The 118,119-nt window shown below is 49.7% G+C and overlaps 2 protein-coding genes, 1 long non-coding RNA gene and 1 pseudogene across 5 annotated transcripts; 3 read left to right on the plus strand and 1 right to left on the minus strand.

The window, feature by feature from the left end:
- Positions 1 to 15,482: 15,482 nt before the first annotated feature.
- LOC132439448 (transcription factor E2F4 pseudogene) lies at positions 15,483 to 16,830 on the minus strand (annotated as a pseudogene).
- A 1,334-nt stretch (positions 16,831 to 18,164) lies between these two features.
- On the plus strand, positions 18,165 to 84,723 carry LRRC20 (leucine rich repeat containing 20). 3 transcript variants are annotated; one of them, XM_060034858.1, is made up of 5 exons: positions 18,165 to 18,290; positions 24,103 to 24,241; positions 53,972 to 54,121; positions 64,640 to 64,807; positions 82,145 to 84,723. In XM_060034858.1, the coding sequence occupies exons 2-5, from the start codon at positions 24,160 to 24,162 to the stop codon at positions 82,297 to 82,299; spliced, it is 555 nt and encodes a 184-aa protein (XP_059890841.1). In that variant the 5' UTR covers positions 18,165 to 18,290; positions 24,103 to 24,159; the 3' UTR covers positions 82,300 to 84,723. The 3 variants fall into 3 exon arrangements, with proteins under 3 accessions (XP_059890841.1, XP_059890842.1, XP_059890843.1); XM_060034860.1 differs by lacking the exon at positions 18,165 to 18,290 and adding an exon at positions 31,659 to 31,946 and having other exon boundaries at positions 24,135 to 24,241; XM_060034859.1 differs by lacking the exon at positions 53,972 to 54,121.
- Positions 29,520 to 31,536, plus strand: LOC132439449 (uncharacterized). Its single transcript, XR_009522361.1, has 3 exons — positions 29,520 to 29,552; positions 31,099 to 31,200; positions 31,329 to 31,536. It is a non-coding gene; the product is annotated as an uncharacterized lncRNA (long non-coding RNA).
- A 7,941-nt stretch (positions 84,724 to 92,664) lies between the features above and the next one.
- On the plus strand, positions 92,665 to 113,698 carry NPFFR1 (neuropeptide FF receptor 1). Its single transcript, XM_060033485.1, is given in 5 exon segments — positions 92,665 to 93,034; positions 102,577 to 102,945; positions 109,498 to 109,597; positions 112,833 to 113,492; positions 113,494 to 113,698. Coding segments are annotated over 5 exon segments (1,704 nt in total).
- The last annotated feature ends 4,421 nt before the right edge of the window (positions 113,699 to 118,119 follow it).

The raw sequence follows: 118,119 nt of genomic DNA on the forward strand, positions 1-118,119 counted from the left end.
TCTGGGACTTCCCCGGTGGTCTAGTGGGTAGGCCTCTGTGCTCCCAATGCAGGGAACCCGGGTTCAATCCCTGGTCGGGGAACTAGATCCTGCATGCCGCAACAAAGATCCTGCGTGCCGCAACAAAGATCCTGCGTGCCGCAACAAAGATCCTTCGTACCGCAACTAAGACCCAGCGCAGCGAAAATTAACTAATTAATTAATTAATTTTAAAAAAGAGGATTCTTCCCAGTCAAGCCTCCAGAGACAGTGAGAGAATCAGAGCCCAGGGACCCAGCTAAGCCACGCCCAGATTCTTTTTTTTTTTTTTTTATGCCCAGATTCTTGACCCATAGAAACCACGATACGATAAACGTTGTTTTAGCCACTAAATTTTGGGTAATTTGTTATGCATCAATAGATAACTAATACAGATACTAAATTGGCTTCTCAACCTGCTGATGAGTATTGACCTATAAATTTGAAAACACTGATTTAGTTCTAGATGCAAGTACTGTGCTGGGCATCAAAGAGAGATTCGAGGAGGAATAAGTCCCAGTCATTGCATTTAAAGAGCTTTTAGTGTTTTTCGAGCATCTGAAAATTTAATAGGATGCATGTATTTCTGGGGCAGAGTTCAAAGACAGTAGAAGTAAATGAGAGGTTCACCCAGGCTGAGATAGTCCATTGTGATGAGCACAGAGATATCCTGGTTGGGGGGTCCTTATAGGGGAAAACACTGTCTTCACAGGAGGATCCAAAGGGATTTCTGTACCCAGAAAGGCTTGGAAGAGAGAGGATGTGCCCACGAAAAACTCTGCTCAGGGGAAGGATCAAAGCAGCCATATCTTATTTCCACTGTGGTTAGAGTCTGAGGATTACTCAGGAGGCTGGGAGTAGGGGAGGGGGGAGGATGACAAGGGCCATTGTAAGGAGTAAATGAGTAAATATGTGTAAAATGCTTAGAATGGTGCCTGATGCATACTAAGTGCTCTGTGTTGTTATTCCTGTTGTTTTGTTATAGCTGTCTGGTCCTGCCCCTAGCAGTGTTCATCAACAACTGGCAAATTACCAGAGCCAATGGTTTTCCTCAGTTCCTCCCCTCCTCACCTCCCTGCAGCACCTGGCTCTGCTGCCCAAGTCTCCATGGAAGCTCTCCAGACCCACACATTTTGGCAGCCCACTCTGCCCTCTCTGGCCGGCTGACTTCTCTTCTCTCACCCTCAGCGTCCACCTTCAGATGTTCCTCTAGTCTTCATCCTCAGACCTTGCCACTTCTCACTGTGCCCACCCCTCCCTGCTCTCTGAGGATCCTCCTCTCGCATGCTTTCAACCAGGGCCTCTGACCTATGAAACTGTAGCCTTGACCTCCAGCCCTCTGGGTCTCCTGACCCCTACTTCCAAGACTTTGTTGGACGGCCCCAAACAGACATCCCCTTAACATCCTTCCCAACATCCCCTAAATCCTCCTCCTCTTTATTCACCCTAGACCAGCAAGTCCTCCTGGTACCTTTTTCTCTTTTTTTTTTTGGCTGCACTACGGGGCATGCAGGATCTTAGTTCCCCAACCAGGGATCGAAACTGTGTCCCCTGAAGTGGAAGTGCGGAGTCCTAACCACTGGACCGCCAGGTAAGTCCCCCTCCTGGTACTTGAATCCTGTGCAGGGCACAGCCTAGTCCCCCACACCTGACACCTCTCCCATACACTTTCCTCCTTCATCCCTACATCACTTTCCAAGTGCTGCAGAGTCTATCTCAGAAGCATCTCTGAATCTGTTCTTTTTTTGTCCCCTTTACAACTTCCCTAAATTTGGCCCCGTCTTCCTCACACAGACCACCAAAAGGGCTTTTTCGTGGGTCCTTCCATGGTTTTGAGAATGAAAATATTGACTGCCATATCAGTAAACAAAGGATGTTGCAGCCTTCAAGCCATTACAATACAGCCGCCCCGAGGGAACTCAGGATGGAGACAAAGGGGCTGTCCACTGCCAAGCCCATCTAGCAGTCAGCTGCTGCAGCCACCCCAACGGTTCACAGAAGGAAACTCAGGATGAGAAAACACAGGCTACCAGCCCCAGATAGCTGCTGTAGTGCTTATCAAAGGAATGATTTCAGTGAGCCCAGGCTCTTGCATCTTTCCATACATAGGAAAGTGCTAAATTCCTTAACTTGAGATATCTGGTTTTCTTTTATTAACAGTGATCTTTAATGTTCTGACTACCTGGTTTTATCGCAAAAACTTCCATATGTTCTGGCATCCCTGCTTCCTCTTCAGAGCAGTCTCTCAGCATTATTTGAGATGCTGTCTCCTGGGTTTGAAGTCCTAAGAATGTCCACCGAATAAAACATAACTCTCAACTTTTAGGTACTGCATTTTTTTCAGTCGACAGTGCAGTGTTTATACGTGCCAGATATGGAGTTAGGCTACCTGAAATTGAATCCTAATTCTACCACTTAGTAGCTGCATGACCTTTGACAAGCTCTTTAACTTCTCCATGGCTTGGTTTCCTCATCTTTAAAATGGGGCTACTAACAGATGTGGGGTGTGTGTGTGTGTGTGTATGTGCGTGTGTGTGTGTATGTATGTAAGTATGTATGTATGTATGTAAAGACTGAATAGATAAAATAGGGTGCTTGGTGGAAAAAGTGACATTTTAGGTATAAACCAGCATTGTTATTGTTATCATTATTGTTTCAAATAATCCCATGCTCTGTTCCTTCCTCCCATAATGCTTCCATAATCACACCACTCCCTTGCTCAAAGGCTTTCAGAGCTCTTCCATTATCTACTGTGGGAGACTGATGCAGTTATGGTCCCAATATGTTTACTCCTCCCTGTAATCACACCCTTGGTGCCCTTGGTGTCCGTATTGACTCCAGGCTTGGCCATGTTTTGGTTAATCGGATAATAGAAAATCTGTGCCACTAGCAGAGGCTTAAAAAGTGCTTTTGCTGTGTGTTTGCTTTTTAGCCTGGGCTGGCCCCCTGGGAGATAAGAGACCATGTGGAGCAGAGGCCCCTCAACCCACAGCCTGCCTACTGCCAGACACAGGAGTGAAGCTGTCCTAGACCAGCCAGCCTCAGCCAGGTGCCAGCTGACTGCAGAGACCAGCCAAGCCAGTTCAGATGGAACTGCCCAGCTGACCTACAGAATTGAGAGAAATAATACACATCTGTGGTTGTAAGCCACTAACTCTCAGGGAGGTTTGTTGCAAAGCAGGAGCTAACTGAAACACCCAGTAAATCGAAATCAAGTACCCCCTCATCATTCTGGCAGCAAAGGCTCTCACGGACAGCTCAGTGCACCCTTTCCTACTATTGCCACTGCTTCCTTACCCCCCACCCCAAGCCTCAGGAATGCTCTCTGTGCTCCCTGACTTCTAAGCCTTTGTTCAAGCTGAGTCCTCATCCGGGAATTGTCTTCTCTTCTCTCCTCCTTTCCCACTCTCACCCCCTTCTTGCTCCTCTCTGCCTATTGAAATGCAGCCCATCCTTTAAGATTTATTCAAGTTATCATTTTTTTCCTGCAGTTGGTGGGCACACTGGGAGCAGCCTGTCCTCGAAACTCTTTACTTGGTACCTGCTGAACTCAAATTTCTCTTTGTTTCAATACAACAGTCTTTCCTAAGGAGCTGATTCTTAGAGCTCCAGGAGCACTGATGTGAGAGTTACTGACTTTTCAAATCTTGTTCAATCATTTTGAATTAACCAAGGCACTGGTATGCTTTACAATCTCCCTAACACTTGCTAGACCCCTTTTATAACAAAGAGAACATCCCCAGAAGCAGGCCTTTAGCAGGCAACAATAATTTGCTATAATTTAATAACATTGATTCATTTTAATTATATTTTTTAATGTTTTCCACTTTTATTGAGATATAATTGACTTAGTGTTTATTTTTAAGGTTACTTTCTATCTATGGCAAATGATACTGGTTTCCATTTGCAGTAATGATACAAAGTTTCCTTTTAAAATAAACATTTTAAAAAATTGAAGTATAGTTGATTTACAATGTTGTGCTAGTTTCAGGTGTACAGCAAAATGATTCATATATATATATTCTTTTTCAGATCCTTTTCCATTATAGGTTATTATAAGATATTGAATATAGTTCCTGTGCTATACAGTAGGTCCTTGTTGTTTATCTATTTTATTTTCATTAATTTTTATTGGAGTATAGTTGCTTTAGTTGTGTTAGTTTCTGCCGTACGGCAAAGTGAATCAGTTATACATATACATATATATACTCTTTCTTAGATTCCCTTCTCATTTAGGTCACCACAGAGCATTGAGTAGAGTTCCCTGTGCTATACAGTAGGTCCTTATTCGTTATCTATTTTATATATAGTAGTGTGTATATGTCAATCCCAATCTCCTAATTCATCCCACCCCCCACTTTCCCCTCTTGGTAACTGCAAGTTTGTTTTCTACATCTGTGACTCTATTTCTGCTTTGCAAATAAGTTCATCTGTACCATTTTTCTAGATTCCATATATAAGCGATATTATATGGTATTTGTCTTTCTCTCTCTGACTTACTTCACTCTGTATGACAGTCTCTAGGTCCATCCATGTTGCTGCAAATGGCATTATTTCATTCGTTTTTATGGCTGAGTAATATTCCACTGTATATATGTACCACATCTTCTTTATCCATTCATCTGTCGATGGATATTTAGGTTGCTTCCATGTCCTGGCTTTTGTAAATAGTGCTGCAATGAACATCAGGGTGCATGCATCCTTTCGAATTATGGTTTTCTCCAGAAGTATGCCCAGCAGTGGGATTGCTGGATCATATGGTAGCTCTATCTATTTTATATATAACAGTGTGTATCTGTTAATCCCAAACTCCTAATTTATCCCTCCCTCCCCCCCTTCCCCTTTGGTAACCATAATTTGTTTCCTAGGTCTGTGAGTCTATTTCCGTTTTGTAAATAAGTTAATTTGTATTATTCGTTTAGATTCCACATATAAATGATATCATATGATATTTGTCTTTCTCTGTCTGACTTACTTCACTTAGTATGATAATCTCTAGGTCCATCCATGTTGCTGCAAATGGCAGTATTTCATTCTTTTTATGGCTGAGCAGTATTCCGTATGTATATACCACATCTTCTTTATCCGTTCATCTGTCAATGGACATTTAGGTTGCTTCCATGTCATGGCTATAAAATAAACATTCTTAAGTTAAAAAGTGAGTCAATTTAAAGGAAAAAGGAAGTAAGCTGTATCTTCCCCCCCCCCCCCAAAAAAAGTCCTGATTTGTAGTGTGTGCTGGTTTCCATGCTGTAAATTCTCTCACCATGCTTGTTTCCAATAACCTACAGGATGCCACTAAATGCAGAGTTGGAAAAAGATGTGCAGGACTTATTTGGACACTCTGAGTCCATATAAGTGACTCAAGCTCACTGCTGGGTGGGGCTCAGATATAGCAAATATCCAGAAAGTGGTATGGCAACGGCTGAAGCTTGAGAAACACTTTATTATAGTTACTTTTTATATGAATCTTATTCCCCATGGCAAACTGCAAGCATCTTGAGGGAACTGACTGTTTCTTGATCATCTTTGCAAACCCTGTAGTATCTAGAGGGGGGCTCCAGGCTGAACTTTCTGGAAGAGGGGCTGGGGTGAACTGCTCTTCTGTTTAGGGTGGCAGTAACTTGGAGTGCCCTTGAGCTCCTGGCTATTGGTAACTTAGCTCCAGGCAGAGGTGTGGCCCCAGGTGAAGGACTCAGGGAGGCAAAGAATGATACATGGGGTCTGGCTCATCCATGTCCCTGAGACTTCATGTTTTATTTCTACCTAAATATACTTTCCCCTCAAGGGGTGTATGATAAGGGTAAATACGAGGAGAACAGAATAGAAAAGGAGAGATTGAAGGCCCTGTATTAGTTTTGTAACAGAGTACCACAGACTGGGTGGCTTAGCAACAGCAGTTTACTATCTCACAGTTCTGGAGACTCGAAGTCTGAAACTAGGTGTTAGCAGGGTTGACAAATTAAGGTGAGAGCCGTGAGGGAAGGATCTGTCCCAGCTCTCAACCCTTGGCTTGTAGATGGCCCTCTTCTCCCTGTGCCCCTTCACATTGTCTTCCCTTTATGTGTGTCTGTCTGTGACCAAATTTACCCCTTTTACAAGTATATCAGTCATATTGGATTAGGGTCTACGCTGTTGCCCTCATTTTAATTTGATTATCTCTATAAGGTCACAATCTGAAGCACTGGGGTTAAGATTCCAACATATCTTTTTGGGAGGACACACTTCAAACCACAGCAGGCCTGGAGATTGATTCTAGTAATTCTCTGATAGGAAGCGTTCCCCATCAGGGCTCTCAGTCATAGGAATTGAGCTGCGGGCTCTGTCCACAAGATGTGTCCCTTCCATAGGTGCCCTGAGAATTTATCCTGCTCAGTGGAGGGATAGACCTTCCAGGAAACAGCCAGATAAAAATTCTGTCGTCACACAAAATTGCTTCCTATCTGGCAGGCAGCTTGCAAGGCAATCAGGCTTAACGGGGGCTGTGTTTGAGCCCTGAGTAACATCTAAGTCTCTCTCTGTTCACAGGTAGAGATGTTTGGTTCCAACCACGTGACCATGTTTGGACCAGGTCCCTAGGGGACCCAGTTCTCTAAAGATGCTCTGGATCCCTTCAGAGAAGGCTGTTTGGGGCCAGCTGAACTTCTTCCCAGGGAAGCCTTAGTGGGGTTTCCCCTCGCACAGGCCTGTATTCCTGACCTCATTTGCTATTCTGAAACTGAAGGTAGTAATGGATAGTTATGAGTGAGGGCTAAAATTTTGCCAATTAATTGCACTGCATGAAGTCTGTAAACATTGTGATTGAAAATCTTAGCACTGTCAATAAATACTTACTGAGTACCCACTATGTGGTAGATATTGTGGGAATATTTTTGAGTACTGCAGTAGATTGCAAAACTAGCCCCAATTCTCTATCCATCCCTGTATCCATGTTCCTTTCAACATGACTTTGCTGCTCCTGCCATCAGGAGATGGAGTCTATTTCCCCACCCTTGAATCTGGGCGTTGTTGTGACATGGTTTAGTCAATACAACTGTGGAAGTGACACAGTGCCAGTTTTGAGCCTAGGCCTTGAGAAACCTGCATCATTCCAGTCTCGCTCTTGGAAACCTGCAACTCCATGTGAACCAGCCCGGGCTAGACTGCTGGTGCATGAGTAACATGTGGCCCAGTTACCTCAGTTGACAGCCACCCCCAAGAAGTAGAGCCTCTGGCTGCCTAGCAACTACCCCAGAAGCATGAGAGGGTCCAGCTGAGACCAGAAGAACTGCCCAGCTGAGCCAAACCTAAAATCCTGACCCACAAAATCATGAACTAAATAAATATTTTTTAAAGCCATTTCTAAGTTTTGGGGTATTCTACTATGCAGGAAAAAAAAAAAAAAAAGTACTGACTGATACAAGCACTTACCACAGGCCAAGCTCTGGCTCTGGTCTATTTGAAATCAGGCAGAGTCTTGGGAGCAAAGACCTGTGCAGATGTGCCATATTAATGGGTGTGTTGCAGAAAGTGCCCTGGAGAGCACACACACCAGGAATAGAAGAGGTGGCATTTGAGCTGGGGAGGAGTCATGTCCATGTGGAGTAGGCGGGCCCAGGATGAAATTCCTGAGAGAGGAGACTGAGTGAGGTGAGGCATGAACATGGGAAATCCCAGGCTGGGGCCATCAGTGGTATTTATTGAGTGCTTACCTTGTGCATGGAAGCACTACACACGCTATGCCAGGTCTGCATAAGGCCTAGCAGGGGAGAGAAGACATCCATATTGCTGTAGCAGAAACTAGTTGAGGCACCCCCATTATGTTAACCCTTATTCAGCCCTTGTTCTTTCTGCCCGTTCAACCGGTCTCCTATAGATCCCCCCTCACTTTCTTGCTTAATTGCACTCTGAAAATGACTGCCCTCTAGCTAAAGTTGTACTATGTACCTGATGTGTACTCCTCTAAGACAACACTGCCTAACACTCCTTTCCTCTGTGAGCATTCTTCATCCCAGAAAGAAGGTCACACAACGATAACCTCAATGACCACCAGAAACTGCTCTGGAACCACCTGACGCCAGCCCTGATGATCTCAGTGTCTCCAGGAGGAAAGAAGTATGCAAGACTACATCAGTCCCAATCCTTATCTACAGCCCTATCTTCCACTCTGAAACTATAAGACGCCTTCCTATTTCCCAGGAACGGGGCCACAGCTTTGAGGGTGTTAGCCTGCTGTGGCCCCTTTTGCCTGGCAAAGTAACAAAACTACTCTTTTCTACTCCTCCAAAGCTCTGTCTCTGTATTTCTGTTCGGCACTGGTTTCGGCAACAATGTGTAGAAGTTGGCCAGAAACGTCAGGCTGGTTTTAAATGAAACAGAAGTAGCAGAGTCTGCTTTGTCCAGAGCAGTGAGGATCTTGGCTTGGGCAGAATGCGACTTGATTGATTTGTTATTTATACCTGGTACCTGGTATGCGTGTGGCAGGGATGCGGTGATGATGAGGTTGGGGAGAGGCCTTCATAATCTTCCCGGGAAGGCACGAGGAGTCAGAAAACATGGCTGCTTGCCGCCCACATCCCCCCACCCCCACCCCCTGCCCACCATGAGTGGTAATCTCTTGAGGGCAGAGTCTGTCCTATTCACTTTGGTACACCCCATGACACAGGGCCTTGCATACACTAGGCATTCAGGGGTTTTGTAAGTTTGTTTGTTTTTTGCCTTAGGCATGGTCTTTATTCACTTGGACACTGTACAAATATAACAATTCCCTTTTGTTGCAAAAAGTATAAAGATAATCTTTATATAGGAATCCATTTGTTACTGCATATCTTTCTAAATCTCTGCAAATGGCTCTAAATGAGCATAAATGAATACACAAGAGGGGTGCTGGAGATTGGTTCAAGACGGCAGAGGAGAAGGACGTGCTCTCACTACCTCTTGCAAGAGCACCAGAATCACAACCAACTGCTGAACAATCATTGACAGGAAGACACTGGAACTCACTGAAAAAGATACCCCACATCCAAAGGCAAAGGAGAAGCCACAATGAGGTGGTAGGAGGGGCGCAATCACAATAAAATCAAATCCCGTAAGTGCTGGGTGGGTGACTGGAGAACACCTATACCACAGAAGTCCAACCACTGGAGTGAAGCTTCTGAGCCCCACATCAGGCTTCCCAACCTGGGGGTCTGGCAATGGGAGGAGGAATTCCTAGAGAATCAGACTTTGAAGGCTAGTGGGATTTGATTGCAGGACTTTGACAGGACTGGGGGAAATAGAGACTCCACTCTTGGAGGGCACACACAAAGTAGTGTGCGCATCGGGACCCAGGGGAAGGAGCAGTGACCCCATAGGAGACTGAACCAGACCTACCGGCTAGTGTTGGAGGGTCTCCTGCAGAGGCGGGGGTGGCTGTGTCTCATTGTGAGGACAAGGACACTGGCAGCAGAAGTTCTGGGAAGTACTTCTTGGCGTGAGCCCTCCCAGAGTCCGCCATTAGACCCACCTAAGAGCCCAGGTAGGCTCCAGTGTTGGGTCACCTCAGGCCAAACGACCAACAGGGAGGGAACCCAGCCCCACCCAACAGCAGACAAGCGGATTAAATTTTTACTGGGCTCTGTCCACCAGAGCCATAGCCAGCTCTACCGACCACCAGTCCCTCCTATCAGGAAACTTGCACAAGCCTCTTAGATAGCCTTATCCACCAGAGGGCAGACAGCAGAAGCAAGAAGAACTACAATCCTGTAGCCTGTGGAACAAAAACCACATTCACAGAAAGACAGACAAGAGGAAAAGGCAGAGGGCTATGTACCAGATAAAGGAACAAGATAAAACCCCAGAAAAACAATTAAATGAAGTGGAGATAGGCAAGCTTCCAGAAAAGGAATTCAGAATAATGATAGCGAAGATGATCCAGGACCTCGGAAAAAGAATGGAGGCAAAGATCAAGATGATGCAAGAAATGTTTAACAAAGACCTAGAAGAATTAAAGAACAAACAAATAGAGATGAACAATACAATAACTGAAATGAAAAATACAGAAGAAGGAATCAATAGCAGAATAACTGAGGCAGAAGAACAGATAAGTGACCTGGAAGACAGAATGGTGGAATTCACTGCTGCGGAACAGAATAAAGAAAAAAGAATGAAAAGAAATGAAGACAGCCTAAGAGACCTCTGGGACAACATTAAATGCAACAACATTCGCATTATAAGGGTCCCAGAAGGAGAAGAGAGAGAGAGGACCTGACAAAAAATTTGAAGAGATTATAGTCAAAAACTTCCCTAACATGGGAAAGGAAATAGCCACCCAAGTCCAGGATGCGTAGAGAGTCCAATACAGGATAAACCCAAGGAGAAACATGCCGAGACACATAGTAATCAAATTGGCAAAAATTAAAGATAAAGAAAAATTATTGAAAGGAGCAAAGGAAAAAAGACAAATAACATACAAGGGAATTTTCATAAGGGTAACAGCTGATTTCTCAGCAGAAACTCTACAAGCCAGAAGGGAGTGGCATGACACATTTAAAGTGATGAAATGGAAGAACCTACAACTAAGATTACTTTACCAGGCAAGGATCTCATTCAGATTCAATGGAGAAATCAAAAGCTTTACAAATAAGCAAAAGCTAAGAGAATTCAGCACCACCAAACCAGCTGTACAACAAATGCTACAGGAACTTCTCTAAGTGGGAAACACAAGAGAAGAAAAGGACCTACAAAAACAAACCCAAAACAATTAAGAAAATGGTAATAGGAACATACATATCGATAATTACCTTAAACATGAATGGATTCAATGCTCCAACCAAAAAACACAGGCTCGCTGAATGGATACAAAAACAAGACCCATATATATGCTGTCTACAAGAGACCCACTTCAGACCTAGGGACACATGCACACTGAAAGTGAGGGGATGGAAAAAAATATTCCATGCAAATGGAAATCAAAAGAAAGCTGGAGTAGCAATACTCATATCAGATAAAATAGACTTTAAAATAAAGAATGTTACAAGAGACAAGGAAGGACACTACATAATGATCAAGGGATCAATCCAAGAAGAAGATATAACAATCATAAATATATATGCACCCAACATAGGAGCACGTCAATACATAAGGCAACTGTTAACAGCTGTAAAAGAGGAAATTGACAGTAACACAATAATAGTGGGGGACTTTAACACCTCACTTACATCAACGGACAGATCATCAAAACAGAAAATTAATAAGGAAACACAAGCTTTAAATGACACAATAGACCAGATAGATTTAATTGATATTCATAGGACATTCCATCCCAAAACAGCAGATTACACTTTCTTCTCAAGGGTACACGGAACATTCTCCAGGATAGATCACATCTTGGGTCACAAATCAAGCCTCAGTAAATTTAAGAAAATTGAAATCATATCAAGCATCTTTTCTGACCACAACGCTATGAGATTAGAAATCAATTACAGGGAAAAAAACGTAAAAAACACAAACACATGAAGGCTAAACAATACGTTACTAAATAACCAAGAGATCACTGAAGAAATCAGAGGAAATCGAAAAATACCTAGAGGCAAATGACAATGAAAACACGACGATCCAAAACCTATGGGATGCAGCAAAAGCAGTTCTAAGAGGGAAGTCTATAGCAATACAAGCCTACCTCAAGAAACAAGAAAAATCTCAAATAAACAATCTAACCTTACACCTAAAGGAACTAGAGAAAGGAGAACAAACGAAACCCAAAGTTAGCAGAAGGAAAGAAATCATAAATATCAGAGCAGAAATAAATGAAATAGAAACAAAGAAAACAATAGCAAAGATCAATAAAACTATAAGCTGGGTCTTTGAGAAGATAAACCAAATTGATAAACCATTAGTCAGACTCATCAAGAAAAAGAGGGAGAGTACTCAAATCAATAAAATTAGAAATGAAAAAGGAGAAGTTACAACAGACACCGCAGAAATACAAAGCATCCTAAGAGACTACTACAAGCAACTCTATGCCAATAAAAGGGACAATTTGGAAGAAATGGACAAATTCTTAGAGAGGTATAACCTTCTGAGACTGAACCAAGAAGAAATAGAAAATAGGAACAGACCAATCACAAGTAATGAAATTGAAACTGTGATTAAAAATCTTCCAACAGGGCTTCCCTGGTGGCGCAGTGGTTGAGAGTCCGCCTGCTGATGCAGGGGACACGGGTTCGTGCCCTGGTCCGGGAAGATCCCACATGCCGTGGAGTGGCTGGGCCCATGAGCCGTGGCCGCTGGGCCTGCGCGTCCGGAGCCTCTGCTCCACGACGGGAGAGGCCTCAACAGTGAGAGGACCACGTACTGCAAAAAAAAAAAAGTCCAGGACCAGATGGCTTCACAGGTGAATTCTATCAAACATTTAGAGAAGAGTTAACACCCATCCTTCTCAAACTCTTCCAAAATATTGCAGAGGAAGGAACACTCCGAAACCCATTCTATGAGGCCACCATCACCCTGATACCAAAACCAAAGATACTACAAAAAAAGAAAATTACAGACCAATATCACTGATGAATATAGATGCAAAACTCCTCAACAAGATACTAGCAAACAGAATCCAACAACACATTAAAAGGATCACACACCATGATCAAGTGGGATTTACCCCAGGATTCTTCAATATACGCAAATCAATCAATGTGATACAGCATATTAACAAATTGAAGAATAAAAACCATATGATCATCTCAATAGATGCAGAAAAAGCTTCTGACAAAATTCAACACCGATTTATGATAAAAACTCTCCAGAAAGTGGGCATAGAGGGAACCTACCTCAACATAATAAAGGCCATATATGACAAACCCACAGCAAACACCATTCTCAATGGTGAAAAACTGAAAGCATTTCCACTAAGATCAGGAAAAAACAAGGATGTCCACTCTCACCACAATTATTCAACATAGTTTTGGAAGTCCTAGCCACGGCAATCAGAGAAGAAAAAGAAATAAAAGGAATACAAATTGGAAAAGAAGAAGTAAAAGTGTCACTGTTTGCAGATGACATGATACTATACATAGAGAATCCTAAAGATGCCACCAGAAAACTACTAGAGCTAATCAATGAATTTAGTAAAGTTGCAGGATACAAAATTAATGCAGAGAAATCTCTTGCGTTCTTATACACTAATGATGAAAAATCTGAAAGAGAAATTAAGGAAACACTCCCATTTACCACTGCAACAAAAAGAATAAAATACCTAGGAATAAACCTACCTAGGGAGACAAAAGACCCGTATGCAGAAAACTATAAGACACTGATGAAAGAAATTAAAGATGATACAAACAGTTGGAGAGATACACCATGTTCTTGGATTGGAAGAATCAGTATTGTGAAAATGACTATACTACGCAAAGCAATCTACAGATTCAATGTAATCCCTATCAAATTACCAATAACATTTTTAACAGAACTAGAAGAAAAAATCTTAAAATTTGTATGGAGACACAAAAGACCCCGAATAGCCAAAGCAGTCTTGAGGGAAAAAAACGGAGCTGGAAGAATCAGACTCCCTGACTTCAGATTATATTACAAAGCTACAGTAATCAAGACAATATGGTGCTGGCACAAAAACAGAAATATAGATCAATGGAACAGGATAGAAAACCCAGAGATAAACCCACACACCTACGGTCAACTAATCTATGACAAAGGAGGCAAGGATGTACAATGGAGAAAAGGCAGTCTCTTCAATAAGTGGTGCTGGGAAAACTGGACAGCTACATGTAAAAGAATGAAATTAGAACACTCCCTAACACCATACACAAAAATAAACTCAAAATGGATTAGAGACCTAAATGTAAGCCCAGACACTATAAAACTCTTAGAGGAAAACACAAGAAGAACACTCTTTGACATAAATCACAGCAAGATCTTTTTTGATCCACCTCGTATAGTAATGGAAATAAAAACAAAAATAAACAAATGGAACCTAGTGAAACTTAAAAGCTTTTGCAAGCAAAGGAAACTACAGACAACACGAAAAGATAATCCTCAGAATGGGAGAAAATATTTGTAAATGAATCTACGGACAAAGGATTAATCTCCAAAATATATAAACAGCTCACACAGCTCAATATTTAAAAAAAAAACAACCCAATCTAAAAATGGGCAGAAGACCTAAGTAGACATTTCTCCAAAGAAGACATACAGATGGCCAAGAAGCACATGAAAAGATGCTCAACATCACTAATTATTAGAGAAAGGCAAATCAAAACTACAATGAGGTATCACCTCACACCAGTTAGAATGGGCATCATCAGAAAATCTACAAATAACAAATGCTGGAGAGGGTGTGAACAAAAGGGAACCCTCTTGCACTGTTGGTGGGAATGTAAGTTGATACCACCATTATGGAGAACAGTATGGAGGTTCCTTAAAAAACTAAAAATAGAATTAACATATGACCCAGCAATCCCACTACTGGGCATATACCCAGAGAAAACCATAATTCAAAAAGACACATGCACCCCAATGTTCACTGCAGCACTATTTACAATAGCCAGGTCATGGAAGCAACCTAAATGCCCATCGACAGATGAATGGATAAAGAAGATGTGGTACATATATATAACGGAATATTACTCAGGTATAAAAAGGAACGAAATTGGGTCATTTGTAGAGACGTGGATGAATCTAGAGACTGTCATACAGAGTGAAGTAAGTCAGAAAGAGAAAAACAAATACCATCTATTAACGCATACATGTGGAACCTAGAAAAATGGTACAGATGAACCAGTTTGCAGGGCAGAAATTGAGACACAGATGTAGAAAACAAATGTATGGACACCAAGAGGGGAAAGCAGCGGAGGGGGATGGTGGTGGTGTGATGAATTGGGAGATTGGGATTGACAAATATACACTAATATGTCTAAAATGGATAACTAATAAGAACCTGCTGTTTAAAGAAATAAATAAAATTCAAAAAAACCCCCCAAGAAACAATAGGGGAGCTGCGGGTCTGACGGAGGCTGGGCCAATCATCAGGGACTCTCCCACCCAGATTCCTAGCTAGAGATCTCCATTCCTCCTGTTAGCAACCTGCTCCTCCCCCTGCCCCCAGCAGGTTCTCAGGGCCAAGGGTCCAGCAGAAAGGGGCACATGAGCGGTACAGAGGAGCGGTGTGATCCGCATGGGGAGAAGTGAAGGAGGCTAGGCTAGGTGCTGGCAAGTGCCCGGCCCCACCCCATGCTTCCTCCTGGAGGGGGAGGGGCTGGCAGGTACAGGGTGATGGGGCTGGACGAGATGCCCTAGGAGGGTGATGGAGGGTCCTTGGATCTGTGCCACTGGGTGGCAGCTGAAACTGAACTCTGGGAGGGCGGGGGGGAGGCTACCAGATAGGGGAAGTCCCCAAAAAAGGAGTGGCAAACACTTTGGTTCCACAGTGGAGCGGGCTAAGCCCCTTTCCCCTGCTCTCCCAGCACAGAACAGGTGTTGGTGCAGGAGTGGGACTTGTGGCCAGAACTGTGCAGTGAGGGAAGGCTGGGGAAGCCAGGAGTCTGCGGCTCTCAAGCTGTGTAGGGGTGGGGTGGGGGGAGGTCCCCAGGCAGCCCCCAGGTTAGACAGTCTGTGTCCCAGCCACAAAGGGCATGCCCCTGTCAGTCAGAGGTTGGGGACAGGCACATCAAAGAGGTCACAGATACCTTCACTCTCATCCAGGTTGTAGATGTAGTCGTGGTCTCCATGGGATGGAGAAAGGTGGAGGAGGAGTGCAAACACTTCTGAGGACATCAGCTCCTCCAGGAGCTCTGAGCTCATGCACTCTCGAGTGGGATCAAAGATTTCTGACAGCTCTTTGGGGAGCTCCAGAACACCTGTGGGGTCTGCCTTGATGGGCTCAAAGGAGGTAGAAGGGTTGGGTCCGGATGAACTGCTATTGCTGCTACTGCTGTCCAACAGGGCAGAGGACTGCAGCAGCCGGGTGTACAGTGCTGTCAGGCCCAGCGGGAGGGAGCTGCGCTCACCACTGTCCTTGCTATCGGTTCCAGGGCCACCACCCACTGTGGTCTCAGCTGCTGGACCGGCCATCCCCTGGGCTTCGGTGCTGCCGGGAACAGGGTTCGGGGTGGTCACCTGGGGACTGCTTGGGCGTGAGGCATCCTGGGGCTGGGCCAGAGCAGGCTTGGGCAGAGGTGGAGGGGGAGAGGCAGCAGGTGGGCTCTGGAGCAGATCTTTGGGTGGTGGCATAGGCACCGCCACAAGTGGTGAGCTCCATGCCTCCTAGTTCACCAGCAGCACCTCGATGGCGCCACTTACATTCTTCAGGTGAATCTGGTACTTCTCCTGCCCATTGAGGCCCTCTGGGATGGGCACCTCCAGGCTGGTGCCCGACGGGGCCTGGATGGCATCTCCAGCAAAGCATCTGCAGATGTCCTCATGAGTCACATAGGCCAAGCAGCTGTTCTGCACATCCTCTGTGATGTTCCGGATGCTCTGCCGCACCCACACCTTGTGCTGGTCTAGTTCTTGCTCTCGCTGCTGCAGCTCCTCCATCTCTGCCTTGAGCTCAATCAACTTGTCCGCAGTCTCTCGGGTATTGCAGCCAGGCCCCACACCCTTCTACTGGATGCTATGCTTGGATTTTTTCTCCATCAGCCTGATACCTTCCAGCACATTAGTAATGTCATAAATCCGCCACTTCCGGCGAACAGCTAGGGTGTCAGCTGCCAGCTCGAGGTCAAGCACGCTGTCCTTTGCCTCCTGCAGAAGCGACACGAACTTGGTAGTGAGAAGTTCCAAACTCTTCTCGTGCCGGCTTGGGGTGCCCGGGAGTGGTGGTGCCTGTGGCCCAGCCTCCACCATAGCGCCCTCCCGCCACCTCCCCTCAGCCAGGCCAGGCCAGGCCGGCGCAGCCCAGGCATTCAGTTTTGAAAGACTTTCTTGGAGGTGTTTCTCATCCCCTTCCCTTTATTCCGACTCACCTATTGTAGCAGTTTCCCAGGGCTGTTGTAACAAACTGCCACAAACTAGGTAGCTGAAAACAAGAAAAACTTATTCTCACAGCTCTGGAGTCTGGAAGTCTGAAATCAAGGTGTCAGCGGAATTGGTTCCTTTTCGGAGGCTCTGAGGGAGAATCCGTTCCTTGCCTCTTCTTAATTTCTGATCTTTGCCCACAATCCTTGGGATTCCTTGGCTTGTAGACACATCATTCTACCCCGCCTCCATTTTCACATGGCCTTCTCCCTTTGTGTCGATGTGTCTCTTCTCTTCTTATAATAACACCAATCACAGCCTATGCCAGTATGACCTCATCTTAACTAATTATATCTGCAATGACCATATTTCCAAATAAGGCCACATTCTGAGGTACTGGGGGTTAAGAATTCAACATATCTTTTTTGGTGGGGAGACACAATTTAACCCATAATATCCCTCAGGACCCAAGTGAATGTGTGTTCCTTATCTAACTACCCCAATCCCCAGGGGCAGAATTAAATGTTCTTTCTTCAGGACTCCCACATATTTAACACATGCTTCTGTTTATTAGAGCATTTGACTCATTGACCACCATCGCTGGTTGAGTTAGGGGCCTCATCTCTTTGGTCCTCCCCACAGTGCCTAGTAAAGAGTCTGTGGGGAATCCTCTGTAAATGTAGGCCTGCGAAGCAGCCACCCTTCCCTGAGCCATCGTGCCGGGCACTGCACTGAACTTTTCAGGTATTAATCCTCACAATGACCCTGTGAACTAGGTTTTTATACATTTTAATTCTTATTTGATAGAGAAGAACACTGGGATTTAGAGAGGTTAAGTAACTTAGCGTAGCCAGAATTATTGCCTCTAAAAACCTGAATGGGCGCCTTGAAGGCACCACGGGAAAAGCTTCCTAGTCCCATCTTCACCTTTCTCAATGTACCCCGATCTAGCTAATTCAACTCTTCTCCCTCGAGAAAAACAAATCTGGAGACTCAGTCCTATTAATCCTGGGATCTGTTGCACGTTCCGGTCTACACTCTCGCTGTCCAAAGCGTTTTTCCTCCTGAAGCCGAACACAAAGCGGATCCACCCTGCGGACGAGAGCGCACAGGCCGCTTTTCCGGGGGCGCCGCGTGAGGACCCGCGCTCTAATTGGTTGCGCGCGGCTGCCTACTCCCGCCCCGGGGCGGCTCCTGGCGCGGCGATTGGCCGGGCGACCGTGCGCTCAGAGACCGCAGCCCCTCTGCCCCCTCCCGGCCAGTTCCAGCTCGCCGCTGCTGCATGGGGCGCCGCCGGCGGCCGAGGGAGCGTGACTGCGCTGCGCAGGGCGCTAGGAGGCATTGTCGCCGTAAGTGGAGCAGAGAGCGGCCCGGAACGGGGCCCCACCTTCGTGCCCCGCAAAGTAAACGTAGTCTGAGGCTAAGCGCTGGAGGGGCTGGGGGAGCGAGGGAGAGAAATGTCCCCGTTTCTGTAGTGTACCCTCCCCTCCCCCAAGTCACCCCGTGGAAGGAGCAGCGGTGCACCAACTGCGGCTTCTGTAGTGCCAAGGGGCCCGGCGCCGCGCCGGCTCTGGCTTGCAGACTGCGGCTGGACCCCGGCTGGCTCGGGGGAGCGGGCGCCGAGGTACCAGGGAATAGGGAGCCTGGGGAAGCCGTCCTGAGGGGGCCTCCGTTCCCCGCGGGAGGCGCCCCTGCTGGGAGAGGCTGTTGTAAATTTCGTCCCTGAAGCCACACTTTTCGGGGTTTGCTTCCCCTCTGGGGAGCTGCAGACGCCTGTCCCAGAGTGTTCCTCTCGGCCTCCGGGTAGCGCGGGAGTCCCCGGCCCTCAGCGTTCACCGGCGTTCTCCTCTCATTGCCTGCTTTATTCTCCCCAGTCCCCGCCTGCCTGGCGAGCGGAGGGCCGGCGACGAGGAGCCATTGGCTGCGGGCGCCGGGGGGTGGGGAAGACGGTGAGGCGGTCCCCTAGCGCGAGGCGTGGGGACCCTGGCCTGGCCACCGCGCTCAGTCCTGGGAGGCGCAGCCCGAGGATGCTTACATGCCCATACAGAAGCATGCACGCGGCTCTGGGAACCTCATGGCTCAAAAACAAGGCGCCAGTCCGTCCCGCTCTCGCCCCAGCGGGCTTCGTTCCCTTGGGTGGAAAAGTGGGTCAACTCTGTCTGGGCTCGAGTGGGCCTTCGGGGCTACTTGGGTCCGATCCAGCCGACTGCTTCGCACTTCCCCAGTGGCTCCTTAGCTTGGGCGGTCCAGAGGACCCGCTGCAGCCAGTGGGGGTGGGAGTGGGGGGAGCTCGCACACATGGAGCAAGAGGCTCGAGTTGCCCTTCGGAGCGGCTGCCAGGCTCTAAAGTTCCCAAGTGCCCACACCAGTAACTAAATATAGGAGCAGCTGGTGCGGACGGGGTGTCACAGCAGCTCCTTTGCACAGATCTCGGGGCTTCAGATAAGGTAGAGTTTTCACTGATGAGGGCTGGAGCCCTGGCAGAGGGTTAGGGTCAGTGTTTAAGCAAAAATCATCCCCCCCAAACCTGTATCCAGGTGAAACCAGGTTATAGATACAGGAGGACTCTATTGCCAGCTCTCACAAAGCAGGACAACTTCTTTTCTGACATTCCATTTATTATATCCTAACTTACCGTCTGTAGCGGTTTAACCACATATCAGTAATGCCTTGGTGTGCAACAGCTTGCGAAGATTTCTCGAAAGTTATACGTCATTTACTTCTCAGAACAACCCAGTGAGGAGGATGGTATTTCCATCTGACAATGGGACTGCGCACAACAGTGATAATTTTCCAAAACTCTGGCTGGATTAGGCTGCTTTCCTCAAAAAACCTTTCATAGTTCCCCGAAGAGAAGCAGAGGACAGACTTATAGGGTGGCTTCCAGCCCCTCTCCGAGTAACCTGGGGACAGACTGGCTTCCTGTCTCCCTCTTTCTCTCATCATTTGGGTACTTCTGCTCAGCCCCTGCCTCTGTTCCCTCTTCTCAGCCATGCCATGTGCCTTCATGGCAGAAGGCACACATGGTCCTTGGGCCTGGCCTTGTGGCCTCCAGCATCTGGCTCATTCTGACTTTTTTTTTTTTTTTTTTGCGGTACGCGGGCCTCTCACTGTTGTGGCCTCTCCCGTAGCGGAGCACAGGCTCCGGACGCGTGGGCTCAGTGGCCATGGCTTACGGGCCTAGCCGCTCCGCGGCATGTGGGATCTTCCCGGACCGGGGCATGAACCTGTGTCCCCTGCATCGGCAGGCGGACTGTCAACCACTGCGCCACCAGGGAAGCCCTCATTCTGCCTTTTGTCACTGAGTCTCTCTTACCTGATGGGAAGCTTATTCTGGCCCAAGCCCTGCCTCTGTACCTTTACTCTTCCAGTGAGGGCCTTATAGAAGGGCCCAGCACACATCTGTTGGATTTAAACATTTCCTAGGGCTATGATGCACACTCTGAAAAGAAGAGTTGGGGAGGGATGTGGAGAGGGATGTGTTGCTGAGGAAGCAGCAGTGTGAGTATGAGTTTGGACCTTGTGTTGAAGGGTCTCCAGGATTTGGAGCACTTTGGAGCAGTTTTCTAAGGCTGACCTCTGATGACTGGGACCCCAAACCCAGTACAGACCCATATGGGCTGGTGGTTCCTGTTTCCCCCCTTTGGGACACTCTCTGATTTTCTGCTACTACTACCCCTGCCTGTGGGGTAGTAGTAGCAGAAAGTCAGAGAGTGTCCCAAAGGGAGCCTGCATGTAGGGTTGGGTTGTCTTGGGGCCCTGTGGTTGTGGTCTGGTTCCAGGAGGGCTGCCTTGCGTGCTGATTGCTCCTACTGGCCGGCAAGGTCTTTCTTTCATGGAATTGCATGAGACTGGGCAGCCAGAATGGTGCTGACATGCTGATTTTGATTGACTCAAATTGTTTGCATAGATAGGGGCCCCTCACGTCCTAGGGTGGCCCTGCCTAGGAGGCTTCTCACTCAGTGAGGAGTGGGTCCATAGTTCTCTCCATCACTCATATGTGACTCAGACAATTCTCTATTTTTCTTAAAAACAGTTTAAAACCAAAGAAAGGAAGAGCAGCTTGCCTTATTTCTCCCCCGCCCCCTGTCTCTGAGGGCTCCTGTTACATGCTCAATAAATTCTTGCTACTTTTTGGTCAGAGAGGTCCAGTATTGGGTTGGGGCTCGAAGGAGCAGTCAGGAAAGTTGGACAACCTTGTAGGACCTCTTTTGGGGACCCACTCCAGACTCTCGTCATCTCAAGTTTGTTCTCCCCTCAGTTCTGGGACCCTCCTACCCCATCTTGGGCCTTATACCACATATGGCCCTGCCACCCTCCCATTTCAGCCCTGCCCATGCCAAAAAGTGACAGGCCTTGGTCACCTGACCTGGGAGAGGGACTGTCAGCTGGAATTTATAAGAAATTCTCCCTTGGGGAATGGGTAGTTTTAGGTGAAGGGAGGGTGGTTTCCTAGCCAGTTAGTGGGGTTGGTGATTTAGGTAGCTGGAACCTCTTGGGGGCCTAGGGCACATCTGTGCTGTACCCAGAGCATCCTCTGGAATGTCAGGGTCCTGTCCTTCTAGTGACTTACTCTGACACCTAGACTTTACAGGCTGTTCCTGCTTCAATGTCCAATCTCTTACCCACACTATAGGGTGTCTGAGCTTACCACCAGGGGTAAGGTTTTTAATTTGACTAGTTTTCTTCAATAGGCTCTTTAGCTTAAGGCACCACTGCTCCCACCTGGTGGCAGCTAGTAGAATTGCAGGCATAGTGCCTGATTGAAAGTAGCATATGCAATCTCACCAGGGTTAGCACAGACCCTGGGTAGCTTGGAGATTTACCTTACCTTTCGTCTCTGTGTGAGGCCAGGATTGCCTCAGTGATGTTCCTTAGAAAGGTCTTCCTCATCAGAAGCTCATAAGTCAGAGCTATTTCCTATATTTCCTTCCTCCCTCTTCAGTCTTATGCCCTGTTCCTAGTAGATGCTCAATACATGTTTGTGGTTACTGATGATGAATACTGGAGATAGGAAAAGGAGGGAGCATGGTATGTACGAAGAATCCTGGGCTGGGAGTTAGGAGACCTAGGTTTTTCGTTTCTGTTTGGCTGATTTACCTTCCTTCTTGGGTCCTCAGTGTTCTTATTCATAAAGGCATTAGACTGAGTCACCAAGGTTCCAGCAACATTGCTGTGACTCAGGCTTAGGGGGTTGGTCTTCAAGGTAGCATGATAAAGGTGTTGGGTCCAGTTTTCCATAGTCCTCACTCTTCCCTGCTGTTCTGCCCTGGACCACCTTCTGCAAGTTATCCACCTGGCATTGTTAGGACTTATGACCCTTCTCATTTAGATGGTATCTTTGTTGTAAGAGTCAGTTGACTTGTATTTAGATTTGAAACCCAAATGATGGCTGTTGATCATCATCACCATTGGGGGAAACTAACTAAACATCTGTTTCAGTATGTGGTATAAAGTGCAGCGGAAAAGCATAGTATATATCTGCTCCCTGCCTTAAGCTGTCTGCAGGTCAGCTGGTGGGGATAAGTATGTATATTTGTTAAAGCTCATAAATAACCTAAGTGGCTTGAGCTAAGGCATTGCGTGCTACTGAAACTTAAGGAGGAGAGAACGCTGAGGGCTGGGGCAATCTGGGAAGACTTCCTGGAGGTGGAGAGAAGGAAGTTCTACTCATTCCTTAAAGATGAGTTCCACTGACTTGTTTGTTTGAGTCATATGGGTATGTAACTGGGATTAAGCGCTGGCATCATATCTGCACGTGTACTGTTTCATCATTTCAGCTAGCATTTATTAAGTAGCTTATGTGTCCTGAGCCCTGGGCTAGAAAGATATGTATTTTTTGTTCAATCCTCATATGAACCCACTGCGGCAGGTATTACTAGATCTCCTACTCAGATGAAGAAACTGGGGCTCAGAGTAGTTAGGAATCTTTCCCAGGCTTCTCCACTAATAAATGTCAGAGTTGGGCCTTAGGCCTGTCTTCTTCCTTGGTGAGACGCAGGCACACACTGAACTCATCACTAACTCTCCCCGAGCAGCTGAGTGGGCTTGACTGGGCCTCCCTGTCCAGTTGAGCACATGTGGACTTTTTCTTGGTATCTGTTTGTACCCTCACCCCCTTCTCTCTGCCCTTCACATTCTTCTGCCTTTGACCCTCAGATGTGTTCATCAGAGCTCCTTGAGCTGTCTGTGGATCTGGGATTGGGATCCAGGAGCAAAAAAGGGCACTGATGTTGGCCTCAAATTCATTATCTGCATGGGGTGCTGCCACTGGTGATGTGGGTGACTTTTGTAAAGAAGTGAGCACTGGATGTAGAGTTGGGCCAGGTTAGTGCCATTTACTTACTTTGACCTTGGCCAGGTCATTGAGTCCCTCTCTCTGCCTCAGTTTCCTTCTCTAATAAAAAGGAGTTGGAGACATTTCCCGAGTCCCTTACGTCTTCTACACCTGATCGTTTTGATTGTGTCCTCACCCTTCTTTAAGCCTTTTCTCCCCAGTGATCCTGCCCCCCTTCCTTTTTCCTTGGGGTCTTGCCAGTGAACTCAGCAGCAGGCTAACAATCAGATCTGTGGCTAAAACTGTAACTTTCCCTCCATATTGCTGCATGGAAAGGGAGTTCTTAGAAACCACCCACCAGCCAGACAGTGAGCTCTGGCCAGGCAGGGCTGTGTTTCATTTGCCTTTGTGTCCCCGCTTCCCGCCTGCGGGAGGAACCTGGCAGAGGTGGCTGAGGAGGCCTGGGAGCTGGAGCGGTTGTCCTGTGGACTGGGCTCCGAGCCTGTGGGATGGAGGGACAGGTGTCTCTCCTTGCACTTGGCTGTACCCCACCTTCTCCCCACTGCTCTGCCTGTTAAGTGAGTCACAGGCCAGCACGCACCTAAATGCTCACATCCTCCTGGCCACTGGTTCAAGCCCTGGCAAGGTCATATGTGTCAGTCCTCCCAGGAAACTGGTAGGGCTGGGTTGACGGGCAGATCAGTCACTCTGAAGGCTGAGCCGGATGTGGCCTGGGCTCTGGGCCCCTCAGGAGGAGGTGAGTGGCCTGGACCCCTCCCTGCGTGCTTCCTGCAGCCTGATTCCCCGGGGAGGGTGGGTCAGGGGTGGGTCCCTGGCTGGTGGTGGGCAGGCGCTTCATGGCCCTGTGTCTTCCCCAAGCGCAGGTCCCTTTATGAGCAGCAGACCAGCCTGGTGGCTGGCAGCAGGACACCTGAGTCTGCATGCTGAGGAAGATGGGTGAGGCCGTGGCCAGAGTTGCGAGGAAGGTCAACGAGACAGTGGAGAGCGGCTCCGACACCCTGGGTGAGTAAGGGCACGGCTTTTCCAGCTGTAGGGCACCCTGTACGTGGTTTATTGAATCAGTTTGGAAATGAGATAGAAAGGGAAGGTGAAAGACACAGTATCAGCATGCACCCCTCGCCATGAGGAGCTGTGTTCCATGGACTTTTGTTTTTTTTTAAATTTATTTTTGGCTGCATTGGGTCTTCGTTGCTGCACACAGGCTTTCTTTAGTTGCGGCGTGCGGGGGCTACACTTCGTTGTGGTGCGCAGGCTTCTTATTGCGGTGGCTTCTCTTGTTGCAGAGCATGGGCTTTAGGAGCGCGGGCTTCAGTATTTGCAGCATGCGGGCTCAGTAGTTGTGGCACGCAGGCTCAAGAGCTCAGGCTCAGTAGTTGTGGTGCATGGGTTTAGTTGCTCTGTGGCATGTGGGATCTTCCCGGACCAGGGATCGAACCCGTGTCCCCTGCATTGGCAGGTGGATTGTTAACCAATACGCCACCATGGAAGTCCCTCCATGGACTTTTATTGCAGTTGTGTTTAGTTTGTGTATACGGGGTCCCAGCGTAAGATGTATTTCTTACTATGGGTCATAGTTCACAGAGGTTTGAAAAGCACCAAGTAGGGCTTCCCTCTGCCGGGAGCATGTCTGCCTGCCCTCAGACTGCTGATGACTCAAAGTGTGTATGTGCCCTTGGACCAGGTGGCAATAGGTGGCACTGCTAGGTAGCCCCATGTACCAGGCCCTGTGCAGGTGCCTCCCAAGTGTTGCCTTATTGAATCTTCACAACTTCCCTGTGATGGATGATACCCACCAGGCATGACTAGCCTCGGATTTCAGATGAGGAGATGGAGGGTCGAAGGCAGAGTGGGCTTTTTTCAGGTCACACAGTCAGGCGGCCGCTTTTCGTTCCACTGTTTTAATTGAATTGTGTCAAATATTGTTGAATTGGTTATTGCGTTTTAGCCCATGCAGCTACCCTAAGGCTGTAAGCACTTAAGCAAACTATCCCATTTAATTGAATTCAGCAGATAATTGTTGACTATCCACCACGTGTAAGAGTTAGCGGGGGATCGTGTGTGTGTGTGTGTGTGTGTGTGTGTGTGTATGTGTATGTGTGTGTCCCGCTGGAATGTAAGTGCCGTCTTAGAGCCACAGGTGTGTTGCAGGAACACAGAGGAGGTGAACGCAGGCCTGCCTGGGGGATGATTGACGGGGTGGGATTTGAGTTGGGTCTTTGGCACACAGAGGAATTTCACCGGCAGCTTAGGGATGTGTGTGCCTGTGTGTGTCTGTGTCTGTCTGTCTGTTTCATGAAAGAGCCTTTGCATGGAGGTTACTGCCTGCTAATGGCCCAGAGACTGGAAAGGTGGAGCGTTTCTGTGAGCAACCATTGGTCAGGTGTGTCTGAGGGTCCTGGGGCAGGGGGTGGTGGCCCAGAAAGTGGAGGGACACTCAGTCTTCAAGACGCACTTGGTCACCACCTCTTCCAGGAAGCCCTTGGCCCTGCCCCATCCACCCCTTGCTCCCTTCCTCCTCTGTGGGACTCATTCAGTGTCCCTGGAAGGGAGGGATCCTGTGGTCTTTTGTCCCCCACCTGCCAAGAGCCAGAGCAGCGTCTGGCACTTTGTAAAGCACGTAGCGGTGTTTACTGAACTGAGTGATAGTGAGAGAAGCATCTCCTCTGTCAGCAAACAGACTTGAAGATTGCTGTTGGTTTTGGAGGGAAGTCTGGCAGGGGGTGGTGCCGGGGGCAGCCTTTGGCTGGTGCACTGAGGGCTGTGGGCCCTCAGGAAAGGAATTCTGGAATCCTGTGCTGGTCACTCATAGGGTTGCACTTACCCGAGTGCTCAAGGCTCTCCACCACTGATACGGCCTGGATTTGAATCCCCACAATGCCACCTACTAGCCTGCTTCCTTCGCAGATTGCTTTACCTCTTGGAGCCTTGATTTCTTCATCTATAAAATGGGATGGTAATTGTGCCTGCCTCATCAAGGGAGCAATTGTAATGTCTTAAGGTGCTTGGCATGAGTAGCTCAATAAACGGCAGCTATTATTTTCAATTTTTCTCATCTCCAAGGGCTGGAGGTGGGGCCTAAGTCCCTCCCCTCCCCCACCACCAACGCACCTCCTCCAGGTGTCAGCCAGTCACCTGGCTGGGTGTCCCCACTTGCCTTGGGATGGGGAGTTCAGTGCAAATCGACGGATCTCAGTGGTGAATAACCTACCCCTACCTTAAAATGGTGCAGGGGGGAGGGACACATATGCGGCTCGTTCTCATCCAGATGTGTGAAGGGGGCAGGGTGGAGGGGCAGCAGAGCTGGGAGAGTGGAATTCTGACCTCCTGGGGACGTGCTGTTTGAGGGAGGATTTCAGGAGGCAGCAGTGAGGGGGCGGGTGTCCCAGGCACCGGGAGGGCTGCGCCTGAGTCGGGGGCAAGGCCGCTGCAGAGTTGCCGCTGGGGATGGGGGAGATGAGGGATGCCACTGGCAGGCGGAGAGCCTGCAAGGCTGTGTTGAGTTTAGACTTCCATGTCTGAGGACCAGAGATTGCAAATTCAGTTGCCTCTGCAGGCCAGGTGGGGATTTCTGTGAACAGAGTGGATGCCCTGCCTGGAGTGAAGTGTGCAGCTCGTCTAGGGTAGGGCACTCTGTAGCCAGCTTCTCTCTCTGCCCGGGTCATGCCCACTGAAAAGCTCAAGCCAGGCCTCTGGCAGCCCTGCCTGGCCACTGCAGTGCCTGGGATTGGAACCCTAGCTGGCTGGCACCAGCGCCTGGGCCCTCTCTGTTCTGGGGTGGGGGGCAGATGGTTGCTGATCGCCGGTCAACTTGGGGGAGGAGTTCAGTGCTTGAGCCTTGATGGTCTTGGCTGAAGCTCGAGACTTGAGACTTTCACATGGAGGTGGCTGGGTCTTTAAACTCAGGGCTGAATGAGGGGGCCTTTTTACTTCAGTGCCTGACGAAGAAGCAGAATGCAGAGCAGGCCACTGTGGGCGCCTGCAATCCTGACCCTTTGGCAGGTGGAGCTCATCAGGCTCATGCAATCTGAGGGGTCAGCAGTCAGCACGTATTGAGCGCCTGCTGTGTGCACAGTGCTGGGGAGCTCCCAGGGATACGTGCAGTGGAGTTCTGGACCTGAGACTGGCCCGCCACTAGGACAGCAGTGACTGATGCACGGGCTCCGTGCTGAGCCGTGTCAGATGGACTACAGGTGGTGGTAATTCAGAGGTGGGAGATATTGCTGGGTGTTGAAGGAGTCTGGGAAGGCTTTCTGGAGGAGGTGGGAATTGATGTGGGTCTTGAAAGATAGGTGAAGTAACCCAATATGGTTCTCATGTAAAAGAGCAAACAATCTGAAGCAACTAAAAAGCCAGTACTAGAAAATTGCTTGAAGAACCTTTGTTACAGCTAATATATAATGCAGTTTACGTAGCTATTAACCATGGTGTGTAAAATTTCATTACGTGCTTCCATGAGGACTGGCAAATTCTCATGTATAATGTGAATTGGAAAAGAACAAGGATCCCAAACTGTATAGACAGTAAGATGCCAATTATGTTAAACATGTGTATATACATAGATAAAAATTGGAAAGAAATAAGATACAAATGGATGTTAGAAAATACCATTCTTCATTTTCTGAATGTTCTATGATGAACATATTACTCTCACAAGCAGAGAAGAATAGATTTTAGGGAAAGGACCACCTTCCACTCTAGAAAGTGAAAGTAAAACCCACTTCCCAACAGCAAACAAGAGGTCCAGGAGTTAAGGAAGTAGCTTCTGCTCTAAGCCCCTGCCCCTGGGTGTGGAATGAGCTTCCCTGGCTTCTCCCCTTCTGCTGAGTTTCCCAGCTTGCCTCCCTGTGCACAGGCTGGGGGCACAGGCCTGGTGGGATGTCTGTTCCAATGCTGCAGAGTGGGAGATCCCTGCAGAGGCTGGGCTGGGGAGAGCTCGGTTACAGGCTCTCACCTTACTCAGGTAGGTAACCCTGGGAAGCATCACTCGTGCTGCCCCGGCCACTCACGGGTGCACTCCAGAGCCAGGCTTGCTCCTCCTGTAACCTGAGCTTTGGTTCACAGCCCTTGTTGCCTCACTCCAGGCCTCCTGACCCCCAAAAAGTGGGCTTCTTTCCATCTGGCCTCTGGTCTGCCCCTAGGTTTGAGTTGAAGCCACTTTCTTCCAGCCCCTCACCCCTCCTCAGCATCATCTTCTAGACTTTTTGAATGAGATTGCAAAGAGCTGGGAACTCCGCACTGTACTCAGACTCGCCTCCCCTGAACCAGGCACTCCTCTCTATCCCCCTCTTGTCCCCCCAAGTTAGTTTTTCCTCTTTTTAAGGGCCTCATGCCCACCTGGACTTCCCTGGGTCCTTGCACCCCTGAGGGGCTTCTGACCTCACCCTTCCCTCCCTGGCATCAGATGGCAGCACATCCAGCCAGTGGACCATCAGGCCAGGCTACTCTGCACCCACTCCTTTTCAGGGGGAGGCTCCCAGGTTTGGGGGGATGACTTTAAAAAATTGATCATTACTGCAGAAGAGCAGGATTTGGAAAGGCTTGGGAGGGTGTGGGAAGGGAGGGCTTGGCTGGCTGAGATCCAGGCACTGGCAAAGATGGGAAGAAGGAAGAAACAAGGTGAGCTGGGAAGGAAAGGAGCTAGCATTTATCTGGGGCCTGCTGTGTGTCAGGCTGCCATACTGGGCATTTAACATGCCTCAGGTGGGCCCGCGTGCCTAGAGCCCGTGCTCCACAACAAGAGAAGCCACCACAATGAGAAGCCCGCGCACCGCAACGAAGAGTAGCCCCTGCTCGCCGCAACTAGAGAAAGCCTGCGTGCAGCAATGAAGACCCAATGCAGCCAAAAATAAAAATGATAATAAATAAAAATAAATATTAAAAAAAATATATGCCTCAGGTGGTAAGGGGAAGGGGGAAGCCCCTGTGGGCTGCTTCTGCTTCCGTGCAGGTCGCGGACCCCACTCTAGAGCTTTCACAGTGGAAGCTCAGAGGCCGGGCATGGTGACCTGCATGTTAATGGGAACCCTGTATGATTCTTCCCTGCCTCAAATTTTGGGAACCACTGGCTTACTACTTACAATCTGGAACTTCCTTCTCCTGGTGGGTTCTGGAGGGCTGGGTGGCAGGGGTGGGGTGGGCTGAGGGGGGGTGGTGTTGTCTGGGCAGGCTTCTGGATTTCTGTGTGTGTGTGTGTGTGTGTGTGAGTGACAGAGAGGGAGAGAGAGGGAATGAATATGAACATGGACTTGATCCATCCTCAGGGAACTGAGCGGCTAGGCTGGGCGCTGTGAGAAAACCAAGTGAGGAGACCAAGGTTAGTGAGAGAAGGGATGTGTTGTTCCCTACTCTCCCCCTTCCCCTCCTTTCCCTCCTCCCCTCCTGTCCTCCCTCCCTCCTCTCAGGCTCACTCATGCTTTGGACACTTTTCTCCTGTCTCACCAGCAGATGGCACCCCGTCACAGCCGACCTGGTGACAGGCAGCAGAGTCAGGGACTTGACTAGGGTGTGAGGGCCAGGTCCTGACAAGGGCTTCCACGTCCTGGCCGGCTCACATCCTGTGTCTGCATTCCTAGCTGACTCCCCAGTGATTTGATTTTGCAGCCCCTTTCTTGAGCAAGAGTGCTGAGTAAATGCAGTATCAGGAAGCACTCCATACATACTCACTGGACCAGAATAACATCTTCCCTTGGGTCAGATACTGCCACCGGCTCCTTTGTCAACAAACACACATTGGACACCTACTGTGTGTACCTTGGGAGGACCCAAGTGTCCCAGAAGTGCCCAGTCTGGAGGGGGAGACAGACACACACACGTACGCACACACACGTCCCGAGGGAGGGGGCAGCCAGGGTCTGTGGTGGAAGCAGTCTTTTTTGGCTCCAGGAGGGGCTTTTGGGTCTACAGTTCCTGGCCCAGAGCCCAGGAGGCTGGTGCTGGTAGTAGGGGAGGGGTGTGTGTTTTGCTGCCATGTCTCCTGGCCTGGGGAGTCCTGAGGATCAGCCAGGTACAGGTCAGCTCCGAAGGCATGGAGGAGGGAACAGGCTGTCTGTCACAGGGCAGCCCTCAGCCTGGCCGGGGCCGCCCGTCTCTTTACTGCGAGGGCTGGAAGCCTCAAATCTGCCGATCGGCCACCTTTCAGTTCCTTGAATTGCTAAACCCTTTCCAGCCTCAGGGCCTTTGCACATGCTGTTCCCTTTGTCTGGGATGCTGTTCCTTGTTCTTCATGGCTGGGCCCTTCTCATACGTTAAGGTTCAGCCTAAATGTTTCGTCTAGAGAGACCTCCCTGACTTTCCTTTCTAAGTGGCCTTTACCCAGTCATTTTTCTTTAAAAAAAAAAAAAAAGAAGAAGCTATGAAAAGGTATACACAGGTAGCAAAGTCCATAAAGTCATATATACTTAGTTCAGCAGATATTTGTAAAACGAATACTCATGTAACTACCATCCAGGTCTAGACATGGAATATTGCCAGAATCTCCAAAAGCCGCTCCCACCCCCAGAGGTAGCCACCATCGCAACTGTTGTGATGAGCCTTTCCTTCCTTTCTTTAGTTTGATCTTGCTTTCCTTTCATTTTCCTGGTCCTTGGATATTGGAGAGAGCAGACTGTGGGCGCTGGTGGTGGGGGATCAGGAGGTCTTGCTTGGCAGGATGTGCCAGTGCAGAGAAAGGGGTGGAGGTGAGACCCTGGCTAGGGCTAGTGTGTGAGGGTATCACTCAGAGGCAAATAACCAGTATACAAAGGGAAACCAGTAGAGCTTTCAGAGAGCCCAAGGGTTTCACTGGTACTGAGTTGGCACAGTGCAGTAGCCTGTGGTGCAGAAATGCAGGGCCTGCACCTGGCGTGCCCTTCTCATTTCAGAGGAGAGTGACTGGTGTCAGCCCAGCTCAGGGTGCCTGTGGAGTCCTGGCTGCTTCTGAACTGGCCCCAGAGAGGTGGACACATATGGCCGTGTCCAGGCAGGTAGCACTGAGCCCATTGTTCAGGCAGGTGAGGAGGGGCCCGGGTGGGGGTTTCTGGAAATCCTTTTCTTTTTCTCTCTCTCTCTTTTTTTTTTTTTTGGCTGCACTGCACGGCTTGTGGGATCTCAGTTCCCTGACCAGCGATCGAACCCACACCCCCTGCATGGGAAGCATGGAGTCTTAACCACTGCACCGCCAGGGAAGTCCCTGGAAATCCTTTTACACCATGCTGTGGTCTGGCATTGCTTCTTTGTGCTCAGGTCGGTATGGGCTCGTTGGGGTCCTGTATGGACCCCCGGCCTCAGGTATAGAAGGGGCCGTGGAGGTAAAGAGAACAGCTCAGTATTGGAAGGCAGCTCTTGGGATGGAGAGAGAGAAAATTTGTTCTGTGGCTCTAGCCTGGGCATTTGCACTCTGCGGAATACTTTTAAAACTATATATGTTTAACTTAAAAAACAGGGCTTCCCTGGTGGCGCAGTGGTTAAGAATTCGCCTGCCAATGTAGGGCACATGGGTTTGAGCCCTGGTCCGGGAAGATCCCATATGCCGCGGAGCAGCTAAGCCCGTGAACCACAACTACTGAGCCTGCATGCCACAACTACTGAAGCCCACGTGCCTAGAGCCCGTGCTCCGCAACAAGAGAAGCCACCGCAATGAGAAGCCCGCCACCATAACGAAGAGTAGCTTCCGCTCGCCACAACTAGAGAAAGCCCACGCGCAGCAACAAAGACCCAGTGCAGCCAAAAAGTAATAAATAAAAATAAAAAAATAAATTTATATCTAAAAAACCCAGTATGTATCACCTGTGCCTAGTGCACAAAGCATAAGGCCCAAAGGGTAAACAGAGAGGCCGGGCTTCCTCCCACCCTGTCTTCTGGTCCACTGGTCCCTCCGCCCGGCACAGTGTCTTGTGGAACTAGAGGAACAGTTGCAAGGTTACGCTGGCTAACTCTAGAGTTGCTAAAGGGTGAGGATGGTGAGCTGTGTCCTGAAGTTGTTTCTGTAGCAGTGATGGGACAGAACCCCAAAGCCCTTTGGTAGTGGCTCAGGTCTCTCTGTTGGTGGTGGGGGAGTCCCTGAGTCCCCTTCTAGAGCTTTGGAAGCTCCAATGGCCACGAGCCCCACCCATCTCCATCCCAGCCCCACTGTGGGCCTCAGTCTTCTGGAAGGAGGGAGGATAAGAGTGGGGGGTCTGTGGTGGGCATTCTCAAGCACAACACACCTGTCCCTTGGGTCCCTGTTTGCTGTGATGCTGCCCCGACACAGCATTGGTGCTCAGAAGTCATGTGTCAGGTGGATGGAGGAATTCCCTCATCCCACAGGTATAAATCGCGCAGTCTTCTCTCCTTAGTTTTCTCTCCTGTTCATTGTTCGGTCTGCAGAAATCACCCCAGCCATGAGAGCCGGTCCAGCCCTGAGGGGCCTCCAGGGAAGCCCGGGCAGTGGGAGGTGGAGGTCTCATCACAGCAGGGAGACTGGGCCCTAGATGGCGCGGTGACTTGTGGAAATGCCGCAAGCCCTGGAGACAGGCGGCCAGCTGATTGCATGGCGTGTAGAATGCTTGCAGAACCTAAAGTGAACTAAGTGAGGATGAGTTCCCCTTCTACTGTCTTGAGTTGTGTACACGCCGGGTGTTGGCTTAGCATCCGTGTTAAGGGGGTTGAACAGAAGAGGCGGCATTTCAGCTGAACCTTAAAGGACGGAGCAGGTTTAGCGGTGTAGGTGTGGGACAGGAGTGAGGGGAAGGCATTCTAGGTGAGGGTGTCTGAGCAAAGGTGGGGCAGCATGCAGGCCCGTGCTTGTGATGGGAATAGCAACACGGGAGAGCAAAGGGAGCTGAGTCAGGAGGGGAGGTAGGGGCTGGCCCAGATCTCAGAGGGCCTTGAGTGTCACCTTAAGTAGTTCCTACAGTAAAGTCCTAACTTACACAGAGATTAGGTTCTAAAGAGAGCCTGAAAAGTGAAGATCACCTAGAGTCAAATGACCCATGAAAAAAACAACCGGGTGATTTAATCATCGCTCAGCCTTAGCAGGTAGCTGCTGTTATTGTCCCCATTTCACAGAGGAGGAAACTGAGGCACAGAAAGACTAAGCAACTTCCCCAAGCCGGGGATTTACACCCAGGCACTCCGACTGCAGGGCCTACGTTCTTAGCCCTGTGTTAACCTGCAGGCTGGGACAGACCGTTTTGATGGTTGGGGACCAGGTGAGGTTGCGGGCTCACAGATAGCACACCCAGGCTGTAGGGAACCACGTACCTTCAAAAACGCTAGAGTCACACTCAGCATCTGTGTTCAGCAAGTTAAATGGGGCCCCAAGCTGCCTCGGCTGTACCTGGTCTGGGCAGCAGTGGGGGGCCCCTGGCAGGTTCTGAGCAGGGAGTGACGTGATCTGGGCCGGGTTTCAGAGGAGCACTGCCGGGCACGGGATGGATGTGAGACCATGGAAAGGATAGCAGGGAAGAGGCACCTTCCATGCGCCGGGCCTGTGCTGGTGTGGCCTTGTCCTGAGTCAGACCAGTGGGAGGAGGACGAGAGGAAAGAGAGGCTGCGGGAGGGGCTGGGCAGCCGATTGGCTGTGGGCGGCATACAGTTTGAAACCTGGTCATCATGTAAACTAGGGAGGCCTGGGCCGTTTGGGTGGATAAGGAGATTCTGATGATTTGGGGTCCCCAAGGGACACCCCTGAATAAGCACATAGCCGGGAAATATGGGCATAGCCAGCTAGAAATGAAGATGTCTGCAGAAGTGCTGCTGCCCCAGAGGGGCCCTAGTTCTGGGCTCCCTGACAGCCCCAGTGCATCCTTCACGCCTCCCACCAGCACAGACCAGCAGACATCCCAAGAAGCAGGTGGTTAAATAGGCTGCCAGGCTGCCCTGTGTCACTGGCACTGAAGAAGCATTGTTTTGAAGGCAAAGAGAAATCTTCTCTGAAACCACGTGGATAATTATGCAGCTTTAAAAAATGTATGTTGGTGGAAGAACAAAAATGTTCTGCCTCAGAGAGATAACCAAATAGATAATTTGGTGGCATCAAAAGCTTGCGTCGGGCTTCGCCGGTGGCGCAGTGGTTGAGAGTCCGCCTGCCGATGCAGGGGACGTGGGTTCATGCCCCGGTCCGGGAAGATCCCACATGCCGCGGAGCGGTTGGGCCCGTGAGCCATGGCTGCTGGGCCTGCGCGTCCGGAGCCTGTGCTCCACGACGGGAGAGGCCACAACAGTGAGAGGCCCGCGTACCGCAAAAAAAAAAAAAAAAAAAAAAAAAAAGCTTGTGTCACCCAAGTATGAGAGTGTTAGCCTTGAGGTTATTAAAATCAGCAAGGCTGAGGAAGTTATTAAAATCAAATGCTTCCAGAAATGCAAACATGGCTCTGGCTGGCAAGGCAGCTGGGGATGGAGGGAGGTGATGCAGGGGCCTGGCAAAGCCAGTCATTCTGGAATGGAGCCCCGACACACCCCGAGCGGTAAGTGTGGTGACCCAGGCTGAAATGAGTGATCTGTGCTCACCTTTAGACGTTAGGAAATTGTAGTTTATTCAGAGACAGTTGCTGCCAAAAGTCGTTATCATTAAAGATGAGGTTGAATTAAGAGCTGCTTAATTGGCATCTGCCTCATCGTGGTTGACTGTGTTTTGCTAAGACGCATATTTTTGTCATGCTCCAGTGTATCACTGGGATTCCTTATTCTGTCGAGTTCATGTCAGCAAACGTGTATTCACTGTGTGCCCCGTCTGTCTGTGCCAGGCTCTGCAGAGGATGGGGAGGGGAGAGGAGGAGGAGGGAGCTGATTACTGAGCTCCGGCAGGTGTCCCATTACGCCGTGCACTTGCTGGTATTGCTGCCTGGATCGTGCTTTGCCCAGATCTTTGCATGCCCTGCGCCTTCTTTTTTATTCTTGTCTCAGCTAAATGCCGCTTCCTCCGAGAAGCCCTAGTGAGGGTTGCTGCCCTTGCCCCTGCCTCAGTTACCTGCTCCCCATTACACCGTTTTATGTTTTGGAGAGCAGTGTCATTGCCTGACATTCTTTCAGGTATTTGCGTCTGTATTTACCACTCTTCTCCCCAGGCTGGCGTGTAAGCTCCTCGAGGCCAGGGACTCTGTCCTGCTCATCACTGTACCCTTGGACTGTGCTACCGTGTGCTGGGTACTCAGGAAATCTTTGTCATATGAATGATTGCGTCTGATTTTCTCAACAGCTCTGGACGGGTGGTGTTTTCATGTCGCTTACAGAAGGGGAAACCGAGGCTCTGAGAGCTGTAGTGGTTTACCTGGCTTCTCACAGCCAGCAAATCTTGTGCTGGAATTTAAACTCGAGTCTCTTGGCCTCCCTCGCCCTCTGCAACAGGCCACCCGCTTCATTGGGACCTAATCCTTGCCCTCAAGGAGCTCTCCGCCCCGCCAGGAAGAGTGAGACAAACACATTAGTCATTCTCATGGAAGACAAACGGGCGAGGCGCCCTGATAGAGGCGGCAAACACACACCGGGAGCTTAAGCGCGGGAGCAGTTCCATCAGTTGAGGACTTGAGCAAAGGCTTCTTGGAGAGGTGGTCTTTAGACAAGACCTTGTAACATGGTGTTGCCGGGAGAGGATGTTGAGGATAAGGGGCACGTTCTACTTAATGGGAACGGCACCAGCAAAAACAGAGGTGGGAAAATAAAGGGAAATAAAGGGAACAATGAGTAGTCTGGCTCGGCCAGAAGGTGGGAGCAGAGTCGCAAGCAGGATACCTAAAAAGGGAGGTCGGACCCGGATCCCTTGGCGGGATTGCTGGGCTGCAGAGAGTGGGTTCATTCTGTGTGGCATGGGGAGTCCATTCTTGAATGGAGAGAGGTATTCAGGTGATGGGTATGGAAGGGTGGGGCAGGGTGTGGAGAGATTTCTCAGTGAAGAAGCGGCCATTGTCATTGTCAAGGTGGATTTCAGGGTTGTTAAGCTGATGTCTTTTAGGTAACAGTAAAACCATATTAATCACATCTTTGCCACAGACAGCAGGGTTCTTGCCATGAGTTCAAACCCTAAACAGATATTAGCTCATTCCTTTCTTCATTCCCCGAAAGGGCATTTGAACACCCATTTTATAGAGGGGGATCCCAAAGCAAAGCTTCCCAGGGGTGAGGGGTATGGTTACGTTCAGAAGTGTTTGCCCAGCTCTGTGCTGGGCCTGAGGGGTAGTCAGCAGGAGGGCACGTGCTCCTCTGGTCAGGTTCATCGCTCACGGATCCTGTAGGCAAGTCTGCGGATACTTACCAGTTGGGGGAAGATGGTCCAGCACAAGCACGAAGGCAGGTGTCCTGAGGCTGAAGTGGTTGGGACGCCCTTCCTGGGGGAGGTGGGCTGGGCTGGCAGGAGGAGCTCTAGGGGCAGAGCGGAGAGGGAAGGGCATTCTAGACCGTGGGAAAGGCATGAGCCACACCTGGGTGATGAGTGAGCTCGAGGACTGGCAGGTGGGTGGCTGCGGTGAGGTGTGCAGCCGGCGGCCAGGCCCTGGTGTTTGGCTGGGTCAGATGCTGAGCCCACGGTGCTGCTTGGAGACGTTTGCTGCCACTTCCTGGATCCATTCAGTTCTTCAGCTGTGACCTCAGGAAGCCCACTTACTCCTCTGAGAAAGCATGCCTTACAGGGCAGAATTCCTTATTATTTCAAGTCTGAGTGATTGTTTGAGGAGGAGAAAAGGCATTGTAAAAATCCAGTCAGTAACTGCAGCTCTTTCGTGCCCGGGCGCTGCCTTTGTTCAGTAAGTACAGTCTCCCCAGCTGTCAGCTGCAGCCCCCCTTACCTTCTGCCCTGCTGAGAAGCCGGCTCCGGGCTCGCTGAGTCATCTGGCACCTCGTCACCCCTGGAGAAGCCCACATGCACACGTGGGCTTCTGCTATGGCGAGAGTACTGTCAGGTCTCCTCTGCCCAGCAAGTTAGACCGGGGAAATATATTCTGGGACATGCGCTGGCTCCTCCTGTGGGCCAGGCATTGTGCCGGGCACTGGGGGTGTTGGGGAGGATGAGAGGTGAAAGGACACTGTCCCTGCCTGCAAGGAACAAGTGTTTGTCTCCCTTTAACCATGTGCATGTGATGTTCACGGTTTGGGCCATGTCAGAGGGCCAGGTGTACTCCCAGTCACAGGTGGAGTAACGTGATTGACTCTCAAGTCAGGCTGCCCTGGTTTGAATCCTGGCTCAGCCACTCATTAGCTGTGTGACCCTGGGCAAGTTACTTGATCTCTCTGATCAAGTTAAGTCTGATCTGAGTTAAATCTCCATTTTCTTATGTCTAAAAGGTCCTTACTTTCTAGAGTTGTGAGGATGAAAATTGGGTAATGCCCATAAATGTTTAGAATGGTGGCCAGCGTATGCTCAGTGCTATGAGTATTAACTATGATTATTATTACTTAACATTTTTCTTTAAATAAATTTAGCATAGATACAATTTAAAAAGAACTTTATATCATTACTGTAAATGAAAAATCAACATAGTTTTTCATTAATAGTTGATAACTATAAAAACAAAGATGAAAACAGAACACGGTTATGAAATCTTAGGTTAGGCTTGAATCTGCTTCCCATTAAAGAGGGGGTAAAGCAAGGACTAGAGGACTGAGAATTTGAAATGGGACTTTCTCACCGTGTGGCTGATTGTTATTTGTACAGTGAGCACCATCTAAGACCCTCTCGAAGTGCGGTCCAAGGACCAGCAGCATCAGCATCCCTGGGGGGCTTGTTAGAAATGCAGATGCTTAGGCCCCATCCCAGATCTGCTGAATCAGAACCTGCATCCTGGGACTTCCTCGGTGGTCCAGTGGTTAAGACTCCACGCTCCCAATGCAGGGAGCCCGGGTTTGATCCCTGGTCCAGGAACTAGATCCCGCATGCATGCTGCAACTGAGTCCACATGCTGCAACTAAGAAGTCCGTGTGCCACAACAAAGATCCCGCATGCCACAACAAAGATCCCCCCTGCCACAACCAAGACCTGGTGCAGCCAAAATAAATAAATAAAATTAAAAAAAAACAACAAAAAAACCTGCATCCTAACAAAATCTCCATGTAATTCACGGGCACATTACAATTTGAGAAATCTGGTCTTTTGTTGCCAGATTTGTGAGTTCCACACTTGGAGAGAGGTGGGCTCAGTTCAGTCTCTGTGTTTTATGCATGAGGAGGTTAAGGTCCAAGAGTGACCTGCCCAAGGTCACTTGATGAGTTAAGAGCAGCAGCAGATCAGAATCCAGGTCTCCAGACTGGCTCTGCAGGGCAACATCCTTGAGAGAATGGGAAGCCAAGCCAAGCTCCTACCCATCTTCACTTACTATGTGACCCTGAGCACGTTCTTAACCTCTCCGGGCCTTAGTTTCCTTATCTGCAAAAGGGGACTGACACTACTGCCCTTCCTCAGAGGTTGTTGTCAGGATTAAATGAGATGATGCTCAGTCAGCGTTGGCTGTGGTTATCGCTGTAGAAGACCTCAGAGCCTGCCTGGGCCTCTCCAAGACCTGGCTCAGCTTGTGGCCTCTGCTCAGACCGGCTGTGACCGCCTCAGAGCTGATGGTGGCCACGCTTTCGGCATCAGTGTGGCCACCGTTTCTGTTCCCTTTTGTTCTGCGTATTAGTGATGAGTCATTGATTGAATGAAGTAATTTAATATCTCAAATCAGTGACTGTGCGTCACTTGGTTGTATTCTGTATGGGATTAAATTTTGGTTTTAATTAAACACAGGATTTTATTTTTTTTAAGTGATTGGCTGGCTTGCTGGGAAGAAGCAAGGATTGTTTTGCCAAGTCCCACATCCCACAATAACACACACATATGGTTGTCTCCTTGTTGTGATGTTGTTGGAATACGTGACTGCCAGGGGTCTTCTTTGTCCTTCAAGGAGCAACGGAGCTAAAGCACATCCTTGTAATGAATTCTCGCATCAAAACAATGTATTTTCATCCTCATAACAGCATCTCTTAGTTACTGAGTACACACTGTCTGCCATGCTGTGCTTGGCCCCTTGTAGACCTTTTATTTCATGCTCAGAACAGCCCTGTTAGTTAGATCATCTTGTCCTCATTTTTTTTTAAGTTGAGAAATAATTCACATCCCATAAAATTCACCATTTTAAAGTGTAACATTCTGTGGCTTTTTGTATATTTACAAGATTGTGTAACCATCACCACGATCAATTTTAGAACATTTTCATCACCCCAAAAAGGAACCCTGTACCACTAAGCAATTACTCCAGATTTCTCAAATCTCCCCCAGCCCCTGGCAACCACCATTCTCCTTTTGTCTCTATGGATTTGCTTATTCTAGACACTTTATATAAAGGGAATCATCCAGTGTGTGGCCTCTTGTGGTTGGCTTCTTTCACTTAGCATAATGTTTTTGAGGTTCGTCCATGTTGTATCAGTACTTCATTCCTTCTTATGGCCGAGTGATATTCCAGTGTATGGACCTACCACATTTTGCTTATCCATTCCTCAGCTGATACACATTTGAGCTATTTCTACTTTTGGCTGTTGCAAATGATGCTGCTATGAACATGCATGTAGAGGATTTTGCGTGAATTCTTTTTTTTTTTTTTTTTTTTCCCCGTACGTGGGCCTCTCACTGTTGTGGCCTCTCCCGTTGCGGAGCACAGGCTCCGGACGCGCAGGCTCAGCGGCCATGGCTCACGGGCCCAGCCGCTCCGCGGCATGTGGGATCTTCCCGGACCGGGGCACGAACCCGTGTGCCCTGCATCGGCAGGCGGACTCTCAACCACTGCGCCACCAGGGAAGCCCCTTGCGTGAATTCTTGTTCTCTTTTTATGGAGGGGGAAACTGAGGCTGGAGTTAAGTGACTTCCCTGACATCCCATAGCAAGAAAGCCCCGGCCCAAGAAAAGCCTCAGTTTGGATCTGGAGGAAGAGAGTGCTCTCAGGCCCACACTGTAGGTGCCTCTTCCTTTTTTAGGTCTCTGGCTGTTCTTGTGTGGTTAGAGCACATCCTGACTGTTGGGTGTGATGGCCACTGGCCGGGGGCCAGAAGCTCCGCTTTGTTTGCGGAGGCAGACACTCTGCAGTTCCATCATTTCCCAGAGAGGCTGGGACTTCTGCAGTAGGTCACGGAGAAAGCACCTCTGAGTTCCAGAGTCTCACGTGTGCAGCATTTGTTGTTGGGCTGTCGGCTGTGCTCTGCAGTAGCCCCTCTGGGCTTGGCCCTGGTGGGATTTTTTACCGCATTCCCCATGTAACCATCAGGATGGATGTCCACTGACCAGCCTCCTTGGCCTGTTCCCCATGGATAGCTGGACGTTAGGGATGTTACTTTCTTTAAACTGAGGATATTTGTAAGAAGTAGTAAGCGCTTGTAAAAATATCATACAATACAGAGATCTATAAGGTAGGTAGTAGAAGAAATAACACCCCCAAAACCATGGCCACGTTCAGTGGTCTCGCCATGTTCCCAGAAGATGCCATGCACATTTCCCCTTTCCTGGGCACCTTTCTGCCCTTCTCTAACTCCCCGCCAGGGCCCAGTATAACTGCTGTTGTGATGGAACTTTCTGGACTTCTGCTGTGCTCGGTGAGCTCATCCTGTGACCTTTCCTCCCCAGGTGGCATGAGACAGATGGGGAAAGGCCAGGAAAAGGCTGCTCTAGAAACTGGGAGTTAAACACCAGCAAAATCCCCAAAAATCCCCAAAGCAGTTGTCTCTGGGGAAGGGGATTTTCCAGGAGGCAGGCCAGGGCTCTATTTTTCCTCTTAAACCTTCTAGAGCTAGTTAGCTCTATAAACACTGTGTGCAGATAACAGAATCCAGCCTAATTGTGTGCACTGGTGCGTTGACACCAGTCCTTGATGACTTGTTTCGCTTGCCGTCTGCACCCCACACATCCCAGCTTTGGAGATCAAACAGCATTTCAGAAAACGGCAGCCCTTTGGCTTCTTACGCCAGGATGCCAGCTCCCAACCCCTAGCCCTTGAATATACATGGAGGTGCTGGGAGTTTGATCTTCTGGAAGGGGTCCTGGCTCTTCCCAGCAGGCCCATGCCTAAGTTTTCATTTTCATGTTCCAGAAGAATCTATTTTCTCTATACCAGGCACCTGAATAAGAGTCTCATCCCACCCAGGGCCTCTGATCTGAGGCCCTTGCACAATCCCACATGTTGTTTTGCTAAACTGAGCTCTCTCAGGGTAGACCGCCTGGGTTCAGATCACAGTTCTTCTATTAACCTACTAAGCCTGTGTTTCTACAATGATAAGATGGGAATGAACGTAATACTACCTACTTCATGGGGTTGTTGTGAAGATTAAATTAGATAAAGTGTGTCAAATATTTAAGAAAGTCTCAGGCACATAGGAAGCCCCATACAAGGGTAAACTATTATTATATCACCTTTTTTTACGACTATCTTCTGACGGTAGTAGGAGGAGGGAGCATAGTGTGGTGTAGACTGATGTAGGGTCATAGAAAGACCATGGGCATCAGAGTTGGGTTACTCTTGGTTCAAATCCCAGCTCTCTACTCGTGGACCTGGGTGACCAACTTCCCTGAGCTGCAGATCCCCCCATTATACTGCGTGTTCCAGCACGTTCTAAGGCACAGACAATTCTAGAACCCTTGGCTGCAGCTTGCAGCCTCTCCTCTTTGACAGGAGCACTGGCCAGAGCTCTTTGCTCAGTAGAATCACGGAGTCACAGAATGTCCAGCCTGGTTGAGACCCCCACAAGTACCATGGTCTAAACCCTCATTTACAGAAGAGGAGTCAAGGCCCCTGGAGAAGTTGTTTCCCTGAGACCCCACAGCCAATAGCAGAGGGACCGGGATGAGAACATGGGTCTCCTGAGCCCAGCCCAGCTGCTTCCACACCGATGGTCACCTGTGCCTCTTTCGGAGCCGGAAACATGAACAAGCCAGAGAGAAGAACGAAGAGACGGTGGCTCTGTCTTGAAATAGCCCAGTCTTGGGGGAATCGGGAGGCACCCAGGGCAAAATGACTTTCCTCGAGTGAGCAAACTTAAAGCCCCTGCACAGGCATGGACCAGCCAGCACTTAGTTAATGTGAGTTGCTGTCATTATTGTCACCATCATCACCATCAGTCAGGGCCAAGAAACCACAGCTGGTGGAGGCCTAGTCTCTCTAAGCCAGTAATTCTCAGACTCAAGTTGGAGGGCTTGTTAAAACACAGGTGGCTGGGCCCCGCCCCCAGAGCTTCTGATTTTGTAGGTCTGGGGTGGGGCCTGAGAATGTGCATTTCCAACAGATTCAGGGGAGATGCTGATGCCCCAGACCCCCCTTGCCACTGAGAGTGGTCCTTGGACCTGCCTGGTAGAAATGCAGGATCTCAGGTCCCGCCCGAGACCTGTAGCATCATCTTAGCAGGATCCCCAGATAATCTGTTGGCACATTATAGTTTGAGAGGTGATGGCGTAATGCAGAGTTCTGTACCCTGGCTGTATGTTAGGATCACCAGGGGTGCTTGGGAACCCCTGATTCCCAAGCCCCAACTCACACTAATTAAGTCAGAATCTCTGCGAACGAGACTCAGGTATCAAGAGTCTGTAAAGCTCCCTGGGTGACTGGCCCAGTGTGTCGCCAAGTCTGAGAACCACCAGCTAGAATTCAGAGTGGCAGCCAGGATGGGTCTCAGAGATGATCAGCTCCAACCTTGGCATTTGCCAGAGATGCACACCAAGGGCTTAAGAGCTGAAGGGTCCTGCCTGAGGTCCCACAGCCAATTAAGTGACACATCCAGGCTCTGGATAATTCTTTCACCAGCTCTTTCAACTCTAAACCTCCTTAATATAGCTCCATGGTAACTGCAATATACCAGTGTCCACAGGAATTCATTGTAAATCTTGGAAGGACTGTCTGCTCATTGGAACTCAAGATCTCTTGTTTCAGAGCAGCTGACCATCCCAAGTGACAGTTACATATCGTAGGGAGGCTGTGTACATAGTGGTTAGGAGCACAAGCTCAGGGCCAGCTATGCCCTTTACTAACAAGCCCACAGGTCTGTGTCTCAGATTCTTCCTCTAAAAGCAAAGATGGTGATAATAGTTCCCATCTCATGAGGCTGTTGTGAGGATTAAGAGTTAATATGAGGGCTTCCCTGGTGGCGCAGCGGTTGAGAGTCCGCCTGCCGATGCAGGGGATGTGGGTTCGTGCCCCGGTCCCGGAAGATCCCACATGCTGCAGAGCAGCTGGGCCCATGAGCCACGGCCGCTGAGCCTGCGCGTCCGGAGCCTGTGCTCCGCAATGGGAGAGGCCACAACAGTGAGAGGCCCGCGTACCGCAAAAAACACACAAAAAAAGGATGAAATTTTGCCATCTGCAACAACACGGATGGTCTTGGGGGGTATTATGCTTTGTGAAATAAGTCAGAGAAAGACAAATACTTATGATATCGCTTAATCTGAAAAATAAAACAAACTAATGTATATAACAACAACAGAAAAACAGACTCACAGATATAGAAAACAAACTAATGGTTACCAGTGGGGAGAGGGGAGGGAGGAGGGGCAAGATAGGGGTAGGGAATTAAGAGGTACAAACTACTATGTATAAAATACACAAGCACAGGGAATGTAGCCAATATGTTATAACTACAAATGGAATATAACCTTTAAAAATTGTGAATCACTATGTTGTACACTTGAAACATAAAATATTGTATATCAGCTATACCTCAATAAATAAAATTAAAAATAAACTTAAAAAATTTAAAAGTTAATATGACAATGCTGAGATCACTGACTTTCACACAGGAAGCACTCTATAAATGTTGATTATTATTTCATTAACTGAGTGACCTTGAATAAATCATATGACCTTGGGCAATCCAATCTTTTAACTTCTCTGTGATTCAGTTTCCTCCTTTGTTAAATGAGGGTAAGTGTAGAACTGACCTTACAGAGTACTTGTGAGGAGCAGAAGAGATTGTGGATCTGAGGCCCTGAGCAGTTTTGGACCCACAGCTGGTGTCAGTGAATGGTGGCTGTGGTCATATGTCACAGACAGAAAAACTTACAGTAGTAAGTTCTGTCTGGGGCAGGGCTGAGCTGGGCTGTTCCAGACTCTCTGAAGGGAGCATCTAAAACCATGGGGATTGAGGTTTCTGAGATGTTTTGCCTGAAGTAAAGCTTGTCATGTCCTTCATCCTCATATATGTAAAGCATTGTCACTTGGGAGCAGATACCTATGTGTGATCCAAGAGGGCAGAAGGACCACTAGGTAGTGGCAGGGTAGCAGTTATCATATGGTTCATGAAAGAACTCTCTAACAGTTCGAACCATTCTGTGGAGGGGAGGGGAGCTCCCCATCATCAGAGGTGTTCAAGAAGAGCTCTGTGCCCTCCAGTGGAGACATTGAGAGAATTTCAGGTCTGAGATTGGAGGCTGCATTACTCAGTATTTCCCAAGTTTGCTTATGGGTAAGAATCACCTGGGAATACTTGTTAAAAAACACAAATTCCGGGGCTTCGCTGGTGGCGCAGTGGTTTAGAGTCCGCCTGCCGATGCGGGGGACGCGGGTTCGTGCCCCGGTCCGGGAGGATCCCACATGCCGCGGAGCGGCTGGGCCCGTGAGCCATGGCCACTGAGACTGCACGTCCAGAGCCTGTGCTCCGCAACGGGAGAGGCCACAACAGTGAGAGGCCCGCGTACCGCAAAAAACAAAAAAAAAACCCAAAAAACCCCCACAGATTTCCTGGTGCCATTCCAGACCCACTGAGGCAGAATCTCAGGAGTAGGGGCCTAGGACCCACCTCTCCAGATGCTTCTTACTGGGGAATTTGGAAAACATGGGCTAAATGGCCTTCAGCCTCCTTCTAATCCTGAAAAAAAGAGTCCACGAAAAAAGACGTTTGTGAAAAGAGATATTTTGTGAAAACAAGACATTCTGGGTGGGACTGGTGGCAGATTTCCTCCTGCAGCCTGGGGAGTCTTGCATCTTGGTCAGGCCACAGAGCCCACACACCCTCCAGCCTGAGTCCCTGACACTTTCTCCTCGGGTCCTGTGGCTTGGTTACCAGGGGCTCCATGATCCTCTGCGCTCCCTGCACAGGCCCCTGTCACCAGGCCCACCTCTCAGCGGGAACTGAGCAGGGGTCAGAGTTCTGTTTCTAAGGAACAACACAAGCTTGACTCAGCCCTCCTGACTTCCCACAGAACGTTCTGTTTACTGCTTGGATTTTGCGTTTTCTGCCCTTGTTTTTCCCACCAGTTACTTTTCATTAGGCATTCGTTAGAATTTACAAGATAACCTTTAAGGACCCATGCACTTTGAATTAAAGAGCTTCTTTATTAACACGAAGTACTATTCTAATTAGAGGTTTGGGGACATGCAGTTTGGCCTTCTTGTGACAATAATTATGATTATGAGGATAATTATGCCTTGTGTTTATTACAGTGCCTTCCCCCCAAGGGTCTCTGTTCTCTACTATAGCTCAAGTGTCGGTGCCGGGGGCACTGAGGAGAGGCACACTTGAATCCAGCTGCCATCCAGATGTTGACAGAGGACCCTGTGTTAGTAACCCCAGCCCCTGATGGGGTCTGTGGGTGTGCATGCACCACCAAGTAGCGTGAAATGATTCCTTCCTCTCTGGTGAGGCTCCAGAAAATTGCAGGAGGAGCCAAGGCTCAAAGGTGGAGCCTCAGAGGAAATGAAGGTTCTCTGGGCTTTTGCGCATGCCATGGCCCATGCCTGGGTTGCCGTCCCTCTCTCCTCTCTGATTCTAGTAACCTCTTATCCATCAGTGTGCAGCCTGAACCTAGGCAACCAATTGTCCTGAGTTGTCTGGGGCTAAGGAGGGGTCCCCCAGGATGCAGGGCTTTTGGTACTAAAATTGGGATTGTCCCAGGCAACCCAAAACAAGTTGGTCACCCTACTGGAATCTTTGCATTCCGATTCTTTGCACTCCATCATCTCCCCCAAATGACCTTGGACGATTGGCCTATCAACGCAGGCCTCATTTTCCACCTGTGAGGGTAACTCATGATTAATACATAAACAGCGCCTGCTACTGTGCCTGGCACATGGTCAGTACTCGTGATGCTAGCTATGCCTGTTTTTTTTAGTTGAATGAGAACTTTGAGATCACCCAGCCTCCATCTGGTTCAGGAATCCTCTCAGTGGTGACCCTGCCTGATCACCCCATGACGCTGCACTTACTTCCTCACATGGAACCTTTTCCTTATGACTGCTGAACTAGCCCCCGTCCTGTCAGCTCTGAGGACCCATAGAGAATGGGACTCTCGGTGACATCCCATGGCTCCTGGAGGATGACTTGCCTGTCTCCAGCCTGGGTCTTCTCTTCCCTCGGTAGGGTCCCTCTCTCTCTTAGTGGGACCTGGCCCCCAGCTACATCCTGGCTGTGTCTTCTGTTGTGCTGTCTGCCCTCGTGAGCATTGGACTTGGCTCAACCCCGGGGGCTTTTCTCTACTACACACAGGCATAGTGGGTATAGAAGGTGCCGATCCTTTGAATTAGACCTGGAGAAGAAGTTCCTGAGGACAAAAGGCTCATGAAGAAGGCTGCGGGGCCTCTGTCCCCAGATCGCAGGTGCTGAACTGGAAAGGCCTACAGGAGTTTGTAGCCAAGGCCCTGGTGTCCCATTGAGCTGCTCAGCAGAGACTCCACTTTCTCTGGCCTAGAGACAACTGGGCACATTCTTGACACAGTGGGGCAGGATAGCAAAATGGTTAGTACCCCTGGCTGCCTGATCAGCCTAACCTGTATCCAAATCTTACTCCCCTACATTTAGCTGAATGACCTTGGACAAGTCACTTACTTGCAGTTTTCTCATGTGTACAGAGAGGATACTTCTGACAGCTTAGCTCACATGAAATAGTGCGTGGTGCTATTTATGGTTATTATTATCCCCACCCCAACCAGGGAATGGACATGAAGTGTTTTGCTCCATCTGTACAGATGGGAAGGTGACTGGGCAAGGTCTGGGTACCTGGATCTCCATATTCTTTTTTTTTTTTTAATTTATTAATTAATTAATTTATTGTCTACGTTGGGTCTTCATTTCTGTGTGCCGGCTTTCTCTAGTTGCGGTGCGCGGGGGCTACTCTTTGTTATGGTGTGCGGGCTTCTCATTGCGGTGGCTTCTCTTTGCTGTGGAACACAGGCTCTAGGCACGCAGGCTGCAGTAGTTGTGGCGCAGGGGCTTAGTTGTTCCGCGGCATGTGGGATCTTCCAGGACAAGGGCTGGAACCCGTGACCCCTGCACTGGTAGGCGGATTCTTAACCACTGCACCACCAGGGAAGCCCCCTGGATCTCCATATCCTTGACCCAGGGACCATGGAGAGCTGTGCCGGAGATCACAGGCCTGTCCTCCCAGTTGGGATGGGAGTTCACAGGCAGTGTTAGTGGCTGGTGACGTGGCCTGGATGGGGATGTTTGCATCATATCCCAGCAGGGCACTTTGTAGGAATCCTTGGGGGCCTTTGCCATCAGAGGCAGCCAGACTGTTCTGAGCAGGCGCTCCATGGTGCACACTCCTACCCGAACACCAATCAAAGGATGAAGGGAACAGACGGAGTTCCCAAGAACAAAAAAATCATAGGGAAGCCACAGGGCACAATGTGGAACGGTGCCTGGCACACAGTAGGACCTCAGTAGTTATTTGTGGAAGATAAATGAAAGCAACAGGTGTGGATGCATTTTGGGCCCTCAGCCCCCAACCCCCCCAGATGCCGGGCCACATGCTTCTGTGACTGTGTCAGTGGGCAAGTGAGGCTGCAGAGGCCATGTGTTACTTGCGCTGGGGACTGGGAGAGTGGGGTGGTGTACAGTTGGGATGGCGTGTGGGCAGCCCAGGTGGGAGGAACAAGGCTGTGGGCCGGGCGTTTCTGAGCTGACCTCCTCTGGAAGACAGCTGCTTTGAGGATCCTTGGAAATAACCTGAGTGGCGTTATGTCTCTTCGGCCTTCTTCGTGAGCACTTTCTTTCCCCACTTTGGGGAGCAGAGTTCATTATATGATTCTTTAGTAGTGCCTGAGTGCTGAAAGTGCCAACTCGTAACTTCGACTTCAGTCCAGTACAGAGAGCTACTGTCTTTCTTTCATGGCTCTGCCTTCTCTGTGTCTCAGATTGATGAGGAGCTGGCTGGCTTCAGTTTATCCTTGAATATGTCAGGTTATTTTTTCCAATAAAAGCTATTTTTATGATACGTTTATTTTTCTATTTTAAAAGTAAAGCATCACCATATATACTTAAAATATTTTTATGCAGATAATAGTGGTACTTATTTTGTACAAAATAAACAAACAGCAGGACTATAAATAGTAATAAATTGCTCAAATCCTTTGTAATAACCATTTAACGTTCTGGTTATTTTCCTTTTGGTCTTCTTTCCCAGGCATGTATACTTTTGTACATAGTTGGAATTACTGTGTGCGTATAATTTTTATATTCTGCTTAAAAAAAAAAAAACACCTAAATGCTATAACTTGAACTATTAAACAAGAAAAAGGGCTTCCCTGGTGGCGCAGTGGTTGAGAGTCCGCCTGCTGATGCAGGGGACACGAGTTCGTGCCCCGGTCCGAGAGGATCCCACATGCTGCGGAGCGGCTGGGCCCGTGAGCCATGGCCGCTGAGCCTGCGCGTCCGGAGCCTGTGCTCTGCAACGGGAGAGGCCACAACAGTGAGAGGCCCGCGTACCACAAAAAAAAAAAAAAAGAAAAACAGTGAACAGACATAGGTTGATAATATTATTTAGGGACCTCTACCAACACCTAGGGGGGTGATGGAGTGGGTGGAATGCCAGAACTCCAAATAGAAAAATAGCAAGAGACCTGAACAAGATTTTCCACCAGGGAAATAAAAATGGTTAATTAACCATAAAAGATAATCAGTCTCATGAAAGCAAGGGATACCATTTCCCCTGATCATATTAGCAAGGATTTTTTTAATGATCCTCTTACTTGTTGGCTAGAATATATGTAAATTGGTATAAATATCCTGGAAAGCAGTTTGGCAACACATATCAGTGGCTGTATATTTATTTACTAATTATATTTTCTCCCTGGTGAATATCTATCATCTGGTGGCCTTTCTTAAATTGAGTTACATTGAGCATTTAAAATAATCAAGATAACAACTTATGTATCCTATTTATAGATCCTTTTTCACAATCTGTTGCTTGCCTTATTTTCTTCTAAGCATCCAGGTGTTTCATATTTTTTTATAGTTAGGTTTGTTGATCTGTTCCTTTGTGATTCTTCAAGCCTCCTAGGTTGAGAAAGTCTTCCTCACTTAAGTGGTTGTATAAGTCTGTTTACTTCTGATTTTTTGATTTCATTTCAAAAAATATTTAAAGTGTAATTTTATCTAGAGGTTTTTTTTTTTGATTCTTCGGTTAATTGAGAGTCTCTTTCTCTTATTTTCCCCAAATTGTTCATTGGTTATTCTGACATCAGTTATTAATCCTTCCCTTCCCTAATTTATTTGTGAGGCCTCCATTTTAGTGTTTATTAAACTATGACATATTATTTATGGTCTGTATTTTCTGGACAATGGATCTGTATTTTCTTCTATGATCCATTTTTCCTATTACCCTCTGTTTTAATTACTGCAGCCTTATAAAATTGGTTCTCACTCCACCTTCTTCTCTTTTAGAGAGTCTTGCTTGCTTATTCCCTAGTTGAAATTTAAAACCATTTCATCAAGTTTAAAAAAAAACTTTTTGGGCTTTGAGTAGGAATTGCATTAAACAATCTGTAAATTAACTTCTTTAAAAAATCACTATTATTTCAATATTTTAACTTGTTGTCAACGAATGCTATATATCTCCATGTACAAACCCATTTTTATTTATTTATTTATTTTTTACTTATTTTTTTGGCTGCATTGTGTCTTCGTTGCTGCGCGCAGGCTTTCTCTAGTTGTGGTGAGTGGGAGCTACTCTTTGTTGCAGTGCAGAGGCCCTAGGTGCACGGGCTTCAGTAGTTGCAGCATGTGGGCTCAGTAGTTGCAACGTGCAGGCTCAGTAGTTTTGGCTTGCAGGCTCTAGAGCGCAGGCTGAGTAGTTGTGGCGCACGGGCTTAGTTGCTCCGTGGCATGTGGGATCTTCCCAGACCAGGGATCAAATCTATGTCCCATGCACTGGCAGGCAGAGTCTCAACCACTGAGCCACCAGGGAAGTCCTCCCATTTGTAAAAATATCTTTGTGAACCTTTCTACTTTTTTTTAAATCTTTTTTTAAAATAGATCTTTATTGGAGTATAATTGCTTCACAATACCGTGTTAGTTTTCGTTGCACAACAAAGTGAATCAGCCATATGCATACACATGTCCCCATATTCCCTCCCTCTTGAGCCTCCCTCCCATCCTTCCTATCCCACCTCTCTAGGTCATTGCAAAGCACCCAGCCGATCTCCCTGTGCTATGCTGCTGCTTCCCACCAGCCAACTATTCTACATTCGGTAGTGTATGTATGTCGATGCTACTCTCACTTCGCCTCAGCTTCGCCCTCCCACCCCATGTCATCAAGTCCATTCTCTATGTCTACCTCTTTATTCCTGCCCTGCAACCAGGTTCATCAGTACCGTTTTTTTTTAGATTCCATATATATGCGTTAGCATACGGTATTTGTTTTTCTCTTTCTGACTTACTTCACTCTGTATGACAGACTGTAGGTCCATCCACCTCACTACCTATTAGAGAAATGCAAATCAAAACTACAATGAGGTATCACCTCACACCGGTCAGAATGGCCATTATCAAAAAAGCTAGAAACAATAATTGCTGGAGAGAGTGTGGAGAAAAGGGAACCTTCCTACACTGTTGGTGGGAATGTAAATTGATACAGCCACTATGGAAAACAGTATTGAGGTTCCTTAAAAACTAAAAAATAGAACTACTTTTCATAATATTGGTCAGATATATTTTCTATTATGATTCTCTCTATATTTTATATTATACTGCTATTTGGAATAGGATCCTAAAAACTATATTTATTGCTAGCATATAGGCAATTCAATATTATTGAATTTTGCACTTTTAATTAGCCACTTTGCTGAGATCTTTTTAATTTGTGTACTTTGTCAGATGCCTGCTTTGTTGAGGTTATGCAGTCATCTCACATGCACTTAATAATCATTTTGTCTGTTTCTAATGTTTATGCTTTCTATTTCTTTGGCCAGAACTTCTAAGACCATATTCAGGGATACAGATGATGGAAGGCGTCCTTATTTTGCTCTTTGTTTTAAAGGGAAAGCTTCTGGCATTTTCCTTGATGTTGTTCCTAGCAGGTCTGAGATCTGTTGCTTTTAGCCAAAGGGGCTGTTGCGATTCACAACCACAACAAGACTCCTTTCTAGGCCTTTGTGCTTCTGGCACCAAGCACTAGGGGGCTCATTGTTTGGAAGTGTTTGCTCTTTCAAGAATCCTCAGCTTGCCCCAAACTTCGAGCCTGCAGAGCTGGTCTAGTTCCAGCCCTTGATCTCTTTTTACTGAAAGTCTGACCTCTGGGCATTCGTTCTTCCCGGCAGGACCTTGCACTCTCTTCTGTAAACCCCACTTGCTGCTATAAGAGCAGGTACCTGACATTGGACTGGTACACAGGGCTGGGGTCACCTAACATAGCCCTGGACCAGAGCAAGCAGTAAAGACACTTCTTTTCTTTTTTTTTTTTTTTGGCCACGCCACACGGCTTGTGGGATCTTAGTTCCCCGACCAGGGGTCGAACTCAGGCCCCCTGCAGTGGAAGCTTGGTGTCCTAACCATTGGACCAACAGGGAATTCCCTAAAGACAATTCTTAACAGGATGTCCTACCCCTATGGTTCCTCAGTCTTTTGGACTTTTGCCCTTACCCCTACCTGTCCCCTTTCTTTCCTTAAACCAGCTTAATGAGGTCACCAGTAACCCTGCCCTGCCCTCCAAGCCTGGTGGACCTCTGCTGACGCTGTGCTCTGGGAGCCTTCCCAGTCCAGTGGGAAAGCAGACACAAAAGGAGGTTAATACAATACAGGATGAAGAGGTCTCATTTACACCATATGAGACTCAGAGGCTGGAGCTTAGGGCCGTCAGGGAAGGCTTCGTGGAGGAGATGACATTTGAGCTGGTATTAGAGCCAGAGTAGAAATTCTGTGAGGCAGATAAGGGAGAAGGGCTTAAATTTTGATTATTTCTATAGACTTTGCATTATTGTTGCTGTTCAGAATAAGATCTTTAAAAACTGTATTTTATTGTTGGCATATAGGAATACTATTGAATTTTGTATATTAATACTGGAACAATCTTCAAAGGCTTAGAGGTGCCTGGGGAAGCCCGGCCTCTTTGGGGAAAAGACAAGAGTTTGTTGAGAGATGGGGCAGCGCTGTCTGAGTTGATGAGTGCTCCTGAATGGGGTTGGGGGGGCAATCACCAGTAATGGGGGTGATCCAGGAAGATTTCCAGAAGAGGTGGGATGGGAACTGGCCTTGAAGCATGGAGACAATTTGGGTAAGGTGAGAAGGGGAGAGCAAAGTGGAAGGTGAGTAGGGAAACAGCACTTGTATTTAGCATTCCCACTACTTATCTGCCAGGCACTTGGTTAGTACATTGAGTACTTATTATTATATTTACTTTTCCTGACAGCCTTGCTAGGTAGACAACGATACCCTCATTTTACAGATGAGAAAACTGAGGCTCAGGAAACTTAAGTGACTTAGATGAGCTGGACAGCCTGATTTCTGAGCCTCCATGCTTTCAGTGTCTCTCTGCTGCCATATATATGAAACAGGTTTATTGAGATATAATTCACATACCATACAGTTTAGGGTGTACAGTTCAGTGATTTGAGTATATTCACAGAGCTGTGCAACTATTACCACATCCAATTTTAGAACATTTGCGTTACTCCAACAAAGAAGCCCCTCACCCCTGAGTTGCCATCCCTCAATACCCCCAGCCCTAGGTAACCACTAATCTACTTCCTGTCTCTGTACATTTGCCTGTTCTGGACATTTCATATGAATGGCCTCATACAATATATTGTCCTTGGTGACTGGCTTCTTTCATTTACCATAATGCTTTCAAGGCCTGTCTGTGTTGTAGTATATATTGATACTTCATTTCTTTTTATTGCCAAGCAATATTCCTTTCTGTGGATATACACATTTTGCTTATCCATTCGTCTGTGGGTGGATACATGGGTTGTTTCCACTTTTTGGCTATTATGAATAATGCTGCTGTGAACATTCACGTGTACTATTTTGTGTGGACACACGGTTTCATTTTTCCCAGGTATATACCCAGGAGTGGAATTGCTGGGTCATATAGTAACTAGGTTTAACCATTCGAGGAACTGCCAGACTGTTCTTCACAGAGGCTTCCCTGCTACCTCTTAGACAGACCTGTCTTCAGAGTGACAGGATGGGGAAGAAGGTCATACCACAAAGTCTGTGTGAATTGCCTGTTTTCAAAGAAGTAGACTATTATAAAGTACTCTTAAGACCCTGGCTTCGCCGTTGAGTCTGATGACCCTGGAGGGACTTGTGGGTCCTTCAGGGCCTCAAGCACACGGCTGTGAGTGCTGGTCATCAGAGCTCTGTCTTCTGCATTCCAGCTAGCAGGCTGTGCTATTAGAGAAGGTGCTATAATAAGCTGTTAGGTTCAGTGTGTGAGACTTGGACAAGTGTGATGAATGGTGATGAAGGCTCTTGGAGGAGGGACTGCAGGGTCTTGAGCCTGGCACAGGGGAGCCAGATAGGAGACAAAGGAGGCCGGGAGGAGATACAGGGTCGGGTCTGTGGGGTTTGGGGCAAGTCCATGGGCAGCTGTGGCTGCTAACTCTGGTCTTTGTCCTTTGGCTGCAGACCTGGCCGAGTGCAAGCTGGTTTCCTTCCCCATCGGCATCTACAAGGTCCTGCGAAATGTCACCGACCAGATCCACCTCATCACGCTGGCCAACAACGAGCTCAAGTCCCTCACCAGCAAGTTCATGACCACGTTCTGTCAGCTCCAAGGTGGGCCCCGGTCAGCTGAGGCCAGGAGGGCATGCTGACCCTCATCCTTCAGGCTCTGACCCTGTCTAGGGAATGTCACCAGGGCTAGTCCCCAGTCAGCTAGTCTCAGCAAATCATTCCCAAGGGGAGGCTCTAAGGGTGGACCTATGTTCTCTGGAAATCTCTAAGTGCCACTCCCGCCTCTAGCTGGCTGTGAATCAGATTGACTCATGGTCAGGGGTGTGGGTCCCGGAGTGATTCTCTTGTTTTGAACAGACCAGTAGAGTATTTGGGGTCCTGCAGCTCAGGAGTAGTTATTTTTCAGTAGACTTGAACGAGCCCCCTTCTGACCGCCATGCCCCACCCCCCTGCAATCTAGCACTGTTCTCCCATGTTGCTTTCTCAGTTCAGGAGTGACAGACGCCAGGGCTGTTGTTTTCTGTGCTGTGCACACGTACAGCAAGCAGACACGGGTGCTCGGCAGGGAGGTGGGCAGGAGGCTGGCAGGTGGGCGTTGTAGATTCATCTGAAATGGCTCCTCCAGGTGGACAAGCAGGCGGCAGTGCCCGCTCTCCACTCTCCAGGTAGCCCCTCCATCCTTCTGCAAGAGTCCACTGCCACTCAGGGACCCGTGGGATGGAGTTGCAGCCTGGGCGCTTGGTGTGTGTTCATGAAATAGTGGGGTGGGAGAATTGGGGAGGGCACAGGGGGCACAGGAGAAGTGATTCCTGCCTTCAGGAATTCTCTATCTGATAGGGGCATGAAAGGAGTCTAAGAGCCTGTTTAGAGAAACCAATACGTAAAATGCTGATGGTACCTGAGGGACTTGAGAGGAGCATTTTTTTGTTTTTGTTTTTGCGGTACGCGGGCCTCTCACTGTTGTGGCCTCTCCCGTCGCGGAGCACAGGCTCCGGACGCGCAGGCCCAGCGGCCATGGCTCACGGGCCCAGCCGCTCCGCGGCATGTGGGATCTTCCCGGACCGGGGCACGAACCCGTATCCCCTACATCGGCAGGTGGACTCTCAACCACTGCGCTACCAGGGAAGCCCGAGAGAGGAGCATATTTCACGCAGCTTCCTACAGGAGGTGCGAGCCCTGGGCGGAGTCAAGAGGGGAGGGGAGAGGTGTGAATTGGCAAACCCAATGCAGGGACGGGAAGCAGCTTGGACAGTGGCTCAGGAGGGAGCTACAGGCAGGACCTAGACTGGGCGCAAACACAAGGGCAAGCAGGAGGGATTGGTCTGTGTTGTCGTTTCTGACCGAAGCTCACAAAGCTCATTGCGTTTGTGCCTAAAAAGCTAAAGTGCTTATGTTGGGGGTGGAGGGGATCCCAGGGCAACACGTGTTTCCCCAGGGGCACCTGTGGGTGCTTTTGACCAGGCCCACTTTTCCTGTCCTTCTTTTTCTGGTGGCTGCTTCTTTACACAGGTGAGATGGGTCCTCCCAGCTGCCGGGGCCCTTGGACCAGCAGCTCTCGGCCTGGCTGAAATTAGAATTAACTGAGGAGTTTTTCTACAAACATCATTGCCTTGGCTCTACCCCAAGACCAGTTGAATCAGAATGTCTGGGTGTGGGCCTGGGCCTAGGCATCTGTTAACATCAATATCAGTTATTCTAAAGTGCCGGCAGCCAAGATTGAGACCATAGTTCAGGGGTTAAAAACACCAACGCTTAAGAGACTAGCATGTAGGTAATGAGTGACTCAGATTGGGCATGGGACAAGAGGGAGTGGTGGGGACTGTGGCCACCTGGTACAGGCCCTACTCAGCTTCTGCCAGATGTGCCACGGGATTGTTCTGATAGTTTTATTCAGTTGAAGCTGGAAAGGTGGATATTTATATGAATTTTATCCATTTTTACTTAATTTGTATTTTAATCTGGAAGCCAATAGAACACATTTTGCAAGCTAGACTTAGCCTGTGGGCCACCAGTTGGGAGAATCTCCCATAAAGTATTAGAGCTGTCACTGCCATCTCACCTCACGGGTGGAGAAGGAAGGTCAGGGTGAGAAGGCATTCGTCCGGGCTGTCAGAGCCATACGCCGAGGTCACCCACCCTGCAGCCAGGGCTGCCTTTCCAGGCCACCTGCGTGAGCTCAAGGGCCTGGAGAGGACTTGACATGGCAGTGCCTTGTGGGATAAGCAAGTAGGCCCTCTCCAGGGACACAGCAGCGAGTGTGGAGAAACACACTTAGGGCCCCTGGATTCGTGACGCATCATGATACCCTTCCATCAGAAGTCTGTTGAATGCCGTTTGAACCGCCTCCTGTGCTCTGGTGGCTCCTGGCTCCCCGCACGCCATCTCCGATTACAAAGGCAAGGCTGTCATGTGCCCAGTAATTGGATTTCACGGAGGCAGCTGTGGATGAGGGTTGGTGATCAGGCAGGGAGGGGCTGGAGCTGAGAGACCCACCTGGCTCTGGACCCCAGCCTTTGTTTCTCTTTCAAGTAAAAAAACCCTCTCCTTTTATGTGTGAAGAGGAGACTTGAATAGGCTGTGCTGGGCTCCGCACTGCCTGCTAGCGTCGTCTCCTGGATTTTTATTTATTTATTTATTTATTTTTACATCTTTATTGGAATATAATTGCTTTACATTGGTGTGCTAGTTCCTGCTTTATAACAAAGTGAATCAGTTATACATATACATATGTTCCCATATCTCTTTCTTCTTGCGTCTCCTTCCCTCCCACCCTCCCTATCCCACCCCTCTAGGTGGTCACAAATCACTGAGCTGATCTCCCTGTGCTATGTGGCTGCTTCCCACTAGCTATCTACCATATGTTTGGTAGTGTATATATTCTTGACAGAGTGGGTATATGCTGCCTTGGTGCTGGGGAGAGAGCCACCTGCTTGCTCCCTGACTGCCAAGTTGTTTCCTGTGGGTACCCTGGGGACTTTCTGCTGCTGGGGTCACAGCCGCCTCAGAGTTGGGTGGTCTTTAAATGATTACATCCCATTGCTCTCCTTCAACCGTCTTATGGCGGGAAAAATGGAATCTGTCCAAAGGGCACATCGGTTCTGCGGAGAGTGGATCCTGAGGTCTGGCTGTGGCTCCTCTGGTCCCTCTCCTCCTGTGTTCCCATCTCCCCACTTCCTCCAGATGCAAGTCATTCAGCTCTTCTTATTGAGTGTGTCCTGGGCCTGCCAGGCCGGAGGTGTGTAAGACACACCTGCAGAAATAGACAAAGACCACCCAAATGAGAACCAGCAGAGGCTGTTCATTCAGAGTTCGCTCTAGCCAGGGAGTCAGCCACTGTCACTTGCATTTGGCGGAGACTCAAAGGCAGGCAGAGGAATGGGAAAGCTTCATAGTGGATGAAAGGGAGAAGTCTTCAGGTGGGCCTGATGGCAGGCTATTGGCCTGGGGAAGCTGGAGGCGGGCGGGCCAGCCAGCAGCAGGGCGTCCTATGGGATTGGTTAGGATGCACATCTGGCTGTCTCTGGTTGGTCCTGAGTGGGATGTTGGGACAAAAATTTAGGGAAACTGTCAGTTAGTAATCAAGTCCCAGCCATTTGGGGCCAACTGTTACAGGGGGTATTCTTTGGCTTCCTGGATTGTCGATGGAGATAGTAGTCTGACTTGCTACAAGCCTGACTTACAGAAGACTAGCTTCCTGGGCTGGCTGCTTTACTAATGGTTTGGTTTCTTGGGCAGGATGCTTCAGGTTATGAGTCCCCGTTCTGTTTTTATACTTGGTCTGGCCATTGCCTGTGTGTATATTCAGCCTCTCACAGCCTGCCTTTCAACTCAATTCATTAGTTCCCCCTGAGCATCTGTTTAGGGCCGGTGTGAGCATGAACAGGAAATAACATGAAAGCCCAAATTCGCTGGGCACTTAGCCCCCGCCAGCTCCACACTGAGGGTTTTACACACGTCATCTCATCTAATCCTCATAGCACCGATGTTTGGGAAGGATAAGGAAACCAAGACCTAGACCTGGTCCTTGAGGAGCCCACAGTCTCTCAGGGAGACAGGTGTAGGAGCAGACAACCACTTTATAATGTGAGGGCGCATTTACTCAAAGTCTGGTGACTCTGTGAGGTCAGTCCTCTTATTATCCTTGTTTTACATGAGGAAACTGCGGCACAGAGAGCTTAAGTAACTTGCCTGAGGTCACACAGGGAGAGAGAATAGGGTCAGGACTGTGGGTCCAGATCCAGAGCTCCTTTATAAACTACTAATGGGGGTAAAGTGTATGTACAGTTTTGCAACTTGCCCCTTTTACTTAGCAATATATTTTAGGAACTGGTTCACGTTGGTAGAGTAAGAGCCACCTACCCTTTTCATGGGGGCAGAATGGCTAGCGCTTCATTTTAGTCTGTCCCAGACTCCTCGGTTAGAAGAGTTTTCTCACCCCTTCCCTCTGTCCACCCAAGGAGTGGATGGGGCTTTCGGAAACTTCACTTCTTTCCTCTCTGTTCCCCGTGGGCAGCAGCTGTCTCTGTGTGAAGAGTCTGCAGTGCTGAGTATGGGCCACTTGAAGGACAATTATTGTTCCACCTGACCCACTGACTCTGCCCTGCAGGTGGGCCCTTGCAGGTAGGAAAGTAATTGCTCATTGATGCAGTGTCGCAGCCAAGGTGCTGATTGACCCTCAGTGGGCAGGTATTTTTGGAGTTGGCACATTCCTTTACCACCAGGCTGCGTAATTACTGCAGGCCAGCCTCATCTGTCCCTTAATGTAATCAGCTGGCCTTGTCTCCGCTGGGGTCAGCCTGAGGCCTCTGAGTCAGCCCTGACAATTGTCCAAGATAAGGATGATGAGGAAGTAATAAGGGGAACTTGGGGAAGGAGAGATCCATTTAGCAGAGTCCAGAAACCACAGCTCAGAAGGGATAGAAAATAAGGGCATGTCATGCCTGGCTGCTTTCAGGCTGGGGACAGTCTTGGGAGTGGGATGGAGTAAGGTCTTCTCCCAGAGACCCTGTCCATCCTGGGAGCCTAGGTTGTTTGACTCTGAACCTTGGTGTAAGAGAGCAGGAAGAAACATCTGGAGCTCCCCTAATACAGCCACACACACACCCCCCTCTGCCCTGCGACAAGAGGGCAGTGAGACCCTGGGCATAATTGTGAAAGTCTGATTGACTTTCCTGCAAGCCATGTGTCCCAGCTGCATCTACCTTCTTTTATTTTTTCTTTTGATTTCTGCCTTTAATGATAGCTTTCAGGGTTTTTTTCCACAAAAAGCTCCATAATCCAGTAACTAGGTCTCATGGATGTTGTACGCCTCTAACAGAAACAGTGCTTTTACTGTTCAAAGATTATCCTTTTCATGTTCAAGCATAGGGCTGAGCGTAGGTGCTCAGCATAGGTGCTTAATAAATACGTGTATTGTGCAGCACGTCCTGCTTTTCACAACACTCTCGACTCATTCTCACAGCCCTGCTGTAAATGGGCAGGGAGGACTTTCTCATGGAGGCTGTCCAGGGAGAGGATGGTCCCAAGGACACATGATGAGTCAGATCAGAACTAGGTCCTCCTGGGTTTTCCCCCATCATTCATTCACCACTAAATAAGCAGGGATTTGCTGAGTATCTACTCTGAGGACAGGTGCTGCAGGGATTGGAGGTGCAAAACCGGAAAAAGCAGGTGGCCAGAATGGCCCACTTCTCTTGGGGAGGTTGGCTGGGGTTCACATCCTGGTTTGGGGGTTGGGAGAGGAAGGTCAGATTAACTGGGGGAGAGGTTGGGGTTTGTGTGACCTTAGGCAAGTTATTTCATCTCTCTGTAAATTGGAGGTAATGGGTTATAGTAAAATTAAAATGATGATTGCGTGTAAACTCCAGAGAACAAGTACCTGGAGCATAGTACTGCTTATTAGATGTTAGCCATTATTATTTGGTTTTGGTCTAAGCCCCAGACCCAGTGCGGCTGGGTATCCGGCACAAGAGCTCTTTCCTGGAAACCCTTCCCCACCCAATCCCAGCACTTCAATACTTTCTTAATGCAGCAGGAGCCTGACTAACTAGAGTGGGTTGACACTGCCTTTCCAGAGCAGATCTGGGCTCCTTTTGAAGCTCAGTAATGGAAAGCGCTCCCTTCCTTCCCAATTTCAACACAGCCCCTGTGATTACCCTAATGCAGTCAAGGAGCTGAACACCAAGGGTGCAAGCCCTGCCTGCCCAGCCGTGACTCCCTCTGCGCCTTTTGCTTTTCAGAAGTGCTTCTGAGCCGGGGGAGAGGCCGCCTTTCAGGCAGATTCAGCCTCTCCTCCTTGCAGCTGAGCGTCTCCTTAGAGCCTGCTGCTGAAGAATGGCTGGACTTTAGAGAGCAGCCTTCCCTGGGAAACGAGATGCTGGGCAGGGGCATGATTTTGTATCCACAAGTCTCAATCTTGAGAGTAATGATCTCCAGAGAAGGATACACAAAGCAATGACTTGGAAAGCTGCCTCAGCTTTACTGAGTGAAAAAAGCAGTTCTCAAAAGAGTATATAGTCTATGATTCCATTTGTTTTTTAAAAACAATATCCATCCATCCATCCATCCATAAGCATGTACATAGAAAAATATAGAAGAATGAATACCAAACAACAATGGTTCTGGCGGGGGGGAAACACGCAGGACTTTCATTTTCCTTTGTTCCATATTTTTGTGATGTCTCTGTTTTTACAGTGAGCTTGCGTTGCTTTTATAAGTAGAAAATGCATTTAAAGTGAAACAAACTGCATCAGTCAGGATAGGCCAGTTTTACATTAGGAACAAATAATTTCAAATCTCAGTGACTTCAAAAAACAAAATCTTGTATTTACAGTTGGGACAGCGTTGGGTTTCTGTTACGGTTATTGGCACTGCGCACGTGCCTGAGGGCTAGGCGACCTGCTGCCTTCAGTGGTGATGGAGGACTGGACCTGAATTTTCTCAAGAAGATAACTCGGCACAAACAAGGCCCAGGAGGGCTATGCACAGAGTGGGGAAAATATATTAAATCAGTGAAAACAAAAATCTCCCTTGGTGATAACAAATTTCAGCAAGAGCATCTAATTTTAAGCAGCGCATCTTTCTGAAGCTTCTCCAAGACAAACTAGCTAGCTGAGCAGCCTTGTGTGTGTCAGGGTGTGGAGAATCAGTAAGTGGCATGGATAAAATTACGGACCCGGGAGCCACACTGGCCTGAGGTCAGAACCTGGCTCTGCCACTTCTAACGTCCTGATCTGTAAAACGGGATCCATTCTACGCACCTTCAGTGGGTCATCGTAAGGATTAAGTTGAGGTAAAACATGGTGAACACTGAGAAGAGGGTACTAGTGTGTGGTGAGTGCTCAGGACGGTTCGCTCTCTCTGTCATTCTGTAGCAGGCCCCCCCCTACCCCGTGTACTCGTGTCCAGACCCTGCCTGCTCCTCCCGAGAACACTGACCTGAGGAATCCAGGCAGAGCTTGTCAGGAGGATCCGTTGTACTTTTGGGATGGACCACCTAGTGAGCAAACAGTCTGTAATTTGATAGGAGTGAAAGTTGCCCTTTTCCAGAATGGGATCCAACCAGATGGAATCAAGCTGGAAAGTCATGAGGGGCAAAAGAGCTCCAGAAGAAGAGTCTGCTGTTCAGAGTGGTTCTTGAGCAAATACTTCTGGAGCAGGAATGCCTTGTTTGGCTTGGACTTTTAATTAACCTCACTGGGCGAGGGAGCAGTCTTGGCTTTCTGACACCTGGGGTGTCAGAAGGTAGTGAGTTGACGCTGGTTTGTAAAGCTTGGAAGAGTAAGTCTCCCATGGGTCCGTCAGGCTCTGAGCCTGGGCAGAAAGGGTCCCTGCCCTCCTGCTTCTCCCTCAGCCCTGAGAGGAGCGGATGTGATCATACAAAAGCCTCGGGATAATGTTCATTGTAGCCGCACACAAGGGCAGGAGATTTGCGAACCTTTGAGTCATGAATGCATCAAGACAGAGACGTATGGGAAAGCTATTGAACATCAGGGAAAGAAACCTGGGAGGCCACACTGAACTTTCATTAAAAAGACAACCCTCAGAATGGGAGAAAATATTTGCAAATGAAGCAACTGACAAACGATTAATCTCCAAAATTTACAAGCAGCTCATGCAGCTCAATAACAAAAAAACAAACAACCAATCAAAAAATGGGCAGAAGACCTAAATAGACATTTCTCCAAAGAAGATATACAGATTGCCAACAAACACATGAAAGAATGCTCAACATCATTAATCATTAGACAAATCCAAATCAAAACTACAATGATATATCATCTCACACCGGTCAGGATGGCCATCATCAAAAAATCTAGAAACAATAAGTGCTGGAGAGGGTGTGGAGAAAAGGGAACACTCTTGCACTCTTGGTGGGAATGTAAATTGATACAGCCACTATGGAGAACAGTATGGAGGTTCCTTAAAAAACTACAAATAGAACTACCATACGACCCAGCAATCCCACTATTGGGGATATACCCTGAGAAAACCATAATTCAAAAAGAGTCATGTACCAAAATGTTCATTGCAGCTCTATTTACAATAGCCAGGAGATGGAAGCAACCTAAGTGTCCATCATCGGATGAATGGATAAAGAAGATGTGGCACATATATCCAATGGAATATTACTCAGCCATAAAAAGAAACGAAATGGAGTTATTTGTAGTGAGGTGGATGGACCTAGAGTCTGTCATACAGAGTGAAGTAAGTCAGAAAGAAAAACAAATACCGTATGCTAACACATATATATGGAATCTAAGAAAAAAAAAAAGTCATGAAGAACCTAGGGGTAAGATGGGAATAAAGACACAGACCTACTAGAGCATGGACTTGAGGATATGGGGAGGGGGAAGGGTAAGCTGTGACCAAGTGAGAGAGTGGCATGGACATATATACACTACCAAACGTAAAATAGACAGCTAGTGGGAAGCAGCCGCATAGCACAGGGAGATCAGCTCGGTGGTGTGTGACCACCTAGAGGGGTGGGATAGGAAGGGTGGGAGGGAGGGAGACGCAAGAGGGAAGAGATATGGGAACATATGTATATGTATAACTGATTCGCTTTGTTATAAAGCAGAAATTAACACACCATTGTAAAGCAATTATACTCCGATAAAGATGTTAAATTAAAAGAAAATGATAGCAGTTAGATGAAAAGTTTTTCAGTTTCCCAACTGTGGAGATGCCCCCCGGCTGATTCCAGGCACATCTTCCCAGCAGGATGTGCAGACTGGGCTTCACACAGAAGTGTTTTCAGCCTCCCCCAGAGACTCTGCTTCCTGAAGGTTCCACCCAGACCTGCCCTGATGTTGGTGTCTGGATGCACCCCTCCCCAACCCCACTTTCCTGAGGAAATGGGACCGTCATTCCATTCCCCACTTCCCTCCCTTATCTGTGAATCTCAGGGAACATGGGGGACTGCTAGGTGCGTGTGCCCTGGGGCAGGTTACTTGACCTCTGAGAGCCTCAGTGCTCTCATCCATAAATTGGGAGAGAAATTTGTTGGGAGGATTATATGAGATTTCATGAACGACTAATACATTGCCTGGGACATTGCATCCCTCGTTAAATATTCACACCTGCCTCTCCTGTTGCCTCTGTCACCAGCCCCTTTGTCCCATGTTTTGTGACCAGCATCGAGTCATCCAGGTCATCTCAATCCTGGCTTCCCTGCCACCTGGTGGTGTGATCTTGGGCAAATTGCTTAACCTCTCTGAGCCACCATTTCTGGTTCTGTCAAATGGAGCAGAATAAGATAAATCTTGCAGAGCTGTTCTGAGGATCAGATGAGACACTTAGCATCAGCTCCTGGCAGTGTGTGGGACTCAGCGTAGGCACCCCCAAAAAGAAAAAGAGAGCTCTCGTTACTACTTCTTTATGGGATGCAGAACCATGCAGGAGTCCAGCAAGATGATGTTGTATGACTTCTCCTGTGATGTGTCTCTTTGCTCGCGATCATCCCAGAGGACGTTCCAGGGCAGCCAGGGCACAGACCCAGGTGTGAGTACTGAACCTGCAGGAGCAGAGAGCTGCAGGGGCCTGGTCACAAAGGGCCTTGATTGCCTAAGGAGGAGGCCCTTGGGGAGCCACTGAAGGTTTGTGAGCTCAGGGCTGCACTCATGAGGTTAAAAAGGTCCCACTGTGCAGCGTTGATTGGAGAGGGACTGGAGGCAGGAAGCCAGGGAGGAGGCTGCCAGAGTGGTCCAGGTCAGAGGGACGGCTTCTGTCCTAGGGATGTGTCTGGGCGGAACAAAATCGAGGGGCAAGCCTGATTGAGCCGCAGTAAGGAAAGCCTCTCTGGTCATTCTGGATGCCTCAGTTCAAGGATGTGATGGTCCCTACACCAGCCTTAGGAATGACCCCAGATGTGCCACCCTGAGCAGGGTTGAGAGACCTCTGCTGGGCAGAGCCTTCCATTCCAAAGCCAACAGCCGGGAGCCCAGCTGGAATGATGGGTGGCAGTGGTAGGGGTTACCCCTCCTTTTGCATTAATATGGAGTTCGCCCCTTGGGGGGCTTCCTTCCTTGCCGCCTTCCTGGCCCAGGAGGCCAGCAGTCACTGTGGTCTCTGGGTTGCTCCCCTTCCCCCCGCCCCTTACTCTTCCTCCCCACCTGGCAGAGCTCCACCTGGAAGGGAACTTCCTGCACAGCCTCCCCAACGAGGTCAGCACCCTACAGCACCTCAAGGCCATCGACCTGTCCCGGAACCAGTTCCACGACTTCCCTGAGCAGCTCACCACCCTGCCTGCGCTGGAGACCATCAATCTGGAGGAGAACGAGATCGTGGGTGAGTGGACCCAGCCCACCAGGCCCCTCACCTCCCTCTGCGTGCAGAGCCTCCCCTGAGCTCCCTTTCCCGAGTGAGGTTCACAGAGCCTCACAGGGCACAAGGCATGGGCCTCTGGACTCAGAGTTTCATAGACGGGAGCGCAAGGTTGGGCTTTCTGGTCTGAGATTCCCGAGTACAGGTCACTGAGCCTAGGAAGGTAACCATTACGAGGCCCTGCCACCTGCCAGGGGCCAGGTCAGACACTTGCTTTCACCTGGCAGGTAGAAGCTCTTGGCTTTCCCCACAGCGAGCCCTGAACTGGCTGGGCCACCTTGGGCCACAGGCGCTCCCTCTCGCGTCTCCTTCTGCCGGCCTCAGGTGCCTCTGCGACCCTTCAGCTGGGACCCTCTATGCACTGACTCCTGGCAGAGTCCCAGGCTCTCCCTCGCTGGCGTCACAGTGAGCTCTTTGCCATTATTCAGCAGGAGCCACTAGGCAGAGGTGTTCAGAACAGTGTCTCTGTGCCTCCAGTACAGATACGCTCCCCCCAGGGAACCAGAGGGTCTTCCCGTCTGGGTTGGAGATGGGCCTCCTGCAGACAGCAGATCCCAGCGAGCTGGGTTCCTCTGAGGTGGAGGAGGGGTCCCTCTCTTCCTTTTGTAGCAGTTACACACCTGCCGGTCTCATCAGAACCTGAGCACCTCCCCAGCTGCTGTCTAACCTCCCCAGAGAGAGCCTGGCACTCACAGGGTCCTTTTGCGCTCCTCCTCGGCCCCTCCTGCGGCCGCCTCGGTGGGCTCTGGAAGCCCACCTGCAGCCCCATTTCGTCCTCTCTCACGTTGCCTCTAACGTTGATGGTTAATAATAACCCCCTTCAGTTATGCTTTTATTTTCGTAAGCTCTTTCACAGCCATTTTGCCATTTGATTAAAAGGAAGAGGTCTCTGGTGGTTTGGAGCTGCTCGATGAAGAGCAGCCTGCCTTGTGCGCCGGCAAGCGTCCCTTCTATCAGGGATGCCGCCTGCAGGGCCCTGGCCCTGGCTGAGTGGGAGGTGGGACCAGCTAAGTTCTGAACGTCTGGGTCCATCCTTTTAGAGATGAGTAAACTGAGGCTCAGAGAGGTTATGAGAGAGCATCGGGTGGCACAGTGAGACCACAGAAGCGCCAGGATAAGAATACATGATTCTAAAACTCAGCCCTGTGCCTGGAGTGGGGTTCCCTTGCCTGGTCTCTGGGAAGGCCCTGGGGGTGGGCTCTGGGTCAGTCTTGCCTCCCAAGACCAGGATCACTGGGTGGCTGGCCCGTGCGTTGGCCCCCCTGGTCACTTGGGCCCTTGTTCTGTCTTTAAGCGGAAGGAGCATGCCCAGAAGTGCCTTTTCACTGCACAGTTCTTCCTCCTGTGCTGTCCTGACCACCCGGGGTCTCGCCCTGAGCTCTTCACTCTCAGCCGGGCTCTCCTTGCTGGGCCCTTCCTCCTCCACCTCTTGTTCTTGGAGGCCATTCCTGATGCCTCCACCTCCTTCTGCTGCTTATCTAAATGGGGCAGTAACCAAGCAGGGGCTACTTCAGGCTGATACCAAGACCAGAGCTGGGTGGGTAGCTGCAGGCAGGCAGGTCAGGACAAGTATTGGCCATTGGCTTCCCCACTTCCTAACTGCAGCTTTGAAAGACTCACGTCCCCTCTCTGAGCTTCAGCTCTTCTCAGCTTCCAAATGGAGTTTCTCCCCACCCTCCCCAACGCCCCACCCCAGAATGTGGCTTTCCCGCGCCCCCAGCCGGAGAACTGGCTGCGTGGTCTATGCTGGCTGCAGTACGAGCAAAAGTGGGAAGTACAGGGTGGCACAGATTCCCTAATCTTTCCCCTCCCACAAGGCTGACAACATTCCTTAGCTGAACAGCTCCCAGAGCAAAGATCGGCGGTTTTGACTTCTTCTTTTGTACACGTATCTCTAACTTTCTGCAGAGTGACAGTAATAAGTGTACACATGGAAGCATCTTACAGCTTACCAAGAGTGCTCGTGTGCAGACCCAAGGCAACAGGGTGATCATCCCATTTGACAGATGTAGAGACTGAGGCACTAAGACATTCCCCCGGCCTTCATGGTCAAGTGTCTGTTGCACACCTGGCCAGGTAACAGAGACATCAGCCACTGGGCTGTGTGTCCCAGTCAGTTCGGTCTGTGACAGAGCCCCCTGCTGCCCAGTCTGGGCCAGGCCTGGGGGACATGGAGATGTCGGGGACTGCCCCTGCCTTCTAGTTTTCCCCGAGTGTCCAGCGGCTCCTCGAGGTGCTTGGCTGATTCCAGGGCCTGTTCCACTGCGGGATGCATGGGTGTCCTCCCCCAACCAGGTGGAAAGAGGGGCACACGATGGCAGCTATGGTTCCCTTGCAGGAGGGTCCTCACTTTTATTTTCTACCTGTCTCCAATCCATCCTAGTTAACTGCTTGGATGGCTTTCTAACTCCCAAACCATCGGAAGGCCAGGCCACAGCCTTCGCAGCCCAATTGGAGGGAAGAGAGCAGTAATCACAGTGAAGAAGGTGAGGGCTGAAAAGTCCTACATTATGGAAATAGCTTTGCACTCTTCACCAGCTGTAGCCGATCTCCTGCAGGAGCTCATGGGGATAATTGTAGTTGGAGCTTAGGATGCCTTAAGAATGGCTTATTGTTCCCCTTTAGAGCCCTCAGAGAGGATTGGAAAATTTTTTAAAAAATCGTTTTTAAAGAAATAAATTGGAGATGCATGGGTTGCCTTAAAGCTTTAGTTCAGTTAGTAGAGAACAGGCAGCTCTGAAGCAAGCCCCCAGGTGCATCCGGAGGAGCCTCTGAAGGGAACTCCTCAAAAGATGCCTCCAGCAAGGCCTCAGGAAGGCCTGGAAGTTGCCGAGGGTGGCAGCAGCATCTTGTTTCTGAACAGTGCCGCTGCCCAGTCTTCCTCCACTCTCTGGACCACGATGCAGGGAGAGGAGAGAGGGCTCTGGTCCATGGACGGGAGAAGGCACAGGACCTCATCAGGGTATGCAGGCTGGGAGAGAGGCAGGGACACTGCCCTCTGTTTTCTGGTCCAACCGCCGGTGGACAGGGCGGGGAGGGTGCCCGTCCTTGGTGCTCACCAGTAGCTGAATGCCCTCAGGTCGAGGATCTGGGTTAGCTAGTGGCGGCCTCGTTGCTGCCGCCTTGTACGGACAGTCCTCCAGTCCGTGTGTGTGATGTGGCCTCCCTGTGCTCTCATCCCTGGAGCCACCCTGCTCCCTACCCCCACCCAACATGAGTGTGGTGTCCGCATACAGCGGGCGCGCAGCTGGTTGGGAGCACAGTACAGAGCAGGAATTCCAAAGGCTCCAAGGCCCTCCGAAATGACTGACACATAATAGAGTAGATTGTTTCGAGTTGCCAGCTGTGACCCACTAAGAAGTTGTGAAACCAGCATGTGCTGGAGTACATCACCTGTAGCATGGTACATACTGCTTTGTGACTTTTTATTTTAGTTTTGCAATGTACCCGCACAGATATAGGTACTGGGTCATGCTGTAAAATGGTTTTTTTTTTTTTCTTTTTTCTTTTGGCCTCGCCACGCAGCTTGTGGGATCTTAGTTCCCTGATCAGGGATCAAACCCACACCCTCGGCAGTGAAAGCGCGGAGTCCTAACCACTGGACCGCCAGGGAATTCCTAAAATGAATTTCTTACAGTGAGTCATGATGAAAAAATATTGAAAGCCGCTTCTATGAGTTGTCCCGCAGAGATTTGGGGCCTGTGCTCAGCCAGCCAGCTCCCTGTCCTTCAGCTCTCACCCCTCAACTACGCCACACTCTTCCCTCCTCTCATCTCCACCCGCGTCTCTGTCCATCGTGGTCGCCACCACTGCATCCTCAGGGTGACTGGATGGTGAGGGTGTCGTGAGGATGGGCAGTGATGCCTCGGCTAAGGGGATGAGCTCTCCTCTCACCCGAGTGTGGAGCCAGGTAGATGACAGGTTCAATGCCATCTGACTCTTTATCTCCACCCCATCCCACCTCAGCCACCCTGCACGGCCAAGCTCTCAGTCCAGAAGTCCTGCCTCGTGTCTTACCATTTTCTCTGCCTTTGTCCTAAGCCCCTGAGTCTGTAGGTCTGGGCCTGGTTCAGATGAACAGGAAGTGGTGCAGGTCACAGGCCTCTCCTCCACCCCCCCAAGCTGGGCCCTGACACACACATATAGCAAGTACCCCCATCCAGATGGGAGGCTTCCCGGGTCCTTGGGGACAAGCCTGCCAGGCACTTCCGAGAGGGAGGAAAGGGTTTGTAGCTTAGAGTATTTATTCTGACAACAGTGACTCACAGGTTTCTGGGATGTGGGATGGTCCTTAGATTTTCCAAACCAGAAGGAGCCTCTGGTATATGGAAGCTTCTGAGTGTGTATAAACAAGACTGCTTGGGGAGAGAGAGTCTCTGCAGAAATAGGGGCGACAGAGATGAATGAGATGCAGGTCCTGACCTTAAGCTGCGTACAGGCTGTAGGGAAAGTCTGAGTGGGAGCGGAGAGTAAACTACAAATAAGACATGGTCAGAAGTGCTGAGGTGCTAGGGGGAGGCTCCCAGGCAGAGGGTGGCTGTCCACGTGTCCTTGTGAGGTGGGGCTCCCCAGAGAGCCCTGGAAAGGCTTTGGAGGAGGTAGAAGCATTTGGTCTGTGAGTGGTGACATGGGCAGAAGATGGGTCACCCATCCTGTTAAAACCAGGGACTCAGTTCTTTACGCCAGCAACCATCACACAGGCCTTGAAGGTGGGTGTGGGAGCAGCGTTCACTCCGAAGAACTTATAATTACTCGATGCTACAGAGCAATTCAACACGTTCCTGGAACATGTGGAGTGAAGGGGAGACCAAGTACTGATGTTTCGGAGACTTCATTTTGCTTAAGCAGGAGACTATTTTGGTTAAGCTAGAATTTAACTTTCCGTCACCCTCTATTTGCTGGGTTTTTTACCCCATGCAACCACTGTTCCAGAAAGAACGAGAGATCATAGGGAAACAAAATCTTCTTAAGAATTTAACAAATAAAGCAATAGCACTTTTAAAAGGAAAAGTACAGATATCCCCTGCTTTTCCAAAGTTTGCTTTACATCACTTCACTTTTACGAAAGACCTGCACTGGTACCTGTTTTCTCTGATCAAGGAAATCCGAAGAGGATTTACACTTTTATGAAAAAATAGGAAAAGCGCAAATCGCATTCAGCATTTATTTTGCAGCGAGTGTTAACAGAGGAAGTTTGTGCCCCGAGCAGAGAGAGTGGCCCTGCCAAGCTCCTTCCCCAGAACCACATCTCAGCATCAAGCCGCCATGTGCTTTATCTCAGTTTATTCTGTGTGTCCATTAATAAGATGTGTCTTAAGGTAATTGCTTCTTCACTTCATGCCATTTCTGCTTACGAAAGCTTTTATAGGAATGCTCTACTTTCAGATAGCGGGGGACATCTGTACCTGTATCACGTAGGGATGCTTTGGGCTGCATTTACTTAATTCTGTGTTCACACAGTTTCACTTCTTACTGTCAAGGCCAATAGTTCTCAGAGTGGGGGCACCCAGGACCAGCAGGATCATCTGAGAACTTGTTAGAAATACATATTCTTAGGCTCCTCCCCAGACCTCCTCAATCAGAAACTGGGGGAGTGGGGACAGACAGCAATTTGTGCATCTTTTTTTTTTTTTTTCGCTGTGCCACTTGGCTTATGGGATCTCAGTTCCGGACCAGGGACTGAACCCAGGCCACGGCAGTGAAAGCGCCGAGTCCTAACCACTGGGCCACCAGGGGATTCCCTAGCAGTTTGTTTTAATAAGTTCCCCCCCAGGTGATGCGGATGCATGCTGAAGTTTGAGAACCCCTGTCGAGGCTCTGGCTTCTCAAAGTGTCATCCACAGACCAGCAATAGTGTGGGCATCACCTGGGAACCAGTTAGAAATTCAGAACCGCAGGCTCCACCTCCAACCTCCTGAAAATCAGAATGTGTACCTGAGCAAGACCCGCAGGTGCTTTCTACGCACAGCAGGGCCTGAGAAGCGCAGGGCCTTTTCCTAAAGCACCAGGTGCCACCTCCGGGCAGCTGACTGTGCTAATGGCCGCACCGTCCTCCCAAGCATAACTGGTCCTTAAGCCTTACAAATTTCTCAGGGTACCCAAGGTTTCCGCAAAGTACAGGACCCTTGTCCCCTGGGCTACAAGGATGGTTTGGGGGCACTGTGGAGACTTAGAGGGAGCACACCTGGCCCAGGGGGGCACCTGCATCCCTGCCACAGCCCAGTGTATCACTGGGAGCCCAGGCCCTGTATCACAGCATCTTTTTCCTTCTCTGGGCAGGCGGGGGAGGGGCAGATCCCTCCAGGGAGCCGCAGCTTCTCTCTGATCTCCATCAATAGAAGAGATTCTCCAGGATATCCTCCCTTAGCGTGGGGCACAAATGCCCACTAGGACCTCAGGATCGCCCTTTCCTGACATTGACATCACTGTTCCACCCTGTTTCACAGACTAAGTTGATCAGCAGCACAGGGGCAGAGAGATGTGGCTTTATTTCACTTTGGGGCTTGACCAAGCTGCCCCTTAGTGAGAGGTTCTGCAGGCTCTCCTCGCGCTTGGAACTCTCCTGTGGCTGGGGGCCTGAGCCACAAGCACTGAGTACCAAGTGCTGAGTGAGGGGTACACGAGGAAGCTGGGCTGGGGAGGGCTTCCCGGGGAGCGGGAGTGAGCGGGACTTGGTCCTATTGTTCCGCATCACACCCACTCTGTGCCTCTGGGGGGACAGAAGGAGAGTTCTTTCACTGGAGCCCAGAAAATAGTTTTTAAACAGAAGAAACCCTAGAAAAGCAGAAGTGGAAATAAAGCTCTGTTTGATCTGAAAAGATAAAATCGCACAGACTTGAAAACCTAACAGCTATGGCTGCTTGACCCTGCTCCTCTGTAATCGTCTCATTTAATCTGCTCAGGCCTCTCTTCTGGATAGGGGGCGTTACCTCCACTTGATGGCTAAGAGAGAGGCTCAGAGAGATTAAGCAGACTGCCCAGGGGCCTGGTGGAGGCAGGATTTGAACCCAGGTCTTTGGTGCGCCTGGGCCCACATGTCTTTGGTGTTCCAGAGCCTGCCAGGTCTTCATGTGATGGGAGAGGAGGGTGTGGATGGCGCCTGGGGTAGCAGGTCGGGTGCCACACGTCTGGTAGCACCAGTAAGCTATTGGCCAGGTCACGAGGGCAGAGTTTTCTTATGCTGGCCTCGCTCAGCCCTGGCGGGAGCCCTGCGGTTGCAGAGAAAGGAGCTCTCCCTGTGAGCGGCCTTCTAGCTGGTATTTACAAGGGGCTGATTGGCAAGCACGCTTCCTGTAGCTCCCTGCCTGCCAGAGAAGGCTGTTAGCCCCTAAGACAGGTCAAAGCAGAGAAGGTCTGGGAAGACAATGTCAAACCCCTGACACATTCCTCCTGCCCCGGGATCCTGGGCTCCAAGCCCATCCGGGGGGAATGGATGGATCCCTGGATATTGGGTTTGAATTACCCTCCCACCCCCCACCCCCCGTCCCGAGCACAGCCAGCTGGCGACAGTCTGAGCCTTGCCCTGCCCTCCAAGCGCTGAGTGCCACAGTGCCCAGGGGAAGATGATTCACCCTTCAAGGCGGCAGCTGCCTGCTTGGCACAGCGGACTCATGCCGTCTGCCCAGAATGCCCTTGTCCAGCACCAGCAGAGTGCTGCCCTGTACCCACGGGCAGTGAGCAGTCAGTACAGGCATCGATCGTGACGCCATCACTAGACACAGTGTAGGAGCGCTTGCTGGCTGTGGAGCCGCTTGAGGGGGAGGTTAGGAGTAAGCAAACAGTCTTCAACAGCAATTAGTGCAAATTAGACATGGTCCCCAGACATGGAGGGGAGGGAAGCTCCTGTTGCAGCTCCTGCCCACATGTGTCTGCCTGAAGGGAACTAGCAAGCCGGGTCTCTGGGCAGAAGACATTTCACACACTTGGTCTCTGTCCAGATGGCATTCTCTGTGCCAGCCACTGAGTGGTAAAATTTGATTACCCACAGAACCTCCAGTTCTCCAGGGTGCTGGGAGCACTCTGCTGGGAGCACACAGGTGAACAGCAAGAAAACTTCTTTGACATCTGCTTAAAACAAAGTACTTTCTTGCTCCCTTAGACAAGCCAGTCTAAGGGACCGTCTGTCTCTCTCTCTGTCCAGAGTGCTGGAGAGCAGCCCAGACGCTCTGACTCTCAAAGCTCAGCCTTGCAAGGGCCTTATTCAGGGAGTAAGAGGCTCGCAGGGTCACGAACACGGACTTAGGCATTTGGGAAACGTTCATTCGCCAGTTGTCGTTTTTTGATTGAGCAGCTTGCCGTGCGCTAGGCGCTGTGCCGGAGATGGAGGCGGACAAAGCCCACTCCCTGTTCTCACGGGGCTCATGTCATGGTCAGTTACACTAGCTGATACTTAGTGGCCATTTATTTCATATCTGGATCTTCTCTAACCATTTGCAAGTGTGCTCTTATTTAACGCTCACGACCACCTTATGAGGCAGGCACTATTATTCTCCCCAGGTGAGGAAACGGAGGCTCAGGGAAGTTAAGTAACTTGGCCAAGGTCATGCTGCCTGGACAAAACCAGGGTTTCCAACCCAGGCAGTCTTGCTGCAGAACCCCCGCTATTGAGGACAGTGCTTTGCATAAGGAGAGATGATTTTTGCATATAGCTGGAGGGAGATTGAAAGCCACAGGAAAGTTATGGCTAGAGCACCTAACTTTGGTTGGAGGGAAACTTCCTTGGGGTGGAGAGAACAGTGTAAGGTGATGAGGCAGGATTCCCTATGCCACGAACGCAGGCAATCAGCCTAGCTCTTGACAGCTCTGCCCCACACAGTGAAGCAGGTGGGCAGCATCCTGGGGTGGAAGTGCTATATGAGTGTTTTCACCAGATTCTCTCATTAAGCCTCACTGGGAGGACCAGTGGTACTCAAACTAGCTGTGCATTCAAATCATTGGGAGATTTTAAAAACACCTGTGTCCAGGCACTACCCCAATACCCCAGAGATCCAAGTCAGAATCTCTGATGGTGGGTTTGGGGCTTGATGATTTTTTAAAGCTCCCCAGATGATTCCAATGTGCAGGCAAGATAGAACCATGGAGCTAAAGCAGAACCTTCCATCAACAAGCACATTCCATCCCTGAAGAAGCTGTAGCCTCTTTCTTCCTCCTCTCAGTATCTGTTGCGTGTGTGTATGTGTGTAGCTGCATCAGGATGAGAAGAGCAGTCAGCCCAGCCGTGAGAGCTGACGGTCGGCTGGGAGGGTGGCAGAGGTGAGCTCTGTGGACTTGCCTCTTTGCTCAGGGTTCCTCTTTCCCATGGAGCCTACTGTCCCCTGGACCCTGGGCACGGTGGCTCTGCTGCCGCAGTGCCCACAAACCCCCACTTGTGATTTCCCTGTAGCACAGCCCGCTCACCTGGCATTTTCAGAAGGAACTTTATCAATGAGCCAGAGGCAACTTAGAACATGCAGACAGCCAAACAGCGGGCCGGTTCCCAAAGTTCAAGTTTATTCCAAAGAATCCTAGTGTAGGTGGACAGGAGTTGGCCTGAGCTCTGACACCTTGTGCTCAGGAACCTGTGGTCCTGCCCGGGCGGGCTACTTGACTCACCATTACTGGAGGTGCTTGCTCAAGTTCAGTGACCTCACCTTGGTAGCTTGAAATCGGTCATGGGAGGAATGTTTACACCGCGCAAGATCGGCAAATGCCCCACATCAGGGCTGTTTCCCTCAGGAAGTGGATTGTTAAACGTTAGCCAGCACACCACTTCCTTGCTGCTTGTCCTGGCCACTTCACCCACTTCCCCTCCACCACCACCTTCCACTCATTTTGTTTCTCAGAAGCTGGTTTCCCTGGTGAGGCGCTACCTAATTCACTCCCATCTGGTGCTTATCTTAGGAGCTTTTCTTCTATTTTTTCAATTATAACGGAGGTCTTATTTCTCTGACAATGATCTTAATTAAGCCTGAGTGGAAAGAGCTGTAAAGTTGGTGGCAGCGACCTTAGGTTCCAAGCGTGGAGAAGATTTACAAAGGAGCTATTCACATGTCCACCCCACCCAGGAGAAGAGCCTGTAGGGGAGGCGATTACTTTTCCATCCCACGCGTCTTCACCCCTCACTTCCAGACTCTTGCTGTGCAGCAGATGAGGCGGCTCTAGTCTAGTGTGAGTGTTATAGACACACATACCTCCAGCTGTGACGGAGGGACCGGCAGACACTTAATGGGAGGCCATGGCAAAACTGCCATTCTTTCCCGAGCCCCTCCCGGGGTATCTAACTGAAGCAGTTGGAGAAGCAGAGCACAGGGGTGGGGGGACTTCAGGGGAGAGGGGCGGTGGGCACAGGGGAGCAAAATGGGAAATCTGACGGGGAAGGCAAATCCCCAGGCTTGGGCCAGGCAGTCCGAGTTACTTACTTAGCTGTCTCCAGAGCAGCCAGTAAGGGGACCGTGTTCTGACCCGGCTTTGACTGCACGTGGGATCCAGGCGGGGCAGTGTGCAGGAGGGGGCAGTGCTGGCAGGTGGCCGCACTGGGAGCCTGTGGGCCCACCTTGCTGGACAGTCTGAGGTGCTGAGGAGGAGGAAATCACAGTGGGGGCTTTTCTCCCCCTTTGTTTTTCTTTCCCCACAGCCTGCACTTAAGGTTCATTAACGTATTCCGTAAAACACTCTGTGCTCCCCATCCTCTTGCCGGTTGCCCGCCACACTCTCTACACCTCCTTGGGGAGCGCCGCGTGGTCCCTTCTGCCAGCTTCTGTGGCCCCATGAAGCCGAGGACCGTTTAAAGATGAGAGGTTGAGGTTCAGAGAGGTTAGGGCCCTGCCTGAGGTTGCACAACTCCAAATGGCAGATCCGAGGTCAGGGCCTGGGTCTCTGCACCATCCCCTCCCACAGCTGGCCTCTCTTTCATCAGAGGACTTAGAACTCCCCAAGCCAAACAGACTTCCTTGAGGGACTCAGCCTGCAGGACTGTCAAGGGCGTGCAGTGTTCTCTGTGCCTCCTGAGCACAAGCGCTGCTGCTGCTTTCTTCCTGCACACATCCCCCCACCCCCCACCCCCGACAGCCAGGGCTCGGGCCAGGGCTCGGGCCAGGGCTCTGTGCAGTGGGGGAGTTTGATCACTGCCCTCCCCGGGCTTGTGAAGGGACAGACCCAGCCGTGAGTGTGGCCCGGGAGCCTCCTTGTTACAGGCACAATTCTCTGTCCCGCTAGGTGACCATAGTTTGCCTGCTTGTGTCTTGTGGCATTTCGAGTGGGGCGTGAAGCTCAGCTCAGCTCAGCATCCTTGATCTTTGTTGTTGAGGCACCAGGCACCAAAAGCTGTGTCAAGGCTGATGCCAGGCCAGCCTGAATTCTCCAGCACGGATGTGCCCACAGCCCCCTGGGGAGGCTAAGGCAGCCTCCCACGTGCTGCCCACAGGCCTGAGGCACTAGGGCTGGGGCGCTGCCGCTGCATCTTTACCCAGCGCCCCAGGTCCCATTGTAAGGAGGCCTCAGGCTCCACGCTCACCGATTGGGATCCTTTGGGGACTGGAGGCAGAGAAGCTGAAAAATCCTGAAAAATCAGGCATTCTGGCTGGTAGGAGATCACCTGGATCAGAAGTGAGACAGCCAGCCATGTGTCAACTGTCCAGTGTGGCTCCAGCCTGGGCGGCCAACAGGGCGCCATGCTCTGTTTCTAAGCTGCCAAGGAAGCCAGGGAACTGGGGCCCTAGGCCACCAGGTTGGGGAGCCTCTCATCCCAATTCCAGATGGGACCTTAGATGTCGTGGGACTCAGCTCCACCCAAAGCAGGAATCAGAAGTCACTGGTCTCTGCTGGGTTACCTCTGTGCTGGGAAGCTCACTCAGTACCCCTTACCACTTCCCTGGGCCCAGACCCCTCTTCCTCTCAGCCTCCTTTCAGACCATGGGTACCACACACATGATGAATCGTGCTCTGAAACGGTCATTTTTATCATCTTGCCTCTAGCTGGTCCCAGTGGCATGAAACAAGTTTGCCAGTCAATAGTGCCAATGATTAGTGAAGGGAGGTCAAGCTGACCTTGGAGAAGTAATTTTCTCTAAATACTGCCCACTCTGATTCTGCTTTTATTGATTATTTTAAGCTTCCACAGACATAGGCAGGAATCTGGGAGGGCTGTCTGCGGTGGGAAGAGGGTTGGATCCGTCTCTCATTGTCTGTAATGGCGAAAGCTGGAAAAAAACTGAATGTCTAACAGTAGAAACGTGAGCTAAAGTGTGATCCCTCCATTCCATGGACCACGACGTGGCCGTAATAATGTCAGACTTGTAACCTGAAAAGATGTTCACAGTGTGTCATCAAGAAAAGCATGTTATGGCATAGTATCTAGGAGGCCATTTTTTTTTTTTTTTGCAGTACGCGGGCCTCTCACTGTTGTGGCCTCTCCCGTTGCGGAGCACAGGCTCCGGACGCGCAGGCTCAGCGACCATGGCTCACGGGCCCAGCCGCTCCGCGGCATGTGGGATCTTCCCAGACCGGGGCACGAACCCGTGTCCCCAGCATCGGCAGGCGGACTCTCAACCACTGCGCCACCAGGGAAGTCCTAGGAGGCCATTTTTGAAACATAGTTGTGTATGCACACACACACGCACACGCACACGCACACACACACACATGCATGTTTAAAAGTTGGTAAGGCCATGTACCTCACATTAACAGTGATTGGTTCTGCGTGGTGAGACATGGGTGATTTTATTTCCGCTCATCAATATTTTCTCATTTTCTAAATTGGATTATTGCACTAAAGGGCCAGTAACCTATCACAGCCTTGGCCCACAGAGGCCTGGCCCTGACTGGCAAAAGTGCCCAGAATGGGTCAGGTCAGGGGAAGGGCCCCAACTCTTAAATGTACTGAGGTCAGAGTTGCTTAATCAAGTGGTGTTGGTGGTGGGTCCACCGTGTGCCCAGCCCAGGGTGGTCCTGAGCCTGAAGGAACTTACGATCTAGTTCAGGAGGTAAAATGTGCATCCATTTGTTCGTTCACTCATTCATCCAACAAACAGCTATTGAGCACCTGTGAGCACTGTGCCAGGTACTGCACTTATAGGGTGAACATAGTCCCAGAGTGTGATGCGTGATGTGAGTCTTGTATAAAGGGTTATGGGACTTTGGATGCGGACCAGAGGGAGTGACAGGAGGGGGCCTTTGAGCTGGAATATGAGGATCCACAGGACATGGGCGAATGAGGATGAAGGCGTGGCCCAGGGGAGAGGGCAGAGCTGGGCTCCTCTTCCTCTCCAGGTGTGCCAAAGTCCAGGGACCTGGCTTCCATTACCACCATGACGCCAATGTGGCTTGTAGCCCTAGGAAGCTTATGTAGCCTCTTCAAGCTTCCGGTTCCCCACCCACAAAACGCAGATCATTTCATATCGTCCTCTCTACCCTCCAGCCATCTCCCGCTCTTGTCAGGATGCTCTGAGCGTAAATGTTCTTTTAAGCTTTATCCAGAAACTCCCAATTGGGCACTTGGGCTTGTTGCTTGCTAGCCTGCCTGCTCCAGTTTGTTGATTCTGCCAGCTTTGACACATTCTGGTGGCCCCATTGCTCCTTCCTCTAAGCTGCTCAAGCACCTTTAGCGGTTAAATCAGGGGAAAGAGATGCACTTAATCCCCGCCACCACTGTCCTTGGGCAGAGTGGTTTGGAGAACGCTGAAGACCCTGAAGAGGCCAGCTCAGTGAGTGGTACTTGGAAAAGACAGGCTGAGGACTCAGGCAGCGCTGCTGTCTCTAGGCCTGGAGTCACGGGGATTTGCTCCAAGCCGGGCTGCAGCTGGTCTTCGTGCCACGCCCAGCAAACCTCGGCAGGGGCATCACAGGGAGACCCTCCTCCCCATCTCAGGAGCACTGGCCACTCTGCAGCCCGCAGGCCTCCCTGGCTGAGGGGTGGAGGAGTCACGGAGTCCAGAGAGAGAAAGTCCTTAGCAACCCCTAGTTCTTGCCTGAAGGCAGGCCAGGGTGATCTGACGTCACCTAGGGGATAGTGGACAGTGAGGAACCTGATTAGGTATCGAGGGTGGAGGATTCTGACTAAACCAACTTAGCAGAATTCTTGCTAAAATTGGACAATGAGAGATGAACACTGAAGCACAAAAGTCAGGCCTGGTTGAAAAATCCAGGGGAGCTGGAGCAGAGTTAGAGGATCATTGTCAGCATGGAGAAGCCAAGGCCCAGTTTCCTTATCTGCCAGATGGGTCATTATGAAGAACCACCTAGCACAGGGCCTCAAATATCAGTTCCTAGAAGCAGCCTCCCTTCTTGGGCCCTTTTTTTTTTTTAATTGGCTGTACCCCGCGGATGTGGGATCTTAGTTCCCCGACCAGGGATGGGACCTGCATCCCCTGCATCGGAAGTGTGGAGTCTTAACCACTGGACTCCCAGGTCCCTTGGGCCCATTTTAACAAGGTGTTAACCTCCCTGGGCTTTGATTTCCTCCTGTGCCACATGGGGTATAATACCCTGTGAAATGACCTGACTTCTTAAGAGCCCAAGGCAAGAGGATTTTCTTATCTGGGCGATCAGGGGCAGAGGGGATGGCGTGTCTGTCCCGCCTGCCCAGCTGCTGGCTGTGCTGTTGGCCATTACAAAGCTAATGTGCTAATGTGGAGAAGGGGAAGCTTCCAAGTCATTAGCCCTTCTCTTCCCAGCCATTAACTGGTAGGGAAATTGGGGGCCCACTTTCCATGAATAAAGACAAGAAATGCCACAGGCAACCCCTTCCTTCAGCCCCCACTCCAGCAGCCGCCCCACCCAGTAAGGGGCATAGAGGAGCCGGCTGCTGGCAGCTGTGTGATGTGACATTAGAATGCGGAGGAGCTCCAGAGGAAGCACAAGGTGAGCAGGAACTGAGAGCAGTTGATCTTGCTTTTCCTCCCCTCCCAGGAGTAGCATCTGGTCATAACCTTGCATTCTAGAAACGCCTTATCTCTGCTTCTTTCCCTACCTGAGCCTCCACGTTTGCCTTGGGCTCTGGGTCCCTCCCCATCGCCTCCTTCACGACTCCTGTCCCCTCATCCATCATGCAGGTTCCTGCCTGTCAAACAAGAGCCCCACTCGCCGCACTATAGCCAGTCTCGCTTGGGACCCAGCTCCCGACCACGACCCACCCTAGTAACTCCCTGCCGGCTGCCCAGAACGTGTTTTTGTACCCACCATGTCTATGTGCCAGGTATAGTGTTTGGCCCTGGGGATTCAAGGACAAAGATAGACTCTGCTCTCAGGAGGTTAAGAGTTGCCCCTGCCTCCAGCACTGGACCCGTGGTCTAACGAACAGAGCCAGCCCCCAGGGAGCTCAGAGCCACTCACCCCAAGGTGCTAAGGGAGGGCAAACTCCCGTGATCTGTGATCAGTGATCTTTGATGTTACTATTGCAAAAAGACTGACTTGCTGAAGGCTCACATGATGGTGAACATTTTTTTTAGCAATAAAGTATTTTAAAATTAAGGTATGTACATTGTTTTTTTAAACGTAATGCTATTGCATACTTAATAGACTACAGTGTAGGGTAACATAACTTTTACATGCACTGGGAAACCAAAAAAAATTCACGTGACTCGCTTTGTTGCGATATTCACTTTATTGCTGTGGTCTGGAACCAAACCCGCAATATCTCCGAGGAATCACCGTATAGATATTCTCTCATTCATCCTTAAACAACTCTGTGAGGTATATACTATTATTACCCTGATAGGAAGTTTATTTTATTATTTTTTTAATTGAAGGATAGTTGATTTACAATATTGTGTTAGTTGTAGGTATATAGCAAAGTGATTCAGCTATACATATATATTTTTTTCAGATTCTTTGCCGTATAGGTTATTACATTCTTTCCCATATAGGTTGAATATAGTTCCCTGTGCTTTACAGTAAATCCTTGTTATCCATTTTATATATAGTTGTGTGTATCTCTTAATCCCATACTCCTAATTTGTCCCTCCCCGACCCCACCTTTCCCCTTTGGTAACCATGAGTTTGTTTTCTATGTCTGTGAGCCTGTTTCTGTTTTGTAAATAAGTTCATTTGTATCATATTTTAGATTCCACTTAGAATTGGTATCATGGTATTTGTCTTTCTCTGTCTGACTTCACTCAGTATGGTAATCTCTAGGTCCACCCATGTTGCTGCAAATGGCATTATTTCATTCTTTTTTATGGCTGAGTAATATTCCATTGTATATATATATATATATATATACATCTTCTTTATCCATTCATCTGTTGATGGACACTTAGGTTGCTTCTATGTCTTGGCTATTGTAAATAGTGCTGCTATGAACATTACGGTGCATGTATCTTTTCAAATTAGAGTTTTTGTCTTTTTCACGTATATGATGTGAAGTTTAATAATTTGCTTTAGGTACACAGTTGTTATGTGGCTGACCTGGGACTTGAACCAGAGACTGAGTGATCCTAAAGATTAGGTGTGAGGAACCGTAAATGTTTTCAAGTATTAGTATAGCTGCTGCCTTGTTCTGGTCCCTTTTTTTTTTTTTTTTTAATTGAGACAAAACTAACCATTTAAAAGTGTACAATTCAGTGGCATCTAGTGCATTCACAGTGTTCTGCACCTGTCAACTCTAGTTCCAAAATACTTTCATCACCCCAAAGGAGACCCTGCACGCATTAGGCAGTCACTCTCCAATCCCCTCACCCCAGCCTCTGGCAGCCACTAATCTACTTTCTGTCCCTATGGCTTTGCCTATTCTGGACACTTCATATGAATAGAATCATATACTCTGTGACCTTTTGTGTCCGACTTCTTTCATTCAGCATAACGTTTTCTAGGTTCATCTATGTTGTAGCATGTGTCAGGCTGATTAATATTCCATTGTTTGGCTATACCACTCTTTGTTTACCCACTCGTTGGTGGACATTGGCTATTGTGAATAGTGCTGCTGTAAACACGTGTGCACGTATTTGAATACCTGTTTGCCGTTCTGTGAGTTCCACTCAAGAGTGGCATGGCTGGGATAAGTGGTAATCTGTGTTTAATTTTTTTTTTTTTTGGCTGCGTTGGGTCGTCCTTGCTGCGCGTGGGCTTTCTCTAGTTGCGGTGAGCGGGGGCTACTCTTCTTTGCAGTGCGCGGGCTTCTCACTGCGGTGGCTTCTCTTGTTGCGCAGCACAGTAACTATTCTTTAGGATGCTTTTCTGCATGTGGTTGTAATGCCCTTGTGGGCCCCAATGGCCCCTCACACAGGGCCGGGTGCTGGGCACTGAGCCCATGCGCATCGGGCGATGCATCCTCCTTCTTCTCCGCCCGCTTGGCTCCAGCCCCCTAATCTGGCCCTCTCTCCCTGACAGACGTGCCCGTGGAGAAGCTGGCCGCCATGCCCGCCTTGCGCAGCATCAACCTGCGCTTCAACCCGCTGAATGCCGAGGTGCGCGTCATCGCCCCGCCGCTCATCAAGTTCGACATGCTCATGTCTCCGGAGGACGCGCGGGCCTCCCCACCCTAGGCCTCCCTCCTCAAGCCCGCCCAGCAAGGGACAGAGGCCACCTGGCCTGGCGCCCTGAGGGGAGGGAGTCCCACGAGCCCATGGGAGGCCAAGTTTGGGGGGCTGGGGGCGGGCGGGCAGAATAGCGTGTGGCGGGAGGGGTGTGGCGTTCCAGGATAGATAGCGTAGAGCAGTAGTGGGCCCTGGAATGCCCGGAGGGAGGAGGCGAGGAGGGGGCTGGGGCCCAGACTCTGGGCACTCACAGCTTCCGTGCAAACCTGGGCAGATCCTCTGAGCCTTACAATTTGAGGAAAGGGGCAATGGCAGGGGCTTTTGCCTCCTTTGGGCTCCCTAAAGGCTTTTGGGGGAACACATGCCTCCAAGTTACCTTCAAATCATTGGTACCTTCTGGGCCCACGGATGAGCATCGCTGAGCGTTTTCCAGGCCCTTGTGGGTTCGAGGCCTTGTTTCTAGTGCTGAAAGCCAGTGGCTGCCATAAGAGGGACAGAAGACAATCTCCATCTATTTATTGATTCCTGAGAACCGACCAGGCTGAGGCCTTCCACAGTGCCCCGTCCTCAGCCCTGTGGGTCCCTGGATTGGCAGGAACCTGAACCAGGAGTCATGGGAAAGCTGTGGAGACAGTGTGGCCCGACACTGTAGCAGGGTTGAGAACGTTTGTATAGGAGCCCAAGAACCAGCAGACCGGCAAGTGGAGAGCAAACCAAGTAGGCTCTGTCCTTCCTCGTGACTGAGAAATCGGTGGGGTAGGCAGTCAGGAGTGCCCCATCCCTCCCCTGGGCATGAGCGAGGGTGCCTGGCATCAGCCCTTCTGCTGCAGGAGACGTGGCCCAGAGAGAAGCAAAGCCATTTGCACCTGCGCCACCCTCAACAGTCTCCCTCTGGCAGGAGTCTGGCTGCCTTGTCACTGGTCCACACAGGGGCAGAAGGCACTATGGACCATTGGATTCGTGGCCAGCCAGCTCCCAGGCCACCACCCAGAGCCCTGATGACCTAGTCATCTCTAGGCCCTCAACCTGGAGTCTAGAGTGTGGCCAGGTAATTGCGTGACCAACCATCTCTGTTTGCCCGGGACTTAGGGCTTTCCTGGGACGTGGGACTTTCAGTGCTAACACTGGGATGACACCCGGCAAACGGGCAACTGGTCCCTCTACCAGGAGAGAGCCTGAGGCTCTTGCTTCCTGACAACACCTGTGGTTTGGAGAACCTCTGACCCCTTGATCCCCAGGTATCTACCTCCCACCTTCTCATCTGTGGAGCAAGCAGACTCAGAGCCCACCTTGCCTGGTCTGAGGGAGACACCTGAGGCCCCAGGACTCAGAGCAAGCCAGGCTACCGGATCCTACACTTGTGGACCAGGGGCCAGTCTTCCACTCCCAAGGTTAGGCTGTTCAGAGCTCAGACCACCGCTCAGAGCACTAACCCTTGATCAGAATGCTCCCTGTTCCATTCCCCCTCTCCAGCTCCGAGCCCTGCCCCTGCTCAGGCCTTCTGTCTCCTGGCGAGAGGCTGACAGGTTGGGCCATTGTTGGCCCGTTGCTGAGCCCTCGGTGTTCATGTTCACTCTGCTCATCTCCCAAGGCCTGGTCGGTGAAGCTCTAGAAAAAAGGGTTTTCAGGGTGAGGAGGCTGAAACGGAATCTTCTAGGGCTTCTGAGTTCAGCCATGGACGCTGGGGACAAGTGAGTCTGCAGTCCAGCCTAGGCTGTCCTGGTCCCCCCTACCCCCCAGCCTGTGTCTTGGAGTGGGGTTTCTCCTTGTCAGAGAAGGGGCATACTCTTCCGACATGCACAAAGGCGTTGTATGGCTAGAGCTTTGCAACTCAAGTATGGTCCGTGGGCCAGCAGCATTGGCATCCACGGAAGCTCGTTAGAAACGCAGAATCCCAGGCCTCACTCCAGACCTCCGGAATCAGAACCTGCATTTCAAAAGATCCCCAGGTGATTCCTGTGAGCACTTTACTGTTTGAAAAGCAGATGCCTGGGGTGACCCTCGGGATGTCCTCAGAGTGGAGGGTGAAGGTTCTCAGCTCTCCCCCTGCCCTGTCAGGGGTCCGAGTCTGTGCTCATCCCCCTCCCTAAAGCAGTCCCCAGAGACCTTGGGCCTCTTAGATCTTTCCAGAGTCTGTGTGGCACTCCCAGTGAAGGGACTGACCCAAAGCCACCAGGAGAGGAGAGCTGGGTTTGCCCGGCCCTCTGGAACCCTGCCTTTCTGGGTAACCTCTGCATGCTAAGCTGCTGCTTCCCCAGGTCCTCACCTCAAGCCCTCTGAAGGGAATGCTTCTGGAAGCTGTTTTCTACTCTGTTTGGAGAGTTTGCCCTTGCCTGCTGGGAAAGCTTGGGCGTCAGAGACGGCCCCAAATCAAAGCCCACTGTGTGAGTGAGCCCTTAGTTTCAGTCTGCAATAAAGAACACGTTGGTTTCATCTGCCTCTTGGTGTTTGATTTATTCTCACAGCACACATGTCTCGTGGCCAGAGTGTTGATCCCACCATCAGCGAAGAGGAGGCGCTGCCCCTCTTGCTGGAAGCGTGAGGTAAAGCAGCTCGGCTGGGGTGAGGCTTGGAACATTCACAGTGGGCGGAGGCACGGCCAGGCAGAGCTGACGCTGTGCTGCTGCAGAGCGCTAACTATCAGCTAGGGAGACCCCGTACCTGCGGAAGCATGAAGGGACCTGCTGTGCCCCCACTTCTCCTGGACTGATGCCAGAAATTCTACCCTTAGCAATTGATTTCTCAGGGTCCAGAGTTCTGAAGGAGGCGTCTCTGGACCAGCAGCAGCGTCCAGGGAGCGGGTTAGATAGCTCCCCCCCACCCCCATATCTACAGAATCAGATGCTCTGGAGGTGGGGCCCAGCACTCGGCTTTAACAAGCCCTCCACGTGTTCTGATGCAAGTTAGAAACTGCTTCTGCGTTCAAGGTTTAAGTCAGTTTTTGTTTTCTAAATCTGGGAGGTCAGCCTGAGTTTGCCTTGAGTTTTAGGCTAGACTCGCCATCATTTTTATTTAACAAACACATATAGAGATAAGTGCATACCAGGCAGTGTCCAAGCATGTTACAGATATTAACTCATTTAATCCATCAAAAAGCCACAGTGAGCTCTGTGAGTTGGACAAATCCTTTTCCCCTCTCTGGACCCCGATTGCTGTCTGTAAAGGGAAGGGGCTGTACTAGGAGATCCCTGAGCGCCTTTCCAGAACTCACCTGGTCACTGTCTCTCTGATTCTGGGGGCTCTGCTATAGCTGTCTTCAGTGGACTAGCCTGGACTAAGGCTGCTGCCCATCCCCACCCCAAAGGTCAAGCAGAAGATTCCCCCTGACTCCGTTTCTTCTTGCTGAATGCTGGCTCACCAGAAATATCACAGATTGACCCGTTGGTCAGACAAAGCTGAGCCAACTCTTCTCCCAGTAAGGGACAGCTTTACTACGTCTTCCCAGCGTGTCAGCATGGGGAGGGCAAAGTCGCGGTAGTGAGATTTCGGAGTCTGGTTTCAAGTGGGGCTTTCAGTGCAGGGGAGGACGCCTTGACTAGGACTGCATAAAGATTGTGATATAGTTTAGCATCGGTGGACACAACAAAGAGACGTTTTAAGGTGAGGAGTTCAAAGAGTCTTAAGCTTAAGCTCTCTTTTGATGCTATTTACTGAAGAGTCGGGCAGTTTGATGTTCATTTACATGATTCTTTCTGAAATTTCCTAGAATGAACAACACAGTGATTTACAACTTTTACTTCCTGGGCAAGAGTTTCCTGGAATAGTACTGTTATGTTGAAGAGGATGGGATACAAAGACTTATTAATGTCGAAGGTAAGGTGTATGCGACTAGAGGGTCGTTTTGTTTTGTTTTGTTTGAGGATACAGCTGACATATTATATTAGCTTCAGGTGTATAACAATGATTCAGTATGTGAATATACTGCAAAATGACCATCACAATAAGTCCAGTTAACATCCATCACCACACATAAAGGGTTTTAGTCCTCAGGCTCTCCCAAATTCAGTGTTGGACGAAAGGGCCTTACTTTGGAGCTGCCATTTACATGAAACATGCCTGTCCCGTCTCAGAAAGCTGGCCCTGGGCGGGGACCAGTTCCTGGAAGGATGAGCGTTAGCAGGGGCCCAGATGGCCTGGCCAGAGCGCTGGGAGAGTTGCCAAGGCCTGGGAGGGCAGGCCCGAGAGACCACGTCACTGGATCGCTGGGCAGGTCATGGGCTGGGCCGGGCCCACGGGCAGCCGGATCATGCTGTGGACATGTGCCTCAGGGCCGGGTGGGCTGGACCCATCCCTCAGAAAAGGCACACAGGCCCAGATACTTCAGGTCCAAGCAGGAGCAGTCACTGAGCGCCTACTGTTTGTCAGCACTGGGCCAGCACTTGTATGTTTTCTCGTTTACTATCAGCAACAGCCTCTTGGTGCTCACTCTGCAGATGAGGACAGGCGTAGGGCTTGGGGGTTGGTGTGTGGCTCGGAAGGAGCAGAGCTGGGGTTTGAACTGGGAGGCTGGCTCGGGTGGGAGAAGCGATTGCTTTTTCCAGCTCACACGTTCCTTCTCCCATCCCATTCCTGTGAAGAGCCTCTGAGCCTTGCTTTCCTCATCTGTAAAATGGGTGCAAAGACTGCCTCCTATAATGCCACAGGTGGTGTAGGTAAGTAGCCCTTGGTGATCAGCATTTTGCCCATTTCACACACCCGAGAGCTTCCTCACCCATCTGCTTACACTTACACCTGCCCTTGTGTGGACAGCTTTAGTGCCCTGACAAGAACCTTGCCTCTCTCAGACGAGCACAGAGCTGTTTGTCACACATCCCTGGGGCACATCTGGATGTTGATGGGCACATCTGGATGCTGATTCCCACAGGGAATGAGAAGACTGACAGCTCATCGCTCCCCCCATCTTCACAGTTCAGGGATCTATGAAGTTCTGCCTCGGGCTGCCAAGGACAACTAATAACTCAGGACAATGAGGCATTCAAGGCCTTGGCCAGGAGCCAGTTGGGGTTCCTGCTACTCTGTGTACATCCAGATTCTGACCAGCCAAGAGCACCCTGGCACCCTCTCTCCTGTAGACAGGAAGCACTTAAATTAGGGTGTCTTCAGGGGTGGACCCTGCAGGACCGCCACACCACACAACTCCAGTGGTGCCAGTCAAAACGCATTCTAGCTTATCGACGCCAGTTACCTAGAAAATAACGTGCCTGGGCTCCGGGAGCTGTACAAGGGATGTCTGGACTATATAAGAGATCCAGTCACTAGGATCTTTTTAGATGCAGATTCCAGGCCCACCTGAGCCCCAGTAAACCAGACCCAAAGCAGGGCCCACACCTCTGCACCTTAATGAGTCTCTGTTTCTCCCTCACACAGCACCCAGAGTATCCTTTTATTTTTATTTATTTATTTTGGCCGTGCTGCGTGGCTTGTGGGATCTTAGTTCCCCGACCAGGGATTGAACCCAGGCCCTTGGCAGCAAAAGTGCAGAGTCCTAACCACTGGACCGCCAGGGAATTCCCCAGAGGATCCTTTTAACTCCTAAGCCACTGTCTGCCCATGTCCCACAGGGGCTCTCCAGTGCAAAAGCCAAGTCCTTACAGTGGACTTTAAGACCCGGCATGGTCTTCCCTCCATTACTTCTCTGGGCTTCACTACTTCCCCCTTCTTCACTGTACTCCAGGCACACTGGCCTCCCACTGTTCCTCCATCCCTTGGAGTGGCGGATGGCCAGTATGCATGACCTGAGGGAGGATGGGCATCCCCCAGTCTCCCCCACTAGCCTGTCACTGTGCCTGGAATCCCACCAGAAGGAGAGCACTGTTTCTGGCTTAGCATCACCCTCTCCCTGAGATCCTATTCCAACCCTTGACAGGATTGCGAAGGGGATTCCTATAGACAAAGCTGAGCGGTTGGATGGGACTCTCTCTCCTCAGAGCGTGATTCTCAGCATCAGGAGCACCTGGGGGTGTGTCACACCTGCAGAGGCTGGGTTCCTCCCCTTGCCTTCTGAATCAGAATCCGCGTTTTAACCCCCCACATGATCCATGGGCATATTAACGTTTGAGAAGCTTGGCTTTTGATGACTCTGTGATCCCCTCTCCCCTTCTCAAAGTCCCTGTGATAGGCAGTGCCAAAGTGTAATTTTGGTACTTGCAGTGGGTCCTGCAGTGGGGCTCTGCCTTGCCTGCGTATTAGGATCACCTGGAAAGTTTTGAAAAAATACTGATTCCTAGGCCCTGCCTGCCAGAAACTCTGATTCAATTGGTCTGCACTGGGTCCCAGCACTGGTGGATTTTTTTCTTAAAAGCTCCCTTGTGTGATTCTAAGGTGCGGCCAAGGTTGAGAACCACTGGCCTGTAGAGATTTAAGAAGTTGCCGGGCTTCCCTGGTAGCACCGTGGTTAAGAATCCGCCTGCCAATGCAGGGGACATGGGTTTGAGCTCTGGTCTGGGAAGATCCCACATGCCGCGGAGCAGCTAAGCCTGTGTGCCACAACTACTGAGCCCGCATGCCACAACTACTGAAGCCCGCGCACCCAGAGCCCGTGCTCCACAACAAGAGAAGCCACCTCAATGAGAAGCCCGTGCCCCACAACGAAGAGTAGCTCCCGCTCGCCAGAACTAGAGAAAGCCCACGCGCAGCAACGAAGACCCAACACAGCCAAGAATAAATAAATAAGTTAATTAATTTAAAAAAAAAAGAAAGAAGTTGCAAAAGGGCCCTGAGCTGAATTCAGCCCACAGATGTATTTTGTTTGGCCTGCACAATGTTTAGAAGTAATTTTGAGTTAAGTTTCTCAATAATTTTAAATTGGGAGCTGAAATTTTTCATGAAAAATACCTGGGTTTCTGGCTTCTGAAAAATCAGAAAACCTGGCAACCCTGAGCCTACATTCTGACGGCAGTGATCTCCTGGATCTGGAAGCCAGGCAGGAGTGCCCTAGTGGCCACACCTGGCCACATTCACTTATGCGCTGGCCTCACCTGCCCCGCCCCTGTGGGCCCCCAAGTCTGACACCTGGTTAATGTTCAGCCTGTGCGGAGGGGTGGCTTTCCCTAGGAGGACAGCACAGCAGGAGGAGCGGCCAGCAGGACAGGGGAGGGATGATGAACAGATTTAAAAAGAGGTGGGATTGCCAGCTTTGTGTCCCCTGGGAGCAGATTAGGGATCGCCAAATGATTTCCTTCTAATTCCACCTCTGTTTTCACATTGATGCCAAGAATGTGGACTTAAGCAACTGTGTAACTTGCTCAAGGTTACACACTAAGCAGAACTTGTTCTAGAACCGGAGGCTCCTGACTCCCAGACACAGCATCACACAGCCTAACACATGGCACACTGCCAGCCTGGACTTCAGCCAGGTTGCTTGGCTAGGCCTCAGTTCCTCCAAGTTCACCACAGCCCATTAAACCTTCCCTCCCTTGGCTGGCCATTCCTGTTTTGCTTTCTCCAAGGAGAAAGGCAGTCCTTCAGTCATGCGATTGCCCCTCTGACCTCCCTCTGTGCCCCCAGAAAGCTTGATTTAAGAAGATCACCTTGGTCTTCCCTGGTGGTGCAGTGGTTGAGAGTCCGCCTGCCAATGCAGGGGACGCGGGTTCATGCCCCAGTCCGGGAGGATCCCACATGCCGCGGAGCGGCTGGGCCCGTGAGCCATGGCCGCTGAGCCTGTGTGTCCGGAGCCTGTGCTCCGCAAAAAACAAAAGATCACCCTTTACCTCCTCCCCCGCCATTCCCTTCAGACCCTTCTCCAAGCAGGGGTCCACATCTATTCCAGTTAGCACAGGAAATGCTCCTCTCTTCAAGGACCTTCTCAATCCCACTGCCCTCCTGCCAGCTCCTGGCATCCAGCTTTTCAGATGGAAATCAGTTCCCAGGAAGGTGAGGCTGTCTGTGCAAAGGCTCCCTGGGGCACAGCACTTGAACCCAGCCACAGCTGTTGGGGGTGGGGTGGGATGGGAAGCAGCTCCCCTGAGCATGAGGGGCGAGGCCAAGGGCTTGGCCAGAATGGGCATAGCGGGAAGCCCTGAAGGGCAAGGAAGTGGTGGGGCTCCTCGAGATGAACAGGGATTGCTTCTGTGCCCTGGATGACTGCACTCATAGTTTCTCAGATGCTCCCAGAGGACCAAGAACCTTGACAGTAGGCTGGGGTGGGGGGCAGAAGGGCCAATGCCCTAGGAATCCAGAGGAATGTTCTGCCTCTTTCCTCCACTGTCCAGCTGTGTAATATTGGGTAAGTCTTTAACCTCAGTAGCTTCACCTGTAAAAGAAGAATGACGATGCCTGCTTGACTGAAGGTTTGGGGCTGGGCAGTACCTCAGACTGACAGGCAGGTGAACCTGGGAGTAGGCATGATCTGAAATAGAGCAGTGGCAGTCAGGTTTCCCGGGAGGCCCTTTGGAGGAGGGAGGGGAGTGAGAGGAGAAACTTTTTAAATCTTCATGGAAAGACCTTTACCCAATCTATCTGTGTAGCCTCCACCCATAACTTTGGGGATAAGGAAGGACACTGTGTCAGTGGTACGTGCCTTTTTATCCTCACAGCAGCCTTGAGAAGATGATAAATCCCATTTTACAGATGGGGAAAATGAGGCTAGAGGGTTAAGCGACTTACGCAGGGCCACACAGATAATAAATGGTGGAGACAGAATTCACACCCAGGTCTTTGCATCCACGGCACTGCCCTGCCTGGCCCTCAAAGGCTGGACCACTGAGTTTGTTTCGAATGGTGCCACGTGTACTTGGGCACGGTCCAAAGGTTCCGATGGTGAAAGAAAGAAGTCTGTAGAAGAGGAGGGGGAAGGAAGGAAAAGAGGCTCTGTGATCCAGAATGATTTAAATGAAAAAGACCAGGTGGGGGAATTGAGCACAGGCTTAAGTTAATGCACCAGAATGATGTGGCTGCTAAAGAAAGAAGAAAGGGAGGGGAAAAAAGAAGGAGGAACCGAGAAAAGGTGAGACTGAACTATTCAAAGCCTGGCGCCCACATCAACAGAGCTCATATTTATTGAGCACCTTCTATGTTAGGCACTGTTGTCAGTGCTTTGCTATATGGTAGGCACTATTATTATCCCTATTTTTTAGATGAAGGGAAACTGAGGCACAAAGAGGTTGTATAACTTTCCCAAAGTCACACATACAGTAAATGGCGGTGCTGGACTGTGCAGATTATACAGCCTTGTGCTGAACTCTGCATTGGTCAAAGGGGCTTGATATGACTTGTCGCAGTTCTGGGTCCTATCAGGGAGACTTCAAGAACTGCGAGGACTTCCACAGGAAGGCGGACTCAAGATAGGAATGATACGATAACTAACTTTTATTGAGCTCTTACTCTGAGCCAGGCACTATTCCAAGAGCTTTACACAGAGGAACTGCTTTCATCTTCACAATAACTCTAGGGGATAGACATTATCCCCATTTTACAGATGAAACTGAGGTAAATCACAGGAAGCAAAAAGCCCAAAGAAACCCAGGTGTTTCACCTGCAGAAGGGCAGACTTGAGAGGGTGTCCTCCCTCCCTCCAGCTCTCTGAAGGGCTGTCCTGGGGAAAAGAGAGTGATGTGAAGGCAGAGAACCCACTGCTGGGCATTAGGATGCGGACACCTGCTCAGGTCAGGGTTACACTCAGTGACCTCTAAGGCCCTTCCAGTCCTGAGACTCTGCCAGCCATCTGGGGTAGAGGACAGGCTAGAGGGAGAAGGGAGACTAGGAAGAAGCCTGGTGGGAACCGTTTGCCCAGAGACCCCCAGAATAAACCCCTAATCCCCAATAATGGGAAGAATGGGACGTTCACTCTCTTCCATCTGCCTGGAACCTGGGATCATCATTCATATGACAAAAGTCTATGGTGGTGCCTGACAGGGGTTGGAATGGTGGGAGGGAGATGGCCTCCTACCCAGCTCAACGGACCATTTGTTGGGCATCTACTACATGCTGGGCAGAAACTTTGACGTCCTCTCATTTACTTCCCTAAAAGGCATTTCACAAATGCAGAAACTGAGGCTCAGGTGCAGGTAAGACACTTGCCCAAGGGTAGACATCTGGTGAGCCCCTGGCCAGTTAATTCCAGAGTCAGTGGTCATCTACTGACACATTGTCCCTGCTCTCCTTGCCCTCCTGTGTATCACAGCTGCCTCCATCCCCTTCTCAGGAGGGCCTCGGGGTCCTGGACACCAGACTGGGTGGCTGGGGGTCAGGCTGGGGTGAGACGGGGATGAAGAGTGGCGCTGGGATGGGAGTCACGGGGAGAGGGACACAGAGTTATCGGATGTCGCGGCCAGGGCTGCAGCGGTCAGTGGGTTGTCCTCTACTTTGGAGGGGTGCTCCGTCCCTGCGGAGGGAGTCACAGCTGGGAGGCGACCCGGGAGGCCCAGGCTCGGACGGATGCTGCGGGCAGGGGGCGCTGCTCAGGCAAACGTGTGCCGGGTGCCATGGCGACGGCGCGGCGCGAGCCCCCTCCCTCTGGACGGGGAGGGCGGGCAGCGGGCAACGGGCCGCGGGCAGCAGAGCCGGGAGGGTAGCTGCGCTGCTCGGGAGCCTTCAGCCCCGGCCGCTGCCCGGCCGCCTCCGGGCGGCAAGGGGAGCGAGACCCCGCGCAGGGCTGGGGCCTGCGAGCGCACGCCCCTCCGTGCGCTTCCGCCGGGCCCTGGACCAGAACCGCCAAGCGCAGAGGCAGGGGCGCGTGCCAGCAGCCCAGCGCCGGAGACCCGCTGTCCCCTGCAGGCTCACAGGGGCCTGCTGCCTCCCTCCGTTGGTGACTGTCCCAGAGCGGGCCGGAGTGGGCAACATGGAGGGTGAGTGACCCCGGGGCTGGGACTGGGGGTGGGTGGGTACCGACTAAGGAGCAGTGAGCCAAGAGACAGGAAAGGGACTGGGGGGTCTCATCGGGGGCTGTCCAGAGCCCAACACTGTGACATTGTGTGTATGTGTGTGTGTGACAGACAGACACACGCTGAGAGAGGGAGAGAGAGAAAGACCTAGAGGGCTCCGTAGTGTGTGTGCGTGAATATGTGTGAGAAACTGAGAGAGAGAGGGAGGGGGTAAAAGACCTGGAAGCCTCTGTCCCTGTGTGCATAGGACGCTCCCTCCTGCATGGGCAGGGGATCCTTTGAAACCGGCTGAGGACAGCTTACCTATTAGCTTTAGAGTAATTGCCATCCCTTCCAGCAGGGAAAGTCACAGAGATGGAATTCTACACAAGATCTCAATGCAGAATTTCCCTCCCTGGGAGAAAGGAGAGGGAACTATGGACCTGACCTCCAGGACTTTAAGGGATAGGGACCCCCGGCATAAGGCTGCTTCCTCCAGCCTTACCAGGTGGGGGTCCAGACGCCCCTCTCAGCCAGTGTAGGAAGGGAAACCATATTTGGACAAAGAAACTGGAGGACTGAGGGCTGGTCCACTGGCTTGCTGGGTGTCTTTGGGGTTTTGCCTAAACCTCTCCGTGCTACTGGTTACCCATCTCTTGAATGGAGAAACTTACATTCAGCTGGCTTCACAGAGTGGCTGTGAGGGTAAAATAAGACAAGGTGTGTTGAACAAAATCATACCTGTAAAAGAAGGCTGCTCCAGGAGGTAATAAAACCCAGAAATGCCAAGCAAGGCATTGCAAACACTGCTGGCAAGAGAGAAAAGGGAGTTTTACAGAACATCGTGTGCAGCTGCAGTTGTAGCTTTCCAGTGAGTTAGGGTTGAAAAGTGCACACACACAAGGTACAATGAGAAATGCAGAACCGAAGTGTCAGTGAACGGAAGCCAAGGAAAACTGGTGAAGACAGAGCAAAGAGCTTTCAAAGTCTACGTAAGGATAGCAAATGAACCTGCTCGGGGCTTGGGCATGTGGTGCCCGTAACCTTTACGCACCAGGGAGAGCAGCCAGCGCAGGGCACAGGCAATTTTACTTCAAATGGTGGAAGGAGGAAATTGAAGCCCAAGATAGGTGATTGGATAAGGCGTCAAGCCACATACAATCCAAGCCCAGACAAATGACATCCCAGGGACCTGGAGCCATTTGCAGATGTAATTATTGCCTTAGAGGAAATGACAGGGAATGAAGGAAGTGCCAGAAAACTGAAGATGGGCAAATGTCCTGATTTTCAGAAAGGAAGGAAAGGTAGATTTAAAAAAACCCTAAACTGCTCAGATTGATATTGACCTCTATTATAATTCCAGAATAAATGATCCAACATACAGTGAACACTTAGGAGACAATAAAGCAATCCCACATCTAAGAATTTTCTTCAAAGGCTGCCATCCTGTACGCTTGCAAAGATATGTGCCCAAGCATTCTCATCACACTGCAAAATCGGGAGTCATCCAGATGTCCATAAATTAAGTAAATTAAACAATGAGAACACCTGCAACGGCATGCTGTATAGACATTAAGAACTGTGTTTAGGATTTCATTTAGTGGCACGAAAATATGTTTACTGCCTACTGTGAGTAATTTTTTAAAAAGCAGGTTTTAGAACACATGTTTAGTATGATCCCCTTTATGCAAAATTACATAGGCTTATTATTGGATGTATATGTAAAGTATGTGCAAAGAGATGGTCATTAACATCTTTGGGGGCTCCTGCTTCTGAGAGCACACCCTAAGAGAGCTTATGCCTGGAAGCAGAGGTCAGGAGAGTAAGATGGGAAAGGGAGAAAAGGCAAGAACCAGAACCAGGCATGTGGACGAGCTGGGTTCAGCTATGGGCCAGTAGGGTTCTCTCTCTCTGGTCACCTTCTGAGAAAAGTGCAGAATGCACCTGAGATTTTCGCCACGCAAGACGGGGAGCCGACTGCTGTTTGTTCCTCTCCCCTAGCTGTACTCCCACACGTCTAGGTTGTTCCCGTTGGTGGCTTCAAAGAAAGCAAACCAGAGAGAGCCCTGGTGCAGGCTTGTTGAGGCACTGGAAGTGCAGGGAACTGTCCACCCGGCCAGAATCTTTGGGATGTGTCTGGGAGCATCACAAACGCGTCGGCCACGAGGGTCATCTCTGGGTGTGAAATTTCAGGGATGTTTATTTTACTCTCTTCTTTTGTCGTGCTCCGAACTGCTTTATAGAAAGCACATTGTTTTTTTATAAAAACAAAACAATCTTTTTCAAAAAGAAAGAAAATGATGTAGTGGTCATTAGGAACATATTAGTGCTCACCAAGAACAGATCAGGCTAAACCTACCACATTTCCTCTTTCAGACTGGGTTTCCAAGAGGTAGAAAGATGAATTACGAGATTTCAGCAGGACCCTGCCAAGTTCTCTCATGAGAGCCCTGTGAACTGATGGAGGGTTGCGGGAAGGGGGCTGGAGGACTGATGGCGGGGCTTTCATTAAGACTTTAATGCAGCTTAGAGGTCCCTCGGACTCTGACCTTGACATGACGTTAAGTAATTTAGAGGGAAAATAAAAGGCATGCTCATCAAATCTGTGGATAAGAGCCATGACACCCACATGGCAACAGTTCAAGATTTAAATGAAGGGTATCTGAACATTCTGGAATGCTGGATCAAAACCAAGAAAGTGAAATGTAAATGGAAGTGAAATGCAAAGTCCTGAATTTAGGTCCCCCCCAAAATCAATTGCATACATTTCAAATAGGGGAGATCTGGTTTGTAACCTTGAGGAAAGTTTCTGGGGAGATCAAAATGGATTGACAGTGAGATAGGTCTAGAATCCTGCTTGCTGAAGAGACACTGAGATGTTCAGGGTGGGAAAAATGGCAGGGAGAGGGGGATGACCTTGGGGACAGGTGCCCATTCTTGTTCTGTGTGGCTTCAGGGAGCAGAACTGGGGCAGGTGGGGACAAGTTACAGTAAGACAACTCAACTCAACAACAGGAAGAACCTTCTGTCCCTCAGAGTTGGCCTAGAAGCTGTGTGCTTACCAGGTCTCATTGAGCAAAGGGTCATGGACTGGCCGGATTACTGACTGGAGGGCAGAAGGAGGTATTCTTGGGTGGCTGGCCCCAAAATAGGATCTGGGTGGTCTCTGAGGGCTTGCAGACAGACACCGCAGTCTGCCCAGCCTCCTGCAGAGCTGCTGGGGTCAGTGGGCAGTAGTCCCCCTCAGGCCTTCCACCCTGGGCCTGGGCTGCGTGGTATGCTGTGCAGTGAGACAGCAGAGGACAGCAGTCCCCACCCCACTCCCAGCCCAGCCCCAGTCTAGCGGCGTCCTCAGAGCCCCTGGAAGCCTCCACAGCTGCCTGCCCGGCCTGGGAGCTCCGTGGCTGAGGGAGGCCAGAGGCTGGGAGGATGTCTGCTCACACTGCCTGGTGATGGGTGACTTGTGGGGAAGTGGCCCATGCGGGGGAAGGTCACTGGAGAGAGGAGGGGAGAGGAGCAAGCTAGCTGGTGTCCCTCCAGCACAGGACACAGAAGCTTCTTGGAAGTCCAGGTGGGTTCTGCTTTTCCGTGCCCCCAGAAATGCTGCCAGAGACACTGTCAGAGTTGAGAACCACTGAAGTAGTGAGTATTTTAATCATATTTATCAGTTTCCTACTGATTAGAATGGTTAAAACTCAGTTTAGTGAAAAGGAAAATAAGAGTCGCTTAAAACACCCGCTGTGAATATACACTGTTAACGTTTTTTTGTTTATTTTTCGTCATTTGTTTGGAATGACACACACACACTTTTATACGCAATACAGTTTATAATGCGTGTACATACTATTTTGTAAGCATTTCAACCTTGGCCAGTATTTTCCCTCACACCATCAGAACTTGTTCTATTCCTTAGGTGAATCCCTAGAAGTGGAACGCCTGGCTCCGGGTGTGAGTCTGGTGTCAGGGTGCTGAATGGATGTGCCCCAGTTGCAAAGGCTGAGCGGATGTGTGTCTCTCCAACGCCCCACAGTGCACAGCCACCCTCTGGCGTCACTGAGCGCTTTTCCTCTCTGTGAATCTGATTGATGGAAAGCTTACCCCTGTGTTCTTTTAAAATTGCATTTCTCTGATTACAAAAGAACTTCTTTGTCTCATGTGTTCATTAGTCATTTGTACTGTGTTGTGTTGTGTTCTTCTGTGGGTCCCCAGTGGCTCATGGCCCAGGCTGTGTTCACCCAGGAGGCTTTTGGGAAGTGGGTGCTGAATGGTGAACCCAGGTCTCTAGTCTGGGGCTGAGCTCCTAGGTGGTGGTACCGGGACAGACAAGCAGGTGGCTATAACGATGAAGGTATTAGTGGGAGAGCTGTGAACTCAGAGGCGTACCCAGACGGATTCTGTGCTCAGGAACTTCATTTTGGTGTTGATTTATCTTTCAGGCTCTGCAGGGAGGCCCACACTAAAAGTATTATAAAAATATCATGCTCAGATTCATTGTGCAGTTTAATGCTGTCAGTAGGGCTGCTGCTGGGCTAACACGTATTGAGTGCCATGTGTCCCATATTTCGCCGAGTTCTCTTCTTACGTTATCTCACTCTTTTCAGTAAGTGTGAGCTTATCTCCATTTTGCCAGTGAAGACTTTGGTTTCCAGAGGGGTGATGACTTACCCGAGGTCATAGCCAGGAATTGTGTGTTTCCACTTTAAAGATGAGAACAATAAGTTCCCACATAGATGAGGCGATGTCTTAGTCAGCTTGCGCTGCTATAACAAAATACCATAGACTGGGTGGTTTATAAACAACTGAAATTTACTTCTTACCGTTCTGGCGGTTGGGAAGTCCAAGATCAAGGGGCCAATCCAGTGTCTGGTGAGAACCCGCTTCTTAGTTCACACACGGGCTCCCTGTGTCCTTAGGTGGTGGAAGGGGCAAGGGAACTCTCTGAGATCTCTTTTATAAAGGCACTAATCCCATTCATGAGAGCTTTCCCTCATGACCTAATTACAGTTGACCCTTGAAAAACACGGGTCTGAACTGCGCTGGTCCACTTATACCCAGATATTGTTTTTTGGTAGATGTGTACTACAGTACTGAACGATCTGTGGCTCGTTGAATCCGTGGATGTGGACCCACAGATACGGAGGGCCGACTGTAAAGTTCTATTCGGATTTTCGACTGCACAGGGGTCCGAGCCCCTAACCACCCCATGTGTTGTTCAAGGGTCAACTATACCTCCCAAAGGCCCTACTTCCAAATACCATCACACTGGGGAAAAGGTTATAGCATATGAATTTTGAGGGGACACAGATATTCCATCTATTGCCTGAAGTCACCAGGAAGGAGAGCCGGGATTTCCCAGTCTGTGTGCATCCACTACCTTCAGGGTATTTGGTCCAACTCCTTTATCTGTGGTTCCCAGACTGGAGTGTCCATCAGAATCACCTGGAGGATGCGTTAAAACAGAGATACCTGGTTTCTGGTTCCCTAGATCGGGGGTGATTCCTGAGAATCTGCATTTCTAGCAAGTTCCTGGCGAAGCTGATGCTGCTGGCAGGGGACCACACACTGAGAACCAGTGCACCCCCATCTTCTCTCTGGCCCCAAACTTTCAGTGGCTCACAGCTTGGTCTCTGAGATCATCAGAATGCCCCGGAGATAACCATTATTATACCCTGAGACCTCCAGGAAGCTCCCCGAGTAGAGGAATGGCTCAATTGGGTTCAGCGGATGAAATTTTCACAGGCTGTATGTAGTGTATCCACAAAGGCACCAGGCAGATCCCAGGAAGGACGAGGCCAGTTGTTAATGAGGTCTCCGGCTGCTGGCTTGGGGCCCAGGTCGGGTGGGAGGCCTGCCTGCCTCCAACCCATCTCACCACAGGCCAGGGGAGTTGCCAGGAATAGGAAGCAGTTTTTCCTCCTTGAGAATAAATGCCAGAAACTGGCCTAAGTATAGAGACTGATGCTCAGGCTCAGGGTCCAGGGATGGGCAGGGTTGCTCCCAGACTTCTCAGGGCCAAATGAAAGGCAATGGGGGAAACAGGCAGACTAGAGTTTAGCTGGGCAGGTTCTGGCAATTCCCTCTACCCATCCACACCCACAGATTTCCCCAAGTCATGCGGGTTGATTTTGAGGCTCATCAAGGGTGAGCTATCTAGGGAGGCTCCCAGCAGACTCTGTGATGGGGGGTTCTTTCCAGAGGACCCTGGAGAAGGCCTTCCAACACCAGAAATGCCAGCCTTGAGCAGGACCCTGTCACCTGATGTCAGGATTTGTCTTTCCTTCCTTTTTCTCCTCATACAAATATTTATCCATTCAACAACCATTTAGTAAAGCATTTACAGTTGTCAGGCCCTGACGAGATGCTGGGGATATGACCACCAACGAAAGAGTGAAGATCCCCTGCTCTCCAGGACCTGACTTTCAAAGGTGGAGGAAAAAACCAATAAACCTGGAAACAAATAAAATATCGGCAGATTGAAGAAAATAAGCAGGATGCTGTGAGAGATAATAATGGGGCACCTAAATTAAATAGAGTAATCGGGTACAGGCTTCTCCGAGAAGACAATGTTTAATTGACAGCTAAAGGAGGGGAAGAGGCAGAGGGAATCGAAAGAGATAAAGGCGTTGAGATTGGAAAGAGCAAGAATGTGTTGGGGGCATCACGAGGTGACCAGAGCACAAAGGGCAAAGGGGAGAGTAGCAGGGGGGGAGGCCAGTGATGACAATAGGAATCAGACCATGCAGTAAAGAGTTTGGATTGTATTCGAGATGCAATGAGGAGTCTAGGCAATAATTGTTAGTGGCTCCTGCTGAAAACATTGGTGAAAAGCTAATGGGGAACTTGACAGTGGAGGGATCAGGCTGACATCAGCTAAGCCCACTGATCAACCTTAGCGTTAAGAAAGAGACCACCTAGGGCTTCCCTGGTGGCGCAGTGGTTGAGAGTCCGCCTGCCGATGCAGGGGATACGGGTTCGTGCCCTGGTCCGGGAAGATCCCACATGCCGTGGAGCACCTGGGCCCGTGAGCCATGGCTGCTGAGCCTGCACGTCCGGAGCCTGTGCTCCGCAATGGGAGAGGCCACAACAGTGAGAGGCCCGCGTATCACAAAAAAAAAAAAAAAAAAAAAAAAAAAAAAAAAGCCCAGTCTAGCCTCTTGGAAGATGAGAGGCCACATGGAGGGGAACTAAGACACCATAGCACCAACCACCAGCCTTGTGAGGGAGGTTATCTTGGACCTGCCAGCCCCAGCTGAGCCATCAGATGACCACAGCTGCATGAGTGATCCCATGAGAGACCTGCAGAAGGGCCACTCAGATTCCTAAGCCACAGTGCCATGTCACGAGATTTTGGGGTGGTTCACCACATAATATGGAATAGAAACAGAAACCTTGTTCGGATCCTCACTCAAACAAACCAATTATTTAAAAAATTCTGTAACAATGAGGGAATTTTGAATGCTGGATAACTGATAATACTGTGACATAATGGTTAATTTTGTTAGGTGTGATAATGATACTGGGTTATGGATTTTTCTTGAGTCCTAATTTTTAGAGATACAATCTGAAATATTTATGAATGAAAGGAAGTGATGTGATTGTGCCCCAGAATAATCCAAAGAGAGGTGTGGGTATGGATGAAACAGAATTGGCCTTGAGCTGGTAATTGTTGAAGGCGGATGATGTATACATGGGCGTTCTTTATACTCTTCTCTCTTGTCATGGTTCATTAAACTATATACTCTTGTATATATTCACTATTACATTCTCTCTTGTACATGTTTGACATATTAAAATAAAGATGTTTGGGTACAACTGGCTGCACCTGGAGGGCCTAAGCAGGGGAATATCATTTCCTCTTCTCACTGTGCACCCAAAACTTCCAGCTTCTCCCCCTCCACCGGCAGTCCCTCCACCCCCCTCCTGAGTGCCCCGCTGCACCTGCTGGTCCCTGTTGTCCCCACTGTGCCAGGTCATCGGCCTGTGCTCCCCCAGGGTCTTTCTAGCCTCCAGGTCCCAAGCCTCTGGCCGTCCTCCAGGCCAGTGGCTGAGCTCTGGATGCAACAGAAGATTCCCCTAAAGACTCCTCATCTCCTGGAACAGGCCACATTCAGTCCCAGAGGAAGGCAGGAGGAGAGTTTACAAGACGACATCATGAGTCACCATAACTAGGGACTTCCCAGAAGAGCTGTGGTTGGACACTCAGCCGCTCCCTTCCATACGTGTCTAGAGAGACACACACTGAAGCCTGGGATGAATTAGAGACACACGGAGCAGGGCCAACTCTGTTGCAGACTCCTGTGTCCCCTTGAGCGAGTCTGGGAACCCCTCTGATCCCAGTTCTCCCATTTCAAATGGGGCTAATACCTAACCTGTTTACCTCACGGGGTAACGGGGAGGGTTAGATCAAATAATAGACACGGAAGCGCTTTGTTAAATGCTGTGCAAATGAGGCAGCTGATACCGCCATGGGAGGAGGTAAAGGATGGGTGGTGGCCTTGGCTTCGGATGGTCTTCCGGAGAATTTAACGTGTGCTTTCTTTGATCCTCAGCCCTGGTTCAGAGTCCCCTTTCGCTCTCTCTCCCTCTATGGCCTTCTTGCCTTCCCCAACTAAAGTTCTGTGGACATGATGATGAGGGATAGCAAAGATTTTGAGGGTCTAATAGTTAGGATCCCAGAAGAAAACAAGTGGTGCACTCAGAAAGGATTTAACAGAAGAGAGTTTAATAGAGAGACTTTACAGTGGGTAGTGGAAGGCAGGAGAACCAGCATGGGATGGTGACTCACCCAGCAACTGGCAGTCACAGGAAGCGGTCAGTGCAGAGAGGGAACGGTGTCACTGTGGCTCTGCGAGAGCTGGAGCCATGGGAGAGGAGTCACCCAGCAGGAGCTGTGCCCATAAAGACAGCCCCACAGGAGACCTGGGCCAGGCAGGGACGGAGTCAGGAGATGAATACCCTGACTTCTCTCTCCTCCATTCCTTCAAGCTCCTTCAGTGCCTCCCATTGGCTGAACCCAGTCAAAAACCAGAGGGCAGGGAATAGAATCTAAAAAAGAGTGGATATATGTATACGTATAACTGACTCCCTTTGCTGTACAGCAGAAACTAACACAACCTTGTAAATCAACTATACACCAGTAAACAAACAAACAAGCAAACAGCCCAGAGCGCAAGGGAACTTGGGTCCTACAGTCCTGATGTAATGTAGTCCTGAGAAGTCAGCCTCTGGGGCAGAGAGCAGGGCTGAGAAGGATGGAGGCTAGATGGGGCAGAGGGGGATTGTCTGCAAATGGAGAAGAGCCAACATTGGGAAATGAGGTGAGTGGTGGACAAGACGGGGTGGGAGGTGTGAGATCAGGGTTTGAGTGGCTGTGGGGTAGAAGTCTTGCGTCAGTGCATCCAATTGCAGTTGGAGTTGAGTACATGATCTGGGTATTAGGGCAGGGGCAGGGTTTGGAGCGCAGAAGGATCTCACCAGCGGTGAGAAGTGAGTCATCTCTTCTTCGCCTGGGGTCCTGACCCGTGTGCTCCTTTGCTCCTAGGGAAGCCCTCCCAGCCTTCCAACAGCAGCCGGCCCCCATGCCAGAATGGGAGTGATGCCGAGGCCAACACTACTGCAAACCTCACCTTCTCCTCCTACTACCAGCACTCCTCCCTGGTGGCTGCCGTGTTCATTGTGGCCTACGCGCTCATCTTCCTCCTCTGCATGGTGGGCAACACCCTGGTCTGCTTCATTGTGCTCAAGAACCGGCACATGTGCACCGTCACCAACATGTTTATCCTCAACCTGGCCGTCAGCGACCTGCTGGTGGGCATTTTCTGCATGCCCACCACCCTCGTGGACAACCTCATCACTGGTGAGTGGAAGCACTAGAGGCAGCAGGAGTACCCCTACCCCTGAAATCATGGCTGGCCTGGTCTCTTGGCCGAGATGCCATTGTCTCAAAATCTCAGGACAGCCTTGTGGCTGAGGGATTCGACTAGAAATAACAGATGTAATGAGTTAATCATTTTCTATGTTCCAGGCATTGTGTGATTTACTCTTCCTGCATGATCTTAACTAATCCTCACGACAACCCAATGAAGTATGCGTTATCGTTACCCCCAATGTATGGATGAGAAAACGGATGCGCAGAGTGATTAAGGGGCAGGTCTGTAGTTTACACAGCTAAGCGTCAAGTCCCACATTCACACATCTATATTTCTAACCACTACACTGTTCAATCCTACTCTCCCAGGTAGCTCCCTTGGGCAGAACTAGAGCCAGCGGGAAGAAGCTGGAGGGAGGCAGGTTTCCTCTGAATAGGACCTAAAAACTTATTTGAGTTGTTTTCCAACGAAAGAGTGTTCTCTCGTACAGGTATTGTGCTCCCTGTCACTGGGAGTGTCTAAGTAGGGACTGGCTGGCTGTTTAGCAGGGATTTTGTAGAAGGGATCCAAGCAGAACTAGACCAGCCGACCGCTAAATTCCTGCCTATCATCCTGCAAATAGCAGAAGGATCCTACCGTCATCTATTCTCTCTCCTGTGATTTGCCTTTCTTACTTCAGAATAAGCCTCCACAGACTAACTGGTGGGAAGGACTAGTTTCCAGAGCTGTGGAGACCCCTAGAGGTCTGTGCCTGCAGGTTCTGAGCTCAGAGCTCCCAGGAACTCAGGATTCAAATGGACAGCCCCATATGGAGTGACTTAGCGGACTTGAGGCTGGGGGACTAGCAGCCTATGTTTCTGTAGGTTCCAGGACCCAGAAAGTGGAGCCGGGGCTGCCAGCTTCCCGTCGGCTGTACCGGCTGTGCCTGGTGGGATCTTTAATCACAGCTGAATCCCAGGTTCTTTCAGGGCTGCTGAACAGAAACTGCATCCTTCTTCCCAAAACACATAGGCAAACATATGCATGCATGCACACACGTGCAGAGGTGCACACACATACAGGCGCACGCACGCACACACACACCAGTTAACAATGATATGGTGAGGTCACTAGTGGGTTAAGGTGGTGTCTGCCGGTCCTTTTCACATGTGTAGATTTAAAAAATTGTTTAAATTGACAACACATTCACATGGTTCAATGGTCAAAAGCTAACAAAAGGTATCCAGTGAAAAGTGCTCCTTCCACTTCTGTGCTCTGGCCTTCCAGCTCTCTCCTGGGAGGGAACCGATGCTGCCCGTGTCTTGTATGTCTTCCCCAAAATACTTTGTGTAAGTACAAGCACTTTCCAAAAATATTTTATATAAGTACAAGCAAATTAAGGAAATGCTAACTTTCTAACCAGTCAGTTCTGCACCTTTACTTTTTCCCTGCTTAAAAATGTAATTTGTAAATAGGATTCGTTAAAATTAACTTACATAGAGTAAGTTACTCCATACTAATAAATGAAAGAGGTTTTTATTCTTTTTTTACAACTGTTTAGAATTCCATTGTATAGATGTACTACAATTTATTTAACCAATCTCTTTTTGATGGGTATTTACGTTGTTTCTAATAGAATCTTCTGCAAGAAAAGAAAACTTCACATAGCTTTTCTTTCTTTGTCTTTGTTTCTGTTTTTTTGAATTCAGGTGCAGAGAGTTGAATTATTCGCATCCACTGTTCCTGGCACTATGTGACTTCACTGTGTTGGGAAGCCCCTTGTGTATCTTTATTCATTCCCTTCTGTACCCTTACCCCACTCCAAACCCCCTCCCCCACTGACAGGCAAACATTCTATTAAATGTAATGTTTGTGATTTGCATGCATTCTTACAAAATGTGCATCGTACATGTGTGCATGTTTTACATTTAAATATTTTGTTAAGGTATAATTTAACATACAAAAACCCCACCCTTTTTAGTGTACAGTTCCACAAGTTTTGACAAACATATACAGTCATGTAGTTACAATCAAGATATAGAACAACTTCATTGTCCCCCAAAACTCCCCCTTGTTCCTTTGTAGTTGCTGCTTCCCTCTGCTCCCTGGCACCATTGATCTGTTTTCCTGTAGGGACAGAAAATATCGTTTTGCCTTTGCAAGAATATTATATAAATGGAATCATACAGTATGTAGCCTTTTGAATCTGGGTGTGTTTTGTTTTGCTTTCTTTTACTTTCTATTTTGAAATAATTTTAGATAGATGTACTGAAAAGTTGCAAAAATGGTAGAGTGTTCCTGTATACTCTTCACATACCTTCCCTTAATGTTATTATTATTTTCTTTTTTCTGGAGGAGATTAAGCTTTTATTTCTTTTAAATTTATTTTATTTATATTTTATACAGCAGGTTCTTATTAGTTATCTATTTTATACATATTAGTGTATATATGTCAATCCCAACCTTCCAATTCATCCCACCACCCGCCCCCCACCCCCTGCTTTCCTTGCTTGGTGTCCATACCTGTGTTTTCTACATCTGTGTCTCTATTTCTGCCTTGCAAACTGGTTCATCTGTACCATTTTTCTAGATTCCACGTATATGCATTAATATACGATATTTGTTTTTCTCTTTCTGACTTACTTCACTCTGTATGACAGTCTCTAGGTCCATCCACGTTTGTACAAATGACCCAATTTCATTCCTTTTTATGGCTGAGTAATATCCCATTGTATATATGTACTACATCTTCTTTATCCATTCCTCTGTTGATGGACACAGGTTGCTTCCATGACCTGGCTATTGTAAATAGTGCTGCAATGAACATTGGGGTGCATGTGTCTTTTTAAAAATAATTAATTAATTAATTATTGGCTGTGTTGGGTCTTCGTTGCTTCACACCGGTTTTCTCTAGTTGCGGTGAGCAGGGGCTACTCTTCTTTGTGGTGTGCGGGCTTCTCATTGCAGTGGCTTCTCTTGTTGAGGAGTACGGGCTCTAGGCACGAAGGCTTCAGTAGTTGTGGCATGTGGGCTCAGTAGTTGTGGCTCGTGGGCTCTAGAGGGCAGGCTCAGTAGTTGTGGCGCATGGGCTTAGTTGCTCCCCGACATGTGGGATCTTCCCGGACCAGGGCTTGAACCCGTGTCCGCTGCATTAGCAGGTGGATTCTTAACCACTGCTCCACCAGGGAAGACCTGGGGTGCATGTGTCATTTTGAATTATGGCTTTCTCTGGGTATATGCCCAGTAGTGGGATCGCTGGATCATATGGTAGTTCTATTTTTAGTTTTTTAAGGAACCTCCATACTGTTCTCCATAGTGGCTGTATCAATTTACATTCCCACCAACAGTGCATGAGGGTTTCCTTTTCTCCACACCCTCTCCAGCATTTGTTGTTTGTTAGATTTTCTGATGATGCCCATTCTAACTGCCCTTAATGTTAATATCCTAAATAACCATAGTATAATGATTGAAACCTGGAAATTAGCATTGATACAATACTATTAACTCATCTGCATACTTTATTTGAATTTCACTCCTTTCCCCACAAAGGAGTCCCCTGGAGTCCTTTTCTAGTCCAGGATCCAACTGAGGGCCATACATTGTATCTGTTTTTTGTTCGTTTGTTTTCTCCAACCTGTGACTGTTCCTTGGTTCTGGACTTTCCTGACCTTGACGTGTTTGAAGAATACTGATCAGTTATTCTGCAGAAACCCCAGAAACTTGGGTTTGCCTTATGTTTTCTTACAATTAGATTTAGTTTATGCATATTTGATGAGAATACTACAGAAGACATACTGATAAGGCACGCACTATCAATACGTATTAATGGTGGTGTTGATGTTGATCACTTTGTTAATGTGGTGTCTGCCAGATTTTTCCATTATAAAGCTACCATTTTTCCCTTTATAATTAATAAGTATCTCATAGGGAGATACTTTGAGACTACGCAAATGCCTTGTTTCTCACTATCCTTTTACTCACTAAGAGCATCCATTGGATGGTTCCTGCCTGCAACAGTTATTACTGTTATATTTCCTCAGTGTTGATCTTCTACTTAACATCATTCCCCCTACATTTATTTTACTCTATGGGTTATAACCCAGCTTTACCATTATTTTGTTGCTTAAATTGCCCCCAGTTTTGACTATTGGGAGCTCTTTCAATTTGGCTCCTGTGTCCTTTTGACATGCCACCATGGACTTTTTTTAGTCTCTCCTTACTTTCTGGCACCATAAAGAGTTCCAGGCTCACCTTGTATGTTCCCTGCTCCAGCCGTGGAATCAATCAACAATTTCTCTAAGAAGGTCTGGTTCCTTATATTGGAGAATGACATTTAGAAACCAAGACCTCGGCACTAGATGTGACCGTTGGCACTGGGGTTTCATTGCTTCTAGGCCCTCTCGAGGGACAGAGCCAGGAAATATATGTGTGCTAACACACACATACTTAACATGTGCATCTTTATTTCTATATCTATCCATCTGTATGTATATTGGAAACTATTATGCCTCTGATTCCAATCTAATATTACGGGATCATTTTAACTTTCCTCTTTTCCTCGCCTGTAACTTCTTTCTCTAACAGTGAGAAATCTAACTCTACTTATCCACAATATATTTACTTATTTGTTCCATCTTGGTATACACATAAGGTAGATTCAGTATTGCTAACCCATACCCTTGTGAGAGACACATTTATTGATGAGAGTGTAGTGTACGTGTATAGTTCTTTTTGTAATCTTATAGTATACGGTCAAAATACTGTTTTCCAAAGTTACCGAGGTTAGTTTCTTGCTTCCCCATTCCCCTTCAGTGTGGTTATTTTATTCATTTGTAATGCATTTAGGTTCATTTGTTATTGTTTGTGTCCCACTTTGGGTTTCCCCCACATCCTGATGTTAATTAACTTATTTTTTGAAGATGTGAAACATTGCCATAATTCTAAGGAGTCAGATCCATACAAAAAGATATACTCGGAGGAGGGTCACTCCTCTGTCATCTCTACTACCCGTTCTTCCTCATTCTTACCGCCTCCCTGTATAGGTAGCCAATCTCATTATTTTCTGATCTACCTTCCTATACTTCCTTTGTACAAATAAGCAGATAAGTGTATATTTTCCTATATCCCCTTCTTTCTTACATGAAGGGTAATATACTATAGATACTCTTTGCACTGTGCTTTTTGCATTTAGCAGTATATTTTGAAAACCTCTTCATATCAGTTCATAGAGTTCTTCCTTATTCTTTTTTACAGCTGTATAATACTCTTCTGTGTGGATGTACCATAGTTTATTCAACAACTTCTTTATATGGGCATTTAGATTGTTTCTGATATTTTGCAATTACAACAATGCTACAATGAATAACTCTGTGCATATGTATTTTGTGTCATCAGAGGTGTATATTCAGGATAGAGTGAGATTGTCAGGTCAAAAGATAAGTGCAGAGGTTAGGCATCGCCTAGTTCCCCTCCAGAAGGACTGTATCGGTTTTCATTCCCACCACCGATGTCTGAGAGCTCCTATTTCTCCACAGCAAATACCATTTGCATTTTTTAAATTATGAATGAGGTTTGAACATTTTTTTCATGTCTATCAGGCTGCTGTCTACAGCGATCTTGACTTTCCATGACATTTAAACTCCCTGGCACCCAGACCAAACTCACCACTAATCCATAGTGATTTAGGGACAAAGAGACTGTAAGTCGATTAGTCTCCCCCTCAGTTTCACATCTGTAAAAAGGAGAGAATAATGGGGCTGCTGTGAGGATTGAGTGAGCCAGTGCTCGGCATCTAGTAAGTGTGCAGGAAGAAAATCAACATGGGGGAGGCCGCTGGTGAAAGAAGACCCCAGCCTTGGAAGATGACTCCTGTCTGCAGGCATAGCAGACAAGAACAAGGTGGGCCCCCCCGCCCTGCCCCCAGGCCTAAAGGGGCAGAAACACTAAGCAGTTACCAACACACGGCCTCAGGTAGCCAAGATGTGGACCTGGCTACTAGTCCTGAGAGCAGGTGGGACCCAGATCTCATGAGAAAGCAGAAGCTTGGGGATCAGAGTGAGGACATCAGGTAGGAGGGGCTAGAGCTGCTTATACCTCCCCCTGCCTGACAGTCAGGCTTGATCTGTCCTAGTGGTTCTCAACTTTGACTGCCACTCAAATCTCCTGGGTAGATTTGGAAAATACGGCTGTCTGGTGTGAGCCTGGGCACTGGTCCTTTTCCAAGTTCTCCATTGATTCTAGTGAGCAGCCAGGGCTGAGAACCACTGACCTAGAACCTGGAACAGGGCTATGGGAGCAGAAAGCCAGGCAGGGCTGGATGGATCTAAAGTTCATGGAGAGAAATCGCTGGTCAGTATAAAGACTGTCTCTAATAGGACTGTCCACGGTGGTATTGGCTGCTCGGTTCCTCACTCCTGGAAGTGTGTAAGCAGAGGCAGGATGATGACCTGGCAGGACATGGAGGAAAGATGCAAGCCAGAGGAGACTGGCCCCGATGGCCGGAGGTCTCTGGCTCTCTGCGAATGAGGCATCTCTCACTCTGGTGGCTTCTGTCATTGCAGGGTGGCCCTTCGACAACGCCACATGCAAGATGAGCGGCTTGGTGCAGGGCATGTCCGTGTCAGCTTCTGTTTTCACACTGGTGGCCATTGCCGTGGAAAGGTGAGAAGGTTCCTGTCTGGTTATCCCGGGCCTGGCACTAGGCCAAGCTGCTGTCTCCACTTCTGGGCCTGCCAGGAGGCCGGGGCTGCTCTGTGGTCGGTGGGGCTGAATCCTGAGCCACAGAGGCAAGGGTTGTGGGGCTGGCTGCCTTCTAGACTTGGGGGACTGCAGAGGACACTGCCACCTCCTTCTGGAAGGCCCGGAGGCAGCTCCTGAGGAGGTTTAAGAGGGATTCCTGGGCCCTAAGAGGAGCTTGGGGGCAGTCCTTGTTTCCTGAGCAGCAGGCCTCCTTGCAGGTCCCTGATTCCCCATCTCCACTGTGTCCAGCTACTTCTGGTCTTTCCGCCTCAGATTCCATCAGATTCTCTGATAAGCATGGGTCTGCTAATGGAATGGAGCCAGGGACCAAGGAGGCTTTCTTTGCAGGCAACACATCTGACCCAACTGCAGTAGGTCCTCCTCTCCATCCTCCCTCTCAGTGAGCCCTTTCAATAAGGGCTCACTCCAGGCACTTCCCCCAGGGCAAGGGAGGCAGGCAGGTAAGCTGGAGGGCTGCCTAGCTGCATGACCTTGGTTAAGTCAATTAACTGCTCTGAGTCTCAGTCTTCTCATCTGTAAAATGGTAAATATCCTACAGGGTGGCTGGGAGGCTTCAGTGAACTTCTGTTTGTAAAGCTGATACACACCACCTGGCACAGAGACCAAATGTCAGCTGTTAATATTATTCTATTTCTTCCTTACATCCACACCCTCCTCCTTGTCTGCTTCCCAACATGGGCACCTACTGGCTCCACCCTTTCTAGAATCTAGTGCCTTCATCCTCTCTCCACTTTGGCCCTCATCAAACCCAGTCTTCTGTGACCCAGTGAAGTAGGCAGCTGGGGAGATAGAACTGGGTTCCTGTCTGCAAGGCCACTGGTGGTGGGGGAAGTCCTCCTTCACTGACCTTCATTTTGTTGTCATCGTTAACGATAGGTGAGTGTGCAGTGTCTCCCAGTAGTGTTTGGACTATTCTTCAAGTTCCTGTCTCCTCCAGGAAGCCTTCCTGGTCTGCCCCAGGATTCCCCTCCATCCATTAAGTGCTATTGCACTTACAGCCAGTACTACGTGCTTTAAGAATTATTTGTTCTCTGGCAATTCCTTAAGTATGTGATGCTATGAGACCAGTAGGCCAGAGTCAGGTAGGTTGAGAAAACAAGTCTTGAGATTGGCTGTGGGGAAAGTAGAAAGTGTTGTCAGGCCGGGGAAAGGGTGGGGAGTCGGGAGAGCAGGACACAGTTTGCTGAAGTAGAAAGAGCAACATGGCTGGGAGTCAGCTCTAGGCCTGTGTTCTAGTCTAGGTTCAGCTCCTAAACTGCCCCATGACTTCCTTAGACTAATCAGATTGGCATCCTCGACCAGGAGAACTGGGCACAGGTATTTTTTTAAATGCTTCAGGAGAGCCTAATGCACAGTGAGGGTTTCCGGCTGCAGGTTTATACGGCACAGCGGAGCAACACAAATCTGGGCTCAAGGCTGGTCCTTGCTACTTGCTAGCTGTGTGACCTTGAGCCAGTTACTTATCACCTCTGAATCCCAGTTTCCTCAGATGTAAATTAAGGGTGTAATAATAATCACTGCTGAGACATCCTAATGAGGAAATGGTGCAGGTCTGTCCTAATTCTGTGGAGGCACTGTTGGAAGGACGCTGGCCAAGGTGACATAGGGACAACCTGTCATGTAGACTCTACACCTGAACCCCCAAGATTTTCTGGAGAAGCCATAAACAGCTAAAAATTGTTTTCTCTGATACACCTACCCGATCGGCCTACTCAAGGACAGAATGTGCGGACTTATAGCTCTGCAACCTGTGAATAGCCACTGGACTCCTTGCCCAGCCTGTAGGGCCTTCCTACCGCCCCGTGGCTTACCTCTCCAAACAGCTAGACCCAACCATTCGGGGATGGCAACCATGCCTTTGGGCCCTAGCAGCAGCAGCTGAACTGACCAAACAAACTCAAACTGACTCTGGCCCACCCACTCACTAACCGTGTTTTCCTCCCACCGGCTGGTCGACCTCCTAGGCCACAAGTCTCTCTCCCTCCTGGGCCCCTCCCGCATCCAGGAGTTCCACCTACTGTTCATTGAAAACCCAGCTATTTCTCTTGATCTCTCCCCTCACCTGAACCCGGCTTCCCTCCTGCCCATCTCTGGCACCGGGGGTTTTCTATCCCATTCCTGCCCTCATGTCATAGAAGCCTTCAAACCACCAAGAGAGAGACTCTTTGACACCCCTCTTTCAAACCCGGACCGCACCCTCTTTGTAGCATGCTCGCTCCCTGTTTTCTTAGGTTCCTTCGCAGGCGCGTGGAGGAAGTCTCTCGGGTGGCCACAAACCAAATGCTCCTCGGCCCTTACAACTTGCTTCCTACAGAACCCCCCACTGGTCTCCCCTAAGCCTTGGACCTCTGGTCGCCCGACTCCCTTTTCGACGCCCCCATTCAGCATGAAGTAGCCAGAGATCAGAACGCCGCCCCATTACACCAAAGATGTCGGGCTGTAAGGCCAACTGGCCCGAGGCAGGGGAACACAATCAGATTCACAGGTTGCATCAGACCGAAACTCTCCGGACCACCCAGTTCCAGAAGCTGACCTGGGGACTTTGCACCCGGCCCAGCCTTCCCGCCTTTCGAGGGGCGGGACTAACGGCCCCCCAGGATACCCGAAAAGACCACCAAATAAGGAATACCCTGCGCCTTCCCAGATTCACCACACCCCTTTCCCTTCTTCCCCTATAAAATCTTGCCCAACCCTCGCCCGGGTGCGACTTCTCTGGCCCCTTTCTCTCGGACCAGTGAACCTCGCCCTGGATCGCTCCCTAATAAAGCTCACTTGAAGCTTTCCTGTTTCGCGGTGCCCTTTGTTAAGATCCGACCTTACACCTGCCAGCTAATGTTTATCCCCCGAAGTGCACAAACAGGATTCAGCTCTTGTAAAACCCTCCTTTTGCCTTTGTTGCGTGGCTACTCAGCCGAGGAGCTGACTCCCCAACAGGTGAGAAACCAGTTTGCTTGCAAACGAACTTAATTAACATCTGAGCCTTCTTTGATGCCACCTAAGGTGCAAGGTCGAAGGTGGAGTGCCCCTACCCCGCTCCCAGCCCTCCGCCCTCAATCGGGGATGGCTCTCATCCGTGGGGCCACTGGACCCCTGGGACCCGCCCAGACCCCCGCTTCTCTTTCCTCCGTCGCCGCAGGTTTCGCTGCATCGTGCACCCTTTCCGCGAGAAGCTGACCCTGCGGAAGGCGCTGGTCACCATCGCGGTCATCTGGGCCCTGGCCCTGCTCATCATGTGCCCCTCGGCCGTCACGCTGACCGTCACGCGCGAGGAGCACCACTTCATGGTGGACGCCCGCAACCGCTCTTACCCGCTCTACTCGTGCTGGGAGGCCTGGCCCGAGAAGGGCATGCGCAGGGTCTACACGGCCGTGCTCTTCTCGCACATCTACGTGGCGCCGCTGGCGCTGATCGTGGTCATGTACGCGCGCATCGCCCGCAAGCTGTGCAAGGCCCCGGGGCCCGCGCGCACCGGCGAGGAGGCGGCCGGGGAGGGCGGCCGCGGCGCCCGGCGCAGGGCCCGGGTGGTGCACATGCTGGTCATGGTGGCGCTGTTCTTCACGCTGTCCTGGCTGCCTCTCTGGGCCCTGCTGCTGCTCATCGACTACGGGCAGCTGAGCGAGCCGCAGCTGCACCTGGTCACCGTCTACGCCTTCCCCTTAGCCCACTGGCTGGCCTTCTTCAACAGCAGCGCCAACCCCATCATCTACGGCTACTTCAACGAGAACTTCCGCCGCGGCTTCCAGGCCGCCTTCCGCGCCCAGCTCTGCCCGCCGCCGTGGGGGAGCCACCGGGAGGCGTCCCAGCGGGCTCCTGCGCACGCAGGTCTTCGTGGAGGTGCAGCCCAGCGACTCGGGCCTAACCTCCGAGTCGGGCTCGAGCAGCGGGGCCCCCAGGCCCGGCCGCCTCCAGCTGCACAGTGGCCACGTGGCCCCCCCTGGCTTGGCCGCCGAGGGTCCCGGCTTTTCCCATACACCCCTCACCATACCAGCCTGGGGCGTTTGAGTGGGACATGGAGGGCCGGCCCCTGAACCCGAGGGCCCCGGCTGGACACGTGACACCCAGGCATGCTAGCGGCCTGGTGTGGTGTTAGCAGAGGGTACCATGTGCCTCCCTCTCAAATACAAGGCAGTGAGCAGTTAGTTGCTAGTGGAATCTTCTTTGCCACCTCCCCCCACAGACAGAGGCAAAGGAGGGTAAGGGGAGAGGAGCCTTGTTCCCCGAAAACCCTTCTGTGTGGTAGAAGCCACCGGCATCATCTCACTGAATTCTCAAAACGCTTTCACAATAGGGGTTTTTCATCCCCCTTCTGAAGACGTGAAACTGAGGCTAGAAGAGATGCGGTTAGCCCAGTCTCAGCTGGAAACCCTGCAGGAGTCTGTGTGCCTCCAGTGCCTGATGGTTTTGACCATCTCCAGCTGTCTCCAGAAGGACCCCCGGAAGGTGAACACAGTGAAGAGTGTAAATCCTAATTAGGCAGCTGGGAAGAAGCGAAAAGCAAGGCTGGCCTGTCCATCGGATGCTTGGTGTCCACGTCCTGGTGTCCTGTATGTATGATTGAAGCCACTCCCCTGATCCCTTCCCAGAACATAGTGTGTTCTGTGTAGCTTTGTCTTGTTTGTTCCAGGAAGTGTCCAGGGCCATTCTCTTCTCCCCAAAGTACCATTTACAGAACGTCATGTCTGAGCAGCTGCGGAACTAGCCCTGGGGAGCCTGCATCAGTTTCAGGCACTCTGGGTCTGAGCCCAGAGAAGGGTGGGTCTCTGTCCTCCCTCCTCTACCCATAGGGGCCACCGCCATCACGGCGGCCCAGGTGAGAGCTCACAGTGCGACAGGCAGCTGCAAGGCCACAAGAAGCATCAGTTTATTTATTCATGGACAGGAGGAAGGGAGGGCATAGCACCCAGTTTCAGCCTTCCGAAACACATCTGCTCACTGGAGCTGCAAGTATAAGCCTTCCCCAAGGCCTTTCCCCCTGCTCCTTCCAGGGGATTGCAGGGGAGAAGTTGGCCAACCAAAGCTATGGTGTCTTCTGGGGCCTCTGGGATGACAAACACTAAACCTCTCCCTGGCATGGATAACTTGTGTGCCCTAAAAAGGGATGGGCACCATCCCTTGTTTGCTCTGGCTCTCACCCAGCATATCTGCATCACGTTGAAGAGAGAGGCTTCTCTCCAGGAGGTGGGAGGAATTGGGATCACCTTGTGATCCTTGCACGGCTCCAGTAACCTGCAGTTAACTGGGTATTTCCCCCTCATCTCTATAGAAAATGCACTGCTGCCAGAATTTTAGTGAATAAAAAAGAAACATTTCCAGGGCAGAGAATGTGACTCTGAGGCTCCAGTAGTCTCCTTAATCGACACACGATGACTTAAGTCTTAACCCTGTTTACTCCATTCTAAGTACTAGATGTAGGGGCAGAAGAAAATTCCTAAGCCACTGTACAGTGTGTTCTCCAAGCATGTCGCCAGACACTGTCTCATCTGATCCATACAAATGAGGCTGAAGGAGATGTTGCTGTTTTACAAAGTAACTGAGGCTCAAAGGGACCATGTGAGCCACAGAGGGGCAGGGTTTGGGTTAGAATTTGTCTTCTGGTTTCTTCCCACGCCCCTTCCTTCTTTTCAAGGAAGGTGGATTGGGGAGGAGAGCCGGAAATTCCCACAAAGACTTTTTGCCTGATGGTGAACCAGAATGCTCACAGAACCAGAATCCCCACCCTCAAGCTCCTGGTCTGGGAAATGAGAGTCTATTGTATTTACTCTTGTACTATCTGGCCTGAGCTGTTCTGTGTATGCTCTCTGTGACCCATATACTGAGCAGGCTGCCAAGATCCATCATGACCCCGCCCTGGTCAAGGTGTCTGGGAGTGATGGATGTGGGTCTTAGGAAAGGGTGTGCCATCCTGTCCCTCATTAGGTAGTGCGTGTGTGGGCCCCATTTCTGGTGCTGTATCAGTGTTCTGTGTCACATAGGCCAGAGGATTCCTGGCTGCTTGCTGTAAAGAACTCTGACTCCAGGCTCTAAAAATAGACCAGAGAAAGGGCCCTCTTAAACCCAAATGCTTGTCCCTGTGGCAGGGGGGAATCTGTTGGGAGACACTGTCTGGTCTCTCCTCCGGTGTGTTTCTCCCTTAGCATGGTCTCCCCAACCACAAAATCACAGCCTTTACAGCTGGGGGGAGACCAGGGCACTCACCCAAGCCAAACTTCTATCAAGGCCCCTTTGTTTTACTTCCCCCCAAAGATGCCATGCTTTGAAAGATTGGGCCTGCCAAAACAAAAAACAAAAAAAACCTGCACTAGGCCATAATTCATATATTTGCTGTTACTGTTATTTCTTTTAAAAAAATCTTTCAAAGGCTATGCCTGCTGGTTCAGATTTGATTTGAATCAGGCATGACGATGCTTTCATGAGGGGTGAGGCCTTGTGGGTTCCTGTGGAATGTCTGGTTTTTTGTGTATGTGGCAAAATATATACAACATAAAAGTTACCATGTGACCATTTTTAAGTGTACAGTTCAGTGGCGTTAAGTGCCTTTGCATTGCTGTGTAACCATGACCACTGTCCGTTTCCAGAAACTGGAAACTGCAGTTTCCCAAACTGCAATTCTGTACCCATTAAACAATAACTCCCCATTCCTCCCTGCCCCTGGTAACCACCATTCTACTTTGTCTCAGTGAATGTGATTACCCTAGGTACCTCATGCAGGTGAAATCATACAGGATTTGTTCTTTTGTGATCGGCTTGTTTCACTTAGCGTAATGTCTTCAAGGTTCATCCGTATCGTAGTAGGTGCATAATTTCCTTCCTCTCAAAGGCTGGATAATATTCCATTGTATGTATATGCCGGTCATCCATTCATCCATCGATGGGCATTTGGGTTGCTTCCTCATTTTGACTATTGTGAATAATGTGTGGAGTTTCAAGATATTGGAAGTAGCTCCTGAAAATAGGGTGTGTGTGAGCCCTGAGGACAGATGCCGCAGGTTGGACCCAGGATCTTTCCCAACTCGGCATTTATGGGTGATGAAGCCGAGGCTCAAGGAAAGCTATGATTTGTCTCATTCCCCTGTGCCCACCCCATCTGCTCTGAGCTTCTGTTGGGCGTTACTTCTTGACTAGAGTAGCTAGGAAATTGTATGCTCCCTCCATGAGGTCATATTTTACGAAGGTATTTTTATAAGTGTAGGTTTATTATTCTGGCTGGAATCCTGTGACCCAACAAACACCTGGGCCCTGTCAGGGGCCTTGCCCGGTTACCCCAAGGCACACAAGGGCAAGCAATATGGATTTCACCCCATGTGCCATCCTTTGCCTACAAGCTGGTTGGGTCGCCTAAGGTGACTGCCCTTTCATAGGCAGCACGTTTGGAAATGAACTGGATGTGTGATAGGGGAAAAGGGCCAGAGGCCTGTTGACCCTGAGCGTCCCCACCCCAGCGAAGCTCTTGAAGGGACTCCGCGTCCTGTCCTGCCGTTTGCAGCATGAGCGATCATTCTAATCGTGGGTCTGCACCTGAGGAATGGCCTCTTGACTTGACCAAGACCATGCAGCACTCAACAGACCAACGTGAGCTGGAAGCAGATGCCCGGCCTGGACCCCGAAAACCATAATCTGCCCAGCCCTCTGCCGAGGACTTTCTCTTGGGGCCTGGAGGACACATGAGTTGACTTAGGTTGGAATGGAGGACAGAGTTGGCCACTAGGATGACAGCCCCCCTATCATTAGTCTTCTGTGTATTCATCCAAAAATCCAGGTGACAGCCAAACTGAGAGCTGGATGGACAAAGCATTGCTGTTAAGCTCTGTACCTTTTTGCATCTGTTTCCTCAGCTCAGCCCTCAGAAGTGCCACTGAGGAAAGATAGATGAGAAGGAGGTGACCCAAATGGGCTTCACTGCAAGCAAACAATGTGGAATCAGCAATAGACTTCTTGTTGAACAAGCCAATTATTTATGTTTCTGGCATTTTATTGTTGGTGTTTTTCTCTCTCTACACAAATACTCCATTGTGGAAATTTTACAAAGTTTAGATAAGGCAAGAGAAGAAAATAAAAAGCACCCAAATCCCACCATAAGAGATAAGTATGGAATCATTTTCTATGCATATATATGTTTTAAAATTTTATAACAGCTTTATTAAGGCATAATTTGCATACAATAAAATTCACCCATCTTAACTGTACATTTTGATGAGTTTTAGCTATTGTATACAGTTGTGTAATCACCACTACAATCAAGATACTTCCAGCATCCCCCCAAAATTCCCTTGTGCCAATTTGTAGTCAACCCTCACCCCTCCTCCCTGCCCCAGATAACTACTCATCTGATTTTGGAAGGTCAGATACTTGGAACAAGTGTGTAGCTTTTTGAGTCTGGCTTCTTTCACTCAGAATAATGCTTCTGAGTTTCATCCATGTTGCAG

The sequence above is a fragment of the Delphinus delphis genome, chromosome 16 (assembly GCF_949987515.2).
Source record: "Delphinus delphis chromosome 16, mDelDel1.2, whole genome shotgun sequence".
NCBI classification, from domain to species: Eukaryota; Metazoa; Chordata; class Mammalia; order Artiodactyla; family Delphinidae; genus Delphinus; species Delphinus delphis.

Coding starts and splice junctions, on each gene's coding strand:
- LRRC20 (XM_060034858.1), top strand. CDS start 24,160: ATGCTGAGGAAGATGGGTGAGGCCGTGGCCAGAGTTGCGAGGAAGGTC. Junction 24,242..53,971: donor GAGCGGCTCCGACACCCTGG/GTGAGTAAGGGC, acceptor CTTTGGCTGCAG/ACCTGGCCGAGTGCAAGCTG. Junction 54,122..64,639: donor CACGTTCTGTCAGCTCCAAG/GTGGGCCCCGGT, acceptor CCCACCTGGCAG/AGCTCCACCTGGAAGGGAAC.